This window comes from Bufo bufo, chromosome 3, assembly GCF_905171765.1.
Source record: "Bufo bufo chromosome 3, aBufBuf1.1, whole genome shotgun sequence".
NCBI lineage: Eukaryota > Metazoa > Chordata > Amphibia > Anura > Bufonidae > Bufo > Bufo bufo.
In genome coordinates this window covers 174,862,744-175,006,922 of record NC_053391.1, presented here as the reverse complement: position 1 = coordinate 175,006,922, position 144,179 = coordinate 174,862,744, and the positions used below count along the sequence as shown (strand labels likewise).

General features: G+C 42.8%; 1 protein-coding gene across 2 annotated transcripts; it reads right to left on the bottom strand.

Annotated features, from left to right (window-relative positions):
* Positions 1-52,795: 52,795 nt before the first annotated feature.
* Positions 52,796-133,318, bottom strand: CLCN4 (chloride voltage-gated channel 4). 2 transcript variants are annotated; one of them, XM_040423766.1, is made up of 13 exons: positions 133,264-133,318; positions 126,671-126,825; positions 124,747-124,898; positions 121,561-121,660; positions 103,822-104,009; positions 101,734-101,856; positions 99,369-99,575; positions 99,198-99,278; positions 90,029-90,574; positions 79,920-80,106; positions 64,251-64,649; positions 55,919-56,135; positions 52,796-53,568 (listed from the first exon to the last, which is right to left on the bottom strand). In XM_040423766.1, the coding sequence occupies exons 3-13, from the start codon at positions 124,888-124,890 to the stop codon at positions 53,478-53,480; spliced, it is 2,283 nt and encodes a 760-aa protein (XP_040279700.1). In that variant the 5' UTR covers positions 124,891-124,898; positions 126,671-126,825; positions 133,264-133,318; the 3' UTR covers positions 52,796-53,477. The 2 variants fall into 2 exon arrangements, with proteins under 2 accessions (XP_040279700.1, XP_040279699.1); XM_040423765.1 differs by lacking the exon at positions 133,264-133,318 and adding an exon at positions 128,488-128,588.
* Between the last annotated feature and the right edge of the window lie 10,861 nt (positions 133,319-144,179).

The following is a 144,179-nucleotide window of genomic DNA, read 5'->3' as shown; positions in this document are numbered from 1 at the left end:
CAGCGACTCTAGACTTAAGTTGCTGCTGATGGAGCTGCTATTGCTTCTGCACCCCCCCCCCCCAGCAGCCATGGCAGTGGAACATGAGCATAGAGGGCCCTGCGTGAGGATGGGCGATGGTGCACATAGGAAGCGGCCAACTGACTAGATAGGATATCTCGATAGTAGTTCAGTGTGTCTTCCCTCTCAGCGGGTGTAAAAAAGGCCCCCATTTTGGACCGGTAACAAGGGTCTAACATGGAGAGCCAGTAGTCATCCCTCTGCCGAATGGTGACAATTCGGCTGTCACTATGCAACCAACTGAGCATGCATCGGGCCATTTTCGCAAGTTACTCGGATGGACTCTCTGCCTCCATCTCAACTTCATACTGCCATGGTGTTTCTGGGTCATCTGCCTCATATTCCTCATCGCACTGTAGCTCCTCAGGCTACTCCTGCTCCTTCTTCTCCTGTCACCTGTGTAGAAAAACCACCCATTTCTCTATGCATTTCCCTTGCTCGAATGTCCTCCTCCTCCTCTAGTTCATCCCCCGATGTAGTCGCCACATCTCCTGTCCCCTGGCCAGCCAGATTTACCAGCATCTGTTCCATGACATGATTCAATGGAATGACGTTGCTCATCCCGTAATCCTGGTGACTGACAAATAAAGTGGCCTCCTCAAAGGGCCCGAGCAAACGGCAGTTGTCACACATGAGCTGCCACTGGCTAACCTCTGTCCGCCTGTATCATCAAGAAATCGTTTATGGCCTGTCTCTCTGTTCATATAATCGGTCCAACATATGGAGGATGGAATTCCAACGGATGGAAACGTCGCATATCAGCCTATGTTGGGGGACTCCATTCTGCCGCTGCAGCTCAAGGATGGTGTGCTTTGCTGTGTACAAGTGGCTGAAGTGCATGCAAAGTTTCCTGGCCATTTTTAGGATGTCTTGCAGATGGGGTGAAAACTTCAGGAACCGCTTTACAACTAGATTGAACACGTGCACCATGCAGGGCGCATGGTTCAGCCCTCCTCGATGCAGTGCCGACACTATGTTCTTCCCGTTGTCGGTCACCATGGTTCTGCTTTTGAGTTGTCAAGGAGAAAGTCAGTATTCGATTTCTTGATGAAGGACGCGGAGCAATTCCTCCCCTGTGTTACTCTGTTCGCCCAGGAAAACGAGCAGCAGAAGAGCATGAAACTGCCGTGCCCTACACATGTGGTATGCTGGAGGAGCACTGTGAATTTTCCCTGCAGTGGAGGCTGACACAGTGGACGATGAGTAGGCAAAAGCAGACATTGTCGCAGGACCAACGCTGTGAGAACGTGAAGGCGGAAGCGACGTCACCTGGCCAAGTTGCTGGTGTGGCTGGGCAAGAACCACACTTACCCAGTGGGCCGTAAAGTACATATATGCCTCGTTTCCACTGAGCGGATCGGTTCGTGTCGGTACGGTACGGTTTGCTATTTTGGGTGTTTCCACTATGAAAGCGATCCATACAAGCGAACCGTACCGCACCATTCAGGGTCCTGCTTCAGATGTAGGGCCATAGAAAAATGGAACGGTTCGGTTAGGGCGGAGCTACTTGCGTCACACAATACATTCTCCTGATTGGCGGCCGGAATAACCTCAAACGTAAGCGCAACATAAAACACGAGCTGCTGGATGACCTCCATCTTTGTTGTTTGTAGCGTCGCATTTGTTGTCGCACTAGTGTGACGTCACGCTACGCATTTTTTTCTAAACCACGTATGGACCCGGCAGCCCGAGTTGCAGTGGAAACGCTCACCTAAATAGACCGGACCATAAAAAATCTTCCAAACTGTGCCGACCCGAACCGATCCTCTCCGAAATGAGGCAATATTGTCCTTGACCGTAGTTACAGCTCCACACGTCAGCGCTGCCATGGACTTTGGCAGACACCGACAGGCTCAAGGACACATATACATATGTGTGTAGGGCTGGTACTGCCTTTTGGCAAAGAAATGATGGCTTGGGACTCTTCACCTCCGCTCGGCACAAGCCATCAGTTCTCTGAAAGATGCAGAGTCCACCACTGTGAAAGGGAGGGACTGCAGCACCAGCAACTTAGCCAGGAGCACATTCATCTTCTGCGCCATTGGATGAGTGCACGCATACTGTTGTCTCTTGGCAATCGCTTCAGTGATTGATTGCTGACGAGGATTAGGAGGGCGAATTGCAGGAGCATCAGGACCAGCAGATGATGGGAAGGACAGACGGCTCCCTTCGGCTGAGGTGGTGGAGCCTTGACTGCATGAAATTGGGTGCGTGCCACTGGGTAATGCAGAGGATGCTGGGGCAGGCTGGACCACCACATCGGAGCCACGGTTCTCACACGCCACTTTATGGTTACGCAGCATATGTTGACACAGGGCGGTGGTGCCAACATTGGCACCCTGTCCATGCTTCACCTTCTGCCCATAAATTCGGCAAATGGCCATGTTCATCGCCGGCGGCCTAACAAAAAATTGCCACATCGCCGAGTATGGCATTTTCCCCCCAACACTCTGTGCTGATGACCACTGCCTCTGTGAACCCATGCACCACTACTTTCCGGGCCGGTAGGCTCCTGCGAAGCTGGTGGTCTACCCCGGGCACATTTGGCTCCCGACTTCCCACTGCTGCCACCCTGCTGACTCACAGCCATGCTACCACCCTGCTGGCTCAGCCGCTGCCACCCTCTTCTCCTGATGATAATGATGATGAAGCCCCCATCCGCTTCTGTCTGCATGTCACTGATGTCGCCCTCAACAGTCTCAGGGCCAAGAGCCTGACTGCTCGCAACACCTGCTCCCACGCGACTTTCATCATCACTACTTGCCCGTGTACCGGAGGAAGCAGCGGATGTCGCCTTCAGATCTTGGCTGGGCAGTAGCTGCTGACTGTCATCTAGTAGCTCGTCCTTGCTGAAAAGTGGAGCCTACAGCATATAACACCTATCCAGACACACCCAATAGTAAAACATGTTCATATAGCCCCCAGGATGCACAATGAAGATAAGTTAAACTAACACTGTGCAAAAAGGATAAAAATTGATAATACAACTAATATATACACATGATGAATGGGGACCAATAGCAGGCCGGAGCCGTGTCCAGTCAAGGATGACACATAGGTGTGTCAATGGGTCCGCATATCAAAGTGTGTATGCAAGGGCTACAAGTGACCACAGATGCTAGCTGCAGTAAACACTGATACAATGTACATAAACAAAGTGCCCACAGTGGATATATTAATAAACATACAGTGGAGATGGAACTTCATGCAGGTGGTTTGGGAAAACCAGTGACCTGTCAGAAAAGTGTCCAATCATTAAGTCATATGCTATAGCACAATGGTAGACCCACAAACCACACAAAAATTGTATGTTAATAACACAATAATACTGTGAGAAACATTGATAAATTACCCATGATGAGCGAAGTACCCGAGGCAAAAATTATGCCTATGCCCCAACGCACGTTTCGCCACCCTACTGGCTTCGTCAGGAGGCTGATGTAAGTGAATTAAGAGTGGGTATTTATGCTACATACTCACCTGAAATAAATCAGTAACGCATGTCCAGCAAGATGTAAGTCAATGCACCTGAGGTCAATGTATGACGCATATCCAGCATGTTGAATAGGGATCGCGTCATCATAGCGCGCCACCCCTTCCACCATGGCCGACGCGGCGCGCGCTCACGTGATCACCCGCGTCATCCCGTAATGAGTGACGCAAGACACCGCCCACCTCGGCCGCCGGAGAAGGAGAGCCCAATGGAGCACCATGACAACGTGTCCGCATCAGCGCATGCCTAGAATGCGTGCACCCCAGATGCTGCAAAAGAAGTAGCGGTGATGTGGAAAACCATCATATAACCAGGTGTACCTAACCTAATACACTGATATACAATTCATAAATATGCAAAGCAATCAAATATAAGTGCTGAGCCCCAAAAAGTGACAAGTGCCAAAATCGATATTCATATATGTACATCTCATGATAGTATTACTATATAAGTAGCAAATTAAGACATGATTATAAAGTGCGGTGCAACAAAAGAACATTAAAAGGTCAGAAGACCAGATAGTCCATAAGAATGAGGTGCCAAGTGCAGAGGAGAAGTTTTCCCATCAAATCACAGCTTCAGGGGACATATTATATCTTGCTGGAAAAATGCCTTACATCAAAGGTGCTGAAAATAAAAAACATGTAGGGGCACAGGGCCTGCTCCTGATCCATGCCAACTAAGCATCATGTCAGAGGAACCCAACGACTCTTGGCTGGGGGTGTCTGATGCCAATTCCGACGAAGTCGAAGACTGAGTCAACCAGTCAAGCACCGATGGGTTGCTGGTCAAGACACGACCGCTAGATGACACTGGGAGTTCAGGCCTCTCGCTATGACTCCTGCTGCCGCCCCCCCTTCTTCTGTTTAGTGTGACAGAAACATTTTGGACACTGCCCGTTCCCTTTGAAGGGCCTGTCACCTGTCTGTCTGACATACTGTATAATAAAATAATTAAATTAAAATAAAACCCCCCAAAACAGGCTGTAGTACAATGAAACTTCACCACTGAACTGCAATTAAGACATATATATTTTTTTCTGATTAATAAATCCCCCCCCCCCCCCCAAAAAAAAAAATAACAATCACAATTCACTGCAGAATGGCTAAAGGGACGTATGTATATTTTCTTTTAATACACCACGTATATGGCTGTAGTACAATGGATCTTCACCGCTGAATGGCAATTATGACATATACTTTATCCTTTTTTTTTCTTCTATTAATACACTCAAAAAAAGAAATATAACAATCACAATTCACAGCAGAACGGCTAATGGGACTTATGTATATTTCCTACTGAAACAGCACATAAATGGCTGTAGTACACTGTAACTTCGCTGAAAGGCAATTAAGAAAATAATATTTTTTTTCTGATTAATGAACTCAACCCCCCCAAAAAAATAAATAAAATAACAATCACAATTCACTGAAGAACAGCAATTAAGACATATTCTTTTTCCTATTAATACACCCTAAAAAAAGAAATATAACAATCACAATTCACTGCAGAACGGCTAATGGGATGTATGTATATTTCCTTTTTATACACCACGTAAATGGCTGTAGTACAATGTAATTTCACCGCTGAACAGCACTTATGACTTGTTTTTTCATTTTTTTTCTTCCTATTAACCTGTTACGGACACAGGGCGTACAGGTACGCCTTGATGTCCCGGTAAACCTGTACCTGTGTATTTCCGATCACCGCCGTGCGGCGGGCGGTGATCGGAACAAGGTGCCTGCTCAAATCATTGAGCAGGCACCTTGGCTAAATGTGCGGGGGGGTCCCGTGACCCCCCCATGACAATTTAGACCTGCGGTTTGTGGCTTTTACCTTATGCGGCGGCGGCGGGCGGAGGTGCTGTCGGGTCCCCATGCGGCTGTAGGGGGAACCCAATGGCATGGAAGGTAGCGCAATGCCTTCCTGAGGCATCGGCGCTGCCTTCCTATTATGAGCCTGTGAGATCCAGCCCCCTGGATCTCACAGGCCGGAAGCTGTATGAGTAATACACACAGTATTACTTATACAGCCAATGCATTCCAATACACAAGTATTGGAATGCATTGTAAAAGGGATTAGACCCCCAAAAGTTGAAGTCCCAAAGTGAGACAAAAAAGAAAGTAAAAAAAAAGTTGAACAAATAATGTTTTCCCCAAAAAAAATCAAAAGTTTCAAGTAAAAATAAACAAAAACGTCAAAAGTTGACATATTAGGTATCGCTGTGTCCGTATCGATCGGCTCTATAAACATATCACCCCTCAGATGAACACCGTAAAAAAAAAAAAAAAACTGTGCTAAATAAACTATTTTTTCGGCACCTTACATCACAAAAAGTACAACAGTAAGCAATCAAAAAGGCGTATGTCCACCAAAATAGTACCAATCTAACCATCACCTCATCCCACAAAAAATGAGCCCCTACATAGGACAATTGCCCAAAAAAAATAAAAATTATGGCTCAGAATATGGAGACACTAAAACATCATTTTTTTTGTTTTAAAAAACTATTGTGTAAAACTTAAGTAAATTTTAAAAAGTATACATATTAGGTATCGCCGCGTCTGTATCGACCGGCTCTATAAAAATATCACATGACCTAACCCTTCAGATGAACACCGTAAAAAATAAAATAAAATAAAAAACGGTGTAAAAAATGCCATTTTTTGTCATCTTACATCACAAAAAGTGTAATAGAAAGCGATCAAAAAGTCATATGCACCCCAAAATAGTGCCAATCAAACCATCATCTCATTCCGCAAAAAATGAGACCCTACCTAAGATAATCGCCCAAAAACTGAAAAAACTATGGCTCTCAGACTATGTAGACACTAAAACATGATATTTTTTGGTTTAAAAAATTATATTATTGTGTAAAACTTACATTAAAAAAAAAGTATACATATTAGGTATCGCCGCATCCGTAATAACCTGCTCTATAAAAATATCACATGACCTAACCCCTCAGGTGAACACCGTAAAAAATATATATATAAAAACGGTGTGAAAAAAGCCATTTTTTGTCATCTTACATCACAAAAAGTGTAATAGCAAGCGATCAAAAAGTCATATGCACCCCAAAAAAGTGCCAATCAAGCCGTCATCTCATCTCACAAAAAATTGGACCCTACCTAAGATAATCGCCCAAAAACTGAAAAAACTATGGCTCTCAGACTATGGAGACACTAAAGCATGATTTTTTTTGTTTCAAAAATGAAATCATTGTGTAAAACTTACATAAATAAAAAAAATTGTATACATATTAGGTATCGCCGCGTCCGTGACAACCTGCTCTATAAAAATACCACATGATCTAACCTGTGATGAATTTTGTAAATAACAAAAAAAGAAAATGGTGCCAAAACAGCTATTTCTTGTTACCTAGACTCACAAAAAGTGTAATATAGAGCAACCAAAAATCATATGTACCCTAAACTAGTACCAACAAAACTTCCACCCTATCCCGTAGTTTCTAAAATGTGGTCACTTTTTTGGAGTTTCTACTCTAGGAGTGCATCAGGGGGGCTTCAAATGGGACATGGTGTCAAAAAAACAGTCAAGCAAAATCTGCCTTCCAAAAACCGTATGGCATTCCTTTCCTTCTGCGCCCTGCTGTGTGCCCGTACAGCAGTTTACGACCACATATGGGGTGTTTCTGTAAACTACAGAATCAGGGCCATAAATATTGAGTTTTGTTTGGCTGTTAACCCTTGCTTTGTAACTGGAAAAAAAATATTAAAATGAAAAATCTGCCAAAAAAGTGAAATTTTGAAATTGTATCTCTATTTTCCATTAATTCTTGTGGAACACCTAAAGGGTTAACAACGTTTGTAAAATCAGTTTTAAATACCTTGAGGGGTGTAGTTTCTAGAATGGGGTCATTTTTGGGTGGTTTCTATTATGTAAGGCCTCTTTCACACTACTGTTTATTTTTTTCGTTTTGCGGGCCGTTTTTTGCTGTCCATATATGGTCCGTATATGGAACCATTCATTTCAATGGGTCCGCAAAAAAAAACTGAATGTACTCCATATGAGTTCCATTTCCGTGTTTCCTTATCTCCGTTCCGTGCAAAGATAGAACATGTCCTAAATTTGGCCGCAAATCACGTTCCGTGGCTCTATTAAAGTCAATGGGTTCACAAAAAAAACGTAATGCATACGGAAATGCATCTGTATATCTTCCGTATCCGTTACGTTTTTTGCGGAACCATCTATTGAAAATGTTTTGCCCAGCCCAATTTGTTCTATGTAATTACTGTATAATGTATATGCCATATGGAAAAACGGAACCGAAACGGAAACAAAAAAATGGAACAACGGATCCGTGAAAAACGGACCGCAAAACACTGAAATAGCCATACGGTAGTGTGAAAGAGGCCTAAGCCTCACAAAGTGATTTCAGACCTGAACTGGTCCTTAAAAAGTTGGTTTTTGAAAATTTCGGAGAAATTTCAAGATTTACTTCTATTCTTCTAAGGCCTCTTTCACACTACCGTTTGACTATTTCAGTGTTTTGCGGTCCGTTTTTCATGGATCCGTTGTTCCATTTTTCCGTTCCGTTTTTCCGTATAGCATATACAGTATACAGTAATTACATAGATAAAATGGGGCTGGCCATAATATTTTCACTAGATGGTCCCGCAAAAACGGAACGGATACAGAAGACATACGGATGCATTTCTGTATGTGTTCCGTTTTTTTGCGGACCCATTGACTTGAATGGAGCCACGGAACGTGATTTGAGGGCAATAATAGGACATGTTCTATCTTTCAACGGAACGTAAAAACGGAAATACGGAAACGGAATGCATACGGAGTACATTCCGTTTTTTTTGCGGAACCATTGAAATGAATGGTTCCGTATACGGACCGTATAGGGACCGCAAAAAACGGCCCACAAAACGGAAAAAAAAACGGTAGTGTGAAAGAGGCCTAAGCCTTGTAATGTCCCCCAAAAATAAAATGTCATTCCCAAAATGATCCTAACATGAAGTAGACATATGGGGAATGTAAAGTAATACTATTTTTGGAGGTATTACTATGTATTATAGAAGTAGAGAAATTGAAACTTGGAAATTTGCTAATTTTTCCAAATTTGTGGCAAATTTGGTATTTTTTTATAAATAAAAATGAATTATTTTTTACTCCATTTTACCAGTGTCATGAAGTACAATATGTAACGAAAAAACAATCTCAGAATGGCCTGGATAAGTCAAAGCGTTCTAAAGTTATCAACACAGAAAGTGACACTGGTGAAATTTGCAAAGAATGGCCTGGTCCTGAAGGTGAAAATGAGCCCGGTCCTTAAGAAATTAATACACCCCTCAAAAAAATGTAAAACAATGTTAAATCAACGCAGAACAACTAATAGGACATACATATCTATCCTATTAATACACCCCATAAATGGCTGTAGTACAATGTAACTTCACAGCTGAACGGCAATTATGACATATATTTTTCCCTTTTTTTTCCTATTAATAAACCCCCTAAAAAAAGTAAAACAATGTAAAATCAATGCAGAACGGCTAATAGGACGTACGTATCTTTCCTATTAATACACCCCATAAATGGCTGTATCATACATAGTGATGAGCGGGAGGTACCATATTCGATTTCGCGATATTTCGCGAATATTCGAATGAATATTCGCATTATTTTAGTCGAAATCTAATATTCGTAATTATTTTATTTTTCGCGAATAATATGCGAATAAATTTTTCGTACAAATTTTTTTCCTGTATAAGGCAACGTTCCTATGACTATGGCTAGGCTAATATGTGTATTTTACGAAATTTCTTAATACTGCTCTAACTTCGTCTTTTAGAATATTCGTAATATTCTAAAAGACGGAGTTAGAGCAATATTACGAATATTCTAAAAGACGAAGTTAGAGCAATATTAAGAAATTTCGTATAATACACATAGATTGTAATTTAGCTAATATAGTGCTATAATCCTTTTTTTTTTCTTATCTAATTTTTTTGGCCTCTTCTGAACTTGTACACTATTAAAAAAATTACTTTAGCAGTATATTAGCTAAATTACAATCTATATGTGTATTTTACGAAATTTCTTAATACTGCTCTAATTTCGTCTTTTAGAATATTCGTAATATTGCTCTAACTCCGTCTTTTAGAATATTACGAATATGCCGTATTTTTCGTATATAGTGCTATATTCTTGATTTTCGTATATAGCACTATTTTCGAAAAATTTCGAGTCATTTCATCAGTCAAGTATTACTATGCTTATTGCTAATGCTTAAAGTTTGTGTGCGGATCGCATGTTGTAAAGACGTTTTTTTTTCGCAAAGGCAAAGGCTAGGTTATGTTCCATGACAAGCAACCGTGCCGAGAATTCACTTGACATGTAAAAAGCGTTCAGTTACTCATATAATTTTGACTCTTTCTTATATTGTATGCGAAAATTCGCTACCATTAAATTCCTAAAAAAATTCTGTTTGTGTAATGGTTAGCTGGCTCTTCCAAACTACTGTTAGCTGCTTTTGCTTACAGCTTGTGTGTGATTTATAATATGTGAGTTGTTCTAAATGCATTGGGCCTAATAAATTATATTTCTATTATTTTATTAGCTTAAAATGAAACGAAATTTCGTTTTAACGAATATAGAGGCAAATATTCTTATTCTTCGCGAATTCTCGAAGTTGCGATATTCGCGATAAAAATTCGCAATTTGAATATTCACGCTCAACACTAATCATACAGAACTTGCACCCCAATCACAAGCAAGGTTTGCTGGAATTAGTGATGTATCATATAGTGCAAACAACCTAAAAGCAGCAGCATAACTGCAATTTGGATCCCCAATTAATGCAGCAAGGTGTAATAGAATTGCTCCTATTACCCAGGCTGTACACTCTCCTATTGCACCCTGTTCTCCTTTTATAGTGTAGATGATGCCTCCCTATCCTTTCCCTACACCTTGAATAATCTTTCCCTGAACTTGTAAATTGTTTTTTCAGCACAATGACGTCTTTTCTAGCACTGTCCCTAGCGCCTGCTGACGTCTCTACCTGTACTGGAAAATGGCAGAATCCAGGGCCTGGCTGGCTGCTGATTGGCTGCATGTGTAACACCCCAGAGTGGTGTTACCACTTCTGCACCCTGCTACTATCACTAATGGGCTAATATAATGTCATCTTATGTATTTCTGTCCAGGTCCTATACACTGTGCATTTATAATAATGTTATGTAACTGTTCATGTATTGTTCCTTGTTCACCAGCAGGTGGCAGAAAATACGGCAGGGCTATAGTTAGACAGAATGGAACTCACTATTCCATTCTCCCCCCTTTGGTCAGAAGTGGACCAGTTCTGCTTGCTACCAGAAGGAGGTGAAGCAGTTCTGGTTTGTGCTGGTTGAGACTCCATGTTGGAGCTGCCAGGATTCTAACCTATTCCTTGGCTGAAGAGAAGTCAGACTAAAAAGTGAAGTGCAGTGTAAAAAAGAAGCCAAGTTACAAAGTCAGCTTGTCAGTACAGCAGAGAGAAAAAGAGATAGAGCAGAGTTGAGCTTGCCTGCCAGTTTATGCTAAAGCCTGCTGGAACCAAGACAAAGCCTGTAAACTGTTTGATAAAACGTTTATTCAAAGTAAAGCTGCCATTGAACTTCATCTCAAGGTCTGGACTCAAGTTATTTCTTTAAACCCCTCAATTATTCTCCCTATTTATTGCTTCGGAGACAAAGCCTGGGGTCCAGCCGTATCCAGGTAGGAGCACCGTGACACACATAAAAATACATTTTAGGCCGCAACATACCACTCAGCATTTCCTACACCTGGGACACGTTATAGAGGGGGCCCTGGGGGGAGGCGCCCTTTGCACATGCATGCCATTGTGGATGATCCCTCGTTCCCAGAGTTCATTGCTCCTTGTCCTTACACGTGCAGCAGCCATTTAAAAAAAATGGGATTCGTTACTACGAAGCGTGAGGAAATTCAGCTTTGGTGCGAATCGAATTTTTCCTGAAATTCGGATAGAATTCCACTCCGTCAACTTTGATTCGCTCATCTCTAGTTATGATCTTTGAATTCTTGTAGCTTGAACTTCTGTTACCATCTTTTTGAGGGTTGCCAGACCATTAAAATTTCAAGACTATACTATAAACCAGGCATGCTGAACCTGCGGCCCTCCAGCTGTTGCAAAACTACAACTCCCACCATTCCCGGACAGCCTACAGCTATCAGCCTACAGAAGGGCATGGTGGGAGTTGTAGTTTTACAACAGCTGGAGGGCCACAGGTTGAGCATCCTTGCTATAAACCATAGTTTTTTAGATCTACATTATATTTTTTTTTTAGGAAAGGTATTCTTAATAATATAAAATTCATTAGATGGGGATTCAGAAAAAGCAAATAATTGATGATCTATTTAATCAGTGGTATGCAAATTATGTTAGGCCATATTCACACTTGGTATTTATATTTGTTCTGCAATCCACACTGAAGATCTGCTACAAAGTGCAAGCCAAGAGAACAGACTTTTACAAAATTCCATTAAAATGATGCAGATAAGCATGTGCACATTTTAGAGCATTATTTGGGTTTGCAATGCAAAAGGTGAAATCTATGCCATAGTCTGCATGCAGATTTTGCTGTACATTTGCAGTTTGTAAGGTACGGGAAGCCAAGCCCACCTTGAGTGAGTGTCCACTGAAGAGATGAGTGGCATTGCTACTCCACTGCCACTGTCCTGAAACACATCCCCTTTAAGTTACAAGCAGTGCCACTGCTCTAAAGCTGCACTGGCTCCAGCAAGAGAGGGGAGGACAGAGAAAAGTTCTGACCATTTTTGCATTAACAAGAGGTGGTCAATGGATCATCCAGACAGATCCCTTGAAGGAGGAGTGCACGATACTAACCCCCTCCCCCAGCTGAGGATTAAAGCCAAGACAATGGTGTGATCAAGAGGACACAGAAGCCAGAAAGCAGGAGGAGAGGGAGTTTCCCTCTGACATATACCATCTATACAGAATGGTGTGGTGTGGTAGCACCAAGCACCCTGTTGGGGTGAACAAAAGTCGAAGAAAGCAGCTGGGCCTTTGGATATGTACAGAGCCTGCACCAAGGATTGGAGGAGACTGAAACATGATGGTGCAGGAGAAAAGTCTCCCATCTGCTTGTGTACCAGAATAGGGCAGAACTGAGACAATCTGACCAGGCGGGAACCTATCTTCCTAGCTGTGGATTTGGAGTGGCGGTCTCCACAACTGTGCTGACCAAAAGATGGCTGCAAATACCAAATTTACCTGTACAGAGGGTGTGGGAGGAGAGGAGTCTCCCTCCTGTAAGTGAAGGAGATGTCCATGCAGTAGAGCAGAGAACTAATTTAATGCTCTCATTAAAGGCTCATGCACACGACCGTATGTATTTTGCAGTTAACAAAAAACCGACCCAAAAAAATAAAAAAAGGATGATATCCATGTAATGTCCTTGTTGCATCCTTGTCCGCAAAATGGACAACGGTAGGACATGTTCTATTTTTTTTGCGAAACGGACATCTGGACATGGAATGCACACAGAGTAATTTCAGTTTTTTTCAAGCCCCATTGAAATGAATGGTTCCGCATACGGACCTGTAAAAAAACGCAATGGAAACAGAATAAAAATACATTGGTGTGCATGAGCCCTAAGAGAAATAAAATCAGTCTTGCAGGTCTGATGTCTTTTGATGGCTAACAAAACCTCAGATCCCACGATAATACCGTTTCCTTTCTGCTATCTGTTGTGGTCCATTTTTTTTATGCAAGAATAATAGATTTCTATTATATGAAATATCTAAATATGTTGTTTCCCAGCAACCGACAAACAATGCAAAAGTGAGATTAAGAGGCTTTAATACAGTATGTCATCATCCCTGTCGTTTCTACGAAGTCATGCTAACATGGATTATGAGTAGCACATGGGTGGCTGTTACATGGATTTTACGATCCAGTGACATCAGCACATATATTAATACAGAACTAACTGAGCTGTGCGCAAAACAGTTTCTCATAGGAAAATATGAAATGTGTCATTAGAAAATGAGCTATTGTTTAAATCACATTTTTATGATAAACAGGTGTTTTTTTTTAGAACTTTTCATGATTTAGAAAAAAAAATAATTCATGTCTATATATCTTTTTAAATCATAAAATTGTGCAGTTTTCATACTAGCCACTAAGTCTAATAATATCTCAAGAATTCTTGTTCTGTAAAGATCACTTTTCAGCAGTCATCTCTTTATCATTACAGGCAGGATTAGAATGACAGATATCACCTATATATAGACAACACAGGATCCACCATCCACAATAGGTGATATTACAGTTTATCTGCTCCCTCATGACTTCTGCATAGGTTGCAGAGCATGCCTAGAAAACTTTGGAGCAACACTGGAAGATGTCGCGCTCATCCACAGGAAGCCAGGAGCCCGGACCTCGCCCTGAACCTTAGGTGCACAGCAGATTCCAATAAAAAGAAAGACGGTCCAGCTTCACTGAAAAATACTTGAGGCTTTATTTAATCCCGTGCAGATAAAAACCAACATACAGCAATGCAGAAAATCGACCGGTTTCGGATCACTATAGATGTGGATCCTTAGTCATGATGTCCATCATGACTAAGGATCCACATCTATAGTGATCCGAAACCGGTCGATTTTCTGCATTGCTGTATGTTGGTTTTTATCTGCACGGGATTAAATAAAGCCTCAAGTATTTTTCAGTGAAGCTGGACCGTCTTTCTTTTTATTGGAATATGCCTAGAAAACTCTCCCATAGAAGTCAAAGGGGGTCATTTATTAAGAGCCTTTACTTTTGTTTTTGTCGTAAAAAATGCCAGGGTGACAAATTTTACACTGTCCTCGACACTGGGAGAGTGGGTTGTGGTAGGGCTGGGCCATTGACCCTGGCAAATTCACTAACATTTAACCCTGGAAACTGGTGTAAATGATGATTGAAAACTAGTTTAGTCAGGGACTGGAGTAGTTTTTAATCTAGGCGCACGGCCTGCCGGAGGATGCAACTAATTTATGATGAGACATACGTCATAAATTACCGTATTTTTCGCCCCATAAGACGCACTTTTCTCCCCCCAAAATGGGGGAAAAATGCCCCTGTGTCTTATGGGGCGAATGCTGGCAGTTTTACATCGCTGGCTGCGATGTATGCAAGAGCGGGGGGAGGGACTGGGAGGAGGAGCTGGGGGCCGGCAATAGCGGCGGGGCGGTGAAGTCAGTGTACTATAGCCCCGCCCCGCCGCTCCTGTATACTAATATAAAATGTCTTATTCAATTAATAGTTATTAAACATGCCCCGTCACTCCTAATAGTACCTTACATCCTAACCGCTACAGTACAATGCAGGCAGGCCGGGCGGGCGGCAGCGTAACTCCATGATGTCACGTGCCTGCGCCGCCTACTTTATGAATGAAGCAGGCGGCGCAGGCAAGTGACGTCAATGAGTGACGCGCCGGCCGCCCGGCCTGCCTGCGTTGTACTGAAGCGGTTAGGATGTACGGTACTATTAGGAGTTGGGGGGCATGTGTAATAACTTTTAATTGAATAATACATTTTATATTTGTATACTGGAGCGGCGGGGGGGGGGAATCTGTGGATGACATTTTTATGGGGGACATCTGTGGATGGCACAGTTATAGGCTAGGGGGGTCTGTGGATGGCACTGTTATGGGCTGGGGGGTCTGTGGATGGCACTGTTATGGGTTGGGGGGTCTGTGGATGGCATTTTTATGGGGGACATCTGTGGATGGCACAGTTATGGGCTAGGGGGGTCTGTGGATGGCACTGTTATGGGCTGGGGGGGTCTGTGGATGGCACTGTTATGGGTTGGGGGGTCTGTGGATGGCACATATATAACAGTGCCACCCACAGATCCCCCCTCTAACAGTGCCACCCACAGATCCCCCCTGTAACAGTGCCAGCCACAGATCCCCCTGTAACAGTGCAAGCCACAGATCCCCCCATAACAGTGTCCGTCACAGATCCCCCCCATAACAGTGTCCGTCATCCACAGATCCCCCCATAACAGTGTCCGTCATCCACAGATCCCCCCATAACAGTGTCCGTCATCCACAGATCCCCCCATAACAGTGTCAGTCATCCACAGATCCCCCATAACAGTGTTCGTAATCCACAGATCCCTCCATAACAGTGCCCGTCATCCACAGATTCCCCCATAACAGTGTCCGTCATCCACAGATCCCCCCATAACAGTGTCCGTCATCCACAGATCCCCAGTAATAGTGCCATCCACAGACCACCATTAGTTCCAAACCCTCCAAAAGCACACCTTTTGGTTAAAAATATATATTTTCTTATTTTTCTCCCCAAAAACCTAGGTGCGTCTTATGGGCCGGGGCGTCTTATAGGGCAAAAAATACGGTAGGCGTATCCACCGGCAGCACAGAGGCTAAAACACTGGTCTTTGATAAATGGCCTCCAATAAGTCAATTCCTATCCATTGTGTCTATGGCCCATGTGGCCGCTGTGAAAGAACAGGCAGTCTTGACATATTTTAGGCCTAGTGGCCAGTGCAAAAACTGCATGATTTTAGAAGTTTATTAAAATATAGATAGTAACTGTAAATGTAAAAGAATATATATGCTTAACATAAAAGCATGTTTTAAACAATAGGTAATTTTCTGTTAACCATTCCCTTTAACCCCTTCTACCCCAGGCCAGTTTTCACGCTCCTGCCCAGGCCATTTTTTGCAAATCTGACATGTGTCACTTTATGTGGTAATAATTTTGAAACACTTATTTATCCAAGCCATTCATGAGTCATAAATTTGAGTCAATATATTTCACCTTTATTTATGAAAACATCCCAAATTTACCCCAAAAGTTTAAAAAATTCACAATTTTCTAAATTTAAATTTCTATGCTTTTAAAACAGAAAGTGATACCTCATAAAATATTTAATCCTTTAGCTGTTCCACAACAATTAAAGGAAAATGGATATAAAATTTCCAAATTTTACTTTTTTGGCCGATTTTCCATATTAATTCATTTTTTTCTTTAACACATCGAGGGTTAACAGCCAAACAAAACTCAATATTTATTACCCTGATTCTGTGGTTTACAGAAACACCTCACATGTAGCTGTTTTGGCACCGTTTTTTATTTTTTACAAAATTCATCTGACAGGGTAGATTATGTGCTATTTTTATAGAGCAGGTTGTTATGGACGCAATGATATCAAATATGTCTAGTTTGTTTGTTTGTTTCAGTTTTACATAATAAAGCATTTTTGAAAAAAAATTATGTTTTTGTGTCTCCATTTTATGAACGTCATTTTTTTAAAACTTTTCTGCCAAACGCATTGCGCAGGGGCTCGTTTTTGTGCAGAGTTGTTTTTATTAGTACCATTTTTGGGTACATATGGTTTTTTGATCATTCATTATTACACTTTATGGGGCAAGGTGACCCAAAAATTGGTGGTTTTGGCAGTTTTTTTTATTTATTTTTACAGCGTTCACCTAAGGGGTTACATGTGACATTTTTATAGAGCAGGTCGTTATGGATTTGGAAATACCTAATATGTATACTTTTTCTTGTTTATTTAAGTTTTACACAATACAAAACAAAAAAATTGATGCTTTAGTGTCTCCATAGTCTGCGAGCCATAGCTTTTAAATTTTTTGACCGATAGGTAGGGTATCATTTTTTGCGGGATTTGGTACTATTTTGGGGGGCATATGCCTTTTTGATCGCTTGGTGTTGCAATGTTTGTGATGTAATATGCCAAAAAATGGCTTTTTTTAAACAGTTTTTTTTTTTTTTTTTTTTTTTTACTGTGTTCCCCTGAGGGGTTACGTTATTATGGACACGGCAATACCTAATATGTATACTTTTTTTAATTTATTTTACTTTAACACAATAATAGCATTTTTGAAACAAAAAAATAATGTTTTAGCATCTCCATGTTCTGAGAGCTATAGTTTTTTTTATTTTTTGAGAGATTTTCTTATGTAGAGGCTCATTTTTTTGCGGCACATATGACTTTTTGATCACTTGGTATTGCAATTTTTGTGATGTAAGGTGACAAAAATTGCTTTTTTTGAAACTGTTTTTATTTTTTATAGTGTTTATCGGACAGGGTGGATCATGTGATATATTTATAGAGCCGGTCGTTACGGATACGATGATACCTAATATGTGTGTTTTTATCTTTTTTTTCTATTTTTTATTATAAAATCAGGGGAGAGGGGCGTTTTTTTCCTTTTAACTTTATTTTTTCTTATTAAAAACACTTTTTTTTGCTTTTTTTTAACTTTATTTCTGCCCCACTGTGGGACTTCAACTTTTGGGGTTCTGATCCCCTTTGCAATACATTACAATGCATCTGTATTGTAATGCATTGCCTGTTAGTGTATTACACTGAGTAATACACTAACAGGTTGCCTACTAGGAGACCCAGCCTGGGGCTGGATCTCCTCGGCCCCCGTAGAAGGCAGGTCCTAATGCAGTGCAAGGCATTGTGCAGCCTGTGCTTGGCATCGGGCTGTCTTGTCACCCATCAGTTCCCCCTGCCATAGCAGCGCGGGGACCCATATGCTGCAGTAAAAACTGACTGCGGCATAGGAGGGTTTAATCCGGCAGCATTGGCTTTTACAGAGATGCTGGTGGATACAGCAGGGGCCCAGCTATCAGGGACTGCCGGTGCCCGCCCGACATAGTACGTCAAAATGTGGCAAGTCACCTGCCGCCATGACGTACTATTACGTCATATGTCGGGAAGGGGTTAAGTAGCTAATTGCATGATAAATAATATCGTGGTATACTACAGGTGGAGCAATAGTCGATGATCACAGTATATGTGTGTCAGATCTCCGCTGGTCCCCATTATAGTGAATGGGGCCTGATGGACTTCTGGCAGTGCAAGGCTGCACACAGTAGTTACGGATCCAGCAGGCTGTTCCACTTCCGTAACAGCCTGCCGGAATCATTAATGCCAGTTTGAAACAAGCCTTAGTCATCATGGCCAGTGCCGTTGTCATCAGCAGCAGCAGCCTCGTCCTCCTGCACAAGCAACTCCTCCAGTGTTAGCACTTCATCCTAATCCTCCACTGTGGGACTTTCTCAGTGTGGGTCAGCAACAGCTACAGGGCAGCCAGCAGGATGCGTAAGCTGTTCTTCTTATACCGTCCCTTGTTGAATCACTGTGAGCATGTGCTGGTGGTCTGCTGCATGATGAAATCATTTAATGTCTTCCCCCATTTCCACCTCTTCCACATGCAAAGCGTTGGCTTTAATCGTGAGCAGCGAGCGTTTGAGAAGACACAGAAGTGGGATGGTGACACTGATAATAGCGTTATCGCCGCTCACCATCTGTGTTGATTCCTCAAAGTTTCTTAAAACTTCACAGAGGTCAGACATCCATGCCCACTCCTCGCTTGTGAAGGGCAGAAGCTGACTGGAAAGGCGATGAACATGTTGCAGCTGGTATTCCACTACTGCCCTCTGCTGCTCACAAACCCTGGCCAATATGTGGAATGTTGAGTTCCAGCACGTGATCACAGCGCACAACAGTCGGTGAGCTGGCAATTGTAATCGCTGCTGCAGCATTGACAGACCGGCGGGAGCTGTCGATGATCTGCGAAAATGGGCACAAACATGGCGCACCTTCATCAGTAGCTAAGGCAAATTGGGGTAGCTTTTGAGAAACCGCTGAACCACTAAGTTGAAGACATGGGCTAGGCATGGGATGTATGTGAGCTTCCCGAGCTCCAAAGCCGCCACTAAGTTAAGGCCATTATCAGACACAACCATGCCTGGTTCTAGGTTGAGTGGCGAGAGCCACAGCTCAGTCTGGTCTCTTATCCCCTGCCACAGCTCTGTGGCGGAGTGCTGTTTGTCACCTAAGCAGATCAGCTTAAGCACAGCCTGTTGACGCTTCCCCACTGCAGTGCTACACTGCTTCCAACTACTGACTGATGGCTGACTGGTGCTGCAAGAGGATAATTCTGAGGTGGAAGTGGAGTAGTAGGCGGAGGAGGAGAAGTGGGGGTTGGAGCCACTAACGTAGGTGGTGGCAGAAACCCTGATGGAATTAGGGCCCGCAATACTTGGCGTCAGTAGCACCTGTGCCACACCAGGGTGTGACTCGCTCCCAGCCTCCACAACGTTCACCCAATGTGCCGTCAGGGAAATGTAGCATCCCTGGCCAAAAGCACTTGCCCATGTGTCAGTGGTTAAGTGGACCTTCCCAGTAACTGCGTTGGACAGGGCACGGGTGATGTTACGGGACACATGATGGTGTAAGGTGTCCATGGAACACTGTGATAAATAGTGGCGGCTGGGGACTGCGTAACGAGGGATGGCGGCCGATATCAGGCTGCGGAAGGCCTCAGTGTCCACAAGCCTAAATGGCAACATTTCCAGGGCCAGTTATTTGGAAAGTTGCGCATTTAGTGCTATGGCCTGTGGGTGTGTGGCTGGGTATTTGCGCTTGCGTTCAAATGCCTGGGGTAAGGACATTTGTACACTGCGCTGGGACACGGAAGTGGATGTGGTCGCTGATGGTGCTTGCGAAGGTCCAGGTGCAGGGTGGGTGGCATCCGGGCCTGCGCCTTCGACAGGGGATTGGCCAGCACATAACACAGGGAAAGAGGAGGCAGTGGTGTGACCTGTAGACACAGATTGTGGACCCAGGCATTCGGTCCACCTACTACAGTGCTTTGATGCCATGTGGCGGATCATGCTGGTGGTGGTGAGGTTGCTAGTGTTTACGCCCTTGCTCATTTTTGTATGGCACAGGTTGCAAATTACAATTCTTTTGTTGTCCGCACTTTCCTCAAAAAAGCGCCAGACTGTGGAACACCTACCCCCTGACAAGGGAGATTGCCGCAAGGGGGTGCTCCAAGGAACAGTTGCGGGCCTGTTTGGTATGGCCCGCCTTCTCCCTTTTGCCACCCCACTGCCTCTTTCAGCCTGTTGCAGTTCTGCGGATCCCTCCCCCTCTGTACTGCTATCCTCACTCGGCTTGCCACCTTCCCAGGTTGGGTCAATGACTTCATCGTCCATTGCCTCCTCTTCCACTTCCTCACTCTACTCATCCTCCTGACTTGTTGACCTAACAACAACCTCAGTTATTGACAAATGTGTCTCATCTTCATTATAAACCTCTTGAGACACTAACTGCCGTTGACTTATTGGCAACTGTGTCTCATCATCATCATCCACCTCGAGAAACACAAATTGCCTTTCCAATAGTCATCTTCTTGTGACTGTGGATGCTCAAGAGTTTGGGAATCAGGGCACAAGATCTCATGTCCCTCTTCAAGCGGGTTTGTCGAGAGGTCCAAATGAAGGAATGGCACTGAAAAGAGCTCCTCGGAATATCCGAGTGTGGGATCACTTGTTTGGAAAGACTCTCCATGGTGGTAGGAAAGAGGATCAGGGTGAGGATTGTGTTGACCAGACTCTTGGCTACTGAGACTGGACTTGGTGGAAGACAGGGTGGTGCTTAACCAACTGGAAGCATTATCTGCTGCAATCCAACCGACCACCTGGTCGCACTGGTCTGACTTCAAAAGAGATGTCCTGCGCTGCCCTGCCAACTGGGACATGAAGCTAGGTATCGCGGATGATTTTTTTTCTTGTGCTCTGGCAGCAGGCACAGTTTCAACGTGCCCAGGGCCACGGCCTCTGCGTGCACCATCAGCATCATGGCCACTTCCCCGTCCCTTACTGCTCGCCTTCTTAATATGAAATGTTATATATGCTTGAAAGTATGTCACACGTACAGTAGCGTAGGATTTGTAAGTGTATGCGCAAAATTTTTTAAAAAGGTATTTGGGATGTGGAAACGTCACACAGGAGATATACCGCAGACAATGTCGCTGATGTCTGCAACGGCTAATAAAAAGTTACAGGGAATGTCACAGGTACTTGGGATGTGAAAACGTTACACAGGAGATGTACCCCAGGTAATGTCACTGTCCGCAGCGGACACTGTCTACGGAAAAAGTACACTGGATATCTTTGATATTTTTTTGATGTTCACACGTTACACAGGAGATGTAGCGCAGCTAATGTCACTGTCCGCAGCAGATATAGTCTACGGAAAAAATACACTGGATGTCACAGATATTTTTGGGATGCGCACACGTTACACCGGAGATGTAGCGCAGATAATGTCGCTCTCTGCAGCGGCCTAACTATTGCATTGCGCGCTATTTAACGCAGGATGCGCTAAAAATAGATATTGCTGCCACACACAATAGACCTTAACAGGAATTTTGGGTCTGTAAAGTTTTTGCATTTTAGCGCAGGTTGTGCTAAAAATATATATTGCTGCTGCCACACACAACAATAGTCCTTAAAAGGACTTTTGGGTCTGTAAAGTTTTAGTATTTTAGCGCAGGTTGCGCTAAAAATATATATTGCTGCTGCCACACACCATAATAGTCCTTAAAAGGACTTTTGGGTCTCTGACAAGTTTTTCGACTGAAAAAAAGAAAATTTCACTCCTCACACAATCTTTCCCTTCTTCAGCACAGCTCTCCCTGACTAACACTGAGCCGAACACGTGTCATCGGGTGCTATATAGCGTTCTGGCCAGCCAATCACTGTAATGCCAGTAACCAACATGGCAGTACTTACCTGCACTTTTATTGGCGGGGAGGAAACTCGAGCATTGCGCTCGAGCATGCTCGATCAACACTAGAGGCATATTCTGTACATTGCCTATCTTTATGTAGTGCTGTCGGTCTACATGTGACACTTGTACAGGGGGCTGGAGATGAGGGACCCACCTTGCTCAGTGGATTCACCTGTACCCCTATGGGCCAGTCCGAGATTGAGATCTACTCAGGTATTCAGGGTGATACTGAAGTGCATATACACCACTGTTGTTATAGAAACATATTTATACAATTTCGGTTGTTTAAAGGGGATGCACAGAGGGCAAAAATATCTTTAAAATGTCTCAGCAAGTTATAAATAAAGACATACTAACCTTACCACTCTCCTTCCAATCCTGTTCTGAGGCTGCACCAGAAGTGGTCACATTTTCTTGGTTGGGATGTCATCACAGCAGTAGGAAGCAGAGAATGGCAGTTGACTAGGAAACCACAGAACAGGAGCAGCAGGGAATTGATGAGGTGAGTAAGCTCTTTTTTATATCTATTTACACCACGCTGAACCATTTTAAAGATATTTTTTCCCTGCAAAACCCTTTTAAAAACTGCTCAGTCCTGTTCAGTGAGAAATCCACCGAATTAGCTCTCTAATGGTTCTGTCTGTAGTCTGTCTGTCTCTGTGCTCTTCTGAACACAAATCTAAGCTGACATTTTTACAACCAAATGAAATAAGCTCAAATCAAAATTGATGCCATCTTCATGAGCATTCAGGAGATGAGTTAGAAGGACTGCAGACTCAGTTGTCAGAGAGCTTGTCTGTCACACTGAATGGAAATAAAGCTGCCTGAATATATGAGAATACAAATAGGCTGCAGAAGACAAACAGAACAACTTTATGTTTATAAAAACAATCCCATAAACATCCAATGCAATAAAAGAAACTGCCCCACATGTGTCCATGTAACAAACACTAAACCCAAAAATAAATGATAAAAAATAATGCATGTAAAACATACTGATTTTGCCTTGGTATGGGGTGAGATGCATAGTGGAAAAATTCCTCTGCATCTGGACTTACCATTAAGGTTTTTATCTCCTCTTGCAGACAGCGTAGAGGAGCAAGCTTCCTGTTATAGCTGGAGTCAGACTTATGAATAGGAGAAAGGGAAATGGCTGCTCATCTAGGGCACATAAAATATATTAGTTTTATAGTTTTCCACGTTTTATTGCAATGTCAGACAGAATACGGTCAATAGAGCAAATGACAGCAAAAGAGAGAATTCTAGAGGTTTTTTTTGCATGTATTTTCTGCATTTAGTGAGCCTTTAAATGGTCAGTACACATAGAATTATATGGCTAATGTGATAAATATTTATCTAATTACTCAGTTTTCAAGGATTCATCAGACCAGAGGATTGAGATTTACACAGTAAGGCCACATAACCGTATCCCTATTTTGGTCCTTATTTTGGTCCTTATTTTGGTCCTGCATTTTTCTCACTCCAATCAATAGAAATGTCTACAAAACGGACCAGAATAGACATGGTCTATAATTTGTTGAAAGGCCACACGGATCCACAAAAAAATCGGATATATGCATGGCCACATAAGAAAGAATGTGTCAGTGTGCAATCTGCAAAAGATACAGACAGCACACTTAAGAAAAATATGTTTGTGCGCATAAGCCCTAAGTGATATTTAGAACAGAAATGAAATACTTACTCTAATGTTTCATTTACTTTAAAGGGACAATTCCATCAGAAAGGGGTATTATTTTTTACTCGATATGCATAGAAAGTTTTTTGAGCATTTTTGTCTGTAGTATGCCATTGAATTTAAAGACAACATATAGCAATCAACACAGAGATAAACCCCCTACATAGATAGGCTGTCCGTTGTCAGTTTATTGCTGCTGTGAGGGAAAAGTGTTGTCTGCAAGGTTACCCTTATTATAGTAGGTGAAGAATTGGTTTGACAGAATGACAGTTCTCTAGTTTTCTTGATAGGAATTAATAAAAATGCCCAGAGAAGAGCATTGCATTGATTAGCATAATGTATGATACTCTAATTGTCACTCACTTCCATTGCCTCTCTAGTCACAGTGAAAGGTCTGACTGAGAAAGTCAAGTAAGTCCAGAAGGAAGTTAAAGAGCCCAGACAGGAAGTAGAATACATGGAGTATCTTCAAAAAATTATAGCCAGAAAACCCATCCACTGATTATTTTTTTCATATAAAACAAAATGACATAGAATATCCACATATACACTGTTGATGTGTGATAACAATTTTCTTATGGAACTATCCCTTTAATTTTCTTCTCTGATGTCTTGTTGGATCATTAAGACTTAACAATAAAAGCTAATTACACCTTACGGAAGCAATACATTCATTTATTTTCCTACAAATTGCAAATCATGAACCCTCAACTGTAAGTGGAAAATATAGAAAATGCACTAATTAATGCAGCTAATTTGAAAATTATTCTAAGCAATGTCATGTGTCAGTTAAATAAAGTATTTACTCAGTGTGTGTGGTTATAAATGATTTATTATTTACTTATTCTGTTCTGTGACTGACACAAAAAATATGAGACATTTAACTACAGTATATCACTATAAGAAACCTATTAAATTACGGATATACAGTCAGGTCCATAAATATTGGGACATCTACACAATTCTAACATTTTTGGCTCTATACACCACCACAATGGATTTGAAATTAAACAAACAAGATGTGCTTTAACTGTAGACTGTCAGCTTTATTTTGAGGATATTTACATCCAAATCAGGTGAACGGTGTAGGAATTACAACAGTTTGCTTATGTGCCTCCCACATGTTAAGGGACCAAAAGTAATGGGACAATTGGCTTCTCAGCTGTTCCATGGCCAGGTGTGTGTTATTCCCTCATTATCCCAATTACAAAAAGCAGATAAAAGGTCCAGAGTTTGTTTCAAGTGTGCTATTTGCATTTGGAATCTGTTGCTGTCAACTTTCAAGATGAGATCCAAAGAGCTGTCACTATCAGTGAAGCAAGCTATCATTAGGCTGAAAAAACAAAACAAACCCATCTGAGAGATAGCAAAATCATTAGGCGTGGCCAAAACAACGGTTTGGAACATTCTTAAAAAGAAGGAACGCACCAGTGAGCTCAGCAATACCAAAAGACCCGGAAGACCACGGAAAACAACTGTGGTGGATGACCGAAGAATTATTTCCCTGGTGAAGAAAACACCCTTCACAACAGTTAGCCAGATCAAGAACACTCTTAAGGAGGTAGGTGTATGTGTGTCAAAGTCAACAATCAAGAGAAGACTTCACCAGAGTGAATACAGAGGGTTCACCACAAGATGTAAACCATTGGTGAGTCTCAAAAACAGGAAAGCCAGATTAGAGTTTGGCAAACAACATCTAAAAAAGCCTTCACAGTTCTGGAACAACATCCTATGGACAGATGAGACCAAGATCAACTTGTACCAGAGTGATGGGAAGAGAAGAGTATGGAGAAGGAAAGGAACTGCTCATGATCCTAAGCATACCACCTCATCATTGAAGCATGGTGGTGGTAGTGTCATGGCGTGGGCATGTATGGCTGCCAATAGAACTGGTTCTCTTGTATTTATTGATGATGTGACTGCTGATAAAAGCAGCAGGATGAATTCTGAAGTGTTTTGGGCAATATTATCTGCTCATATTCATCCAAATGCTTCAGAACTCCTTGGACGGCGCTTTACAGTGCAGATGGACAATGACCCAAAGCATACTGCAAAAGCAACCAAAGAGTTTTTTAAGGGAAAGAAGTGCAATGTTATGCAATGGCCAAGTCAATCACCTGACCTAAATCCGATTGAGCATGCATTTCACTTGCTGAAGACAAAACTGAAGGGAAAATGCCCCAAGAACAAGCAGGAACTGAAGACAGTTGCAGTAGATGCCTGGCAGAGCATCAACAGGGATGAAACCCAGCATCTGGTGATGTCTATGCGTTCCAGACTTCAGGCTGTAATTGACTGCAAAGGATTTGCAACCAGGTATTAAAAAGTGAAAGTTTGATTTATGATTATTATTCTGTCCCATTACTTTTGGTCCCATAACAAGTGGGAGGCACATATGCAAACTGTTGTAATTCCTACACCGTTCACCTGATTTGGATGTAAATACCCTCAAATTAATACTGACAGTCTGCACTTAAAGCACATCTTGTTCGTTTCATTTCATATCCATTGTGGTGGTGTATAGAGCCAAAAATTTTAGAATTGTGTTGATGTCCCAATATTTATGAACCTGACTGTAAATACTACATAATGCAGTACAGAAATACAGTATCTCACAAAGAGTCCACCCCTCACGTTTTTGTAAATATTTTATTCTATCTTTTCATGGGACAACACTGAAGATCTGACACTTTGATACAATATGAAGTAGTTAGTGTACAGCTTGTATAACAGTGTAAATTTGGTGTGCCCTCAAAATAACAACACACAGCCATTAATGTCTAAACCACTGGCAACTAAAGTGAGTTCACCCCTAAGTGAAAATGGCCAAATTGTGCCCAAAGTGTCAATATTTTGTGTGGCCACCATTATTTTCCAGTACTGCCTTAACGCTCTTGAGCATGGAGTTTACTAGCGCTTCACAGTTTGTCACTGGTATCCTCTTCCACTCCTTTATGATGACATCACAGAGCTAATGGATGTTAGAGAGACCTTGCGCTCCTCCACCTTCGGTTTTAAGATGCCCCACAGATGCTCACTAGGGTTTAGGTCTGGAGACATGCTTGGCCAATGAATTGTAGCTCCCCACAGCCGGCATCAATCATGCAGCCTCAAACCATGACACTCCCACCACCACGCTTGACTGTAGGCAAGACACACCTGTCTTTGTACTCCTCACCTGGTTGCCGCCACACACGCTTGACACCATGACATCCCAATGCATCACCTTTAGAAGAAGCTTCCTTCTGGGACGACAGTCATGCAGACCAATTTGATGCAGTGTGCAGTGTATGGTCTGAGCACTGACAGGCTGACCCCCCACCCATTTAACCTCTGCAGCAAGGCTGGCAGCACTCATACAACCTCTGGATTTGACGCTTAGCACTTGTACTTCTTCTCTGTTCTGAGTGGAACCTGTCTTGTTAAACTGCTGTATAGTCTTGGCCACCGTACTGCAGCTCAGTTTCAGGGTGTTGACAATCTTCTTATAGCCTAGGCCATCTTTATATAGAGCAATAATTCATTTTTTTAGATCCTCAGAGAATTTTTTGCCATGGGCATGTTCAGGGCCGTCTTTAATATTGATTGGACCCTGGGCAAGAATTTACTTGGGCCCCCTGGATCCCACCTTCCCACACCCTAAAAAAAAGCAAAAATCTCATACTCATCTGTGTCCTTTCACTGGCGCTCACTAGCTGCTGGTACGGCGAGGGATGGTGCAACGCAGACGCGCACACCTCACCGCGTCCTGGCACAGGCGGGCGTGATGACATCATCACGCCTGCCTGCGCTGGGATTTCACTACCAAATAGACCTCAGGCCTGTAGCCTATGACAAGTCTTGTCGCCATCTGCAAATTTTAAGGTAGTACTGTTACCTGCAGTCCTATGTAAAACCACAGATAACACTAGTGTATATCATGTGGAAGTGTTACCTTCGTCCTTAGTGTGCCTCCCTGTGTCTATCGCACGGACTCCATGCTGGCGCTGCCTCCTCTTCCATCTTCTTCCTCTTGCCCCGCCCAGAACGTTCTGAAGCAGCTGCGTCAAGACATAGGAACACTGTGGGCATGGTGATACACACAGGGAGAGACACACACACACAGGGACGGACACACACACACACACAGGGACAGACACACACAGGGACGGACACACACACACACACAGGGACGGACACACACACACACACAAAGGGACAGACACACACACACACAAAGGGACAGACACACACACACAGGGACGGACACACACACACAGGGACGGACAGACACACACACAGGGACGGACACACACACAAAGGGACAGACACACACACAGGGACGGACACACACAAAGGGACAGACACACACAAAGGGACAGACACACACAAAGGGACATACACACACAGGGACAGACACACACACACAGGGACGGGGACACACACACACACAGGGACGGACACACACACAGGGACGGACACACACACACACACAGGGATGGACACACACACACAGGGACGGACACACACACACAAAGGGACAGACACACACACAGGGACGGACACACACACAGGGACGGACACACACACACACAGGGACACACACACACACAGGGACGGACACACACACACACAGGGACGGACACACACACACACACAAAGGGACGGACACACACACACACAAAGGGACGGACACACACACACTGGGACGGACACACACACACACAAAGGGACAGACACACACACACAGGGATGGACACACACAGGGACGGACAGTCACACACACAGGGACGGACACACACACTGGCACACTCAACATCAGCAGCAAGGAGTTAAAGTCCAACCCTTAATGGCCCCCAAAATCCCTGGGGGGGGGGGTTGATGTAGTAGCAGGAAAGCACACACTGTCCCCCTGTCCTATATGAGCCCCCATGGCACATTTCTCCCACTCCATCATGGGCCAGTGGCAGATGGGATCCATCCAGTTGTTATCTTTGTACAAAATTGTACTTTGTACTACCAAATACCTGTAAGTTCTGTTAGTTGCTTGGCTGGCTCAGGCTGTGTCTGTTGTGGCTGCTGGCTGAGGCTCGCTCCGCCTCCTTCTTCTCTCTGCCTGTGCGGCAGCTGCGTCATGCTCCAGCAGCCACTGGTCTGCTCTGTTAAAGAGACAGGCAGGCCAGGCAGCAGAGCGGAGCGCAGAGCGGCCGCGGACCCCGCCCCCTCCTCACTCAGTCTCTTTCTATAGTCCGGACCGTGACTTTGTGATGTTACATTGCCGGCGGGCGGCGGCGGCAACAAAATATAGGGGGCCCAAGTAAATTCCAAGTAAAATGCTGCTTGGGCCCCCCAGGAGCAACTGGGCCCGGGGCAGCTGCCCCTTTTGCCCCGCGGTAAAGACGGCCCTGGGCATGTTGAAATTCCAGTGACCAGTATGAGAGAGTGTGAGAGTGATAACACCAAATTTAATACAATTGCTCCCCATTCACACCTGAGACCTTGTAACACTAATGAGACAAACGAGGGAAATGGCTAATTGTGCACAATATTGCAATTTTCACTTAAGGGTGTACTCGGTTTAGACATTCATGCTTGTGTGTTGAGTTATTTTGAGGGCACACCAAATTTACACTGTTATACAAGCTGTACACTGACTACTTTACATTGTATCAAAGAGTCAGATCTTCAGTGTTGTTCCATGAAAAGATAGAATAAAATATTTACAAAAATGTGAGGGGTGGACTCACTTTTGTGAAATACTGTATCTCTGTACTGCATTATGGTATACTGTAGTATTTATATCTGTAATTTAATAGGTTTCTTATAGTGATATACTGTAGTTACATTTCTTATATTTTTTGTGTCAGTCACAGAACAGAATAAGTAAATATTCTTCTTCTGTACACTGAATACTTTACATTGTATCAAAGTGTCATATATTCAGTGTTGTCCCATGAAAAGCTGTAAAAAAAATATTTACAGAAATATGAGGGGTGTATTCACCTTTGTGAGACACTGTATCCTATGAATTGGAATTTCAAATCTAGGAAGTATACTGATGCTATAATTTCATACTTGCCACATTTTTAGATTATCGATCCAAGAGGATCGGGGTCTTGGCTTGCACTGCGCATTGCTGTCGTTTTTTTCAGACCGTAGCCATACCACTTTCCACGTGCCATGTCCAAATTATGGTAAACTCTGCCCCCTTTACTGACATAACTCTCCTTTGGCTGTAGGCTCTGCCCCTTTTCCTAAAGGTATCCTGATCCCAGTGCCACACACAATTAGAGCAGCTCTCTAGGAGGTGCTGGAGACTTTCCCAGCACCCGGGAGATTTGCCAACTGTTCCAGCAGTTGGGGAGGTCTCACCTTTTTAATGGTAGCATCCCGGGCATTCCCTGATAGTTGGCATGGACAAAGGTGCTTGAAAGTTTGTTAACCCTTCAGAATTATCTATATTTCTGCATATATTTGATCTGATTGAACATACATCCTTTGTGATCCTATGGACATTTACAGTTCATGTCTTTCGGCATGATTTTTGTTGGTTGACCCCTTCTGGGGAGGGTAATAATGATCTTGAATTTTCTCCATTTGTACACAATCTGCTTGACTGTGGATTGTGGAGTCCAAAATCTTTAGAGATGGTTTTGTAGCTTTTTTTCAGCCTGATGAGCATCAGCAACTCTTCTTCTGAGGTTATAAGTAGAGTTGAGCGAACACCTGGATGTTCGGGTTCGAGAAGTTCGGCCAAACTTCCCGGAAATGTTCGGGTTCGGGATCCGAACCCGACCCGAACTTCGTCCCGAACCCCATTCAAGTTAATGGGGACCCGAACTTTTCGGCACTAAAAAGGCTGTAAAACAGCCCAGGAAAGAGCTAGAGGGCTGCAAAAGGCAGCAACATGTAGGTAAATCCCCTGCAAACAAATGTGGATAGGGAAATGAATAAAAATAAAAATAAAATATATAAAAATAAACCAATATCAATTGGAGAGAGGTCCCATAGCAGAGAATCTGGCTTCACGTCAGCAGAGAATCAGTCTTCATGCCATAGCAGAGAATCTGGCTTCACGTCACCCACCACTGTAACAGTCCATTGTCATATATTTAGGCCCCGGCACCCAGGCAGAGGAGAGAGGTCCCGTAACAGAGAATCTGGCTTCATGTCAGCAGAGAATCAGTCTGCATGTCATAGCAGAGAATCAGGCTTTACGTCACCCAACACTGGAACAGTCCATTGTCAGATATTTAGGCCAGGGCACCCAGGCAGAGGAGAGAGGTCCCGTAACAGAGAATCTGGCTTCATGTCAGCAGAGAATCAGTCTGCATGTCATAGCAGAGAATCAGACCACAGACCACTGTCACATATTTAGGCCCAGGCACCCAGGCAGAGGAGAGAGGTCCCATAACAGAGATTCAGGCTTCATGTCAGCAGAGAATCAGTCTTCATGTCATAGCAGAGAATCAGGCTTCACGTCACCCACCACTGGAACAGGCCACTGTCACATATTTAGGCCCAGGCACCCAGGCAGAGGAGAGAGGTCCCATAACAGAGATTCAGGCTTCATGTCAGCAGAGAATCAGTCTTCATGTCATAGCAGAGAATCAGGCTTCACGTCACCCACCACTGGAACAGGCCACTGTCACATATTTAGGCCCAGGCACCCAAACAGAGGAGAGAGGTCCCGTAACATTGAATCTGGCTTCATGTCAGCACAGAATCAGTCTTCATGTCATAGCAGAGAATCAGGCTTCACGTCACCCACCACTGGAACAGGCCACTGTTACACATTTAGGCCCTGGCACCCAGACAGAGGAGAGAGGTCCCGTAACAGAGAATCTGGCTTCATGTTAGCACAGAATCAGTCTTCATGTCATAGCAGAGAATCAGGCTTCACATCACCCACCACTGGAACAGGCCACTGTCACACATTTAGGCCCTGGCACCCAGACAGAGGAGAGAGGTCCCGTAACAGAGAATCTGGCTTCATGTCAGCACAGAATCAGTCTTCATGTCATAGCAGAGAATCAGGCTTCACGTCACCCACCACTGGAACAGGCCACTGTCACATATTTAGGCCCAGGCACCCAGGCAGAGGAGAGAGGTCCCATAACAGAGATTCAGGCTTCATGTCAGCAGAGAATCAGTCTTCATGTCATAGCAGAGAATCAGGCTTCACGTCACCCACCACTGGAACAGGCCACTGTCACATATTTAGGCCCCGGCACCCAGGCAGAGGAGAGAGGTCCCGTAACAGAGAATCTGGCTTCATGTCAGCACAGAATCAGTCTTCATGTCATAGCAGAGAATCAGGCTTCACGTCACCCACCACTGGAACAGGCCACTGTCACATATTTAGGCCCAGGCACCCAGGCAGAGGAGAGAGGTCGCGTAACAGAGAATCTGGCTTCATGTCAGCACAGAATCAGTCTTCATGTCATAGCAGAGAATCAGGCTTCACGTCACCCACCACTGGAACAGGCCACTGTCACACATTTAGGCCCCGGCACCCAGACAGAGGAGAGGTTCATTCAACTTTGGGTTGCCCCGCAATATAATGGTAAAATGAAAATAAAAATAGGAGTGAATGAGGAAGTGCCCTGGAGTACAATAATATATTGTTAAGGGGAGGTAGTTAATGTCTAATCTGCACAAGGGATGGACAGGTCCTGTGGGATCCATGCCTGGTTCATTTTTATGAACGTCAGCTTGTCCACATTGGCTGTAGACAGTCGGCTGCGTTTGTCTGTAATGACGCCCCCTGCCGTGCTGAATACACGTTCAGACAAAACGCTGGCCGCCGGGCAGGCCAGCACCTCCAAGGCATAAAAGGCTAGCTCTGGCCACGTGGACAATTTGGAGACCCAGAAGTTGAATGGGGCCGAACCATCAGTCAGTACGTGGAGGGGTGTGCACAGGTACTGTTCCACCATGTTAGTGAAATGTTGCCTCCTGCTAACACGTTCCGTATCAGGTGGTGGTGCAGTTAGCTGTGGCGTGGTGACAAAACTTTTCCACATCTCTGCCATGCTAACCCTGCCCTCAGAGGAGCTGGCCGTGACACAGCTGCGTTGGCGACCTCTTGCTCCTCCTCTGCCTTCGCCTTGGGCTTCCACTGGTTCCCCTGTGACATTTGGGAATGCTCTCAGTAGCGCGTCTACCAACGTGCGCTTGTACTCGCGCATCTTCCTATCACGCTCCAGTGTAGGAAGTAAGGTGGGCACATTGTCTTTGTACCGGGGATCCAGCAGGGTGGCAACCCAGTAGTCTGCACATGTTAAAATGTGGGCAACTCTGCTGTCGTTGCGCAGGCACTGCAGCATGTAGTCGCTCATGTGTGCCAGGCTGCCCAGAGGTAAGGACAAGCTGTCCTCTGTGGGAGGCGTATCGTCATCGTCCTGTGTTTCCCCCCAGCCACGCACCAGTGATGGGCCCGAGCTGCTTTGGGTGCCACCCCGCTGTGAACATGCTTCATCCTCATCCTCCTCCACCTCCTCCTCATCCTCGTCCTCCTCGTCCTCCAGTAGTGGGCCCTGTCTGGCCACATTTGTACCTGGCCTCTGGTGTTGCAAAAAACCTCCCTCTGAGTCACTTCGAAGAGACTGGCCTGAAAGTGCTAAAAATGACCCCTCTTCCTCCTCTTCCTCCTGGGCCACCTCCTCTTCCATCATCGCCCTAAGTGTTTTCTCAAGGAGACATAGAAGTGGTATTGTAACGCTGATAACGGCGTCATCGCCACTGGCCATGTTGGTGGAGTACTCGAAACAGCGCAACAGGGCACACAGGTCTCGCATGGAGGCCCAGTCATTGGTGGTGAAGTGGTGCTGTTCCGCAGTGCGACTGACCCGTGCGTGCTGCAGCTGAAACTCCACTATGCTGCTGCTCGCACAGTCTGTCCAGCATGTGCAAGGTGGAGTTCCACCTGGTGGGCACATCGCATATGAGGCGGTGAGCGGGAAGGCCGAAGTTACGCTGTAGCGCAGACAGGCGAGCAGCAGGGTGTGAACGCCGGAAGCGCGAACAGACGGCCCGCACTTTATGCAGCAGTTCTGACATGTCGGGGTAGTTGCGAATGAACTTCTGCACCACCAAATTCAGCACATGCGCCAGGCAAGGGATGTGCGTCAAACCGGCTAGTCCCAGAGCTGCAACGAGATTTCGCCCATTATCGCACACCACCAGGCCGGGCTTGAGGCTCACCGGCAGCAACCACTCGTCGGTCTGTTGTTCTATACCCCGCCACAACTCCTGTGCGGTGTGGGGCCTGTCCCCCAAACATATGAGTTTCAGAACGGCCTGCTGACGTTTACCCCGGGCTGTGCTGAAGTTGGTGGTGAAGGTGTGTGGCTGACTGGATGAGCAGGTGGAAGAAGAGGAGGAGGAAGCTGAGTAGGAGGAGGAGGAGACAGGAGGCAAAGAATGTTGCCCTGCGATCCTTGGCGGCGGAAGGACGTGCGCCAAACAGCTCTCCGCCTGGGGCCCAGCCGCCACTACATTTACCCAGTGTGCAGTTAGGGAGATATAGCGTCCCTGGCCGTGCTTACTGGTCCACGTATCTGTGGTTAGGTGGACCTTGCCACAGATGGCGTTGCGCAGTGCACACTTGATTTTATCGGACACTTGGTTGTGCAGGGAAGGCACGGCTCTCTTGGAGAAGTAGTGGCGGCTGGGAACAACATACTGTGGGACAGCAAGCGACATGAGCTGTTTGAAGCTGTCTGTGTCCACCAGCCTAAATGACAGCATTTCATAGGCCAGTAGTTTAGAAATGCTGGCATTCAGGGCCAGGGATCGAGGGTGGCTAGGTGGGAATTTTACGCTTTCTCTCAAATGTTTGTGAGATGGAGAGCTGAATGCTGCCGTGTGACATGGTTGAGATGCTTGGTGACGCAGGTGGTGGTGTTGGTGGTACATCCCATGTTTGCTGGGCGGCAGGTGCCAACGTTCCTCCAGAGGCGGAGGAAGAGGCCGAGGCGGCGGCAGCAGCAGAAGAGGCCGAGGCGGCAGCAGCAGAAGAGGTAGCAGGGGGAGCCTGAGTGACTTCTTTGTTTTTAAGGTGTTTACTCCACTGCAGTTCATGCTTTGCATGCAGGTGTCTGGTCATGCAGGTTGTGCTAAGGTTCAGAACGTTAATGCCTCGCTTCAGGCTCTGATGGCACAGCATGCAAACCACTCGGGTCTTGTCGTCAGCACATTGTTTAAATAAGTGCCACGCCAGGGAACTCTTTGAAGCTGCCTTTGGGGTGCTCGGTCCCAGATGGCGGCGGTCAGTAGCAGGCGGAGTCTCTTGGCGGCGGGTGTTCTGATTTTGCCCACTGCTCCCTCTTTGTCTTTTGCTACGCTGTTGGCTCGGTCTCACCACTGCCTCTTCCTCCGAACTTTGAAAGTCAGTGGCACAACCTTCATTCCATGTGGGGTCTAGGACCTCATCGTCCCCTGCATCGTCTTCCACCCAGTCTTGATCCCTGACCTCCTGTTCAGTCTGCACACTGCAGAAAGACGCAGCAGTTGGCACCTGTGTTTCGTCATCATCAGAGACATGCTGAGGTTGTATTCCCATGTCCTTATCATCAGGAAACATAAGTGGTTGTGCGTTAGTGCATTCTATCTCTTCCACCCCTGGGGAAGGGCTAGGTGGATGCCCTTGGGAAACCCTGCCAGCAGAGTCTTCAAACAGCATAAGAGACTGCTGCATAACTTGAGGCTCAGACAGTTTCCCTGATATGCATGGGGGTGATGTGACAGACTTATGGGCTTGGTTTTCATGCGCCATCTGTGCGCTTTCTGCAGAAGACTGGGTGGGAGATAATGTGAACGTGCTGGATGCACTGTCGGCCACCCAATTGACTAATGCCTGTACCTGCTCAGGCCTTACCATCCTTAGAACGGCATTGGGCCCCACCAAATATCCCTGTAAATTCTGGCGGCTACTGGGACCTGAGGTAGTTGGTACACTAGGACGTGTGGCTGTGGCAGAACGGCCACGTCCTCTCCCAGCACCAGAGGGTCCACTAACACCACCACGACCATGTCAACGTCAGCGTCCCTTACTAGTTGTTTTCCTCATTGTTACCGTTCACCACAATAAGAAAAATATTATTCGGGCCAATGTATTGAATTAAAATTCAGGCTTTTTTTTTACAGACACCTAACACTGTCTGGCTATCTAATTAGGTACTGTATTACACTAATACAGGCACACAAGTAATGACAGATTTGGTTGAATATAAATGTGAGGCCTATTTTTTATGCGCTGGGTCACTGCTCATACCCCTGAAGACGCCAAAGCTGTTGGCGAAACATGTCGGGGAGCAGATAGTGTTATTAGGGTGGTTTTAAGCAGCGGATGCTTAGCCAAATTAGGTCTGGTTGATATAGCCACAAGAGTGAATCCACAGGAGGGGACAAAATCGCTAGGGACTAGTGCACTGTGAAAGCAACAATGTGCACTAACTTCATGCAGTTGATAATCAAACAGAGATCGCAATAGCCAAGAGGGGAAAGTGCCCCCTAGTGGATACACCTAACAATCAGACCCCGTGCGACAATTTAATACATAAGGCAGGCAGAGCTGATAATTTTAAATTAAGATGTTCTAATTGTTTATAAAAATAACTAATAAATGTTAAGTTTTACATTTAGTAACACGTGTCAATCAAGGGACATTAATGGTCTTCTGACCAATTGTAAATAAAAAGTATAGACAGTCCCAGCACGTGTTAGGGAGGTATATATAACTGTAGTTTAGATATACCTTTAATCACAGAATTAGACTTGTATCTGCACTGTAGCGTGTGTGTTAAGTTTTTCAGAATGACACTATCAGCACCTTGAATCTAAGATATCCTTTTTGGGATAGATTTAAAGTAGGCCTGATATAGCAGAAACTACTAATTTTGAGAATGGCAAATTTGGGAATAGTTTTTCAACCCAGAACAAAAACTGTGCTTTTACAGTCACTACAAATAATTTGACCAGCTAAAACAGTACAGATTTGGTTGAATATAAATGTGAGGCCTATTTTTTACGCGCTGTGTGACAGATATACCTTTAATCACAGAATTAGACTTGTATCTGCACTGTAGCATGTGTGTTAAGTTTTTCAGAATGACACTATCAGCACCTTCAATCTAAGATATCCTTTTTGGGATAGATTTAAAGTAGGCCTGATATAGCAGAAACTACTAATTTTGAGAATGGCAAATTTAGGAATAGTTTTTCAACCCAGAACAAAAACTGTGCTTTTACGGTCACTACAAATAATTTGACCAGCTAAAACAGTACAGATTTGGTTGAATATAAATGTGAGGCCTATTTTTTACGCGCTGTGTGACAGAGATACCTTTAATCACAGAATTAGACTTGTATCTGCACTGTAGCGTGTGTGTTAAGTTTTTCAGAATGACACTATCAGCACCTTCAATCTAAGATATCCTTTTTGGGATAGATTTAAAGTAGGCCTGATATAGCAGAAACTACTAATTTTGAGAATGGCAAATTTGGGAATAGTTTTTCAACCCAGAACAAAAACTGTGCTTTTACGGTCACTACAAATAATTTGACCAGCTAAAACAGTACAGATTTGGTTGAATATAAATGTGAGGCCTATTTTTTTTTGCGCTGTGTGACAGAGATACCTTTAATCACAGAATTAGACTTGTATCTGCACTGTAGCGTGTGTGTTAAGTTTTTCAGAATGACACTATCAGCACCTTGAATCTAAGATATCATTTTTGGGATAGATTTAAAGTAGGCCTGATATAGCAGAAACTACTAATTTTGAGAATGGCAAATTTGGGAGTAGTTTTTCAACCCAGAACAAAAACTGTGCTTTTTCGGTCACTACAAATAATTTGACCAGCTAAAACAGTACAGATTTGGTTGAATATAAATGTGAGGCCTATTTTTTACGCGCTGTGTGACAGATATACCTTTAATCACAGAATTAGACTTGTATCTGCACTGTAGCGTGTGTGTTAAGTTTTTCAGAATGACACTATCAGCACCTTGAATCTAATATACCCTTTTTGGGATAGATTTAAAGTAGGCCTGATATAGCAGAAACTACTAATTTTGAAAATGGCAAATTTGGGAATAGTTTTTCAACCCAGAACAAAAACTGTGCTTTTACGGTCACTACAAATAACTTGAACAGCTAAAACAGTACTGATTTGGAGGAATATAAATGTCAGGTCTATTTTTTAGGCGCTGGGTGACAGGCTCAACTTGCCCCTGATGTAGTATATGGCCAAAAAATAACCACACTATTGATGGTTAAATGCACTTGGGTGACACAGGCTCAGCCTGCACCTGATGTAGTATATGGCCAAAAAATAACCACACTGTTGATGGTTAAATGCACTTGGGTGACACAGGCTCAGCCTGCACCTGATGTAGTATATGGCCAAAAAATAACCACACTGTTGATGGTTAAATGCACTTGGGTGACACAGGTTCAGCCTGCACCTGATGTAGGATATAGCAAAAAATAACCACACTATTGATGGTTAAATGCACTTGGGTGACACAGGCTCAGCCTGCACCTTAAGTAGTATATGGCCAAAAAATAACCACACTGTTGATGGTTAAATGCACTTGGGTGACACAGGCTCAGCCTGCACCTGATGTAGTATATGGCCAAAAAATAACCACACTGTTGATGGTTAAATGCACTTGGGTGACACAGGCTCAGCCTGCACCTGATGTAGTATATGGCCAAAAAATAACCACACTGTTGATGGTTAAATGCACTTGGGTGACACAGGCTCAGCCTGCACCTGATGTAGTATATGGCCAAAAAATAACCACACTGTTGATGGTTAAATGCACTTCGGTGACACAGGCTCAGCCTGCACCTGATGTAGGATATAGCAAAAAATAACCACACTATTGATGGTTAAATGCACTTGGTGGTAGCTTGTGCTGGCGCACCACAAGCCACAAAATGGCCGCCGATCACCCCAGAAAAAAGTGATATAAAAACGCTCTGGGCAGCCTAAAAAAAGTGAGCAATTCAATATCAGCACTTCAATGATCCACAGCTGGAGATCGATCACTGAATTAAGTCTTTTGGAGGAGTTAATCTGCCTAATCTCGCCCTAACGTCGCAGCAGCAACCTCTCCCTATGCTTGAATCAGCAGAGTGACATGCAGCGCTACGTGACCCAAGCTTATATAGAGGCTGGGTCACATGCTGCACTGGCCAATCACAGCCATGCCAATAGTAGGCAAGGCTGTGATGGCCTCTTGGGGCAAGTAGTATGACGCTTGTTGATTGGCTGCTTTGCAGCCTTTCAAAAAGCGCCAAGAAAGCGCCGAACACTGAACCCGAACCCGGACTTTTACGAAAATGTTCGGGTTCGGGTCCGTGTCACGGACACCCCAAAATTCGGTACGAACCCGAACTATACAGTTCGGGTTCGCTCATCCCTAGTTATAAGAAATCTCCTTTGTTAATGCTATGATACACTTCCACAAACGTGCTGTAAAGATTAGACTTCTTTATTCTAGATTCCTGTTATTTATATAAAACAGGTTGCCCCCTCACAAGCAGTTGTCACCCATTGATTAAAAACCACTGATTCAAATTCCACCTACAAATTATCTACATTTTTGCCACTTGGATTATTCTCCTGAACAAATAAATGAATAAGTAATTATTTTTTTTTACTCATTTGTTTAATTTGGTTATCTTTATCTACTTTTAGATGATGTGTGAAAATCTGATGTAGTTTGAGGTCAAATTTCTTCAGAAGTATAGAAAGTTCTAAAGGGTTCACAAACTTTCAATCACCACTGTATTTCAAAGAGGATTACTTTTTTAGTGAAAACATGCCACTTTCATAAGACAATGGAAGTGTAAACTAAGTTTCACTCTGGAGGCAATGATAGCCCCTAAATTGGAATTCATAAGTGCTTCACACAATTTGCAGAGTTTGAATGAATTCCAAATACTGTCAACACTAGCTGCTCTAAGCAATCCAGTTTTTAGCCATCCATTTTGGCTGCATATAGGATCAGTTACTGTACAAGTATTTTGCAAATAGTTCCTGGAGAGCATTAGTGAGGACTATACTCTGGATTATTATAGAGGCAACATTGACAGCAACACTTGAATTCAAACCTTTTCTATGAGTTTTAACCAGGAATGGAACATGTGCGCCTTTAACTGATAAACATCCCAGACAAAAGCAAGATTACTGTATATAAGCTCTGTGCCGAAAATACTACAATAAGTTCTGGTTATTGTATGTTCACATGTGGCAGACATGCTAGAGGAATTTCTACAACTGAAAAGTCCATTTCATACATCTCATTGGGATTCTTTCTGCAGCATGTGCATGGATTTCTGAAAGCTCTATTCAGATACATGCACACAGAAATTTCTACAACAAATCTGCAATGTATGGATATACCCTTAAAGGGGTATTCCAGGAAAACCAATCAATATATAATCAGCAAAGGTCTGACACCCCCACTGATCAGCTGTTTCAGAGTTACTCCAGAACCGGAAGTTGGTGGAACTACACACTTCTATCCATAGTGTAGTGGATGATGCTGGTAACCACAGTGCTGGTCCCATTAAAGTGCATTGAAGTCTGAGCTACTCTGAAGCTGCTGATTGGCAAGGGTGTGGGGTGTCGGACCCTTGCCGATTGCAATATTAAAATCCAGGAGTGCCCCTTCATTGAGGTAAAGATGTAATCCTGGCGACTAAAAACTGAAATACCTTGCGTGTTTACTTATATTTTCTGAAAACATCTGCATTTAATACCATGTAGAATATATCATATTTCGATCGTTAATGCTTGCTGACAAGAAAGGACCATGAAAGTGGAAAACTGACAGTTCCCGTTTATGGTTCCTGGTAGACACAAGCCACATAGCAGATCTTAAATATGTCACATGCTTAGGGTTCTATGGATTTCAAGTACTGTCAAGAGTGTTCTACAGTAGGACTTTGAGTTTACAATGTTTGTGATCTGTACACATTTTTTAGCTAGGTATACAATATATCCTCCACTAAGGTTGGTAGTGTTATATAGCATTAAGAGCTAAATGCTCTGTTCAAGTACACTGTCTTTAGAAAAGACACTATAAAGTTATAGCACTCAATAAAAAGGATTCACAAATGCAGCCTCAATTGGGTACCACGATCCGAGGTGCCTCGTATGACAAACAGTGTTAATAGGCTTTACTATAAGTACAAAATCAGCCCCTGTAAAAAGAAAATATTGCCTGGACGCTTGTCTTTTGGATTTGCTATGAATGATTATCATGAATAGTGTTGAGCAAAGCAAAGCATCCAAAGAGGAATTCAGCCCTGAGTTTAGGAAAACTTTGATTCCAAATGAATCCGAATTTCCTTGCGCTTTGTGGTAACAAATCAGTCTTCCTAAAATAGCGCGCGCGCGTGTTAGGGAGTAAAAGTAAGTGTAGAAGAGACAAGCCCGGGCACGCGAGGTCACCCATAATGCCATGCAGCCAGCCAATCCGCAGGTGACCACCCCCCTGTGATGTCACAGCTAGGCAGACCCCTATAAAACCCCTTATCCTGCGTGGCCGCTGTCATTTTCCTGTCAGCTGAGCATAGGGAGAGATGTGACAAGATGCTCATGCACTAGGGACATTGTTACTGCAAAATCTTAACAGAGAGTGTAGGATAATATTGTGGAGGGAGAGTGCAGATAGAGTGTAGGGAGAGTGGAGGGAGAGTATAGGAGACTGCTGAACTACAGACTTTGCTACAATTTATCTCTGTGTACATAACTGTGCAGTGCACCAAGAGTCATAGCTAATCCATTCTGTTCGCTGTAGAATTATTGTGCTGTCAGTATTACATGCAGGTCTAATTTATTGCCATGTACATAAGTGTGTAGTGCATCAATATTCACAATTAATCCGTTTTGTTAGCTGTAGAGTTGTGCGTCAGTATTGCAGGCCACTGTTACTTTTATGCAGATTGGCCTGGCTATACTTGATTTATAGCAATTCATGACAAATTAATTTGTAGCAAAGCAAATATCTTGTTGAACTTCGGCAAAGCTGCCGAATCAAATTTTTCAAAACTTCGCTCATCTCTAATCATAAATCTTATTGTGATGTCTAAAATTCATGAGGTGTCCCATATTCAAAAACAAATTGCCAAATTTTTGGGACACATACTCACAATAGTGTTATTCTTCAGTTCTTTTAATTAGTAAAAGGCACAATTCATAGTATATAATGCAACATTTTTATCATAACGATACTCCACTTCTGGAATGAAACCTGTCACGTTGAACATGGTGTCTGATCTAGAAGCAACATGTTATAGAGCAGGAAGAGCTGAGCATATTGATACATAGTTTTGAGGGAAAAAGATCCAGTATAACCTGTATATCATTCGCTTAAATTCCTGTTAGTTACTAGTGTCTTCGTATTTGGCAGTTGGGCCTTTGACTCCCATCTGGCACCAGGATCAGATTGTGACTAGAACCTCTATACCTTCTGTATCTACATCCCTGGTAGAGGAGTAAGAACATACCACCAGTCCCTTTTATCTGCTGGTCACCATAGTGGCAATAATGTGCAGGAACCAGAACATTTTTGGAACATTGGAAAGTCCAAACTGTATTTTTATTTGTGATGTTTACTCATATCATCATCATCTGTTTCTGATTTATTTCCAATATGCAGGGCAAGGCATTCCAGTGCCAGGATAGAAAACACACAAACTGAAAAAAAAATGCTGCTTAGGGATTCATTAAAATAATACCAAAAACTAACAGGTAACTAAACAAAATAGCAATGATATGAAGGTGTAGGAACAGTACAGAGATATGGTATACAGCATCCACTTCTGTACACCGAAGCTGGCGTCTGGATGTACACAACCACTAGTGCTGACTGATCCAGCCACAAACGAATATATAGTGAAATTTTAATTTATAGTGCAGTATACAGAGCTATTGTTCTACATCCTACACAGTTAATCCCATTTAGTCTAATGTTACATTAACTTCACTGGCTACACATCTCCCCCTACATTTCACTGTATGAATAGCATTTGATATACAATCTTCCCTGTTCATCTCTGTTTCTTTTTCCCTGTGCGCAACCTAATGCAACACTCTTGTGCAGGAAGGCAAAGTTGCGAGGCAGTGTACATTACCACATCCTGCAAAATAATGTGTCCTTAAAGGGATTCTTCTACTTCCAAATATTTTTTTTTACTAATCGGACCTGTCAAGGAAAGCATACTTACCTGCTCTCCCTCCAATGACAGGTTGCAGCTCAGTTGGTCCAACGCTGTCTCCACAGCAGCATATCACTGCATCACTGCTGCTTGGGGGACATGCCACTGCTGTGGCCAGCCATTAGCTGGAGTGGCACACGTGACCCTTGTCCATGGTGGAGGTTTACATGTGGAGACCAAAGCATAGTGAAGACAGTAGTATCCACAGAGCTGGAACCGATCGTCAGGGAACATGTAAGTATGCTTCCCTTGACAGGTCCTGCTGGGTCGGGGGGCTATTTAAAAAAAAGCACTTGAAAGTTGGACAAACCCTTTAAAGAAAATCATAAAATATATCACATTATATTAAGGTTTTATCAGATTGGTTTACTTTGTTGTGTGGGCTGCACTGTAGATGTTATAGGGACTTGTGGATATAAATATATCAGCTTTATAGCAGTTTTTATGGGGGTACACTGGCTGTCATTATAGGGGTAATTCGGTCATCACTATGGAGACACTATAGATGCTCTCATAGGGGCACCATGACTGGCACTGTTATGGGAATGCTGTGACTATCTCACTTATGTGGGCATATTGACCAGCTCATTTATGAGGGGAATGGGCTGCTTCAGTTAGGAGGCCTCATGGCTGGTGGTTATGGGATCACTAAGGCTGACTTGGTTATGGCGCACTATCATTGGCTCTGTTATTGGACCACTTTGAATTTAATACTGTTGGTACCGTAGATGTCCTCTTATGGGAACATTGTGGCTATTGTTATTGGGGCATTGGGGCAGGATCCCGTGCTTATGTCTACTAGAATGTCTACAAGATTCCTAAATTAACAAAAGAAATTGGCAAGTATCTCTGTGATGTGGGTATTAGGATGCCCTACAACTAGACCAATTTACTGTGAGCACCGTGAGCTAAGTTCAAGTGTTTCAGTAGGCTTATACTGCTAGACTGTGGCACAGTATTCCCCCCCCCCCCCCCCCCAAAAAAAATATACAATTTAGGGACATGGTAGGAACACTTGGGGCATGACATATGTGTTAAAATCTGTTCATTCTTGCCACACTGGTTAGAGGCCTAACTTGTAGGCAATCAACTTCACTGACACACTTGCCTCTTCTACTGACCTAAGTTTGTTTTATCTGTCTTGCTCTCTCTGTATACAGTACAGACCAAAAGTTTGGACACACCTTCTCATTCAAAGAGTTTTCTTTATTTTCATGACTATGAAGGCATCAAAACTATGAATTAACACATGTGGAATTATATACATAACAAACAAGTGTGAAACAACTGAAAATATGTCATATTCTAGGTTCTTCAAAGTAGCCACCTTTTGCTTTGATTACTGCTTTTCACACTCGGAATTCTCTTGATGAGCTTCAATAGGTAGTCCCCTGAAATGGTCTTCCAACAGTCTTGAAGGAGTTCCCAGAGATGCTTAGCACTTGTTGGCCCTTTTGCCTCAACTCTGCGGTCCAGCTAACCCCAAACCATCTCGATTGGGTTCAGGTCCGGTGACTGTGGAGGCCAGGTCATCTGGCGCAGCACCCCATCACTCTCCTTCATGGTCAAATAGCCTTTACTTTCAAAGTTTTCCCAATTTTTTGGCTGACTGACTGACCTTCATTTCTTAAAGTAATGATGGCCACTCGTTTTTCTTTACTTAGCTGCTTTTTTCTTGCCATAATACAAATTCTAACAGTCTATTCAGTAGGACTATCAGCTGTGTATCCACCTGACTTCTCCTCAACGCAACTGTTGGTCCCAATCCCATTTATAAGGCAAGAAATCCCACTTTATATCACTGAATAATTTTCCCACTAAAACTTAACTTTTAGTTATGAACATTTAAAATAGGTCCCACAAAGTATTTAGATAACTGCATATAAGAGATACAATGGACTTATGCAGAGTAGGGCTCAGGGTATATAAACAAAGATAGAGAGCACGGTTTTGGACTAGATAGTCCCCACTCACGGTTTGATGATTTTTCTGTTATGGAGATAACTCGTACCACAGCAGGATGTAGATATTTGTGGTGGGGAGGTCCGCAGGAACAAAATAGATGGGTGTTCACTGCAAATATCATGTAAAAGATGATGTCATCACCGGCTCTTCTTGTATAGGACAAAATAGGAAATTGGGAAAATGATATCCCTAGCCGACTAGTGAGGCCCTGCCTAAAAGCGGAGAGGTCTCCCGCCTATGTGCGGGAGAATCACCCCCAGGAGAGCGACCCCACTTATCGACGGCTATCCCTATTATCCTGTCCCTGAAAGTGATATTTCCCAATGTCAATGCAGCCAAAAAGAATAATAAAGTAATCCCAACGCGTTTCCTCCGATGAAGATATATGTATCACCGGATTCATCAGGGGATGTCAAAGTGAAGGTATACGGATGGATCAATGGCACGGTAGCCGTCAGCCCAATAGCTCTCTGTAGATAATCTCCAACTGAATAATGCAGTCCAGAGTAATATCTGCAACTGCCCCCCTATATATACCAATCCCAATTATCATAATAGATAAGAAACAAATACCTCATGGTTTGTAGTCAGTGGCGTGCGTTCCACCATCGCCAATGCCGAAACCGGAAATGCATCATTGGTATAGGCGCCAACCGCTATCATTGGCTGTTGGTGGAACGCAAACCACAGATGGAACGCATGGATGACCGGAAGTAGGCATAATGAGCCGGAAGTGACAAAAAAGAACGCTGGAACGCATATTAAATGCGTTCCAAAGCGGTCCGGTCATAAAAATGCGCCAAACATTGTAAGGTTATAAATATAAGGCACATAATTGAGCAAAAATACTGCTATTACATACTAGGACATTGCTCAAAATAGTTAATCAGCATAATTTGAAGTTATGACTCACAGAGGTAAAGAATTGATTAATCCATATATCATAGTGGCATATATATAGAGGATTGATAAGTTGGAGTAATAATATGGGACGACAAATGGAGGCAAGGGGAGGACATTCTATTGTTTCTACTAAAACTAATGATTTCATCCTACCACCTGATACTTGTACCATTTGAATATAGATAATAAAATAAAGACCTATTCCGGTCTGATATTATCATTTGTTAGGTCCGATTTTGATACTTAATAATCATGATCATTTGAATTAGATACAACAGATTTTCAAGAAGATAAATATATGTGTCCAAATAAGGTACAATATAAATAACAAAAATAATAGTCTTACAAGAGGGAGGGTAGGGGAGTGGTTTAACCCATTTGGGTAATATGTCGTTATTATTAAATAACTAGGAAAAGCAGGAAAAATAGAGAGCCACCATGTAGTCCAACAAATTTAGATGAAGCAACCAAAGGACAGGATTTCATTAAGCCCATGTGGGCTCACCGTTTTTAATCGGTAGGTCCATTCGGACTCTTTTTGTAAAATTCTCCTGTCGAGGTCGCCTCTTCTAGGGGATGGGCGAATCACCTCAGCAACACAGAATTTTAAACATTTGGGATTTCCATCGTGGTGATCATGGATATGTCTAGAGAGAGTGGTATCCTTCTTATGTTTGATGTCTCCTAGATGGTCTCCAATTCTTCTTCTAAATTCCCGCTTGGTCTTCCCAACGTACTGAAGTTGACACAAACATGTACAAAGATATACCACCCCAGAAGTCTTGCAATTAGCGAAATCCCGAATAGTATATGTTTTGTTAGTGGTATTACTGGTAAAGTTTTTCGTTTGATGTATGTATGGACAAGCTATGCAAGAACCGCATTTAAAAGTACCCAAAGGTTTTCTATCTAACCAGGTGCCGGGTTTTTGGACTGCTGTATAATGACTATGAACAAATCTGTCACCTAGCGATCTACCTCTTCTGTATGTTATGGCAGGTTTAGGTGGAAGAATGTCACGTATGTCTGGGTCCAATAGAAGCATATCCCAATATTTTTGGAAGATATATCTAACTTCTCTATTGCAGGTGTCGTATGTGCCAATTATACGAAAGATGGAGTCCGTGTCTGTATTACTTGGTTTGGGTGATAAAAGATCCGTTCTATTTTTACTCAAAGCCGACCTGAAAGCCCTTTGAAGGGGATAATCAGGATACCCTCTTTGGTTGAACCTGGTTTTAAGGTCTTTTGCCTGACTAAAGAAATCTTTTTGCATGGTGCAGTTGAAGTGCATACCTATTTGATTATTATTCAGGTCGGCCAGAAAGTCAGAGAATAGCCGTCTGGGGCCACTCCAAAATATCAGAATATCATCGATATAGCGGCCCCAGAAGACTATCCTCGACGTCCACGGACTCTCATCTGCAAATACCAGCGTGTCCTCCCACCAGCCCAGGAACAAATTAGCATAAGTGGGGGCACAAGAGCTCCCCATTGCTGTACCCCTGAGCTGGTGGAAGAACCTGGAATCAAATAGAAAGAAGTTATGTCTCAAGATAAAGTCCATAAGTTGAAGAACAAAGTTACTATGTGCACTATATTGTGTACCGCGGGTTTTGAGAAAGTGATTAATGGCAAATAGTCCCTTGTCGTGTGGGATGTTACTATACAGAGCCTCTACGTCTATAGAGGCTATAAGGACATCATCGTCAAGTTGTATACCATCTATCTTACTCAATAAATCCGAGGTATCCCTGATATAGGAAGGAAGTGCTGTAACATAATTTCTAAGGACCTTATCAACATAAATACCGGCATTTTGAGTGAGGGAGTTAATACCTGCAACAATTGGGCGTCCTTTCAATGGGGTTAATCCTTTATAGATCTTTGGGATGCTATAAAATGTACCAGTTTGAGGGTGTGGCATAAGCATAAATTTAACCTCATCACTAGATATTATCTTATTCTGTAGAGCTTCTATAAGGATGGTTTCCAAGTCCCTAGCGAAATTATCTGTAGGATCAGCCCCAAGAATCTGATAACAATTTTTATCATTTAAAATGGTGGTACACATTTGTCTATATTCTTGATGGTTCATGACAACTAAATTTCCACCTTTATCAGATGGTTTTAAAATGAGAGAAAACATAATCAATATAAAAAAGATCTCCTTGAGTTTAAAGAAAAAAGAGCATATATAAACCTAGGGGAAAAAAACAAATTACCTACTAAAGAGGCTTCCTCTTCGGAGGTAGAAACATCAGACACCGATAGATCTGTAGATTATAGCTCTCGAGGGAGACCAAGATATAGAGGACCAAAAGGACAGAGAGGCCCTAGGGGTAAAAATCAAAAATGGGGAAACAATACCAGAAACGAATCACAAACCACATATTCAGAGGGACCATCTTCATCTGGATCTTGTTTACCACCCAATTTTTTAGGGTCAGGGGGGATCCCATACCAACTCAGGGAACGACCTCGACAGGAAAAATAGATATACACCAGAAAGGACAAATTATTAATCTTACGGACCAAACATTTTCAGATACTGAACTGAATATACTTGCTAAAGGCACCTCCTTTGTGCCGACCACCAAGTACAGCTCCTTTTCCTGGGTGAGGGATGTCCATTTTTTTTGTCGTAAACTTAAATGGCAAAAATTTTTTAGACATAGTGACCTAGAGGAAAGTATCAAATTAGGGATTCCCCTGAATGAACTTCCTCTGGTTAAAACTATGGCCGACCTTCTCTCAGAAGGGAAAAGAAAAATAGGTGAGGGCCCCTTCACTAACCTCAAACCTAAAAGCACAAAACGTCCTCCGCCAATGGAAAGCAGTTCTATAGATTTATTCTTGACCATAGTTAGTAAAGAACTAGAAAAATTAGATTATAAACAGCCCAAAAATAGCTCGAATTTGGATAAAAAAGAAATAGAGGCTATGATTAAAATCCAATCGAATCATGACATCATTTTAAAACCATCTGATAAAGGTGGAAATTTAGTTGTCATGAACCATCAAGAATATAGACAAATGTGTACCACCATTTTAAATGATAAAAATTGTTATCAGATTCTTGGGGCTGATCCTACAGATAATTTCGCTAGGGACTTGGAAACCATCCTTATAGAAGCTCTACAGAATAAGATAATATCTAGTGATGAGGTTAAATTTATGCTTATGCCACACCCTCAAACTGCTACATTTTATAGCATCCCAAAGATCCATAAAGGATTAACCCCATTGAAAGGACGCCCAATTGTTGCAGGTATTAATTCCCTCACTCAAAATGCCGGTATTTATGTTGATAAGGTCCTTAGAAATTATGTTACAGCACTTCCTTCCTATATCAGGGATACCTCGGATTTATTGAGTAAGATAGATGGTATACAACTTGACGATGATGTCCTTATAGCCTCTATAGACGTAGAGGCTCTGTATAGTAACATCCCACACGACAAGGGACTATTTGCCATTAATCTCTTTCTCAAAACCCGCGGTACACAATATAGTGCACATAGTAACTTTGTTCTTCAACTTATGGACTTTATCTTGAGACATAACTTCTTTCTATTTGATTCCAGGTTCTTCCACCAGCTCAGGGGTACAGCAATGGGGAGCTCTTGTGCCCCCACTTATGCTAATTTGTTCCTGGGCTGGTGGGAGGACACGCTGGTATTTGCAGATGAGAGTCCGTGGACGTCGAGGATAGTCTTCTGGGGCCGCTATATCGATGATATTCTGATATTTTGGAGCGGCCCCAGACGGCTATTCTCTGACTTTCTGGCCGACCTGAATAATAATCAAATAGGTATGCACTTCACATCAGAAGTGTATAATCAAGGTCTTGCCTTCTTGGATTTATACATCACCCTAAGGAATGGCGCAATTACTACAAAAACTTATAGAAAACCAACAGCAACAAATAATTTGCTTAGGTGGGAAAGTCATCACCCAGAAAACCTCAAATGCGGCATCCCAAAGGGACAGTATCTGCGTGTCCGCAGAAACTGCACCATGCAAAAAGATTTCTTTAGTCAGGCAAAAGACCTTAAAACCAGGTTCAACCAAAGAGGGTATCCTGATTATCCCCTTCAAAGGGCTTTCAGGTCGGCTTTGAGTAAAAATAGAACGGATCTTTTATCACCCAAACCAAGTAATACAGACACGGACTCCATCTTTCGTATAATTGGCACATACGACACCTGCAATAGAGAAGTTAGATATATCTTCCAAAAATATTGGGATATGCTTCTATTGGACCCAGACATACGTGACATTCTTCCACCTAAACCTGCCATAACATACAGAAGAGGTAGATCGCTAGGTGACAGATTTGTTCATAGTCATTATACAGCAGTCCAAAAACCCGGCACCTGGTTAGATAGAAAACATTTGGGTACTTTTAAATGCGGTTCTTGCATAGCTTGTCCATACATACATCAAACGAAAAACTTTACCAGTAATACCACTAACAAAACATATACTATTCGGGATTTCGCTAATTGCAAGACTTCTGGGGTGGTATATCTTTGTACATGTTTGTGTCAACTTCAGTACGTTGGGAAGACCAAGCGGGAATTTAGAAGAAGAATTGGAGATCATCTAGGAGACATCAAACATAAGAAGGATACCACTCTCTCTAGACATATCCATGATCACCACGATGGAAATCCCAAATGTTTAAAATTCTGTGTTGTTGAGGTGATTCGCCCATCCCCTAGAGGAGGCGACCTCGACAGGAGAATTTTACAAAAAGAGTCCGAATGGACCTACCGATTAAAAACGGTGAGCCCACATGGGCTTAATGAAATCCTGTCCTTTGGTTGCTTCATCTAAATTTGTTGGACTACATGGTGGCTCTCTATTTTTCCTGCTTTTCCTAGTTATTTAATAATAACGACATATTACCCAAATGGGTTAAACCACTCCCCTACCCTCCCTCTTGTAAGACTATTATTTTTGTTATTTATATTGTACCTTATTTGGACACATATATTTATCTTCTTGAAAATCTGTTGTATCTAATTCAAATGATCATGATTATTAAGTATCAAAATCGGACCTAACAAATGATAATATCAGACCGGAATAGGTCTTTATTTTATTATCTATATTCAAATGGTACAAGTATCAGGTGGTAGGATGAAATCATTAGTTTTAGTAGAAACAATAGAATGTCCTCCCCTTGCCTCCATTTGTCGTCCCATATTATTACTCCAACTTATCAATCCTCTATATATATGCCACTATGATATATGGATTAATCAATTCTTTACCTCTGTGAGTCATAACTTCAAATTATGCTGATTAACTATTTTGAGCAATGTCCTAGTATGTAATAGCAGTATTTTTGCTCAATTATGTGCCTTATATTTATAACCTTACAATGTTTGGCGCATTTTTATGACCGGACCGCTTTGGAACGCATTTAATATGCGTTCCAGCGTTCTTTTTTGTCCCTTCCGGTTCATTATGCCTACTTTCGGTCATCCATGCGTCCCATCTGTGGTTTGCGTTCCACCAACAGCCAATGATAGCGGTCGGCGCCTATACCAATAACACACTTCCGGTTTCGGCATTGGCGATGGTGGAACGCACGCCACTGACTACAAACCATGAGGTATTTGTTTCTTATCTATTATGATAATTGGGATTGGTATATATAGGGGGGCAGTTGCAGATATTACTCTGGACTGCATTATTCAGTTGGAGATTATCTACAGAGAGCTATTGGGCTGACGGCTACCGTGCCATTGATCCATCCATATACCTTCACTTTGACATCCCCTGATGAATCCGGTGATACATATATCTTCATCGGAGGAAACGCGTTGGGATTACTTTATTATTCTTTTTGGCTGCATTGACATTGGGAAATATCACTTTCAGGGACAGGATAATAGGGATAGCCGTCGATAAGTGGGGTCACTCTCCTGGGGGTGATTCTCCCGCACATAGGCGGGAGACCTCTCCGCTTTTAGGCAGGGCCTCACTAGTCGGCTAGGGATATCATTTTCCCAATTTCCTATTTTGTCCTATACAAGAAGAGCCGGTGATGACATCATCTTTTACATGATATTTGCAGTGAACACCCATCTATTTTGTTCCTGCGGACCTCCCCACCACAAATATCTACATCCTGCTGTGGTACGAGTTATCTCCATAACAGAAAAATCATCAAACCGTGAGTGGGGACTATCTAGTCCAAAACCGTGCTCTCTATCTTTGTTTATATACCCTGAGCCCTACTCTGCATAAGTCCATTGTATCTCTTATATGCAGTTATCTAAATACTTTGTGGGACCTATTTTAAATGTTCATAACTAAAAGTTAAGTTTTAGTGGGAAAATTATTCAGTGATATACAGTTTGTATTCCTACACTATATATATTTTTTCATACTGTGAATTATTTCTCAAGAAATCCCACTTATTAAACCTGACAGGGCACACCTGTGAAGTGAAAACCATTTCAGGGGACTACCTCCTTGAAGCTCATCAAGAGAATGCCAAGAGTGTGCAAAGCAGTAATCAAAGCAAAAGGTGGCTTCTTTGAAGAACCTAGAATATGACATATTTTCAGTTGTTTCACACTTGTTTGTTATGTATATAATTCCACATGTGTTAATTCATAGTTTTGATGCCTTCAGTGTGAATCTACAATTTTCATAGTCATGCAAATAAAGAAAACTCTTTGAAAGAAAAGGTGTGTCCAAACTTTTGGTCTGTAATGTATATATATATATATATATATATATATATATATATATATATATATACACAAAGCAAATAAATGCATCAAAAACATTTATCTCCCAAAATAATGAACAAACTTTGCTCTTTTCTAAAATTATATAAAATTACAACCTTGACAAAAGACCAAGTGACCTACTCCGAGGAAGGAGACTCTCAAACTATGCATTCTAAGAAATGTACCGCTGTAAAACAGGCTTTCATGTTGTAAGTCAGGCATGCTCAACCTGGGGCCTCCAGCTGTTGTAAAACTACAACTCCCACAATGCCCTGCTGTAGGCTGATAGCTGTAGGCTGTTCAGGGATGCTGGGAGTTGTAGTTTTGCAACAGCTGGAGGGCCGCAGGTTGAGCATGCCTGTTGTAAGTTATAAAGTCTGGTATTCTTTTTCAATAAATCTCACCAAGTCTGAATTCAGATCTAACATAAATACTATATATCTGTCCATTGGTTTGTAATAGTTTATTTTCATTAAAAAATGATCTGAAAGCCTCAAAATGTTATTGAGAAATTTACATCCAGCCACATACATGCATTATAGTCAAAGCAAAAGGGAGCATCTCGAGTGACGTGCAACTGTCAGTGACCATTACTGAGGGCATATCTCACATAACTGTTAGGCTGCTGATCATACTGGTGAGACGTGTTTCAGGTTCTTCATGTCAGCCACCGTCATTTCTGTTTTTGCTCCCCTTCCTGAAAAGCCTCCAGATTCATCCAGCACTTCTGCAGAACATTCCTCCCACACGCAATGTACAGTCTAGTTAAACATAATGGATTCTGGGTCTTGATTAGCCATCTGAGCCATGTGTCTTAAAACATCCTTTTTGGTTATAATACCCAGAAGCCTCCTACAGGAAAGAACCAGAAATAAGACATAAAAGATCATTAGAAAACAGTTCACTACATTTCATTTTACTGTGCACGTGGCCCCAGTAAATCACACAAAACCTGTCTCGGTGCTTCAATAAAACAGTGAGAAACGAGAAGAAAAAGACATGATGTGTAATTTGTTCATTTCCATTTGGACTGGGGAAATTGGAGCAGATGTGGTGCTGAAATGAGTGAGCGCATTAGAGCTGTGCTTTCTTACAATCAACACTTTTACATGGCAGGTCATACACTGCGTTTTCTGAAACCTGAAAAAATTATACTTTTTTAATTAAGGTGGCTCCCAAGGGCATGTGAAGGGTGGCATGTTTCCAAATAACAAAGGTGTTAATAATTTGCAAAAGGATTGTGCTGAACGATTTAGGAAACTCGGCTACCTCCTTTTTTTTAATTGAAGTTTCTTATTAGCATTTTGCCGTACGTAATACAAGCACAAGATGCTTTTATAAGCAGCTCTACAATATACAAAGGTTTCCTCTTTATAACGTCCTCCAGAAGCTCAGAACATGAGTGAAATGGATTGTGCTTTATAAAGAGGGTACAATAAAGCAGAATTAGCTATACCTGGAAAAAAAAACTCATATAAAATTAAAAAGGTAATAGGATAAAATTCAGTCTCCAAATTTGCAGACTTGGTTTATGTTCTATTTTAAATGCATTCATTAATTACAAAAGATTCACACATTATAATTAGGATTAAACAAATCGGGTTCGGATTGCTGTATCCAAAACTGATTCTTTTAAAAACTTTAAGAATATGGGCTCCGTCCTACTGTAAAATGTATTGCCTCCGCAGAGGTCTTTCTGAAGTTTCCGCATATATTACGAGACTTACTTCATCTGGCATTTAACGCGTGTCAGTTTGTTTATTCGCATAAATTACTGTATCAAAATATGAAGCTGAACTCGGCTTTGTTATCGAGGTACGAAGCCAAATTCGGCTTAGTATTTTGATACAGTCATTGATGCGATACAGTAATTTTTACCAAATTATCGTTCTGAGGGATTCTTAAAGGGGTTGTCTAGTTTCATGAAACTGATGACTTCAGAACCCCTATCAGATTGGTGGAGGTCCAGCTCCTGGCACCCACACTGATCAACTGTTTGAAGAGGCCACCATGCTTGAGCAAGCTGGGTATTACTTGCATCTATTCACTTTGTGCTGACAATGCAGTATAAGGACAAAAAGTGACCCCAGGAAGGACAACAATAGGTACTGCTGGCTTTGATAGAAAAGTGTCAGAATGCACAGCACATATTAGACAAAAAAAAAACTTTGAAAGGACTTAAACCTATCTTGTCCCAGAAATCAAGATGGATAAAACGTAACTTTCACTATATTTGCCATAAAAACTGAACATCAATTGGAGCAAGCTACAGAGGTGGTTAAAATCGCTGGTTCCTATGATGTCTACATGAATGGTGAATAGGTCACTGGAAGGGCTACTGGGAGTGCACTTCCCTACCTTGCCCTAACTAGCTATTAGTTACTTCCACTGACATGCGCTACATAATTGTAATTATGTCTTCACTGTTTGATATAAATGTATCTACAAACACTGACAGAGGAACACAGACACCTAAAACCTAAAACCTGCCCCCACAGCACTTTACAGATTGCTGTATATGAGTCTGTGTAGCCACAGAACAGTCAAAGTGCCCATGCTGACCTCTGTCCACTGCCATGGAAGGTGTCCTGATCTGATTAATCTAATTTTGTTTTACCTCATGTGGATAGCTCGGTGTTTTGCTCATCTAAGCAGGAGATAGCACCAGGATAAACTATAGGACGTAGGCAAGTCAACAGAGGCAGTGTGATGATCTGGACAATGTGGGAAACCTTTAGTCCTGGGATTCATGAAGATGTTACTTTGACACATACCACCCTGACGATTCTAATTCCTAATGACAGTGGCCTTCTTTAGATGGGTAATACACCCTGTTACACTGTAAAACTGTTTAGAAATATGACAGTAAGTATTAAGGTATTAATTTAGCCTCCAAATTGCTGAGATCTCAATCCGATCAAGCATCAAAACAAATCCAATCCTCTGAGGCCCTACCTAATTTTCAGGACTCAAAGGATCTGCTGCTACTACTGCAAGATTCTACAGGACTCCTTCAGAGGTTTTGTGGAGTGCATATTTCGATAGGTCAGAGGACTTTTGGCAGCACGGTAGTTTCAGTGATAGTCCATTAAGTTCAACAAGGGGAAGAGGATGTGGATGAGGGAGAATTAAATTTATATATAGTACTTTATTCCATTCATATTGTAAATGAAATCAAGAACTCACATAAAACGATTCTTACCCACTCCGAGTAACAAGACATTGTCTCAATCCAAGTTTTCTAAAGATGTCCACCACAGTCTCCATGGGTGTGTGGTCTGTGACAGTGAATGGACTTAGGTTGAGAATGCGTCTTAGTTTCAGAGGATGAGGGCTGTTAGCTGGAAGCTCCGGGGGGTCTTCTGTGAAATATACATTGGAGTTGCTTACCACTCCATCCTGCCTCTGTCTGGCATTCTCTAGGAATTAAACACATTATGTGAGCATCAGTTACTGGGCATATTAATAAACACATAACCAAGACAGTCATTTCATGGCCAATTCTTCATGTCTTCATAACAATCCACTAACACACCCTCTAAGTGCTCTGAAAGTAAAATAAACATCATTTCCACCCTGGTGTCAACAGCTATCCCATCAACTCGGTATGCTGTGATTGTAATAGAATATTCCACTCTATTTTGTATATTTACAGAGGTTCTCCATCTAATTTTTAGGAAAATCATACAAATAAATCAGTCTGCCATATTATTCAGATTTTGGGAGAAGCTTTATACATTAGAAATGCAATATGTGTTTTATTGTACTACAAATCTTCAACTATTTTATTTCAAGACAGTTTTAAGCTACTTTCACACAAGCGTTTTGGCTTTCCATTTGTAAGATCCGTTCAGGGCTCTCAAAAGCGGACCAAAACGGATCAGTTTTGCCCTAATGTATTCTGAATGGAAAAGGATCCGCTCAGAATGCATCAGTTTGCCTCCGTTCAGTCTCCATTCCGGTCTGGAGGCGGACACCAAAACGCTGCCTGCAGCGTTTTGCTGTCCGTCTGACGAAACTGAGCCAAATAGATCCGTCCTGGCACACAATGTAAGTCAATGGGGACGGATACGTTTTCTCGGACACAATCTGGCACAATAGAAAATGGATCCGTCCCCCATTGACTTTCAATGGTGTTCAAGACGGATCCGTCATGGCTATAGAAGACATAATACAACGGAAGTCGTTCATGACGGATTCATGAGGTTGTATTTGTAACAGCGGCTGCTGTACCTCCCTGTTCACCCGCTTATCACTGCGATCCTGGGCTCTGTGTCTGTAGGTGGTATTGCTTTTGAGGATTCCGCTCCACAGCTTCCACTCAGCCCTGGACACAGCATGAGGTCGGCAGGTTCCGTGTTACACTGCTTTAAGGGCGTAGCGCATCACTCCCTGGGCAGTGTGGGTTAGGTCAGGTGACCTCGCTGACCAACCCTGGCTCTCCTGCAGGTATTTAGATGGCTCAGCCCCAGATGTCTCAGTGTCAAGTTCCTTGAGTTTGCTGGTTCCTGATACTCTCGTGTGCTCCTGATTTATACTTCGTTCCTGGACTCTGCTTATCATCTGATCCCTGCCTGCTTGCCTTGTCTCTCCTGTTGCCTACCCGGATTGCCTGACCTGTACCTGTGCCGCCTGCCCTGACCTTTTGCCTGTCTGACTACGCCTCTGCCTCAACCTTCGGTACTGCACTGTTGCTCCTGGTAACAACCCCGCTTTCCTGACTACGCGTGTACTTCTGGTACCTACCCATAAATCTCCTGGTCCACCTGGACCAGCTGCCACTGACTCAGGGATTGCACTGGAGTAGCCCCTGGCAACTACCTTAACGGCTCAAGTCTATCTTCACCATCTGAGGCTCTTCTGAAAACCAGGTAGTTGCTTAGACACACCCCTCTAGAGTATAGCCAGTCAGTGGCGTGGCACAGTGGGTTCACACCTGCTGATCCGTGACAGTAGTATTATAACGGAAGCATTTTTGCAGATCCATGACGGATCCTCAAAAAAGGCTGGTGTGAAAGTAGCCTTACAGTGAAACCTCTTTGGGGTGGTCTTCCCAAACAGGTGATCCTTTTTAGAGGTTTCACTTGTACTTTAAACAAAAAAAATTAAAAAAAATAGTTTGGAGAGATTCTCCCTTCACATTAAAAAAATCCTACCAGTATCATGTACACAATTATATCTATTAACTTGATATGATCTGACTGCAGGTATTCTATGGTAGCCTTCATAAAAAGAGTCAATTATCAGTTTGATAGATGAGATTGACCAGGCATAAAAATTGGCCTTTCCTCAGCATTGTGATTGATACTATAGCAGATGTGAAATATGCCAGAGGACAAACATCAATAATTACATTTTTCTGCTTATCAAGACAAGGAAAATAAGGCTTTGAAGCTTTTATGCTCCCCAGCTGCACAAAAGCTTAGTCATTAAGTTTCCTGCTTTACGAACAACTTTTTCTTCTGTTGTTAGACAAACTATTAATATTATTTCATAGACCTGGCAGCTTAGGGTTTGTGTGCAGGTTAAAATCTAATAAAAGCTAAAAACAAAAAATTGCATTTTGGAACATACCTAAATCTTGCATCCTTCTGTCAATGGCTAATGGAAAGGGTCAACCTGACAGGCTTTCCTCAGTTTTATCAGTCATATGACAGGCTTGCCTCAGTCAAATGTTTTCATTTAATACAGAAGTATACAACTAGAGTCTTCAGGCTATATAGTGGCACAAAAATTCCCTTTGGTGCCACTCTGCGAAGCTGTAGGCACTGTTTACATCATATGTTATTTCATGTTGCATTAAGGGGTTGGCCACCTTTTGGGTGGTATTGGCAAACCCCGTCCTGGCCAGACCTGCAAAATGGAGGCAAACTCACCTGCATCCTGCCACATGGTCCCGGCATCTTCGATCCCTATCCTCAGCTGCCCTGCCTGGGTTACCCACTGTCAACATTCTCTTTGACACCACTGCAATGGTGCTTTCCTCCCCTTGTGTCAGGTCAATTGTTCAGGTGATGCAAGAAGAGCAGGTCACCACTCAAACCAGTGATTGGCTGCAGGGTGTAAAAGTATTGACAGCAGGCATCCGAAGACAGGAAACAAAGGAGCTGGGAATGAGCAGCAGGGAGCAAGTTAAAATGCTTCCTTTTTGCAGGTCTGGCCAGGAGGACGGTTTGCCAAGACCCTCCAAAAGGTGGCCAACCCCTTTAAGGGTTGCATTACTTGCCTACTGTAACTGATGGAGCATGGCACCATTTCTGTCAGTGAGAAGTATATAGAATCCAACAGAAAAAAACTCTATATGCCTCCATATGAAATCAGAGGCATATGGATCTACAGCCGGGCTATAGATTATTACCGCTCTGCATAACCTGGAGTATAGGCCTCCCCTGCCCCTCCCAGTTTCCCAGAACACGTGTGTCAAACACTCTAAGGAAAGATGGGATGCAAAGCACGACAACCCTAATTTCCGATGAATGTATGTTTTTTCTTATTAACCTAAAGAAATTTTAATTAAAAAAAGTCACCTTGTGACATAAATACATTAATAAATCACTTCCATACAGCTCTATGCCTGCTGCTTCCCATGACCAGTGTATGATAAAACTGTTGCAAGCTCAGTGCATAGGAATTTATACAGTTACAATTGACTGCAATGGAAGCTGTAAAATCTCTTTGCACTTAGCTCTCCCTAGTGGCAACATGTAGTGTTTTCATGATGGGAACAGAGAAAGCAGTTCAATGCTGCCCCCCTTTCCCCGGGGCACCATAATAGTCACGTTTTCTGCCTTCATGGTACATCGTTGGATCCAGCAAGTCTTATTATGGGTCAAATGATCTAAGTGCCAAAATAACTGAAATTGTTTTGGAAGCCAAAATCAGGAGTGGATCATAAAAGGAGAGAAAGTATAAAGGACAGATAGCACTTTTTTGAATTCACTCCTGGTTTTTGGCTTCCAAAACTGCATCAGGAAACCTGAACATGTGGCCGTGGCCGTGCCCTAAGTTTGTTAAACAATTATGTGCAGTTGCAAGAAAAAGTATGTGAACCCTTTGGAATAATATGGATTTCTGCACAAATTGGTCATAAAATGTGATCTAATCTTCATCTAAGTCACAACAATAGACAATCACAGTCTGCTTAAACTAATAACACACAAAGAATTAAGTGTTACCATGTTTTTATTGAACACACCATGTAAACATTCACAGTGCAGGTGGAAAAAGTATGTGAACCCTTGGATTTAATAACTGGTTGAACCTCCTTTGGCAGCAATAACTTCAACCAAACGTTTCCTGTAGTTGCAGATCAGACGTGCACAACAGTCAGGAGTAATTCTTGCCCATTACTCTTTACAGAACAGTTTCAGTTCAGCAATATTCTTGGGATGTCTGGTGTGAATCGCTTTCTTGAGGTCATGCCACAGCATCTCAATTGGGTTGAGGTCAGGACTCTGACTGGGCCACTCCAGAAGGCGTATTTTCTTCTGTTTAAGCCATTCTGTTGTTGATTTACTTCTATGCTTTGGGTCGTTGTCCTGTTGCAACACCCATCTTCTGTTGAGCTTCAGCTGGTGGACAGATGGCCTTACATTCTCCTGCAAAATGTCTTGATAAACCTGGGAATTCATTTTTCCTTCGATGATAGCAATCCGTCCAGGCCCTGACGCAGCAAAGCAGCCCCAAACCATGATGCCCCCACCACCATACTTCACAGTTGGGATGAGGTTTTGATGTTGGTGTGCTGTGCCTCTTTTTCTCCACACATAGTGTTGTGTGTTTCTTCCAAACAACTCAACTTTGGTTTCATCTGTCCACAGAATATTTTGCCAGTACTGCTGTGGAGCATCCAGGTGCTCTTGTGCAAACTGTAAATGTGCAGAAATGTTTTTTTGGGACAGCAGTGGCTTCCTCTGTGGTATCCTCCCATGAAATCTATTTTTGTTTAGTGTTTTACGTATCGTAGATTCGCTAAAGAGGGATGTTAGCATATGCCAGAGACTTTTGTAAGTCTTTAGCTGACATTATACGATTCTTCTTCCCCCTCATTGAGCAGTCTGCGCTGTGCTCTTGCAGTCATCTTTACAGGACGGACACTCCTAGGGAGAGTAGCAGCAGTGCTGAACTTTCTCCATTTATAGACAATTTGTCTTACCGTGGACTGATGAACAGCAAGGCTTTTGGAGATACTTTTATAACCCTTTCCAGCTTTATGCAAGTCAACAATTCTTAATAGTAGGTCTTCTGAGAGCTCTTTTGTGCGAGGCATCATTCACATCAGGCAATGCTTCTTGTGAAAAGCAAACCCAGAACTAGTGTGTGTTTTTTATAGGGCAGGGCAGCTGTAACCAACACCTCCAATCTCATCTCATTGATTGGACTCCAGTTGGCTGACACCTCACTCTAATTAGCTCTTGGAGATGTCATTAGTCTAGGGGTTCACATACTTTTTACACCTGCACTGTGAATGTTTACATGGTGTGTTCAATAAAAACATGGTAACATTTAATTCTTTGTGTGTTATTAGTTTAAGCACACTGTGATTTTCTATTGTTGTGACTTAGATGAAGATCAGATCACATTTTATGACCAATTTGTGCAGAAATCCATATTATTCCAAAGGGTTCACATACTTTTTCTTGCAACTGTATACCAGATCAATTAAAAAAAGGGTTAACAAAAATCTTTTTTTTTCTGGAGGGGCCTCTGTAAAACACTGAACACCATATGTGGAGAAGTTATTGTGTCGTATTGCTGCTCCACCAGCTTTCAGAAATAAGGAAAATAGGAAAAAACAAGAGATTGGTTTACATGGTGAATACAGGTCAGAATGAACATAAGATAAGCAACTGCATGAGCACATCTGTTAAACACCATAGTAATCCCAAGACAACTATTGGTCACTGTTAGAGCTACAGGCTAGTGCAACACGAGAAAAACTAACATTTGCCTTGATGCCATTGAGCTTCTACAAAGTATATTGAATGAGAAAAATAACTCTAAACGTAAGTTTACTAACATTTGTGGTGTAAGCTATGCTATTCATATGAATCTGATCTACTCTGTAAACACTAAATGTCATGATTAAAAGGATTTCAGGAAAACTTCCTGGCAGCAGCTTCCCAGCCGTCTGGGATCAAGCGGTTTCTTGTGTATGTTTATAAAAAGAAGATATGTTTGGAGAAAAATGGTTGAAATGTTTTAAATGTTTGGTGTTTTTTCCTCTTTGATTGTGGTATGTTGTTGTGCAGTGTAATGAGATACCTCATGTGACCTTAGGGACTTTATATAGAAAATCTGGGGCAAACTAAGAAGTTAGGTTTTGGCAGCCTCTTTGCAGTTTAGATTGTCTACGGCATGCTGAAATAAGAAAAAAGTTTAACCAATTAACATGATAAACACTAACAAATAAGGGATATCATGAACAGCCTACAAGGTAATGCTGGCCATAAAAATTCGATTAACAGTCGGCCAAACGCTCATTTGGCTGACGGCTATTTCTCCTGATTCGCATGGTTTGACTGAGCGTGCATGTTTTCATGATGGGGAGAAAGAAGCAAGCCACGGCTAGACACCTCTGGCAGTAGCTTACTGTAACTTTCCAATAATTAAAGGATTGGGCATGTTGAAATCCAACTGCCACTCATTATTTCCCCAGACATATAGGGGGAATTGCAAGGTCAATATTAGATGGTCATCGAGTCCCAGTCATATTGACCAAATGAGATAACTGTTGGCTGAACATCTAGTCTCCAAAATAAGCATGCCCATTTGGGTTTGCTAAACAGGAATGCTATTTCTATCTCGAAAGTAGAATATCCAGCCTTACTTATTAGGACCAGGGCTGAATGAAGACTGGTGGAGACCCCTCAGCAAAAGATTTGTTGGGGTTCCCTCCCCAGTGTTCAAGTCACAAAACGCATAACTAATTTATCCTATACTTTTCCTTTACCTGTACTTTAAAAAAAAACTTTTCATATGTCAGAGTTTTTGAGGTTTTGATTGGTGGGGGCCTGAGTGCTGAGACCCCCACCGATTGCTAAAACGAGGAGACAGTAGCACTCAAGCTGAGACCTACCTTTCCTCTCAAGACACTGCTCATCGACTTTCTATCGAGCCCATCTCCAGCCGTGAGAAGAGACACCACTCTGTGTGAACACTTCTATCTCCTTGTTTGTAGCTATCGGTGGGGTCTCAGCACTCAAAACTCCACCAATAAAAACCTTTGAGATTTCAATATGACATATCAAATAAAAGTACAGGTACACTTTATACATTATAGATTACAGAGTCAGCAGATCCTGACTATAATTTTTATGAGAGCCAATTTCCCCCAGTGTCTGCTGAAAGAGGTAACAAGGTTCAGCATGGTGGATTTTATTATGTCTCGTACTGAGCCATAAGCCCTGCCAGAAATGTATGGTACTGTGAATTTCTAAAGGTAAGCAGATTAAGGTACTAGGCAAACTGATGACATTTTACAAACCTCATCCACATGCTGTGTGCATTTTACACTAGGAAAAATAGGCATGCTACAGATTTTCAGATCTACGACATGCTGAGTCTGTCGAAGATTTGTCTCAGATTTCACACCAGATTTCATTACTTTTAATGTAGCAGGCGTGAGCTCCATAATGAATATACAGCACAATCTGCATTAAATTGTAAAAAATACAAATCTTACTGGAGATTTTCTGCAAGATCCGTGGTGGAAAATTTCTACTGTAAATATTAACAGCGCTAAAGTAGGTAAGAGCTCTATGCTAGGTCTGATCCGTCGTACATTTACTCCATTTTTGTCAAGACAGAATTCAGTTTTTAGACATTAAAGTGTTTTAGACTGATAACCTATCCTCAGAATAGATCATCAGTATCTATTCAGTGGGGGTCTGACTCCCAGGACCCCTGCCAATAAGCTGTTTGAAGAGGCTCTGGCATTCCAATGACAGCTTAGACCTCTTCCTAGGCCATTTGATGTCACTTTCTTCGGTCACCTGGCCTAGGTGTAGCTCAGTCCCATTCAAGTCAGTAAGCTGCAATACCAAACACAGCTGCTATTCAATGGATGGCGCTGTGCTTAGTAAGCTGCAAGGAGGCCTTGGTGCTCCACTGATTGGCGATCCCGGGAGTCGGAGCCCCACCGATCACATACTGACACCCTATCCTGAAACACTCAGAAAGCTAATTTATGACACACATAAGAGAATATCACTACACACCCATATTTCACTTTGGCAAAGGCAAAAAAGTGGTTCTAGTTTTTGGTTAATATGGTGCCTACTCCATTGTTTCTTTTACTACACAATGATATATCTGCCCCTCTGCATTGAGGTATAATCCCTCATAATATGCAGAATTAATTTGCACTTTTCGCACAAATAAATGTAATAAAATGTGAAGAAAAATGTTAAAATTTAAAAAAAGTGCAGGATTCGAGTAAATGTTAGTGCACCTCAGGCTGAAAAGAGTAAACAATGAAATATAAACAATATGAAAGTAAAAAAAAAGCATATGAACTTAAATCCTAAACTTACTGATGGCAATTATGAGTTCTCTTCTTTGTGCGAAGCCAATCAGACGTTCTGAGTCTCTGGATACCACAACGGGGAAACCATTATAATCTGTGTCTTTGATTAAAGTCTCCACATCTTCTACTGTCATGTTGTCCTGAGTAAGAACAGAGAGCGGCGGCTCACCACGACGAGGTCTCATGACATCTGTTGCTAGAGTTCTGTGGGTGAATTCATCCTTTACATCCAAGAATGGGTATCCATTTAAATGGATGTGAGCTTCGTAAATTCCTTCTTTCCCAAATGCATCTGCAACCCATTTACTTGTGACAGCGGCCGCCATTAATGGTACTATGTACTCCAGACCACCCGTCAACTCAAACATGATGACAACCAAGGAAACGGTCATCCTAGTGACACCACCTATAAATCAAACAATTAATGTTATTCTGGATATTGTGGGCTCTACAGCAAAGACTGATTATTGTTCTACAAAGCAGTGTTGATATAGATTTTCTCATTGTGGCCATGGATAAATGCAACTGAAACTAGATTGAAATACGCGCTAATTGATTACATATGACAAAAACAAGGATAGCTTGGGATCTGCATCAGGTACTTATAGAGGACCTGTCACTTCCCCTAGTAATTATCTGTATTCCCCGAGTAGTAACGATTCTGAAGTATCTACTCTTAGAACTCTGTATTCTTCAGTTATTCCACCTGGGACTGTATGAATACATTGACGACTGGGTGTTACCATTTCCCTCGTTGTTAGGGTGTGTATCTACACACAGTGAGGGAGATTTATCAAAACTGGTATAAAGGAAAACTGTCTAAGGCTAGCTTTATACCCCGATTAGTAGTTCCTTCAGAGAACAGTCTTCTGGAGTTCTCTGGATCAGGCATTCCTGGATGTTACCAGAATGCCCGCTGACCCTATTGACTATAATAGGATCCGGCAAGGATTGCCGGTAGTGACAATAGTCAACTGGGCCAGCAGGCATTCCAGTAACATTAAGCAATGCCTAATCCGGAGAGCTCCGGCATGCTGTTCTCTGCCAGAACTACTAACAGAAGTGTGAAACTAGCTAGATACTGTGCATTTTTCAGAGCTCGTTTGGACAAGGATCTTGTGCATACTCATACAGGCTTTATCAGGTAGTATAAATGCCCTTTAAATGAGGGCCAATCAACTTGTTATATCCTTGATCAGCCTTTTGTTAGGGGCAGTCATTGGCCTGTATAAGAGGATCCTATGTAGAAGGGTATACCTATTTTCACACAATCTAATTGCATTGTTAGGAAAAATACTTCCTGCAACCATTTCATGAAGTAAAATGACAGTAACCCACTCAACTGCAAAAAAAGGGGGTCAGTCAGCACATCCCAATGCGCAGGTGCACGCGGCCATGGCTAGAAACATGAAGAAAAAAACACAATGCAACAGCACTCCGCAAACACAAATAAAGTACAACAATGTCATAATTAGAGCTGAGCGAATTTCATGTTATGAAATTCGTTCACGCTTCGTTTGGAGGTAAAAGCAGAATTGCGTCATGGATTCCGTTACCACGGACCATAACGCAATTCTATGACGGAATGCATAACGGAATGCCTTTAGAGGCATTCCGTTATTCATTCCGTCATAATAGAAGTCTATAGTCTATAGATAACGGATCTCCCCTGCATAACGGAAACGGGACAGATCCATTTTGCAGCCCATAGACTCCTATTTTGATGGAATGAATAACGGAATGCCTCTAAAGGCATTCCGTTATTCATTCCGTAATAGAATTGCGTTATAGTCAGTGGTAACAGAATCCATAACGCATTTCTGCTTTTACCACCAAACAAAGCGTGAACGAATTTCAAAATATGAAATTCACTCATCTCTAGCCATAATTATAGAAAATATTCTGGTGCTAATGCTACACTTATTTTGTAAATTTGTAATACTTGGCAAATACATTTTGTACAAAATTATTTGGGCCTGTCTGCCAAACGTCAAGGCGATCTCTATAAGACGGAAACCTAACACTAAATACTATCTGTTATGTGCCTTAATGGCAACCATAAAATTCAGGAAGTGCAGGTTCCACATGCATGCTGGGTCCACTCTGCTTTTTACCATTTTTGGTGCCATAATGGCATCCATTAAATCTAAGTAACCCACTCAGGTAGACAGTTGTTATACACTGCAGATATCTGAAGCTATAGAAACAGCTGTAACTACCGGTATATTTCTATGACTGCCTATTTTCATAGGTAGTCAGCACAGTGGTTATACTTACCTAGTGCTCCACCAACACTTACTGTACATTTATATGGACCCCATTGTTCTCAACAGAAATCAGTTTTTTCCCCAAGTGTCTGAAAAATCAAAGCTTTTTTGCCTCACAGAGAAACATTGCATGAAAAGTTTGTTTATGGGGTGTGTGGAATTATTTTTAAAAGACAGCTAGAGGGAATGATCTGGATACGTCATATTAAATCAACCAGGCTGTTATTACAGCAGAGAGAGTTTACTCCAACACAGGGGGTGCAGAGGTAGCAATCTAAGCCTGGGCTTGGTCCAAAGACCACTACTAAAGAAGTATTATATAGGAGACCTGGAGGAGGAGCTTTTTCCAGATTTTGCATTGAGGCTCAGAAGCTTCAAGTTACCTAACTGTCCAATGTCTGGCACAGGGGCAGATTGGGAACTTACAGGGGTTGTGTCACTTCAGCAAATAGCATTTATCATGTAGAGAAAGATAATGCAAGGCAGTTACTAATGTATTGTTATTATCCATATTGCTTCCTTTGCTGGCTTGATTCATTTTTCCATCACATTATACACTTCTCATTTCCATTGTTATGACCACCCTGCAATCGATCAGCAATGGCCATGCTTGCATACTATAGAAAAAAGCATAGCCTATGTGAGCTCACACCGTCCCAGCTCACATGGTCCTGACACTTTTTCCTATAGTGGGCAAGCATGGCCACCACTGATGGGTTAAGCGGTGTTCGTAAGTAGAGAAGAGCGAATTTCTCAAAAATTCGATAAGACTGGTTCGCCACATTTTTCAAAAAAATGTGTCCCGATCCGAATTTATTTGTGGTGAATCGCATTAACAAACAGCAATTTCCTGGCTTCATAGAGCCTGTATAGTGGTGTAGAACACTGTGCCTTGCAGTAACATGCATAGGGAGTCTGCTGTGGTAGTGAAACAATACTATGATATGCAAAATAACCGTGGAGCCCCAGTTATGGGTCTTCAACACAGTGAAAGCCAGATATCCCTTAAAGGAAGGAAAAACGAGCAAAGGGGTGTCCCCATTACAGAGATCACCAAATCCACCATATTAAGTGGCCCCTATGTCAAGATCCCGCTCTTTTACAAGCTTTAAGGATGTGATGGAGAAAACCTAAGCCAGTTATCCATCCACAGACAGCTGTTTCGGGGTGTTGCCCCTCATCAGTGTGGAGTAGGATTCTGGCTAACCGGGAGCAATGCCTTGGAGACTACTCAAACAAAACAATAGCTGATCTTAGGGAGACCAGCTACAGAAAACACTGTGGAGCCTCATTTAAGAGTCTCGACACAGCAATCCAAAGTGCAAAGCTCCCTGGGAAACAGTGATATGCAAAATGGTGATCTCTGTAATGGGGACACCCCTTTGCTTGTTAACTCTGTTAATCGATTTGTTTATTGAAAATATTTAGATTCGGTTCATACGAATATAGAATCTAGCATGGCCATGAGGAAGGGATGTGGAATCATCCCGAAACGCGTCTGGGATATCGGACACTCTGGTGAAACCTCTGCTACAACTAATCTTTGCATGGCCATGCTAGATTCTATATTCGTATGAACCGAATCTAAATATTTTCGATAAACAAATCGATTAACAGAGTTAAGTGACTCGGCTCACCGGACGGAAGTCCCGCTTATACCATCGCGAGATTAGGTGAGATCATCGACCAACACGAGCAGCGAGGACGTATTGGCATCCCCAGCCTACCGCCTGCATACAGCCAGGGATAGGACTTTGAATCAAGCGTGTAAGGAGGTAAGAATCCTTCCCTTTGCCAAGACTATATGCTGCATATGCACTTAGTTGGACCGCTTGCCATAGACGGCTGATTAAAGCCTTGCTCAATACCACGAGTATACAGAGTGTTATATGTGAATAATTCTATGTGGACGACACACTAACCGGGACAATTCAACTTTGTGGAAATTACCATTAGCCGCAGAAGGTGAAATAACTATTGCAGCACTTATTAACGTGCATAGCACCACCAGATATTTCACTGTGACACAAAGGGCCAGATATATCATTAGGCTAAGTCACTTTTATGGAGTCAAAAAGTCGCAAAAAAATGCGCAAATCAAAATTTTGCGACTTTTTTGCGACTTTTTGAAGGCAAGCGCTAAGCACTCCAGTTTTGAGAAAATGGGCGTTTTGCCTTATGCAAATGATTGGCAAGACAAATTTACTATTGCGACTTTTTAAAAAAGTCGCAAAAAAGTCGCAAAAAAGTCCCAATTTCACTCCAGCGAGGACCATGCTTATCTTATGAGACTTTTTAATAGAACATGCGACTTTTTCATAAAAACGTGCGACTTTTTCATCAAGATGTGCGACTTTTGTAAAGCTGCTTACTGACGGATAAACTGCTACCGTCAAACCACATTTATTATAGTCTTAAAGGGCCGATCATAAATCTGACTTGGCTAAAACTGACTTTAGCCATATGTTAAAGTGGAGTGAGCAGTCAGAGGAATGATAAATCTGGCCCTACTTATAATCTTATACTTTGAATTAATTGTTTCACCGTATTTTTGTATGAACACAAAGACACCTGCACTAAGTTTGGATCCCAGGATTGATTACTTTTTCCTTTATATATAATCACCGAGCACTTTTTTGCTACAATAGACATTGTGGTGCATATTACACGCCATTCTAACATCGATTGCTGTTACCTGAACATTAATTGCTGCTGCTATTTATTGCTACAATTGTTATTTATTGTTCATCTTTCCAGATATCCATCGTTATTGTGGTCTTATATATAATCATGGTCGTTCTGACCAAATCCTAGGAATTTTTAAGATATTTTATGTGATTGTGAATTTTATATGTTATATTTTACTGTTCAAATCACGGATAGATATACTAATATTTAATAAATACCAATTTATGCCACAGAGTGAGTGCTCGCTCATATTACTATTTTCTTACAAAAATCATATGTACCCTAAACTAGTACCAACAATACTGCCATCTCTCCCGTAGTTTCTAAAATAGGGCCACTTTTTTCGAGTTTCTACTCTAGGAGTGCATCAGGGGGGCTTCAAATGGGACATGGTGTCCAAAAAAACCAGTCCAGCAAAATCTGCCTTCCAAAAACCGTACGGCATTCCTTTCCTTCTGCGCCCTGCCGTGTGCTGGTACAGCTGTTTACGACCACATATGGGGTGTTTCTGTAAACTACAGAATCAGGGCCATAAATATTGAGTTTTGTTTGGCTGTTAACCCTTGCTTCATTGCTGAGAAAAATGGATTAAATTTGAAAATTTGCCAAAAAATTACAATTCTGAAATTTCATCTCCATTTGCCAATAACTCTTGTGGAACACCTAAAGGGTTAGCGACGTTTGTAAAATCTGTTTTGAATACCTTGAGGGGTGTAGTTTCTTAGATGGGGTCACTTTTATGGAGTTTCTACTCTAGGGTTGCATCAGGGGGGCTTCAAATGGGACATGGTGTCAATATTCACCTCCATTTATTCTGAAGCTCACCGGACTGGAGGGGCGGGGCTTAGCGGGATGTCAAGGGGCGGGGATTAGTGGGATGTCAAGGGGCGGGGCTTAGTGGGATGTCAGTCAGCCACTGTAACTCCGCCCCCTCATCAATATTCACCTCCATTCATTCTGAAGCTCACTGTACTGGAGGGGTGGGCTTAGCGGGATTTCAAGGGGCGGGGCTTAGTGGGATGTCAATGCGCGGGGCTTAGCGGGATGGCGGCCAGCCGCTGTAACTCCACCCCTCATCAATATTCACCTCCATTCATTCACTGCCAGTGACGTCACCGGGCTCCCTGAGCAGCGGAAGAGGAAGCTTTGCTTGCCTGCAAGGGACCCCGTACGTGAATGAGGAGAAGAAACCAGTAACTTCCGGCCATGAATTTCAAAGATGAAAACGGGGCTGCAGAAATCTGTGCCAAAGGTACTACCTGCTTGTATGTAATGTGTATGCCACACTTGTACTATTAGAGCAATGTCCCCAATCCCGGACAACCCCTTTAAGGGGCTCAGTCCTTTTCCCAGATGCCTGAGTGTCAAGGTCCTAGTCTGTTGCTAAAGAGCTTGATAACCACTTGTGTTCCTGACCTATACTTTGTCCCTGGACTCCGCTTATCATCTGATCCCTGCCTGCTTGCTTTGTTTTTCCCGTTGCCGACCCGGATTGCCTGACCTGTACCTTTGCCACCTGCCCTGACCTTCTGCCTGTCTGATTATGCCTCTGCTTAATCCTTTGGCTCCTGCTTTGTTGCTCCTGGTAACGACCCTGCCTGTCTACCATGCCTGTACTGCTGGTACCTATCTCAGGTATCTTCTGGTCCACTTGGACCAGCTGCTACTGACTCTGGGACTGCTCTGAAGTGGCACCTGGCAACTTCCCTAACGGACCAAGTCTATCCTCACCATCAGAGGCTCTAGCGAAGACCAGGTAGTTGCTAAGTCATGCCCCTCCAGGGTACAGCCAGTCAGTAGCACAGTGGGTTCACATCCGCTGATCTGTTACAGTACACTCAGGCCATGGACCCCGCTGGTCATCCCAAGGCTGTCGTTCATGATCTGTTACAAGAATTAAAGCGCCAGAGCGAACGACTGGATGTCTTGATGCAGTTCATGCAAAATGTTGCTGCTCGGCTGGATGCCATCTCTTCTCCAGCCACTGCAGGGCGCCAGTCGTTGTTACCCCTGCTACGACTACAGTTCCGATGAATCCGGAACTGAGTGTCGCTGGTTTGCAACTCCCTCTGCCAACCCGCTATGGAGGTCCCGAGACCAATAATCTGCAGCCTTTCCTGGCTACCTTCCGGATGTTTTTTGAGGAGCCCGGCCGCTCGTCCTCTGCTGCTTCAGCTCTGCTGCATCTACGACAAGGTTCCTCGTCTGTGGGCCAGTACGCCATCCAGTTTTGTACCCTGGCTTCCGAACTCGCATGGAACAATGAGGCTCAACTGGTGGTGTTCTGGGAGGGCCTTTCTGACCGTATTAAGGATGAACTAGCTGGTCGCGACTGCCCGTCTACTCTGAATGACCAGATCACATTGGCTACAAGGATTGATATGCGTTTCAGGGAACATTCTAAGCAGGTCGCAAGCACCAGAAGATCACCTCGTTCGGCTCCATCCTTCCAGAGACCGGTCCTTACTCGAGTGTCCACCCCATCTGAAGAGCCCATGCAAATAAAGAGCCTTTGACTGTCTGACTAGGAATGCCTACGTCGCAAAGCAGAGAATCTGTGCCTGTATTGTGGAGGCAAGAGCCACTTTGTGCGTAATTGTCCACAGAAAGCTGGAAACGACAATGTCTAGGATCAGTTGGAGAGGTGGTTCTAGACCAGGAGAAGTCCTCTCAGAAACTTTCAGTTCCGGTGACTCTCTCTCACAAGGGACTCATACTGTCTGTGCCTACATCCTTGGACTCTGGGTCAGCCGGTAACTTCATTCAGCAAGCTCTGGTCCATCAGTATCGGCTTCCCACCATTCGTCGGGAAAGGCCTTTGTCAATGGCCTCCGTAAATGGATTACCACTCCCTGAACTGGTACTCTATCTGTTACTATACCATTTAAAACCCTTTGAGGACCAAGGGACGTATTTGTCCCATGTTTTTAATTGCCTGTATCATCTGATTAAGAACTTAAAATACTTTTTTTTTTGTTCGAGTCAAAATATTAGTTCTTATCAACAAATGGATCTAGCTTTTTGCCAGTTATTTCATGAAATGGCTTAGTTACAGCAACTGAAGTGTACGAACTTCAGTTGCTGTAACAAAAACAAATTTGCTTCTTTTGGCCTTCCATTAAAAGTAACCTAAATAGTCACATTTGTCCCGTGTCATAACTCCTCCCCCAAAAATGACACAAGTGTGGAAATGGTTTTATTTATTGTTCAAATACATTCTTAAATGGAAAAAAATATAATATAATATAAGACGGTAATCTTATGGTCCTCAAAGGGTTACAGATAGGCTTTCTGCACTCTGAATTGATCTCCTTCTATGTGCTGCCAGCCTCCGTGAATCCAGTTATCCTTGGGCTACCCTGGCTGCGTCTGCACACTCCAGTTGTGGACTGGCACTCCGGTCAGATCCTGTGTTGGAGATCGTCTTTTCACTCCACCTGCTTAGCGGAGGTCCGACCTGCTTCCATGCCTTCTGTACCTGTAGACCTGCTTGGAACTTCCGCAGCAGTATTCCAGCTTTGCGGACGTGATTAGTAAGAAAAACGCCGAGACCCTGCCTCCTCATCTTCCATATGACTGTCCAATTTATCTTCTGCCTGGTGCTACACCTCCTCGTGGTCGAGTCTACCCACTCTCACTTCCAGAGACTTAGGCGATGTCTGACTACATCAAGGGAAATCTGGAGAGGGGGTTTATCCAGAAATCCACTTCACATGACGGTGCCGGGTTCTTTTTTGTTCAGAAAAAAGATGGATCCTTATGGCCCTGTATCGACTGTCGAGGTCTGAATAAGGTCATGGTCAAAAATCAATACCCTCTCCGCTAATCTCCGAACTCTTTGACAGGATACGGGGGGCTATGGTCTTTACCAAACTCGACCTGCTTGGTGCATGTAACCTTATCCGCATTCGAAAGGGCGACCAGTGGAAGACCGCTTTCAACACTCGTGATGGACACTACGAGTATCTCGTCAAGTCATTCGGTCTGTGCAATGCTCCTGCGGTATTCCAAGAGTTGTTAATGATATCTTCCGGGATCTGCTCTATATATGCGTGATCGTGTACCTGGACAATATACTGATTTATTCTCCAGATTTAATCACTAACTGGAAGTATGTACGTTTAGTCTTACAGTGGTTGAGGGAGAATCGACTCTATGCCAAACTCGAGAAATGCACCTTTGAGAAGACTACTGTACCGTTTCTTGGATACATCATCTCAGATGACAGATTACAGATGGATCCTGAAAAATTGAAGGCGATAAATCGACTGGCCATGCCCACAGGGTCTTCATGCTATACAGCGCTTCCTGGGATTCGCCAATTTCTACGGGCAGTTTATTCCGAATTTTTCATCCCTTACGTCTCCAATCTCTGCTCTTACTAAGAAAGGGGTGAATGCCAAAGACTGGACTCCTGAGGCACAGGCCGCTTTCGTCCAATTAAAGAGCTCCTTTGCCTCTGCACCTGTTCTGCAACATCCCAATGTCTCCCGCCAATTCTTTTTAGAAATGGACGCCTCCTCCATAGGAGCCGTTGCTGTTTTACTACAAAAAGGTTCCAAGGGCAAGATGTTTACTTGTGGATTCTTCTCCAAGCTCTTCTTCTCCACTGAGAGGAATTACTGTATAGGAGACAGGGAGCTCCTGGCCATAAAACTCGCCTTGGAGGAGTGGCGTTATCCATTGGAGGGAGCCCAGCATCCAGTAATAATTTTCACCGACCACAAGAATCTTACGTATCTGCAGGCAGCCCAGTGTCTGAACCCTTGCCAAGCCAGGTGGGCACTTTTTTTCTCCCGTTTTGATTTTGAGTTGCACTTCCGCTCAGCCGAGAAGAACATCAAGGCGGATGCTATGTCGCGATCATTTGACTTTTCTGACTAGCAGGAGGAGCCCCAATACTTGCTAGATCCTGCTCGCTTGATCACAGTGGCTCGTATCCTGGTAAGAGACATTCCTCCCGGGAAGACCTTCGTGCCATCTGCCAAAAGGAAACGTGTCCTAACGTGGGGGCACAACTCCAAACTGGCCGGTTATCCCGGGATCCGCAAGACCACAGAACTAGTGTCTCGCCACTACTGGTGGCCCACATTGTGCAAGAATGTGCGTGACTATGTCTCTGCTTGCACCATCTGTGCTCAGAACAAAATCTCCAGGAGCAGACCACTGGGCCTGTTGTTACCCCTACCTGTTCCTGATGCTCCATGGCAACACATTGCCATGGACTTTATTACAGATCTGCCCTCTTTGGGTGGATGTACCTTTATTTGGGTGGTCATGGACCGCTTCTCCTAGATGGCGCACTTCGTTCCTTTGACGGGATTGCCCTCAGCTGCGGAACTTGCTAAACTGTTCGTTAAACATATCTTCTGTCTGCATAGTTTACCTGGGCACATTCTTTCTGATCGAGGAGTCCAGTTTACATTCAAGCTCTGGAGGGCACTCTGCCGACTGCTAGAAATTGACCTGGACTTCTCTTTTGGTTATCACCCTCAAACCAATAGGCAAGTAGAGCGGGTCAATCAGATATTGGAGAACTATCTTCGGCATTTTGTTTCCGCTCAACACGACAACTGGGTACAACTGCTACCTTGTGCAGAGTTCTCCTATAACAACCACACTAGTTAGTCTACTGGATCCTCTCCATTCTTTGTCATTTTTGGTTAACATCCTCAAACTCCTCTTCCTGTTCCTGCATCTTCCGGGGTACCAGCTGCGGATTTCTTTTTTAGAGATTTTTGGAAGATTTTACATCACACCAAGATCTGCATCAACAAAGTGGTGACCCGCATGAAGACAAATGCAGACAAGGGAAGAAGGAGACCACCTCAGTTCTCGTCTGGGGATAAGGTATGGCTTTCCTCCAAAAACACCCACTTAAGGGTCCCCAGTTTTAAGTTTACTCCCAGGTTCCTTGGACCCTTTGAAGTATTGAGAAGGATGAATGAAGTGACATACAAGCTACTTTTACCTCCCTCTCTGCGTATTCCCAATGCCTTCCATGTCTCTTTACTGAAACCAGCTGTCCTTAATCGTTTCTCAACGACTCCTTCTACTCCAACTCTGGTATCAGAAAATGCTGATGAGGTATTTGAAGTCAAGGACATCCTGGACATTAAGAAACGTGGTAGGAAGACATACTATCTTGTGGACTGGAAGGGATTTGGTCATGAAGAGAGCTCTTGGGAGCTGCAGGAAAACATTCATGCTCTGGATCTGATAAAGATCTTTCTGTCTCGTTGTGGACTCTAGAAGAGGGGGCGTGAGGGTGGGGGTACTGTAATAGCGACTGCTGTACGACGCTGTTCACCTGCTTAACGCTGCGGTCCCAGGCGCCGTGCTCTTCGGTGATCGGTGGCCAGTGCTTCCCAGTTACCGCTGCAGTCCGGTACACTCTGTGTGAGTGATGTTGCTTCTGAGGATTCCGCTCCACAGCTTCCATTCAGCCCTAGACACAGCATGAGTTCGGCTGGTTTCATGTGTCACTGCTCTAAGGGTGGTACACATCACTGCCTGGGCTGGGCTGGGTTGGGTCAGGTGACCTCGTTGACCAACCCTGGCTCTCCTACACATACTTAAGGGGCTCAGCCCTTTTCCAAGATGCCTGAGTGTCAAGGTCCTAGTCTGTTGCTAAAGAGCTTGATAACCACTTGTGTTCCTGACCTATACTTTGTCCCTGGACTCCACTTATCATCTGATCCCTGCCTGCTTGCTTTATTTTTCCCGTTGCCGACCCGGATTGCCTGACCTGTACCTGTACTGCCTGCCCTGACCTTTTGCCTGTCTGACTACGCCTCTGCCTCATCCTTCGGTTCCTGCTTTGTTGCTCCTGGTAACGACCCTGCATGTTTACCACGCCTGTACTGCTGGTACCTATCTGAGGTATCTTCTGGTCCGCCTGTACCAGCTGCTACTGACTCTGGAACTGCTCTGGAGTAGCACCTGACAACTACCCTAACGGCCCAAGTCTATCCTCACCATCAGAGGCTCTAGCGAAGACCAGGTAGTTGCTTAGTCACGCCCCTCCAGGATACAGCCAGTTAGTAGCACAGTGGGTTCACAAGCGCTGATCCGTTACAGTACACTCAGGCCATGGACCCCGCTGGTCATCCCAAGGCTGTGGTTCATGATCTGTTACAGGAATTAAAGCACCAGAGCGAACGGCAGGATGTCTTGATGCAGTTCATGCAAAATGTTGCTGCTCGTCTGGATGCCCTTATTTATTTCCACTTATACACTCCACAAAAGGCTTTAGAACATATAACTGCACTGCTGAACGGCAAATATATATATTTTTTGCCACTTATACACACCAAAAACGGCTTTAGAACATACAACTGCACAGCTGAATGGCAAATATATATATTTTTTCCACTTATACACGCCACAAAAGGCTTTAGAACATACACTCACCTAAAGAATTATTAGGAACACCATACTAATTTGGTGTTGGACCCCCTTTTGCCTTCAGAACTGCCTTAATTCTACGTGGCATTGATTCAACAAGGTGCTGATAGCATTCTTTAGAAATGTTGGCCCATATTAATAGGATAGCATCTTGCAGTTGATGGAGATTTGAGGGATGCGCATCCAGGGCACGAAGCTCCCGTTCCACCACATCCCAAAGATGCTCTATTGGGTTGAGATCTGGTGACTGTGGGGGCCATTTTAGTACAGTGTACTCATTGTCATGTTCACGAAACCAATTTGAAATGATTCGAGCTTTGTGACATGGTGCATTATCCTGCTGGAAGTAGCCATCAGAGGATGGATACATGTTCTCATTCTGTTTACGCCAAATTCGGACTCTACCATTTGAATGTCTCAACAGAAATTGAGACTCATCAGACCAGGCAACATTTTTCCAGTCTTCAACAGTCCAATTTTGGTGAGCTCGTGCAAATTTTAGCCTCTTTTTCCTATTTGTAGTGGAGATGAGTGGTACCCGGTGGGGCCTTCTGCTGTTGTAGCCCATCCGCATTAAGGTTGTGCGTGTTGTGGCTTCACAAATGCTTTGCTGCATACCTCGGTTGTAATGAGTGGTTATTTCGGTCAACGTTGCTCTTCTATCAGCTTGAATCAGTTGGCCCATTCTCCTCTGACCTCTAGCATTCACAAGGCATTTTTGCCCACAGGACTGCCGCATACTGGATGTTTTTCCCTTTTTACACCATTCTTTGTAAACCCTAGAAATGGTTGTGCGTGAAAATCCCAGTAACTGAGCAGATTGTGAAATACTCAGACCGGCCCGTCTGGCACCAACAAGCCACGCTCAAAATTGCTTAAATCACCTTTCTTTCCCATTCTGACATTCAGTTTGGAGTTCAGGAGATTGTCTTGACCAGGACCACACCCCTAAATGCATTGAAGCAACTGCCATGTGATTGGTTGACTAGATAATTGCATTAATGAGAAATAGAACAGGTGTTCCTAATAATTCTTTAGGTGAGTGTATAACTGCACCGCTGAATGGCAAATAATATATATTTTTTTGCCACTAATACATGCCAAAAAGGGCTTTAGAACATATAACTGCACCGCTGAACGGCAAATATATATATTTTTTGCCACTAATACACGCCATAACGGGCTGTAATTTTCTCACTTCACCACACAACGGCAAGTACTTTTCTTTGTGCCAATAATACACGCAAAAAAGTGCTTTAGAACATATAACTGCACCGCTGAACGGCAAATATATATTTTTTTGCCACTAATGCATGCCAAAAAGGGCTGTAATTTTCTCACTTTACCACACAACGGCAAATACTTTTTTTGTGCCACTAATACACTCCAAAAAGGGCTTTAGATCATATAACTGCACCACTGAACGGCAAATATATATTTTTTTGCCACTAATACATGCCAAAAAGGGCTGTAATTTTCTCACTTCACCACACAACAGCAAATACTTTTTTTTTGTGCCACTAATACACTCCAAAAATGGCTTTAGATCATATAACTGCACCGCTGAACGGCAAATAATATATATTTTTTTGCCACTAATACACGCCATAAAAGGGCTTTAAAACATATAACTGCTGAACGGCAAATTGGCCGGATAGTTAACTGATTAACTCTGGGACTAACAGATCATTATGTCTAGCTGGCGGCTGTGCGGTGGGCTCGTGCTGCCCTCTGGGCATTGGCCAACCAGGAAATTCGTCTGTAGTCTATGGCCAGTAAATCCCCGTCTGGCAAGGAACATAGATTTGATTTAAATTGACAATTACCTATATTCTCCTATATATCAGCAACCTCCAGCACTCCAGCTTTTATGAAACTACTACAAGAGCAGCCAAACAAGTGTGCATGCTGGGAGTTGTAGTTTCACAACAGCTGGAGTGCTGGTGGTTTCTGGTCCCTGCTATATTGTATAGACTACAGTTTACCTACATAAACCCAGCAGGCAGTCTCATGGCTTCTAACATTGCATGTTTTCATCTGGTCGCTCTTGCAGCTAATGGGAGCAATTCTAATAATAACAGTAAATTTGGGTAATAGCTACTTGAGCAAACCTCTAATCAATTTTTAAGTGAACCTACACTTTGATTCACCCCTATGCTATAGCATGTTACCCACCACAATGCTTCCATTGTTAGAGTTACAGTTGTACTATGGTCTGGGTATTGATTTCCCATAGTTCACTTCTTTTATTGCTTCACAGTTTCTCTTTCCACCATCTGTAATATCTACTTTACACTTTGGGAGCTCAATTACCAAAACAGAGAAAACCCAGCATGACATGACATTATGAATATAGCATAACGCCGGGAAGAGTGACTTTGGCTTGAAAAAACATGTTCTAGTTCTACATCAGCGCTCAGAATTTACGCCTTGAGCTGAATTTGTAAGGCACAGTTAATATACTGTAGATGTTGAGCACCATCATATGCCCAACATTATTTATTACCATTTATTTAAGTAACTGGTCCAAACACTGAATAATAAACTACTGAAATTGAAGGTTCCTTGAAGTACTGAAGAATTAATCCCATGTATATAGTGATTTAAGTATAAATATTAGACCTGTACTAGCTATACTGTACAGGAAAGCTTTTTTTTTCATCAATACTCAATACATATATATTGGTTGCTTATTTTAAAGGCTTTTGGGTGAGTTTTTATTGCATTGGCTCTATTGTGGGATAAATATATATTTATTTTCTTCTTTCCACTTTGTCTTCAGCAGCCTACATGTATTATCATACATTGCAGGGTGCTCAATACAATTCTGTGTGAAATCTGTCAGACAAGTTCTCTGACTGCTCAGTCTGTAGCCCCTCTCTCTCTTCTCCTGGACTTTCATAAACTTGATATCCCTTGTGATTTATGTTTACTTTAGCTGGTTGTAAAGATTTTACTACATGGAGCAGAGAGAGAGAGAGTGGTAGAGTGGTTACAGAGCGAGCTATCAGAGGGTTTGTCTGATGGATTTAACACTGAACAGAACTGAGCAGCCTGCAATGTGTGAGCATACAAGAAGGCTGCAGAAGACATATGGATTCTGTAAAATCTGACATAAAACCAACCATGCCCTGATCCATTAAACAGTGCTTCCAATTATAATACAATTACTCTCTCGCTTTATCTCTCTCTCTGGAAAAATTCAACCCAAAAGAATCTGAGTTTTTTCAAAAATGTTAGATCAATTTCCAGTCAACTGAATGATCTTTAAGGTAGACATGAAAATGATGCAGTAAAACTTTACAGGTCTGTACCTAGGCAAGCTGCAGCTCCCACCATAGCATAGAGGCCTGGAGTGACACAATCTGCTCCTGGTCTGCACCAGTTCCTAAAGATGATCCAGTCATGGTGGTGGTAGGCAAGCTGCTCAACTCCAACACCGACTATGCGACCAGCTATAGCTCCCACTGCTATGCTTGGAATAAATAGACCAGATGGGATCTGCACAAATAAAGAATATCAGTTGCGTGGATGAATAAAACACTTCAAAATAGTACATCATGCAAAATAAGGATGGATTATTTCCAGAAACAAGAGAGTCAATGCAACCAAGTACTGTAATTTGATACTGGTGCCAACTTGTTGGTTGTTGCATGTTCATGCCTGTAGGATCTCTATAGCCATGCCAATAAAAAGGTTGATCTCAGTCAGTATTGGACTGGGCCCCTACAGTCACAGAGAAGAGTGGCTCAGGCCCTGAAATAATAATGGGTTCCAAAGACCCATTGGAGCTTCCTTAGGAAAATAACAAGATAAGACCTTACTGATAATGATAACAACAAGGTTTATGGTGCAATTAAAACTTGATATACACATGTTCTGTATAGATGGAGGGTGGGTCCTCAAACATTTCCACTGGTGAGCCCAAAAAACCAAATCCAACACTGTCCAGAGAGGCCTAACTGGCTACTATATCTATATATCTATCTATCTATCTGCCATACCTATCTATTTTCAGAAAAAAAAATTGAATTATCAAACATTAACCTGTGATGGCTAACCTCCGGCATCAAGAGCCATCATCCCTTGAGGATAATATAATAAAGGATGTCGGCCTTAGGCCTCTTTCACACTACCGTATGGCTATTTCAATGTTTTGCAGTCCGTTTTTCACGGATCCGTTGTTCCGTTTTTTTGTTTCCGTTGTGTTTCCGCTTCCGTTCCGTTTTTCCATATTGCATATACAGTATACAGTAATTACATAGAAAAAATTGGGCTGGGCAAACATTTTCAATAGATGGTTCCGCAAAAATGGAACGGATACGGAAGACATACAAATGCATTTCCGTATGTGTTCAGTTTTTTTTTCTGAGGACCCATTGACTTTAATTGTGCCACGGAACGTGATTTGCGGGTAATAATAGGATATGTTCTATCTTTCAACGGAACGAAAAAACGGAAATACGGAAACGGAATGCATACGGATTACATTCCGTTTTTTTGGCGGAACCATTGAAATGAATGTTTCCGTATACGGAACGCAAAAAACGGCCCCACAAAACGAAAAACACAAAAACGGAAGTGTGAAAGAGGCCTTACCCCCTGGGTTCCCTTCCTTCTGTAAGCTGTTTTACAAGTCTGTTTGATCTCTACAAGAACTACAGCTCTGGACTAAAGTATGCCATCTATGAGAAGGTAAAGACCTCTACATCATTTTCTGAAGCTGTAAAGAAACGGTGCTAATTGGCTAAGAAAGCATTCTGGAGGTGTTCCAGCATGGGCAATGTATGGGCTATGTGTGCATGTGTGTGGCTAATTCAACGTACCGTTAATAAATCCCCTTTTAAAGATATATTGGTGGTTGTTAATTTACCATTAACTGGCACTCCAAACACTACAACCTCCAGGTTTCATCTGTTCTGCTCTGTTTTTCAAGCATGTGGAGTATGGATCCACAAAACAGTGTATGGGATATGTAGTCCGCACGTTGGAAAAGCCAAGCAGAGCAGATGAAACCTGAAGGCGCAGAAGCTGCAGCATGATCCCGATTTCACAGAAGGTTTACGTCCCCTTTAATGGAGTTGTCCACATCTGGTCAGAATCTATTTATGGTACATGACGATAACATGCTCATATACCACCCCTGACTTCAGCCAATCTGTAGTCTCAGTGGTTTTGTGCAAAATAACACTTGAGGCCAATGATTGGCTGTAGGGGTCACATGCAGAATATGGGGAGCATCACTGCTTCGATCAAGAACATTGTGTCATGGCGGCAGCGGCATGGAGGGTCAAAGTTGTGGGGCTGGAATGGGGGGTTTGAATTAGTAAGCATAAATTGTTTTATTATTTTAACACCTTCCATACCATTTAGTTTTATTTTTTAACTCATAAAAATACTTTCATTGCTTTCAACATTATGTAGTGTTGCAAAAGATGTTACCATAATATTGTAAAAAAAAAATGGAAAAAAATGCTAATACACCCTAGCAGCCCCAAGATGCGTAAAGATAAAACTCAGCTTGTTCTCTGTAAAACAGACTGCTGACCACTGGGCAGGACAAATTATGAACAAAACGTCTTCTAGTGAAAGGCTTACTGTACCATGGATTTTTTGTATAATTACTGTAGGTTCTTTAAATATTTAGAGAAGTGCTCCTAGGCGACCTTCTAGACCAGAGACTCTTGGTGGTCTCTCTTACTAAAACAGCTTGTAAATATTCATGAAACAGGAAAGACACCTGCAAAAAGTCTGCTGGCGACATAAAGGAGGACGTGTTCCTGATGAGAAAAACTGGGTAAATAACTGATCGCTTTAACTAAGAATTTACTAAGTAACATCAGGGCTGAGCGGATTATTTTTGGTGATTGTGATACACGGTGGGTCACACTGTTGATATAATATTGCATTTGCCCCTGATCTCTTCCACTAACACTTTTATTTAGGGTTTAAAAACCTCATATTCAATCCCTTTAAAGGGTTATACCTATACCCAGTACAGCACTCGGCCATGTCCAGAACTCCCATAGAAATGAATGGAGTAGCCGTGCGCATTTCAGACCACCTGCTCCGTTTATTTCAGGGGGGGGGGGGCTCCTGTTCAAGTGATTGTGGGGTTCCCAGTGGTAGGACCCACACCTATCTAATAGTTATCCCTATCCTGTGAATAGGGGATAACTTGAAGTAACCATAAAAGTCCTTTAATTGTTGATATTAATAACAATAGCACATCTATCATAGTTATTATCTCCACACTTCCCCCACATATGATTCTGCCTGGTCCCTTAGACTACAAATCCAAGCCCTTATGACCTGAAGCCCTCACCTCAAAAACATTTCTTGAATCTGCTCTTTCCTTATCCTTGAGTCAACCAAAATGCTTGTACATGCCCTTATCATATCCCACCTAGACTACTGCCACAATGTTCAATGTGGCCTGTTGCACCCCTCCAATATGACCTCAACTCTGTTGCACAGTTATTTCACATCTTCCTTCTTTCCTCTACTGCCTCTTCTTGGCCAATCCCTTTACTTTGCCAATTCCTTTACTATGCCAATCCCTTTACTAGCTATTTACTGCCCAGCGAAACAGTTTCAAAGTACTGACAATGACATACAAGGCTACCCACAACCTGTCTCCTTCACGCATCTTTTCCCTAATCTCCCTATACCTCCCCAAAAAGACCTATTCCTCTTCCCTCGTCTTGTTTACTCCTCACACATTACATCAACTCTGCTGTATCAAGCAATGCTACCACATCAGTCCTGCTATATCAAGTTCAGCCTCACTACGTTAGCTCAGCTATACAAAGTTCAGCTCCACTCCATCAATTCATCTATACCATGGTCAGCTACACTACTTCTACTCTTCTACATCAAGTTCAAGTCTACTACATCAGCCTGCTATACCAAGTTGAGCCACACTACATAAACTTTGCTGCATCAGGTTTTGGTGCACTACATATGCTCTTCTATACCAAGTTCATCAAAATCAGCTTTACTGCTCCAGCTCTGGTACTTCAGTTCGTTTTCACTACTCCAGTCTATCTGCATCAGTTCAGCTCTGTTACTCTGGCTCTGCTACATCGCTGCATAAATTTGGCTGCACCGCATTCTTTTTCAACTATACTGCATCTGGCCTACCTGTATATTCTGCCACAATTTTGAAAACTGAGATTCCCCAGAGTTTGAATGATGTTGTGAGTTTTAGGTCCTTTCTTTGAATATAGCGCTCTTGTAATGATTGGGGTATAAAGGGGTTGTTATTTTATTTCTTAATAATTTTTTTCTTTTTTCTTGATCAATAATTCTATTATAGTATTTAGGAGGATAACCTTTGGGAATATATTATGGACCCTTAGAAATAGATCAAGTTGAGATCGGATTGAAGAAGAAACATCTTGTTTCAAGTTCTGTGCTAGTCACTTTAATATCAAGTTATGGATTATTTTTTATTCATTATTCACTGTATTATGTTGAATTGTATCATGTAGTATTTTTTATATGATATTCTTTTCATCATTGAGTAATCGTGTACATAATTATGGTACAAATATTTTGAAATTAACTTTTGCACATTCAGATTGCGTTTTCTAATTGAATGAATTGTCTGTAATCATGTTCACATATATGAATTGTTGTCTTTATTTTCTTTACTTTCACTTTGTTTATTTTTCTGTTTGTGCGTTGGTTAATTGGTTTGTAGTAGTGCTGAGCATAATATATTTTGCATTCTAGAGTCCTTTTTCCATTGTGATACCTGGCAGGTCCCGCTATTCCTCTTTCTTTAGTGTAGGTTATGTTCCTGAGTTTGGACACGCTCTGCGCATGCGCTGGGAGGAGGCATCGCATGGTGCCCTGCTTCATTCGTCTCCAGGGTGATGGCCGTGAGAGTTGTCTGGCGTATCACCGCGCGATATCCAAATGTTAGATGCGCGCGTTGATGCGTGGGCACGCTTGGCATCGGTCACATGGGGACGACTTGGCGCGCTATTGTGATGTCGGCGGCCTAATCATGCAGGGAATGTGACCTGTATTTAACTCAGGTGCCTTTTTAGTATTTATACCCCTACTTTTGCACTTACCTTTGCCTCCCGACAAAGCCAGTGGGGTGGCGAAACGCGCATGGACGTAGCAGCAGTGCCAGGTGGACCAGGCCACGTATTAACATGTGTATTTGACTACTTTATTATCTTGACTTCTCCCTATATTTTATACTTGTTGTGGAGTTTATATTTATAGTTAGCTTTAGATATTATTTACAGAGGTATACAGTATATACAACCCAGTGACTATATAATTCTGGGTTGCTATTTGGGGATATCTTTTATATAGCTCGCATTATTACTATATAAGATCTTTTTTGTTTACTCCACACATTGTATATTATTTATTTAGGGGTGTGTTGATCGATATACCCCTCAGGTTTTATGTAGGGACTGCTGTGTATTTATTTATATATACTAATTCCCATGTGTACTAAGACTGGTTGATACACCTGTGCAAGTCTCTGTTCTGCAGGGTTACAGAGTGGGTTTTTTTACATTGTGTTCCCCCCTGGGCTTTTCACCATTTTATACTTTGTATTATGATGTCTCAATAAAATATTTTAAATGTATTTTATACAATATTCTCTGATTATTGAGTCGAGGCTATTAGTCAGATTGCATTTATTGGAGAGGCAAACTTGTCGCGGTGAGTGGGCCTATGCATTTTTGATCAAATTGCATACTAATGCCTCATGTACAGCATGCAACATTGTGGTAGGTATACGATAAATTGCGCTGAGAAATGATGTTAATTATGCTGAGAAAAAAGCATAGTATTGAGAATGTGTGATCCAGTTTCACTCTTATATTTTACATGTTTTGTAGAATCTATTCTTTTTCCCCCTCTGGAATCAGCACTCCTCCCTATTCGGCCCAGGTGTTTTTAATTAGCAGGAGTCTACATAAAGCCTCATGCAGACATCCTTGGAACACGGTCCATGAGATACCGGACTGGCATCCTGCTTATAGTGCAGGAGTGCACGGCGTCATTGGTTGCTATGACGCTGCGCGCTTCGTGCCGCCGCTGCTGTACAGTAATACACTCGTATAGATCATACGGGTGTATTACTGTAATGCAGCGGTGGCACAAAGCGCACGTCGTCATAGCAACCAATGACGCCGTGCGCTCCTGCACTATAAGCAGGATGCCAGTCCGGTATCTCATGGACCGTGTTCCAAGGATGTCTGCATGAGGCTTAAGGGTGTATAAATTCCTACCTCCTCTCAGTTTGAGTTCCTGAGAGTATGTGATTAGGTGAGTTTCACACCTGTTCATATGGTGGAGTGCTGTGTGGCGGCCATTGTTGCTTTGGTGCTGTGCTGGTGGGTTGGTGGGGCCCAGTGCCAGGGTGGCTTTGCCAGACAGCGGGGGCGCTGTTTGACTGCTGGGTCCCGCTGCCTGCTGGTGCGGATCTGCGGCTACGGTGGTCGCTGCGCAGCGCTGCGCCAAATTTAGAGTAGGCTCCCATTCAAAGAGGCAACTTTAGGGGTAGGTATACGACAAATTGCACTGAGAAGCGATGTTAAATCATGCTGAGAAGCAGTTATTAGATAAAAGCATAGTATTAGGATGTGCGATCCAGTTTCACTCTTATATTTTACACGTTATGCATTTATTGGAGTGTTCTGTTCTATATTCTGCCACACCAGTTCTTCGCAGTTCTACATCAGTCTTTTTGCTCTGCTACACCAGTGCCACCTTTCTGTGATTCTCAACATCTGCATACTTACCAACATTTGAGTTGTAAAATCGGGGCATATAAGACCAATTTGTGGGCAGGGTTTGCATTTGCCCCACCCATTTTCCAGCCCGAGGCAGAACGAATTTGCCGGGACTGTCTCTGAAAATCAGGGACAGTCCCGGCAAAATCGGGAGAGTAGGCAGCTATGCACCTGCTATTCTGGACAAGGGGCTTAGAGAATCCACCTCAGGATGCTGCCACATTTCCAGGCTTTTTGATGCAGTTTTGAAGCCAAAATCAGGATCATAATAACACGAGAGAAAGTATTAGGGGAAAATACTACATCTCCACTTTTTTCAATCCACACCTGGTTTTGGCTTCAAAAACTACATCAAAAACCTAAACATGTGGCAGCACCCTCACCAGTTGAGACACAACTTTGTTCATGTTATGTGCTTTGGAAATTCATAATGATTATTTCTAATAATATATAATATACATTTCAGCTTGTACTACGAATTGATTTTGCCTGAGTATATATCTAGAGCTTAATGTATTTTTCATTGCAATGAGATTTTTACGATGGTGAGATCTGAAGACTCTAACCAGGAGACTTTTGTATATTAATTCTCCAAGGCAGCCATTAAAGGGGTTCTCCGGGAATTAAGAAAATGAAAATTCCTAAATATTACTTCATTATAAATATATTCCCAAATACCTTTCATTAGGTATAATGGCTCATTTTGTCTGTGGAGCAATGATTAGGAGAAACAAAATGACCGCTGTCCTATAAGTACACACAAAACCTGTCCTAATCACACAGGAGGAAAAGTTACTTCACAACACTAAGCTAAAGAGCTGCCTCATCCTCCTCTCTGCTCTGCCTGTCAGGGATTTTGATCCTGAATACATACAGTCCTGATCAAAAGTTTAAAACCACTTGAAAAATGGCAAAGAATTATATCTAGCATGGCTGGATCTTAACAAGGTTTCAAGTAGAGCTTCAAAATGCAACAAGAAGAAATGGGAGTGAGACAAAACATTTTTTGAGCATTCAATTTAATGAAAACAACGAATAAACTGAAAGTTTAGGACCACACCTCCAAAAAAACACGAAACCCCCCAAAAACAGAAATCCAACTTCCAAACATGAACTCAGTAATGAGTAGCTCCACCGTTATTCTTTATCAATTCAAAAATTTATTTCGGCATGCTTGATGCAAGCATTTCCATGAGGTGAGTGGGAACATTTCTCCAAGTGGTGAAGACGGCCGCACGAAGGCCAACTACTGTCTGGAACTGTTGTCCATTTTTGTAAACTTCCCTTGCCATCCATCCCGAAAGGTTCTCAATTGGATTTAGATCAGGGGAACACGCAGGATGGGCCAAAAGAGTGATGTTATTCTCCTGGAAGAAGTCCCTTGTCCTGCGGGCATTGTGTACTGTAGCGTTGTCCTGTTGAAAAACCCAGTCGTTACCACACAGACGAGGGCCCTCAGTCATGAGGAATGCTCTCTGCAACATCTGGACATAGCCAGCGGCCGTTTGACACCCCTGCACTTCCTGAAGCTCCGTTGTTCCACTGAAGGAAAAAGCACCCCAGACCATTATGGCGCCCCGTCCACTGTGGCGCGTAGAAAACATCTCAGGTGGGATCTGCTTGTCATGCCAGTAACGTTGGAAACCATCAGGACCATCAAGGTTACATTTTTTCTCATCAGAGAATAAAACTTTCTTCCACCTTTGAATGTCCCATGTTTGGTGCTCTCTTGCAAAGTCCAAACGAGCAGTTCTGTGGCGTTCAAGGAGACGAGGTCTTTGAAGACTTTTTTGTTTTTGAAGCCCTTCAGTCTCAGATGCCGTCTGATGGTTATGGGGCTGTAGTCAGCACCAGTAAGCCTTAATTTGGGTCGAGGATCGTCCAGTGTCTTGACGGACAGCCAATTGGATCCTCCGGCTCAGTGCTGATGAAATTTTTTCGGGTCTTCCATTTGACTTTTTTGTAACCCTCAGAATCATTTAAGAATTTAAGAAATTCCAAATGACTGTCTTACTGTGTCCCACCTCAGCATCGATGGCGCGCTGTGAGAGACCCTGCTTATGCAGTTCAACAACCCGACCACGTTCAAAAAGGGAGAGTTTTTTTGCCTTTGCCATCACAACGTGTGACTACCTGACAGAAAATGACAATGAATCCACATCTTTGCACAGATTTGGCCTTTTAAAGGCATGTGGTCCTAAAATTTTGATCAGCTGAAAAACAGCCTGTTTCAGTTTATTCATTGTTTTCATTAAATTGAATGCTCAAATTTTTTTTGGTCTCACTCCCATTTCTTCTTGTTGCATGTTGAAGCTCTACTTGGAACCTTGTTAAGATCCAGCCATGCTAAATATGATTTTTTGCCATTTTTCAAGTGGTCTTAAACTTTTGATCAGGAATGTATGATAAGATCTTTATCTGAATCTCTGTTGGAATTAACTTCATGAGCAGATGTGGCTAATGAGCAGCAGCACTTGTATGCAGTCTCCATTACCACAGTCTGTCCTGTCTGTCCTCTCTGTACTTCATGTCTGCTCATGAACTAAATTCCCACAAAGATTCAGCTAAATATCATATTAAACTGTATTCAGGATTATAATCCCTGACAAGTAGAGCAGAGAGGAGGATGAGGCAGCTCGTTACCTCAGTGTTATGAAGTAACTTGTCCTCCTGTGTGATCAGGACAGGTTTTGTGAGCAACAATAGGACAGCGGCCATTTTGTTTCTCCTAATGATTGCTCTCTAGACAAAACAAGCCATTATAACTAATGAAAGGTATTTGGGAATGTATTTATAAAGCTACTTTCACACTAGTGTTTTTACTGGATCCGGTAGGGTTCAGCAAAAACGCTTCCGTTACTGATAATACTACCATCTGCATCCGTTATGAACAGATCCGGTTGTATTATCTTTAACATTGCCAAGACGGATCCGTCATGAACTCCATTGAAAGTCAATGGAGGACGGATCCTTTTTCTATTGTGGCAGATTGTGGCAGAGAAAACTGATCTATCCCCATTGACTTGCATTGGGGGTCATGCCGGATCCATCTTTCTTCGCATCCCAGGACAGAAAGCAAACTACAACATGTTGCGGTTTGCTCTCCGGTATGGGAACGCAACTAAACAAAATAAAATGCATTTTGGAGCTTTACGTTCTGTTCAGTCTCCATTGACAATGAATGGGGATGGGGACAAAACTGAAGCGGTTTTTTTCCGGATCTCAATACCGGAAAACTAAAGCGTTAGTGTGAAAGTAGCCTTAAATAAAGTAATATTTACGTATTTTCATTTTCTTAATTCCCGGAGAACCCCTTTAATGTTCACAAAGTGCTAATGAGCAAAACAGCTTTTTGTCTTCCATATAAAACTGCTGTATTTGTGCAGTAACCAGTGAGGCCCAGTTCACAAGTCAGTGTTTTGGTCAGTGATTTCCATCAGTGATTGTGAGCCAAAACCTGGAGCCTCTACAGACATAATGTATAAGGGAAAGATATTCACCTGTTCTGTGTTTTTTACCCGCACCTGGTTTTGGCTCACAATAACTGATGGAAATCACTTTACCAAGTAACTGAAGACCTTTATTGTAAACAATATTATAAAGTATCCTGGCCATATGCACATTAGTCTAATACATTTATCTAGTACACTTACCTTCATGCCAAATGTGAAAATAGTGATAACAATTTTAAAAACAAGAGCTAAAGCCAATTGCCACATGGCAGTGTAAACTCCTGGACCAGCTGGTCGATCCGGGATGTCATCCACAGGTCTGGTCATGTTGATATCATTAATGTAATCACAGAGTTGAGAAGATTCAAGAGCTCCACAGTCATTGAAGAGCTCCGAGATGAGTTCACTTGTGCTTCTTCGGGTGTATGGGTTTGGGTAAGCTATAATGGCCGTAATTGCTGTGACCACAATGACTTCCAGTACTGGGTACTTGCCAAGGCTTGTGGTCTTGCGTCTGCGGCACCAAGCAATGTTGCAGCGAATGAAGAGGGTTCCCCAAAGTCCTCCAAAAACACCCAAGAGAATGAAAGGAAATAGCTCAGCCATGTACCAAGGAGTATGGTATTCCACATAAAAGAGAACCAAACGACTGTTCCCAAACGGGTTGATTGATCTCAGGGTAAATGCAGCCACAAGAGCAGCAAAAAAGGAACGCCACAGGGTTTTTAGCGGAAAATAGTAACTGACCTACAAAAAAAAAGGGCAAAGTTGAATAATGAGCAAATATGAACAAAGATTCTCCTTGAGACTTTAGAAATAAGACACACGTTTACTTGTGTTTTCTAATTAGAAACTAGATTTCATGAGGAACAGAGGAAAATGAGCTGCTATTATCTCTATTTTGACAGTCTACATGAAATATGTCATTTATGCTCTCTGAAGTATTCAAACCTGTTAGTAATGATATGTTGGCCCTTAAGTCAATTAAGTTGTCCTGTATTCAGGAGGAAACTGAACAGCACATGTGATCCACCTGCAGTAAAGAAGAGATTATTACTTTATTACTTACCCAGCAGATCCTGCACTGTCGTTCAGGTTCTCCTGCAGCAGTGATATCACGTCGACAACATGCGACCACTGCAGACAATCACTAGCCTCTTCAATGCAGTGGTCATATGTTGTCAACGCAATGTCACTGCTGCAGCCGGGTACAAAGAGCCCTGCAGAGAGAACTGGAGTGATCTATTCTTCATTGCAGGTGGATCACATGTGTTGTTCAGTTTCCTCCTGAAACCGGACAACCCCTTTAAGGGTGGGTTCACACTAGCGTTAGGGATTCCATTATGGCTTTCTGTTATAATATGGCTATAACGGAAAGAAACGGAATGCCCATACAGAATGCAAAACGGAAGCCTTTAAAAGGCATTACGTTTGCTTTCCGTCCTAATAGAAGTCTATGGGAAAGCTTAACGTATCCGTCTGGGTCCCATTATGCAAGATGGAAAACAAAGTCCTGTCAACAGGACTTTGTTTTCCGTCTTGCATAACGGGAACCAGACGGATCCGTTTTATTTCCCATAGACTTCATAGGATGGAAAGCAAACAGAATGCCTTTTTAAAGGCTTCCGTTTTGCATTCCGTCATAATTCTACATGAAATTCTACTTGAGTCTATGGGCAGAAGAATGGATCTGTCCTTATGGATTCCGTTATTTTCCGTTATAACCATGTTATAACGGAAAGCCATAACGGAATCCCTAACGCTAGTGTGAACCCACCCTGAGTGGTCTATGAAAGAGGTGTAGCTGGAATATAAATGAATTTTACTTTTCCAGGTTCAAAAGGTCATCTCATACTATGGTAAAAAGACAGAGGTGACTGTCAGATGGTTATCAAGTAAGGACCCTCAGCAATCATTCATGATTTCACAAAAGGTGGTAAGTGATATTTTATTAACACTGATTCTAAATGAGTTACATCTCCAGAGGAGATTAGAAATAATAAGTATGTATCTATGGCAGGTGCAGAATAGAATAAGCACCTGCTAAGGACAATTCAGTAGAGGAGATCTCAACATGACACATGAATTTTCATGGGATATGAATAGGCCTACAAAATTGCTACACAAAGTGTATTTCTTCTATCATAGTCCGAAACAGATGATAAACTGAATTATTTAATCCTTGTCTATCACGATTTTATCATTGGTCTAGAAGACTGTTTTGTAGATATGGGGACCTAGAGACTTTATATTAATCTGCAATGACATAGTGTCATGACCTGATTGGCCAAGAAATAATAAGTGACAATCTGTCACCACCCTGGACTGTTTGTAACTTGTAGCTCTGCTATAGCCATGTGTAAATATACTTTTATGTCCAAATCAATCTTCTCTGTCCCAAAAACAGGTTTTTATGAATATGCTGATTAGGTGAAAAAAGCCAAAGTGGATGTACTTATCCATGCTGGAGGCTAGCTATGCCCTAGCTCTGCTCCTCCTCTCCTCTTGTTCTTTCCACCTCCTGCTGCTATTATGCTGCTACTCCAGATCTTGTTCAGGCACACGTCTCCTTTGTGTGTGCGCCCTCGCCATCTTCTGCTGGCAACGGCTTCATTAAGTGACCTGTGCATACTGCTGGCACATGCGCAGTTCAGTTAATAAAACTGTTGCCTGCAGATGATAACAATTGTTTTCTACCCTTTTTTTTTTGAAAGAAGAAGGTTCCTTTTGAGCCTGGGTATGATTTCTTTACAGCTTGATGAAGGAATCATGTAGTGTAAAACATTGCTAAACTACAAACTTAAACTTATGTGGAACTGTAACGTAACGTGAATTCTAAAGATTTGAGAATTAATACGCTTACGCAGGCTTAGCGAATAAATATATGTACTAAGTGTGATTAAATATATGATAACACAAACAAATCACATAAAAGAATAATAAAAAGTAAATAAGCATTACTAGCCTAAATGGGGTGGAGACTCAGTCGATCATGTTATAAATCATGGCTGTCTACTCCGTTATTACATATAACAGACACCCTAGTCTTCAATGGAGTCTCCTGAGGGAATGTGTGTCACAAAGTTTAAACTTGTTAGCACCTCCTTCAGTGTGCAGCACACATGTCTCTGAGATCACTCAGGAATGTGGTCTTATCAGCACAATAGGGGATGGGTCTCTAACACACTTCATTACAAGGGAAACTTATAAACTATTACACAGATTATTAAACAGAATTAACCTCTTGGGAACACATGAAATACCGGTACGTCATGATGTCCCGGTACTTAAAGGGTTTCTGTCACCCCACAAAACTCATTTTATTTTTTTTGGATAGTTAGATTCCTTATAGGGCGATATAGGAGAATATAATAGTCTCACTTACTTTCATGCGGCCGATTCTTTATAAAACGAAGTTTTATAATATGTAAATGAGGGCTCTACCAGCAAGTAGGGCGTCTACTTGCTGGTAGCCGCAGCAGCAATCCGCCCCCTCGCCGTGTTGATTGACAGGGCCAGCCGGGATCTCCTCCTCCGGCCGGCCCTGTCAGTAATTCAAAAATCGCGCGCCTCTGGTCATTCGGTGCAGGCGCTCTGAGATGAGGAGGCTCGTCTCCTCAGTGCGCCTGCGCCGATGACATCACCGAAAGAGAAGACGTCATCGGCGCAGGCGCACTGAGGGAGTGCTGAGGAGACGAGCCTCCTCATCTCAGAGCGCCTGCGCCGAATGACCAGAGGCGCGCGATTTTTGAATTACTGACAGGGCCGGCCGGAGGAGGAGATCCCGGCTGGCCCTGTCAATCAACACGGCGAGGGGGCGGATTGCTGCTGCGGCTACCAGCAAGTAGACGCCCTACTTGCTGGTAGAGCCCTCATTTACATATTATAAAACTTCGTTTTATAAAGAATCGGCCGCATGAAAGTAAGTAAGACTATTATATTCTCCTATATCGCCCTATAAGGAATCTAACTATCCAAAAAAAAAAAAAAGAGTTTTGTGGGGTGACAGAAACCCTTTAAGGACACATGACGAACCGGCACGTCATGTGTAGTTCCGATCACCGCGCGGAGGGCGGTGATCGGAACTGGGTGCCTGCTCAAATCATTGAGCAGGCACCCTGGGACAATGCGCAGGGGGCTCCTGTGACCCCCCCGTATCGGTGATCGCGGCAAACCGCAGGTCAATTCAGACCTGCGGTTTGCTGCTTTTCCTGGTTTGCATTGATCTCCAGAGCCAGCACCCCCCTTCTGACCCTCCACAGTGCCATCTGGCACTTAAAGGTATTTCGGGAAAGGTTAGGGACAGGTTAGGTTAGGCAGGGATATTCAGGGAAAGTTTAGGGGGAAAAAAATAATTACTTTTTTATTGCATCACCCTAATCGGGTGTCTGGGGTCCACAGCACAGCTGTGTGACCCTAGACACCCCATTGGTGCTGCAGCTCGCCCCCTGCCCCCATCCACATTTTTTGGGGGCGCAAGCAGGGTTTTTTTTTTTTCCTGCATTTGCTGACTGTGGCCGGCATTCTTAGTGCATCGCACACCCTACCGCTGATCAGCTTCAGACGGCTGATCAGCGAGTTTATTTAAAAAAAAAAATTTGGCCTTTTTTTATTTTTTTCTGTTACTTTTAGGGCAAAGTCTGCGAACACCTGTGCCCCCACACACACGCACACCAAATAAATATTTCCACGCATGCACACACACACACACACACACACACACACACTCCCCTATGGCCCGCCGATGTTCTCGGCCGAGGAGGCATACGCCCAGCTTGCCTCCAACTCCGAGAGCCCCAGTGAGGAGGAGGATGACCCCACTTTCCTTTTATCATCAGCGTCCTCCTCATCATCTAGCGATGATGATGAGCCACCAAGGCGGCGGAGACGCCGCCAGGCAGAGCAAGGGGACTGCCATTCTAGGGACCCTGTGGCCCACACTAGTACGAGCAGCTCTGGGACTCGTATTAGTTTTACAGACCACCAGTTAAGTCCACCGGAGCCCCCTACCGGTGAACTTGTCTGGTGTAGCCCAAAGCATTTTGAGCCTGCAATTCCTGATTTTGTTGGCCAAGCAGGAATCCAGATTCCCACAGTGGGCTTCACTGAATATGACTATTTTAGTCTTTTTTTCAGTGACCACTTTGTGAATCTGATGGTGGAGCAAACGAACCTGTACGCCCAACAGTTCATTGCTCAACAGCCAGGCTCTTTTTTAGCTAGAACGCCAAAAAAAGAGAGATAGGGCTCGCACTCAATAATATAATGAATATATAAATTTTTATTAGTGTCTCCATATGAGACAAATCGCAATAAAAACACATACAAAACAGTAGATGGTGAAAAATGAACACACAGAATGACACGGAGCACAGCTAATATCTAAAATGGCAAATGGAAACATCCACAGTGGGTATATAGAATATAGCACTGATGTGCATATGGGCCAAAAATAGAGTATCAGAAATACATATAATCAGGCAAGGCTATGGAAACTGAATAAAGGTATCACATGAAATGACAAGAATGTGCATATAAAGTGCATAGTGCAAATATCAAAGTACATGGATAGCGAAAGCTGGATAAATCATAATACAGCCATAGACAAAAATACCTGGTATTTTTGTCTATGGCTGTATTATGATTTATCCAGCTTTCGCTATCCATGTACTTTGATATTTGCACTATGCACTATGCACTATGCAGTGCTATATTCTATATACCCACTGTGGATGTTTCCATTTGCCATTTTAGATATTAGCTGTGCTCCGTGTCATTCTGTGTGTTCATTTTTCACCATCTACTGTTTTGTATGTGTTTTTATTGCGATTTGTCTCATATGGAGACACTAATAAAAATTTATATATTCATTATATTATTGAGTGCGAGCCCTATCTCTCTTTTTTTGGCGTTCTACCATACGTGCTGGCTCTGCACGGGTACTCACTTTTGTGAGTAATTTATTTTTGGTGTTTATTTTCTTTTTTAGCTAGGGCCGGTGGCTGGACTCCGGTCAGTGCAGCTGAGATGAGGACGTTTTGGGGCCTCGTGCTGCACATGGGCCTAGTCAAAAAAAAACAGTGTCAGGCATTACTGGAGTGGTGACGTCATCTACCAGACCCCAATTTACAGTACGGCCACGACACGCTCCCGGTTTGAGGCCATCCGGAAATGCCTGCATTAAGCAGATAATCCAGCATGTCGCCCCCAAGGTGATCCTGCCTATGACCGCCTGTACAAAATCAGGCCGGTCATCGATCACTTTGGGGCCAAATTTTTGGAGGCCTATGTAACTGGAAGGGAGGTCGCGGTTGATGAGTCTCTTATTGCTTTCAAGGGGAGACTCATTTTCCGCCAGTATGTTCCCCCTAAGCGGGCGAGGTATGGCGTGAAGCTGTACAAACTTTGTGAGAGTACCTCAGAGTACACTTACAAGTTTCGTGTGTACGAGGGGCGAGATTCCCGTATTGAACCCCCAGAATGTCCCACCACTATGGGTGTTAGCAGAAAACTTGTGTGGGATCTTATGCACCCACTGCTAGATAAGTGTTACCACCTGTACGTAGATAACTTTTATACTACAGGGTGGGCTATTTATATGGATACACCATAATAAAATGGGAATGGTTGGTGATATTAACTTCCTGTTTGTGGCACATACCGCAGAAGAGATGCCGGCTGCGCGAACAAGTGGATTAAGGTGAGTTAAATTTTTATTTTTTTATTTTTTAACCCCTCCAGCCCTATTTTACTATGCATTCTGTATTCATAATGCTATTATTTTCCCTTATAACCATGTTATAAGGGAAAATAATAATGATCGGGTCCCCATCCCGATCGTCTCCTAGCAACCATGCATGAAAATCGCACCGCATCCGCACTTGCTTGCAATTTTCACGCAGCCCTATTCACTTCTATGGGGCCTGCGTTGCATGAAAAACGCACAAAATAGAGCTTGCTGCGATTTTCACGCAACGCACAAGTGATGCCTGAAAATCACTGCTCATGTGCACAGCCCCATAGAAATGAATAGGTCCGGATTCAGTACGGGTGCAATGCGTTCACCTCACGCATTGCACCCGCGCGGAAAACTCGCCCGTGTGAAAGGGGCCTTAGGTGTTCCTCAACAGTTTATGGCAAATGGAGATGAAATTTCAGAATTTCTATTTTTGGTAACCTTGCCTCACAATAATGTAATATAGAGCAACCAAAAATCATTTGTACCCTAAAAATGGTCCCAACAAAACTGCCAACTTATCCCGTAGTTTCCAAAATGGGGTCACTTTTATGGTGTTTCTACTCTTGGGGTGCATCAGGGGGGCTTCAAATGAGACATGGTGTAAATAAACCAGTCCAGCAAAATCTGCCTTCCAAAAACCACACGGCGCACCTTTCCCTCTACGCCCTATCGTGTGCCCGTACAGTAGTTTACGGCCACATATGGGGTGTTTCTGCAAACTACAGAATCGGGGCAATAAATACTGAGTTTTGTTTGGCTGTTAACCCTTGTTTTGTTACTGGAAAAAATGGATTAAAATGGGAAATTAGACAAAAAATTGAAATTCTTAAATTTCATCTCCATTTGCCAATAATTCTTGTGGAACACCTAAAGGGTTAACGACGTTTGTAAAATCAGTTTTGAATACCTTGAGGGGTGTAGTTTCTTAGATGGGGTCACTTTTATGGAGTTCCTACTCTAGGGGTGCATCAGGGTGGCTTCAAATGGGACATGGTGTAAATAAACCAGTCCAGCAAAATCTGCCTTCCAAAAATCACACGGCGCACCTTTCCCTCTACGCCCTATCCTGTGCCCGTACAGTAGTTTACGGCCACATATGGGATGTTTCTGCAAACTACAGAATCGGGGCAATAAATACTGAGTTTTGTTTGGCTGTTAACCCTTGTTTTGTTACTGGAAAAAATGGATTAAAATGGAAAATTAACCCAAAAATTTAAATTCTTAAATTTCATCTCCATTTGCCAATAACTCTTGTGGAACACCTAAAGGGTTAACGACATTTGTAAAATCTGTTTTGAATACCTTGAGGGGTGTAGTTTCTTAGATGGGGTCACTTTTATGGAGTTTCTACTGTAGGGGTGCATCAGGGCGGCTTCAAATGAGACATGGTGTAAATAAACCAGTCCAGCAAAATCTGCCTTCCAAAAACCACACGGCGCACCTTTCCTTCTACGCTCTACCGTGTGCCCGTACAGTAGTTTACGGCCACATATGGGGTGTTTCTGCAAACTACAGAATCGGGGCAGTAAATATTGAGTTTTGTTTGGTTGTTAACCCTTGCTTTGTTACTGTAAAAAATTGATTAAAATGGAAAATTTGCCCAAAAATCTAAATTCAGAAATTTTATCTCTATTTGCCTTTAACTTCTGTGGAACACCTAAAGAGTTAACGACGTTTGTAAAATCAGTTTTGAATACCTTGAGGGGTGTAATTTCTAGAATGAGGTCATTTTTGGGTGGTTTCTATTATGTAAGCCTCACAAAGTGACTTCAGACCTGAACTGGTCCTTAAAAAGTGGGTTTTTGAACATTTCTGAAAAATTTCAAGATTTTCTTATAAACTTCTAAGCCTTGTAACGTAAACAAAAAATAAAATGTCATTCCCAAAATGATCCAAACATGAAGTAGACATATGGGGAATGTAAAATAATAACTATTTTTGGAGGTATTACTATCTATTATAAAAGTAGAGAAATTTAAATTTGGAAATTTGCAAATTTTTCTAAGTTTTGGGTAAATTTGGTATTTTTTTTATAAATAAATTTCTTTGACACCATTTTACCACTGTCATGAAGTACAATATGTGACAAAAAAACTATCTCAGAATAGCCTGGATAAGTAAAAGCATTTAAAAGTTATTCACACATAAAGTGACACTGATCAGATTTGCAAAAAATGGCCTGGTCGTTAAGGTGAAAATGAGCTTGGTCCATAAGGGGATAAAGGGGACAGAACCAATCAGTACATAAATATACAATTACAATACAGAACCGATAAATGAAGCATCTCTTAAAATAGCAATTTGTGATGTCTGAGGTGGTGTTCAATTCTACTCCAGTGGGGACTTGATCCTGCACACATCCTAGCCAGACCGTCCCTACTTGTAAGTGCATCCATTGCACTGCTCTTGACATTAAAGTACCACAGGATCCATTAAGGATAATCCTCTTCATTAATATTAATGTGTAACCTTTTATACCTTTTTATATAATGTATTACTAGGGCAACATAATAAATGCATGTACTTAATTGTACTATTTGAAGTATATTTGTATATTGTCACTATCAAGCATTCTCAAAACTTTTATCAGAACAGATTTATAGAGGAATAAAATGTTATGACAAAGCGTACCTCTTCCAAACTGAAAAGCACACCACCAATTGGAGCTCCAAAGGCAACAGAGACTCCTACTGCCGCTGCTGCTGAGAGTACCTGTGACATAAATATGGTAGGGTTAAAGGAATTACATATTGGTAGATGTATCAAGTAGTATATTTTATGTTTTTAGTCTACTTGACTCACTTCCCTCCTCTTCCCTTCATTCTTGCTGTACTTAGACAGCAGGCTGCTGAACAGGTTGCCACAACAGCATGCAACATGCACTGAAGGTCCCTCTTTTCCGAGGCTCAATCCTGAAGATACCACCAGCACTAAAGTCACTGTTTTTATCAACAGTGTCCATTTTCCCAGGTAACCCCTTATTATGAAACCGCTGAGGATGGTTTTTATCTAGAACAAAGGAAAAGATTTTTAATAGAATATAAAATGACACAAGACTATATGTATATGGTAGACAGAAAACAACGTCCTACACTTTAATGGTTTGGGAAGACAATATACAGTACACAATCCAAAAAGATTATCCTTTGTGATTTACTTAGTAATAATGTTGTGTAACTGTGCTATTTGCTTTACACATCCACATTCACCGTTTACCTGGAATCCATCAGATCAGAATCAACTAGAGATTCTATAATTCATCTACATTACTAAGTAGGATTTTTTTTTTCTCTACATCAGGTTACTGCTGATATATTGCTTTTCAATGTGTGTCTGATTTACTATTACGATTTTGGCTTAAAAACTGTTGAGTATTCCACTTTTCATTGTTTTCAATGGCAAACCCATGCTGTAGATCAAGCGACATGGATTTTTAATGGGGCTAGTCAGAATGCAAAGCAGCAGTACAAACTGAAAATCTGCATCAGCATGAAAAATCAGCCATCTGAATTCGCCCAGGCACTATCCAGTGGCACGTGTATCGCCTACAGATTTGTGTTACGGATCTCTACACAGGGCCTATGCACACAGCTTTGTTGTTCTGAAAATTAGTAGAACTGAAATCAGCATTTGGCACTAAAGGAGTTGTCCATGATAAGAAAAAAATGAATGTGATCGAGGTCCAATACCAGACAAAGTCCATAACCAAGAGTGGAGCTTTTTCTGGAAAAAATAAAAAAAATTTTAATATCGTGGACAACCAGCTTACAGAAGGTGACACAATGGGGGATATCTACTAATCAACTTTCACCACTCTGATGTAGCTTGTGCCAAAAAAGTCATGCCAAATGTCAAATGCTTTGCACCACATCTAATATTTTAGAACTTTTAGAGCCTTTTTCTGACTTGTAAAACAAGGGGCATGGCTTATCAGGAAAGGGGTGTGACATGCAGTAAAAAGGGCATGGCTTAACAGGAAAGGGGCATGGCTTAACAGGAATGTACAGCGTTATGTGGGAGGTACCAAGTGAGGAGGGAGGCAGTGAGCCATCACATCCAAACTCACTCCACTGTGCTCTGCACTCAGCAATCTAATAGACACCCCCTCCCTCTACGCTAACCTTCTTGTTTGGCTCAGCAGCTCCTGCTTCCCCAACCTGTGGTCGTCCTGCTCCTGCTGCATTCAGTACTCACATAGAAGTACTATACAGGAATGCACAGCGTGATGTGGACCCTAGCAAACAGAACGCAGAACTGGTTCCTTTCAATGGGTCTGTGTACATTGCTCTGCGTCAGTTCTGCATTGCGTGAAAAACGCAGCATGTTCTATATTCTGCATTTTTCACACAGCCCTGACCCCAGAAAAGTGAATGTGGCTTCAGTGAAAAACACATTGCATCCACAAGCAAGTGTGGATGCAATGCGTTTTTCACTGATGGTTGCTAGGAGATGTTTGTAAACCTTCAGTTTTTTATCACGTGCTTGAAAAACGCATCAAAATGCATTGCACTCGCGTGGAAAAAACTGAACAACTGAACACAATCGCAGATAAAACTGACTGAACTTGCTTGCAAAATAGTGTGAGTTTCCCTGAACGCACCCTCAACGCATCCAGACCTAATCCGTCAAGCTCATGTGAAAGAGGCCTTACAGTCACCATCCTGGGATGGGCTATCTACTAATACATTATATGTGGCTTCTGTGCTCCTGAGGGCAATACCACACAGCTTACAAACCTTTGGAGACCTGTAGCAAAAGATCAGCAGCACGTGCAACATGAACCAAGAAATCTGTTTCAGATATAATGGGCGAGAAATTGTAGAGCTGAGTTTCATTTCACTATAAAACTGGAATTTTGTAGCACACATGACACCATTTAAAGGCACATTTTCTCTTTAGCTAACTTCCTCCTATACACAGGTGTCAAGCCTTCCATCTCTTTCCAAAGTTCCCTGTTCCTTGTTTCATGTCTGACAGGAGAGAACGCAAGCTTCAGACTGTTCTGTCCAGGCGGATATAAAACAATGTTTTTTAGTGTTTCGGGTATATTCATACATTTCTATGGACATACTATATGTAAATCGTCATGGGCATAGACAACATCGTGATCTGCACGTTATAGGATAGAAAAACTGTTGAAAAATGATAAATCATCATAGCATCTTACCTCGGGAATTCCAGAGCCACACGCATAAGGAGCAAAGACTCTAACCAAGGAAACAGCCAGAAAAGCGAAGGTCAAAGCCCACATAATATAAAGGAAATAATTTAAGATATAAGCACTGGCACCCTGAAAAAAACATTCAAAAATTGTCACAAATGTCACAAGAAAAATCAAAAATATGACAGGTACATATCCTAGAGCTTAATGTGGATATTAGAATGGAGAAAGCATGCCAATTCAACTGGAAAGAAAAATTAGGCCTTATGCACGTGGTCATAAAAAAGTCCACAAAAAATAGATCTACAAAAAATGGATGCCTTTCTTGTACATTCCGTATTTTTCTCACTCCTACCATTAGAAAGGGCTAATCTTGCCCGCAATATGGACAAGAAAAGGACAGGTTCTATCATTTGCGCAATGGCCACTGAGGTCCGTAAAAAATATGGATGTGTGTATGGCACCATAGACATGAGTGGGTCAGTGTGCTATCCACAAAAATTGCGAATAGCCCACAGATAACAAATAAAGTTGTGTGCATGAAGCCAAATGGTTAGGATTTGTACATAAGACTTATGACCTGAGGAGATATAAATATATCACAAAAAGCATATAGGATGCAGTATGGAGCCATAGAATCGGTGATTATCGATCTTCTATCTAGTCAGCTACATGGATGAAGTGTCCATAAAATTGTTAAATTACAAGTGTTCAGAGGCTCGACTATTAAAGCGGTTAATGAATCCCTCAGTTCCTGCCTCTTTAACCAGACTCTGCATGATGGGACACTCAAGACTGTGAACACTGATATGTGAAAAACCATGTTACCTTTGCAACCCCTGTCAGTCGTGGGGCCTGGTGTTTCTTAACTCTGTATACCAGAGCCAACAGTTTGTACAGCATAAAGTGAACTGAAGTGTTTTATACTGTAGCAGGAATGTTCTGGTTTGCCAAGGCAAATTATGAAGATCTGGTGTTATTTTCCCAGGGCCTTCAGAGAGGAAAACATATTGGCCCGAAAAAACAAAACGCTATTTGCTCTGCATGAAAACAAGTGTTTTACACGTCTTCTTCTCAGTTGAGACCTCTGGATACAGCATGCAAGTCAAACAAAATAGATTATCAATGTAGACCTTCAGTGTGGAATTGTCAGTTTACCATCTGCTGTAGATTGTTCGCATGGTTCATGTGAGTGAAGTCATTTACATTACAGTAACATTGGTCTGGAATTATGTAATGTATTTAAGGAACTGCTGGAAATATCTGCAGAGGTCATAATCCTGGAGATACTTCTTTCCTAAACACTGATATTAAAAATGGTAATATTCCATCCAAAAAATTTAATTACCAGTATTATGTAATTTCTAGTATCAGAATTAAGGGTAAAATGTTAACAGTCTAGCAAGTATTTTAGAAAGCAATTATCTCTACCTCTTAAAGGGATACTCTGATTTCAGCAGTCTGTCACTTATAAGTTAATATGATCTGCAATGATATTCAGGGCAATGATCTGGATGATATTCAATTCATAAACTTATTCTCCCTATGGATTATAATAAGGGGAAACCTGTCATTCAGTTTCTGAGGGACTGGGGATGTGCATTTACTATTGTGTTTGAGCCTCGAGTTTCACCCAAAATACACCACAATTTGCCTTTAAAAAAAGTTGCATCTAGTGTTTTGGACAGTTTTTTTCTCCGCACTTGAGACCAGGTGTGACATAATATAAAAGAAGCATTGCTTAGCAGGAAAAAAGTTGTGGCCTAAAATGTAACTATTTGCGCCAAAATGGACCAACATTTCTGATGTAAAAATTTGCAAGGAACTAAGCCAACTGTACATACATTCTATACATGTGGCAGATTTTACTGACAACCTGAACTACTGTGACAATTCAAAATTTTTAAAGGCTCATGTGTACCCTGTCTAACTCTGGGCATTTTGTTATGCCTAGCACAGGACTTGAGGGGTGATGCATGGCACAATGACTCTCTTTTTAATCATACGCTGTTCCCCGCAAAACCTACACCAGGTGCAAGACATCTAACAACATTATACTGAAATGTTAACAAGAACTTGAAAAAGTTACTGTACCTCTGATTTTTCGATCATCAGTTCAGACCATTTCTGCCACTGAGGACATTTATCCCGGTTATCAAAGGTGGCTTCATTTGATGTCCAGCAGCACTGTTCTTGGCTATACCAGAACCCATCAAGACATATTCCCTCTTTTAGGTCAGTCATCCAGTCCACTGCCAAGTCTATGACACCTGCTAAAGTACCTAGAACATACAAGAAGAAAACATTTTTTAAAGACTAAACAAAGAGTATATACAATGCTATGGAAGTAGAGATTAATAGTTAGCTCTAGAGTTGTTCTACAGTATTTCCATATTTTCTGAAGAGTCTCACAAGATAATCCTATAGTTATAGTTTGGCACCTTTTTAACTATTAATAAAATCAGAGAAATAAAATAAAAAGTACAAAATAAAAAAATAAAAATTCTGCTCAATGTGTTTTTGAGGTAGGACAAAATTCTTTTGGCAGCTGCTTAAGAACTTTATTATGACACTCTGTAGGCAAACATCATTAATTCACTAGAATAACATATTTAAGAGGTGCTGGAGGGAAAGTACATACATGTGTAACTACTGTATACCTTATTATTAGTGTTGATCAAGCACCAAAGTGCTCGGGTGCTTGAGTAGAGCACTTCGGGATGCTCGGGTGCTCTACCGAGCACCCGAGCACAATGGAAGTCAATGGGAGAACCCAAGCATTAAAGCAGGCACCCTCTGCTCTGAAGAGGGGAGGGTGTCTGGTTCAAATGAAAAGGTGAGAAATTGATGGAAACACCACTGAAATGGTTCGGAAACAGCATGGGGAGGATGTCTGGATGCATCTTGGACTCCCAGGTCGCTGCTGGGAAATGATGTTGTTCGAGTAGTACGCCAATTTTACAGACTGACAATAATGCGCAAAAAAATGAAGCTAAAATCGATTTTAGAGGAAAAATTGTTAGGAAACATTCTTTCCTGTATATTTACTTGTATATAAAGTGCAAGTGCTGCCAAAAATTACAAGGAAGAGGCACTCTGATACATCCTGTATATCACATAAAGGAGAGCCTCATTCACATTGTGGTACAATTGTTCAGGTAGTGGGACTCCTACACTCATAAAGCCTATACACTAAGTCAAAGGGCTGCCAAAAATGACAGGGAACCGGCACTCCAATACACCCTTCATTACACATAAAGGAGGGCATCATACACACCCTTGAAAAATAATGATTGATGGCATGCTGGTGACCCTCAAAAACATTAGGAGCAAGGGCCTGCTGGTGACCCTCTAAAACATTAGGGGCAATGGCCTGCTGCTGATCTGACCATCTAAAAAAATATGGACGAGTGCCTGCTGCTGAGCTGACCATCTAAAACATTAGGGGCGAGGGCATGCTGCTGAGCTGACCATCGAAAAAATTATGGTTGAGGGTCTCTGCTTAGCTGACTCTCTAAAACATTAGGGGCGAGTGACTGCTGCTCATCTGACCATGGAAAAAATTATCGGCAAGGGTCTGCTGCTAAGATGACCATCTAAAACATTATGGGCAAGGGCCTGCTGCTGAGCTATCCATCTAAAACATTATAGGTTAGGGCCTGCTGCTGAGCTGACCATCTAAAACATTAGGGGCGAGGGCCTGCTGCCAAGCTAACCATCTAAAACATTATGGGCGAGGGCCTGCTGCTGAGCTGACCATCTAAAACATTATGGGCGAGGGACTGCTGCTGAGCTGACTCTCTAAAACATTAGGGGAGAGTGCCTGCTGCTGAGCTGACCATCGAAAAAATTATGGTTGAGGGCCTGCTGCTGAGCTGACCATCAAAAAAATTATGGTTGAGGGCCTGCTGCTGAGCTGATCATCAAACAAATTATGATTGAGGGCCTGCTGCTGAGCTGACCCTCTAAAACATTAGGAGTGAGGGCAGCCTAATAAGCATGTTGATATGATGGAGGAGGAGAACAACAAAAGGAAGATTGAACCATATACCCTTTTTTGTGGTGGAAGGGGTTCATGGGAATACAGTGTATTCAATACACCATAAAAGACACATTTAAAGTTCCTTTATGTTCAGCCACTTTCCTCTGGTGGAGTAGAGAAGTCAGGAACAATCCAGGCCTTGTTTAATTTGATAAGAGTCAACCTGTCAGCATTTTCAGTTGACAGTCGGATGCGCTTATCAGTTATTATGCCCCCAGCAGCACTAAATGCCCGCTCTGACAAAACACTGGTGGCTGGGCAGGCCAGCATCTCCAAGGCGTAGAGCGCCAGTTTGTGCCACGCGTCCAGCTTGGACATCCAATAGTTGTTAGGCACAGAGGGATCATTGAGGACGCTGACACGGTCTGCTACGTACTCCTTCACCATCTTCCAAAACTTTTCTCTCCTTCTGGGCCACGCAACAGGATGAGGTTGCTGGCGGGGTGTCATGAAACTGTCCCAGAAAGTGTTGCCTTGCCTCTGTTGGAACTGCTATGTGTTCCCCTCGTCTCCCCTCCTCGGTTGCCCAAGGAACTATGTACTCTGCTGCCAGCGTTGTCAGCTGGAAATTTTTGGAGCAATTTTTCCACAAGGACCTTCTGGTGTTGCACCATTTTGCTAGTCCTCTCCACCACAGGAATGAGACATGATAAGTTCTCTTTGTAGCGGGGGTCGAGAAGGGTGAACAACTAGTAATCGGTGTTGGCCAAAATGCGTATAATGGGGAAAGGCAACATAACATAAAGTCAGCCATGTGTGCCAGAGTCCCAGCAGACAAGACTTCGCTGTCCTCATCAGGAGGATGACTCAATCTCCTCATCCTCTTCCTTTTCTTCGGCCCATCCACTCTGAACAGATGGAATAAACCTGCTGTGGGTACTACCCTCTGTAGTGGAGGCAACCTTCTCCTGCTCCTCCTCATTATCATGCAAGTCGCGCTGAGAAGACGAACGGAGGCAGGCCTGGCTATCACCCTGTGTACTGTCTTCCCCCATTTCCACCTCTTCCACATGCAAAGCGTACGCCTTCATTGTGAGCAGCGAGCGTTTTAGTAGACACAGAAGTGGGATGGTTACGCTGATAATAACGGCATCGCCGCTCACCATCTGTGTTGATTTCTCAAAGTTGCGTAAAACCTCACAGAGGTCAGACATCCATGCACACTCATCGCTTGTGAAGACCGGAAGCTGTCTGGAAAGTCGACGACCATGTTGTAGCTGGTATTCCACTACTACCCTCTGCTGCTCACAAAGCCTGGCCAACATGTGTAACATGGAGTTCCAGCGCGTGCTCACGTCGCACAACAGTCAGTGAGTTGGCAATTGCAAGCGCTGCTGCAGCGTTGCCAGACCAGCGGCAGCTGTAGATGACTTTCGGAAATAGGCACACATGCAGCGCACCTTCACCAGTAGCTCAGGCAAATTGGGGTAGGTTTTGAGAAACCGCTAAACCACTAAGGTGAACACGTGGGCTAGGCATGGTATGTGTGTGAGCTTGCCGAGCTCCAAAGCCGCCACCAAGTTACGGACATTATCAGACACAACCATGCCTGGTTCTAGGTTGAGTGGCGAGAGCCACAGCTCAGTCCGGTCCCTTATACCCTGCCACAGCTCTGCAGCGGTGTGCTGTTTGTCACCTAAACATATTAGTTTTAGCACGGCCTGTTGCCGCTTCCCCACTGCAGTGCTACACTGCTTCCAGCTACTGATTGATGGCTGACTGGTGCTGCAAGATGATAATTCAGAGGTGGAAGTGGAGGAGGAGAAGGGGGGTTGCAGCCACTAATGTTATTGGTGGCGGAAATCCTGATGGAAGTGGAACTTCTCAATAACTGTGTTGGTCAGGGCACGGGTGATGTTATGGGACACATGCTGTTGTAAGGCGGGGACAGCACACCAGGAAAAATAGTGGAGGCTGGGGACTGAGTAACGAGGGACCGCCGCCGCCATCAGGCTGCGGAAAGCCTCAGTGTCCACAAGCCTAAATGGCAACATTTCCAGGGCCAGCAATTTGGAAAGGTACGCATTTAGTGCTATGGCCTGTGGGTGGGTGGCTGGGTATTTGTGCTTTCTTTCAAAGGCCTGGGGTATGGACATCTGTACTCTGCGTTGGGACACAGAAGTAGATGTGCTAGCTGATGGTGCTTGCGAAGGTCCAGGTGCAGGGCGGGAGGCACTCGGGCCTGCGTCTTGGACAGGGGATTGGCCAGCACGTAACACAGGGGAAGAGGAGGCAGTGGTGTGACCCGCAGACACTGATTGTGGACCCAGGCGTTCGGCCCACCTATTAGGGTGCTTTGATGCCATGTGGCGGATCATGCTGGTGGTGGTGAGGTTGCTACTGTTTACGCCCTTGCTCTATTTGGTACAGCACGGGTTGTAAATTGCAATTATTTTACCGTCCGCACTTTCTTCAAAAAAGCACCAGACTGCGGTACACCTAGCCCTTGGCAAGGGAGATTGCTGCAAGGGGGTGCTCCGGGGAAAAGTTGCAGGCCTGTTTGGTGTGGCCCACCTTCTCCCTTTTGCCACTCCACTGCCTCTTCCAGCCTGTTGCGGTGCTGCAGATTCCTCCCTCTCTGTACTGCTGTCCTCGCTTGGCTTGCCACCTTCCCAGGTTGGGTCAGTGATTTCATCGTCCACCACCTCCTCTTCCGCTCTCTCATTCTGGTCATCCTCCTGACTTGTTGATCTAACAATAACCTCACTTATTGACAACTGTGTCTCATCCTCATCATCAACCTCTTGAGACACTAATTGCCGTTGACTTATTGGAAACTGTGTCTCATCATCATCATCCACCTCGTGAAACACTAATTACCGTTCCCCACCGTCATCTTCTTGTGACTGTGGATGCTCAAGAGTTTGGGCATCAGTGCACACAATCTCCTCATGTCCCTCTTCAAGTGGGCTTGGCGAGAGGCCCAAATCAAGGAATGGCGATGAAAAGAGCTCCTCTGAATATCCTAGTGTGGGATCACTTGTTTGCCAAGACTCTCCATGGTGGGAGGAAGGAGGATCAGGGTGAGGATTCTGTTGACTAGACTCTTGGCTACTGAGACTGGAATTTGTGGAAGACAGGGTGGTACTTAACCGACTGGAAGCATTATCTGCTGCAATCCAACCGACCACCTGGTCGAACTGGTGTGACTAAGAGAGTGGTGTCCTGCGCCGCCCTGCAAACTGGGACATGAAGCTAGGTATTGTGGATGAGTGTGTTTCTTGTGTTCTAGCAGCAGGCACAGTTTCAGCTTGTCCAGGGCGACGCCCTCTGCGTGCACCATCAGCAGCACAGTCACTTCCCCATCCCTTACTGCTCGCCTTCTGCATATTAAATGGTATATATGCTTGCAAGTATGTCACACATACAGTAGCGCAGGTTTTGTAAGTGTTTGCGTAAATAAATTAAACTGAATATCACTGAAATTAAGGATGTGCAAATGTTATACAGGAGATGTAGTGCAGGTAATATCGCTGCCATCAGCAGCGAAAAAATCTGACTGAATGTCACTGATATTTAGGATGCGCAAACGTTATACAGGAGATGTAGCGCAGGTAATGTCGCTGCCATCAGCAGCGAAAAAATTTGACTGAATGTCCCTGATATTTAGGATGCGCAAATGTTATACAAAAGATGTAGCGCAGGTAATGGAACTGTCCGCAGCGGACACCGTCTACGTAAAAAGTACACTGCGTGTCACAGATAGTTTTTGTATGCGCACATGGTAAACAGGAGATGTAGCGCAGATAATGTCGCTGTCCACAGCGTCTACAGAAAAAGTACACTGGATGTCACAGATATTTTTAGTATGCGCACATGTTAAACGAGATTTAGCGCAGATAATGTCACTGTCTGCAGCGTCTACGGAAAAAGTACACTGGATGTCACAGATATTTTTAGGCTGCACACACGTTACATAGGAGATGTAGCGCAGATAATGTCGCTGTCTGCAGCGGCCAAACAATTGCAAGCTATTTAGTGCAGGCTGCGCTAAAAATATATATCGCTGCCAGATACAACAATAGTCCTTAAAAAGACTTTTGGGTCTCTAATCACACGCAATTTAGCTTAGTTTGCGCTAAAAGTATATATTGCTGCCAGACACAACAATAGTCCTTAAAAGGACTTTTGGGTCTCTAATACCAACCCTGCCCAACCAACAATTCAATTCCCTACACTATCTGTCCCTTCTACAGCACAGCTCTTAATGACTAATAAGACTGGCCGAACCACGTGTCATCGGGTGCTATATAGCACCCGATAACGTGTACTGGCCAGCTAATCACTGTAATGCCAGTAACCAACATGGCTACGGCATTACAGTGAGTGGCAGTACTTACCAGCACGTTTATTGGCTGCGCAGCAGCCAACAAATGTACGGGGAGGACACTTGAGCATGGTGCTTGAGCACACGTGGTATTTAGCCGAACACCGCGATGTGCCGAGCTTCGCGATGCTCGAGCCGAACTGGTGTTCGGCCGAGCATGCTCGATCATCACTACTTATTATCTGTCTACAGTTTCAGGCACCGACTGTACCAGACATTAGCCTCCAGCCTAGTCCAGACTGCATCTGGTATACTTGTGATAATTGACTGGGGCAGGCAAAAGAATGCTTTATAGACTATCAGAACTTTACACTGAACTATACAGTAGACCAGAATATCAAGCATCAGTATATGGATTGAATTCAAATGTTTCATTCACTCCCATTGCGACAGGTGTATAAAAACAAACTCCTCGCCATGCAGTCTGCCATTACAAACGTTTGTGAAAGTATGTGTTGTTCTAAAGAACTTCCTGAATTCCAGCGTGGTATTGTAATAGGATGCCATTATTACAACAAGTCAGTTTGTAAAATGTCTTACCTCCCAAATATTCCATGTTCATTTGTGAGTGGTATTATTATAAAGTGAAAGTGTTTAGGAACCACAGCAACTCAGCCATAAAGTGACAGACCACGTAAAGTTAAAGAGCGGGGTCGCTGAGTGCTGAGGCAAATAGTGAATAAAGTCTCTAACACTGCTGACTCAATAACTGCAGAGTTCCAAACCTCCTCTGGAATTGACATCAGCTCAAAAACGGCATGAGCTTCATGGAATGGGTTCCATTGGCGAGCAGCTGTATGCAAGTCTTACATCATCAATCACAATGCCAAGAATTGGATGATGTGGTGTAAGGCATTCCATCACTGGACTATGGAGCAGTGGAAACCTACAGAGTGAACAATCACGCTTCTCTATCTGGCAGTCTGATGAATGAGTCTGGGTTTGGTCAATGCCAGAAGAATGTTACCTGCCTGACTGCCTTTTGCCAAACGTAAAATTTGGTGGAGAAGGGATAATGCTATGAGGTTGATTTTTAGGGGTTACCTAGGCCCCTTAGGTCCAGTGAAGGGAAATTTTAATGCTTCAGCATACCTGACCTCAACCTCATCAAACACCTTTGGAATGAACTAGAACTGAAAGATTCTCTCATCCAACATCAGAGTCTGACCTCATGAATGCGTTTCTTGGAGAATGGGCAAGAAGTCCCACAGACACATTGCAAGATCTAATAGAAATCCTCTCTAGAAGAGTGGATGTTGTTTTAGCTGCAGATAGAGGACCAACTCCATATTAAAGGGAGTCTGTCACCACAGTATGCCATTATACACTGCTTACATAGTACTGTAGCATAACTATAGATGAGTCAAATGTACCCGTTTCCTTTTGTTTTGATGTTCACCAAAGGAAAAAAACACAGTTTTATTCATATGTAAATGAGGGCTCACAAGTGCCCAGGGGTGGCGTTCGGGTTGTACACTGCGTGCAGAATTATTAGGCAAATGAGTATTTTGACCACATCATCCTCTTTATGCATGTTGTCTTACTCCAAGCTGTATAGGCTCGAAAGCCTACTACCAATTAAGCATATTAGGTGATGTGCATCTCTGTAATGAGAAGGGGTGTGGTCTAATGACATCAACACCCTATATTAGGTGTGCATAATTATTAGGCAACTTCCTTTCCTTTGGCAAAATGGGTCAAAAGAAGGACTTGACAGGCTCAGAAAAGTCAAAAATAGTGAGATATCTTGCAGAGGGATGCAGCACTCTTAAAATTGCAAAGCTTCTGAAGCGTGATCATCGAACAATCAAGCGTTTCATTCAAAATAGTCAACAGGGTCCTAAGAAGCGTGTGGAAAAACCAAGGCGCAAAATAACTGCCCATGAACTGAGAAAAGTCAAGCGTGCAGCTGCCAAGATGCCACTTGCCACCAGTTTGGCCATATTTCAGAGCTGCAACATCACTGGAGTGCCCAAAAGCACAAGGTGTGCAATACTCAGAGAGATGGCCAAGGTAAGAAAGGCTGAAAGACGACCACCACTGAACAAGACACACAAGCTGAAACGTCAAGACTGGGCCAAGAAATATCTCAAGACTGATTTTTCTAAGGTTTTATGGACTGATGAAATGAGAGTGAGTCTTGATGGGCCAGATGGATGAGCCCGTGGCTGGATTGGTAAAGGGCAGAGAGCTCCAGTCCGACTCAGACGCCAGCAAGGTGGAGGTGGAGTACTGGTTTGGGCTGGTATCATCAAAGATGAGCTTGTGGGGCCTTTTCGGGTTGAGGATGGAGTCAAGCTCAACTCCCAGTCCTACTGCCAGTTTCTGGAAGACACCTTCTTCAAGCAGTGGTACAGGAAGAAGTCTGCATCCTTCAAGAAAAACATGATTTTCATGCAGGACAATGCTCTATCACACGTGTCCAAGTACTCCACAGCGTGGCTGGCAAGAAAGGGTATAAAAGAAGAAAATCTAATGACATGGCCTCCTTGTTCACCTGATCTGAACCCCATTGAGAACCTGTGGTCCATCATCAAATGTGAGATTTACAAGGAGGGAAAACAGTACACCTCTCTGAACAGTGTCTGGGAGGCTGTGTTTGCTGCTGCACGCAATGTTGATGGTGAACAGATCAAAACACTGACAGAATCCATGGATGGCAGGCTTTTGAGTGTCCTTGCAAAAAAAGGTGGCTATATTGGTCACTGATTTGTTTTTGTTTTTGAATGTCAGAAATGTATATTTGTGAATGTTGAGATGTTATATTGGTTTCACTGGTAAAAATAAATAATTGAAATGGGTATATATTTGTTTTTTGTTAAGTTGCCTAATAATTATGCACAGTAATAGTCACCTGCACACACAGATATCCCCCTAAAATAGCTAAAACTAAAAACAAACTAAAAACTACTTCCAAAAATATTCAGCTTTGATATTAATGAGTTTTTAGGGTTCATTGAGAACATGGTTGTTGTTCAATAATAAAATTTATCCTCAAAAATACAACTTGCCTAATAATTCTGCACTCCCTGTAAGTGCCCAGGCTGCTCTGCCTTCTTCTCACATAACCCCTCCCGAGTCGGATGCTTGGCCCGCCCTGTAAGCCTCTCTAGTCATCCAGTGTACTGGACGAGATCCTGCCGGCGCATGTCCAACTTGCACCTCCCCCTAGGGCCCTCTATATAACGCGTCCCAGGTGTAGGAAATGCCAAGTGGTATGTTGCGGCCTAAAATGTCTCTTATGTGTGTTACGGTGCTCCAAAGCAATAAATAAAGGGAATTGAGGGATTAAGGAAGAACTTGAGTCCAGACCTTGAGATGAAATTCAATGGCAGCTTTACTTGAGTAAACGTTTTTGCAAAACAGATATCAGGTTTTATCTTGGTTCCAGCAGGTTTTAGCATTAAAATGGCAGGCAAACTCAACTCTGCTATACCTGACTCTGCTGTCCTGACAAGCTTAATTAGTGTCTTTGCTTTCTTTGTGATGCTGTGCTTCACTCTTTGGTCAGGCTTATGTTCAGCCAAGGGATGTGGTAGAATCTGGTGAGATCCAACATGGAGTCCCTACCAGCACACACACTACCACTAGCACTAGCACTAGAACCAGTTCTAACTGGTCCCCACCCTTCCTGCAGGAAATAGGAATTGCCCACTTCTCTCCAGAGGGGGGGGTTAGAATGTAATGGTTAGCTCCATTCTACATAATTACAGCTATGCCGGGTTTGCTGCCACCTGCTGGTGAACCAAGCATATTACTTGTTATAAACAGTTGTAAACATTATTATAGATGCACATTATGGAGAGGACCTGTAACATAATGCATAGATAACTTTATGTTAGACCATTAAGGACAGTAGCAGGGTGTAGGAGTGGCAACACCACTCGGGGGTCTTACACATGCACACTCCATGGAGCGATGCTGTTGCCTACAAGGCTCATCACAGTGCACATGCGCCGGCGGGATCTTGGCCAGTACACTGGATGATGTAAGAGGCTTACAGGACGGGCCAAGCAACCGACTGTAGAGGGGTTATTTGAGAAGAAGGCAGAGCAGCCTGGGCACTTACAGCCCTAACGCCACCCCTGGGCACTTGCGAGCCCTCATTTACATATGAATAAAACTGAATTTTTTCCTTTGGTAAACATCAAAACAAAAGGAAACAGGTACCATTTGACTTATGTATAGTTATGCTATTGTACTATGTAAGCAGTGTATAAGGGCATACTGCGGCGACTGACTCCCTTTAATGCTTATGGATTTAGAATGAATTGTCTTAAAAGCTCATGTAGGTCTAACGTGTAGGTGTCCCAATATTTTTTGTTCATATAGTATATACCTGCACCTACAGTGGTACCTTTAACTAGCCTCTAAATAGTAATCGCCTCAAGTCTGGTATAACATCCTCTAAATTGCAAGCATTTGGATAATGTACAGTCATGGCCAAAAGTTTTGAGAATGACACAAATATTAGTTTTCACAAAGTTTGCTGCTAAACTGCTTTTAGATCTTTGTTTCAGTTGTTTCTGTGATGTAGTGAAATATAATTACACGCACTTCATACGTTTCAAAGGCTTTTATCGACAATTACATGACATTTATGCAAAGAGTCAGTATTTGCAGTGTTGGCCCTTCTTTTTCAGGACCTCTGCAATTCGACTGGGCATGCTCTCAATCAACTTCTGGGCCAATTCCTGACTGATAGCAACCCATTCTTTCATAATCACTTCTTGGAGTTTGTCAGAATTAGTGAGTTTTTGTTTGTCCACCCGCCTCTTGAGGATTGACCACAAGTTCTCAATGGGAATAAGATCTGGGGAGTTTCCAGGCCATGGACCCAAAATGTCAACGTTTTGGTCCCCGAGCCACTTAGTTATCACTTTTGCCTTATGGCACGGTGCTCCATCGTGCTGGAAAATGCATTGTTCTTCACCAAACTGTTGTTGGATTGTTGGAAGAAGTTGCTGTTGGAGGGTGTTTTGGTACCATTCTTTATTCATGGCTGTGTTTTTGGGCAAAATTGTGAGTGAGCCCACTCCCTTGGATGAGAAGCAACCCCACACATGAATGGTCTCAGGATGCTTTACTGTTGACATGACACAGGACTGATGGTAGCGCTCACCTTTTCTTCTCCGGACAAGCCTTTTTCCAGATGCCCCAAACAATCGGAAAGAGGCTTCATCGGAGAATATGACTTTGCCCCAGTCCTCAGCAGTCCATTCACCATATTTTCTGCAGAAGATCAATCTGTCCCTGATGTTTTTTTTTTGGAGAGAAGTGGCTTCTTTGCTGCCCTTCTTGACACCAGGCCATCTTCCAAAAGTCTTCCCCTCACTGTGCGTGCAGATGCGCTCACACCTGCCTGCTGCCATTCCTGAGCAAGCTCTGCACTGGTGGCACTCCGATCCCGCAGCTGAAGCCTCTTTACGAGACGATCCTGTCGCTTGCTGGACTTTCTTGGACCCCCTGAAGCCTTCTTAACAAGAATTGAACCTCTTTCCTTGAAGTTCTTGATGATCCTATAAATTGTTGATTGAGGTGCAATCTTAGTAGCCACAATATCCTTGCCTGTGAAGCCATTTTTATGCAAAGCAATGATGGCTGCACGCGTTTCTTTGCAGGTCACCATGGTTAACAATGGAAGTACAATGATTTCAAGCATCACCCTCCTTTTAACAGGTCAAGTCTGCCATTTTAACCCAATCAGCCTGACATAATGATCTCCAGCCTTGTGCTCGTCAACATTCTCACCTGAGTTAACAAGACGATTACTGAAATGATCTCAGCAGGTCCTTTAATGACAGCAATGAAATGCAGTGGAAAGTTTTTTTTGGGTTTTGGGATTAAGTTAATTTTCATGGCAAAGAAGGACTATGCAATTCATCTGATCACTCTTCATAACATTCTAGAGTATATGCAAATTGCTATTATAAAAACTTAAGCAGCAACTTTTCCAATTTCCAATATTTATGTAATTCTCAAAACTTTTGGCCACGACTGTATATAAGACAGTAAGGTGCGGTAATAATGATAAACTGATTAGGGCAATTTCAGCACACTAAATGGTAATTCAAATATGCATTTCCTGTAGTTCACCACACAAAATCCACAGTTTGACAGTCTACTGCAGATGTTTTCTCACCTAGTAGTAAAGGTACTATTAGTATAATAATATAGTATCAGATGGAACACAATATTTTCTGTCGGATCCACTAATATGGTCAAGTGCGTGAACCCTAATACTTTGTTACCCACATTAAAATATTTCAGGGCTAGGTGGTACCTCCAATATATTCTGGTGCAAAATTAAACACTATTAATAACTCTCCCCCACTCTATAATAAAGCACAGTGAAATGCGTGGGATAGTGGTTAATAGCATGAACAACACTGACATCTTGTGGTAAAAGTGATTATTTACGTTAAGAAGGGCAGCTTGATATAGTGAATGAATATACAGTATGTCATGGTTCTGCTGATATAGTAAATGAAGTAAATGTTTAGGAGTGCGTACAGGTAATGCAGTACCTAGAAGAGTACCTTGAAGCTCCTTGATACCAGTGCAAATCTATTCTCTTTTGTTTGTTTTGTGTTCAGTTACTTTAAACTGTGTATGATCTACACAGTATACATGACATACCTACAATGCATTCGGAAAGGCTTCAGATCCTTTCAACTTTTTCACATTTTTGCTATATTGCAGCCTTGTGATAAAAAAAAATCTAGTTTTTCCTCATCATTCTGTACTCAATACCCCATAATGAGAAAGTAAAAACAGAATGTTCGAAATTGTTGCTAATTTATTGAAAGAAAAAACTAAAATCTTGCATTGACATAAGTATCCAGACCCTTTAGGCTGCGTTCACACGGGCGAGATTTCCGCGCGGGTGCAATGCGGTAGGTGAACGTATTGCACCCGCACTGAATCCCGGCCCATTCATTTCAATGGGGCTGTTCAGATGAGCAGTGATTTTCACGCATCACTTGTGCGTTGCGTGAAAATCGCAGCATGCTCTATATTCAGCGTTTTTCACGCAATGCAGGCCCCATAGAAGTGAATGGGGTTGCGTGAAAATCGCAAGCATCCGCGCGATTTTCACGCACGGTTGCTAGGAGACGATCGGGATGGAGACCCGATCATTATTATTTTCCCTTATAACAGGGTTATAAGGGAAAATAATAGCATTCTGAATACAGAATACATAGTAAACTAGCGCTGGAGGGATTAAAAAAATAATAATAATAATTTAACTCACCTTAGTCCACTTGATCGCGTAGCCCGGCATCTCCTTCTGTCTCCTTTGCTGAACAGGACCTGTGGTGAGCATTAATTACAGGTAAAGGACCTTTGGTGACGTCACTCCGGTCATCACATGATCCATCACATGATCTTTTACCATGGTGATGGATCATGTGATGACCGGAGTGACGTCACCAAAGGTCCTTTACCTGTAATTAATGCTCACCACAGGTCCTGTTCAGCAAAGGAGACAGAAGGAGATGCCGGGCTACGCGATCAAGTGGACTAAGGTGAGTTAAATTATTCTTATTTTTTTTTAACCCCTCCAGCGCTAGTTTACTATGCATTCTGTATTCAGAATGCTATTATTTTCCCTTATAACTATGTTATAAGGGGAAATAATACAATCTACAGAACATGCACGATTTTTCTCACGCGAGTGCAAAACGCATTACAATGTTTTGCACTCGCGAGGAAAAATCGCGGGTGTTCCCGCAACGCACCCGCACATTTTCCCGCAACGCCCGTGTGAACGCAGCCTTACTCAGTGCTTAGTTGAAGCATCTTTGCCAGCAATTAGAGCCTTAAGTCTTCTTGGGTGTGATACCACAAGGTTTGCACAACTGGATTTAGGGATCTTCTGCCATTCTTCTCTGCAAATCCTCACAAGCTCTGTCAGGTTGAAAGGAGACCATCGGTAGACAGGCATGTGCAGGTCTTTGCAGAGATGTTTGATTAGGTTCATGTCAGGACTCTGGCTGGGTCACTCAAGGACATTCACAGAGTTGTCCCCAAGCCACTCTTGTGTTGTCACGGTTGTGTGCTTAGGTTCATTTTCTTGTTGGAAGATGAACCTTCAGCCCAGTTTGAGGTCCAGGTCATAAAAATTTCAAAAAACTTTACTTTGCTTTATTCAGCTTTCCCTTAACCCTAACCAGTCTCTTTGTCCGTCACTGAAAAGCACACTCACAAAATGATGCTGCCACCACCATGATTCACTGTAGGGATGAGCAGTGCCTGGTTTCCTCCAGATATGACTCTCAGAATTGAGGCCAAAATGTCCAGTCTTTGCTTCATCAGACCAGATAATCTTGTTTCTTACAGTCTGGGAGTCCTTTATGTGCTATTTTGCAAACTTTTACTGTCTTTTACTGAAGAGATTCTTCTTTCTGGCCACTCTACCATAAAGCCCGGATAGGTGGAGTGCTGCAGTGATGGTTGACCTTCTGGACGTTTCTCCCATATGTACACAGGACCCTTGGAGCTCAGCCAAAATGACCATTGGGTTCTTGGTCATCCCTCTTACTAAGCCCTTTTCCCCTGATTACTAATGGAGGACAGCCAGCTCTAGGAAGAGTCCTGGTTGTTCCAAACTTCGATTTAAAATTTATGGAGACACTGCTCTTCGGAACTTCCAGTGCAGCATTAATATTTTTCTACCCTTCAGATCTGTGCCTCCATACAATCCTGTATCTGAGCTGTACAGGCGGTTCTTTCCTCCTCATGGCTTGGTTTGTGCTCTGATATGCATTGTCAGCTGTGAGACCCTATACAGTTGTGCTCATAAGTTTACATACCCTTGCAGAATTTATGATTTCTTAACCATTGTTCAGAGAATATGAATGATAACACAAAAACTTTTCTTTCACTCATGGTTAGTGGTTGGCTGAAGCTATTTATTGTCAAACAACTGTGTTTACTCTTTTTAAATCATAATCACAACACAAACTATCCAAATGACCCTGATTAAAAGTTTACATACCCTGGTGATTTGGCCTGATAACATGCACACAACTTGACACAAAAGGGTTTCAATGGCTATTAAAGGTAACCATCTTCACCTGTGATCTGTATTCTTGTAATTAGTGGGTGTGTATAAAAGGTCAATGACTTTCTTGACTCCTGACAGACCCTTGCATCTTTCATCTAGTGCTGCACTGATGTTGTTTGGATTCTATGTCACGGGGAAAGCAAAATAATAGTCAAAGGATCTGCGGGAAAAGGTAGTTTAACTCTATAAAACAGGAAAGGGATAAAAGAAAATATCAAAGGACTTGAGAATGCCAATCAGCAGTGTTCAAACTCTAATAAACCCCTTAAGGACCTGGCCATTTTTCACTTTAAGGACCAGACTGATTTTTGCAAATCTGACATGTGTCACTCTTTGTGGTGATAACTTTAAAATGTTTTTACTTATCCAAGCCATTCTGAGACTGTCATGTGATATTTTTATAGAGCAGATCGTTACGGATGTGGCAATACCTAATATGTATACTTTGTTATTTATTTAAGTTTTACACAATAATATCTTTTTTGAAACAAACAATAAAATCATGTTTTAGTGTCTCCATAGTCTGAGAGCCATAGTTTTTATTTTTATTTTTTGGAGCGATTGTCTTAGGTAGGGTATGATTTTTGTGGGATGAGGTGACGGTTTGATTGGCACTATTTTGGGATGCGTACGACTTTTTGATCGCTTGCAATTACACTTTTTGTGATGTAAGGTGACAAAATGGCTTTTTGATACCATTTTTATTCGATTTTTTTTACGGTGTTCACCTGAGGGATTTAATCATGTGATATTTTTATATAGCAGGTCGTTACGGATGCGGCAATACCTATTATGTATACTTTTTTTTATTTATTTAAGTTTTTCACACTAAATACATTTTTGAAACAAAAAAAAAATCATGTTTTAGTGGCGCCATAAATTTTTATTTTTTGGGCGATTGGTACTGTGAAACATGGTGGTGGATCGCTGATGTTTTGAGGATGTGTGAGCTACAAAGGCAGAGGAAATTTGGTCAGAATTGATGGCAATATGAATGCAGTAATGTATTAACAAATACTGGAAGAAAACTTGCACTCATCATCCCGGAAGCTGACATGGGACGTACTTGGACATTCCAACATGTCAATGATCCAAAACACAAGGCCAAGGAAACCTGTCATTGGCTACAGCAAAATAAAGTGAAGGTTCTGGAGTGGCCATCTCAGTCTCCAGACCTAAATATCCTTGAGCCACTCTGGATATGCAAGACAGCTGGATATGCAAGACAGCCCAAGAATTTAGGGTAACTGGAGACTTTTTGCCAGGAAGAATGGGCAGCTTTACCATCTGAGTAGATAAAGAGCCTCATCCACATCTACCACAAAAGACTTCAAGCTGTAATTGATGTTAAAGGGGGCAATACAAGGTATTAAGAACTGGGGTATGTAAACTTTTGATCAGGGTCATTTGGGTAGTTTGTGTTGTGATTATGATTTAAAAAGAGTAAACACAGTTGTTTACTGGCTTCAGCCAACCAATAACCATGAGTGAAAGAAACGTTTTTGTGTTATCATTCATATTCTCTGAACAATGGTTAAGAAATCATAAATTCTGCAAGGGTATGTAAACTTATGACCACAACTGTATGGACAGGGGTTTATCTTTCCAAATCATGTCCAATCAACTAAATTTGCTACAGATGGACTCCAATCAAGGTGTACAAACATCTCAAAGATTATCACGAGAAATATGAGGCCCCAGAGCTAAACTTCAAGTAGCATAGTAAACTGTGTGAATATTTATGTCCAGGCAAAATTTTTGTTTTTCCTTTTTTGCAAACATTTTGAAAATTCTATTTTCACTTTGTCATTATTTTAGCACAAGGTCACAACATAACAAAATGTGTGACGGGTCTGAAGACTTTAAGAACGCATTATATTTTCAGAGGCCAATAACTGTCTACAGTAATAACATTATTATTATAATACAATGTCATCGCACCTCTTCATTATTCAATTTATTTTATTGTTCTCTTCTGAGGGATCACTGCATGTTGCAATGTCATAGCGAGCTGTACCAAATGACAAACTCAACTTTGCTTACATTTATTTGTATATAAAACCTTATATCCTATACCAGGGATGCTCAACCTGCGGTCCTCCAGCTGTTGCAAAACTAAACTACAACTCCCAGCATGCCTGTACAGCCTACAGCTATCAGCCTACAGCAGGGCATGGTGGGAGTTGTGGTTTTACAACAGCTGGAGGGCCGCAAGTTGAGTATCCCTGTCCTATACAATATAAAAGACATAAACAACATGAAAAAGTAAACAGCTTGCCTGTAGACATTGACAATATAAGCCAGTGACCTACATACAGTGGATATACCAGTGAAGATAAAGGGCATTATTTGCTCCAGCAAGTAGGCAGTACTAGGCAAAGAGAACTACTGTACCTGCCAGCAGGCCAATAAGAAGCATGACGACCCATCCCGACCATGCATCTAGAAGTCCTTTGATGAATTCCCAAGCAGATTCTTTGCTTTTGCTGGTAATCTGGTAAATGGGATCAGATTTGACATTAGTTAATATACAGTAATAATTATGAATAAATATTAACCCAGTTTACTTGATCTACCTATCAATCAGTTTTTTCCTAATTAAAATAATGTGAAAACATAAATTTATTAGGGACAGAGCTCAGACTCCATCTCCGCTGGGATTTACCACCTGGCATTCAACATCTGACTACAAGCTCACTGTGGTAGGCTATGTTCACACTAACATTCAGAAGTACAGTGGGGCAAAAAAGTATTTAGTCAGCCACCAATTGTGCAATTTCTCCCACTTAAAAAGATGAGAGAGGCCTGTAATTTTCATCATAGGTATACCTCAACTATGAGAGACATAATAAGAAAAGAAAAAAACTGAAAATCACATTGTCTGATTTTTAAAGAAAGTATTTGGTCAATAACAAAAGTTCATCTCAATACTTTGTTGGCAATGACAGAGGTCATACGTTTTCTGTAAGTCTTCACAAGGTTTTCACACACTGTTGCTGATATTTTGGCCCATTCCTCCATGCAGATCTCCTCTAGAGCAGTGATGTTTTGGGGCTGTCGCTGGGCAACACGGACTTTCAACTCCCTCCAAAGGTTTTCTATGGGGTTGAGATCTGGAGACTGGCTAGGCCACTCCAGGACCTTAAAATGCTTCTTACAAAGCCACTCCTTCGTTGCCCGGGCAGTGTGTTTGGGATCATTGTCATGCTGAAAGACCCAGCCACGTTTCATCTTCAATGCCCTTGCTGATGTAAGATGGTTTTTTCTCAAAATCTCACGATACATAGCCCCATTTATTCTTTCTTTTACATGAATCAGTCATTCTGGTCCCTTTGCAGGAAAACAGCCCCAAAGCATGATGTTTCCACCCCCATGCTTCACAGTAGGTATGGTGTTCTTTGGATGCAACTCAGCATTCTTTCTCCTCCAAACACGATGAGTTGAGTTTTTACCCAAAAGTTCTACTTTGGTTTCATCTGACCATATGACATTCTTCCAATCCTCTTCTGGATCATCCAAATGCTCTCTAGCAAACTTCAGACGGACCCGGATATGTACTGGCTTAAGCAGGGGGACACGTCTGGCACTGCAGGATTTGAGTCCCTGGCGGGTAGTGTGTTACTGATGGTAGCCTTTGTTTCTTTGGTCCCAGCTCTCTGCAGGTCATTCACTAGGCCCCCCCCCCCCCCCGTGTGGTTCTGGGATTTTTGCTCACCGTTCTTGTGATCATTTTGACCCCATGGGGTGAGATCTTGTGTGGAGCCCCAGATCGAGGGAGATTATCAGTGGTCTTGTATGTCTTCCATTTTCTAATAATTGCTCCCACAATTGATTTCTTCACACCAAGAAGCTTGTCTATTGCAGATACAGTCTTTTCAGCCTTGTGCAGGTCTACAATTTTGTTTCTGGTGTCCTTCAACAGCTCTTTGGTCTTGGCCATAGTGGAGTTTGGAGTGTGACTGTTTGAGGTTGTGGACAGGTGTCTTTTATACTGATAACAAATTCAAACAGGTGCCATTATTACAGGTAACGAGTGGAGGACAGAAGCCTCTTAAAGAAGAAGTTACAGGTCTGTGAGAGCCAGAAATCTTGCTTGTTTGTAGGTGAGCAAATACTTATTTTACAGAGGAATTTACCAATTAATTCATTAGAAATCCTACAATGTGATTTACTGTATTCTTTCCCGACATTCTGTCTCTCATAGTTGAAGTGTACCTATGATGAAAATTACAGGCCTCTCTCATCTTTTTAAGTGGGAGAACTTGCACAATTGGTGGCTGACTAAATACTTTTTTGCCCCACTGTATGGCAACTTGACAAGGTGTCCCTCACTTTTGACAGAAAGATGGAAATCTTAAAGGAACCCATTATGTCATTATAGAAAGGAACCTGACTTTGCACCTGCCTTTTTGTTCCACCATGCAGGATGCACTGATTTATTCTGTGATTGGTTTGTGACTTTTGTGCAGCATACAGTATATCAGAGGTGTGGTACTTCCATGTTGTATGATATCATTAACCCATCCCTTTCACAGCTTTTTTAATTAGATGACATGTATAGCTGACTATGTGCCTCCTGCCCATGGAAGGTTTGTTGGCACAGAGTGATGCAACAAGTCATTGCTTGCTCACTTGAGAGGTAATTATGGTAGCAGTCAGTGTTTTATGGGTTCATAGAAACATAGAATGTGTCGGCAGATAAGAACCATTTGGCCCATCTAGTCTGCCCAATATATCTGAATCCTATGAATAGTCCCTGGCCCTATCTTATATGAAGGATAGCCTTATGCCTATCCCATGCATGCTTAAACTCCTTCACTGTATTTGCAGCTACCACTTCTGCAGGAAGGCTATTCCATGCATCCACTACTCTCTCAGTAAAGTAATAGTTCCTTATATTACTTTTAAACCTTTGCCCCTCTAATTTAAAACTGTGTCCTCTTGTGGTAGTTTTTCTTCTTTTAAATATTCTCTCCTCCTTTACCGAGTTGATTCCCTTTATGTATTTAAAAGTTTCTATCATATCCCCTCTGTCTCTTCTTTCTTCCAAGCTATACATATTAAGGTCCTTTAACCTTTCCTGGTAAGTTTTATCCTGCAATCCATGTACTAGTTTAGTAGCTCTTCTCTGAACTCTCTCTAGAGTATCTATATGTATATCTAGAGTATTCATATCTCCTTAAAAGTAGATGCCCACGAATGAAAAAATTGGTTTAGGTACCCATGCGTATAGAGGTCAACCTGCTGCTGGTGGATAAGCCCAGATACTTTTTGATCAAAGATATATCTGCTAAGAACTTCTGATTGCATATTAGATGAGGAATTAGTCTGTATATGGATCATACACAGTTTGTTTGAAGAATGATGCTATACCTGTGACTTTCCCATTAAGAAGCTTGCCCAAGATTTGATCCCAACTGTCTGGCAGTGTTATTTGGACATTGCATGTTAGTGATAATCAAGAGGTTGGCAGTTCTGTTTAGCTGGTAGTTCCATAGAGACAAGGCACAAACACCACTTATAAGCGTTGATATCAGATATGCAATGAATTCATCACACACATGCATAATTCATTCTTACCTTTCTATGTCTATCTGTATCCCGTGACTTCTCCCTCAACCAGTCAATGGTGTGGAAATCCTCATATGTCCCAACATCTGGAATGGGTTCATCAAGGAAATCCATAAGGTTGCTGGAACCATTTATCTCTCCAGTATTAACCATGCTGGCGTCTACAACAAAACACAATTTACATTATTAAATCTCCTCACATAAACATGGCTTTTTTTCATACCGTAGTCTAGTTTATTGTATATTATTACTGTTTGTTGTACTGTATACACATCTTTTTATGTGAAACGAGTGGTGACATTCTGGTCTTAGAGAAAATGCTTTTTAGCCCCTGGGAAAGATCATGGAAATAATTATTGGAAGATAATGAAGCCAAGCACATGAAATACATTATTCACATATAATACATGGGCTTTGAGAAGTAGAGCTCATTCTATAAAGGAGTCCTTTGTAAAGAGTGTCGGAAATAAACATACAAAACAGCTTCAGGTTGCCAATCTTGCAGGTGGTCCAAACAAATGTTCCTTTTACATTTTATAGTATTTCATTCACTTCAATGGAGAAATTATACTAAAGGAGACCTACCAAGGGAAATGTATAAAATACCACTTGGCATAGTTAGGCTGTTGGAGAGTAGAAGAAACTGCTCTCTCTGTGATAAGGTTGGGCGGGGTACTGACTCTTCTTAAGGAGAAATCCTCCATGGGAAAATAATATGCAAAGAAGTTTCTCCCAGACAAAGAGGACCATCTCGCAAATGCCACCTTTTGGAAGTGTCTCTTTATGGTGGCACTAGCGAGATGGCTCCCTTTGCCTGTGAGAAACCTCTTTGCATATTATTTTCTCATGAGGCATTGCCACTAAGTTTCCATACACAGCTTGTCTCCTTAAGTAAAGCCAATACCCTGCCTAAGCTACATCCAAGGCATCTCTCTCCACCAGCCAGAATCCTACTCTGTACTTATGTCTGCAGATGGGTATTTGGCTTGGCTATTTAGGCCTATTAAAAAGTCAGACTTTGACTCATAGGATGTCACTTCTAAAAGGTAGTGCTAGCAAGATGGTTCTCTTTGCTTGGGAGAAACCCCTTTGTAAAAGTGATAAGGTTAGATTCCTACAAGGTAATTACCAATCTGGTTGCTTTGTTATAAGGGTGCTGAGCACAAGTGACCCTCTGTGTTCAGCAGCCACAGGCCTCCCACCCTGGCCATGCAGAAACAGCAAGGAAAAGAGACAGGTCAGAGCGCTCCTCCTGCATTGATTTGTGTTAGTCAAAATCATTGAAAGCTATAGATTAGGGCAGGGATGCAGAAAGTCCCACAATGCTCTGCTGTAGACTGATAGCTCTAGGCTGTCAAGGCATGCTGGGAGTTGTAGTTTTGCAACAGCTGGAGGGTCATAGGTTGGGCATCCCTAGACTAGGGGAATGAGACCAGGCTGCTCATATGCAGCTTCCTGCCAGCAGAGGGTGCTCTGCAGGAGCATGTTAAAGTGAGTATTTGGACGAAGGGTCACTGCTATGACTATGGTGGCAAGGGAGGGTCACTGCTATCACTACTGGGGAGAGATACTGTTATAAAACGAGAAGGGAGGACAACACACTGCTAGGACTATTGAAGCAATCCTAAAATGCACTGCTGTTAATTCTAGGCCAGGGACAACATTCGAGGGTTTCTGCTGTACTGTGTCCCTGATACTAGAAAGCAGCATAATACACACTTTATACCTTCATTTTAAAGAATAGTGGACAGAAATACCTCTGCTATAAATTACAAACAATATGTCAGGTCAAAGTTTCATGAACAGTGTAAATGCACTGAGATGCGGACATCATGCTCTTATATGGCCCCGGCACTCCTTGGTGTCAGGCAGACCTAGTGCCCTCCTTTAATCTTCTAGAAATGTTGTAAATGTCTGAGGAGAGAGACTTTACCTCCTTCTTGGTGGCCTGATGTGACGTTTTGTTCTTGCTGATCTGTGGTGATGTAAAAGAACTGTAGCTAAGCAGAGGATGCCACAATGTATAAGCCAGTCCTGATGAGCTGCCGCCTGGATACAGCCAGTGTTCCCATATCACGGTGGACTGGGCTATAAAGAGAACAAGATTCAGCATACCATACATGCTCATTTAGACTGTACTCATGCTATCTATTGCTGTGGTAAACTGATAGAGCTACCAGAATGTCACACAGTGCAATTGAAGAACTTTTTTTGTCCCAATTCTTTTCATTGCCTTGAACGAGGGAACTGCAGCTTTGAAAACGGCAAGTAAAGCAGTAAATCTCCAAACTGTGGTTCTCCAGCTCTTGCAAAACGACACCTCCCAACATATGCAGGATGCCCGGGTGTGAGAAATATGGATTAATATGTACTGTCAGCCATGTCCTCACACACACCATTTGCTGACAGATAGCAGAGGTAGTGAACTCCACATGATGGCCCTGCTTCAAAGCCCCAGCCATATGGCAGAGAACTCCTAGCAGGCCACATTTATTTACATTTCACACCTCCAGTCAGACAGCTCGGATCCTGCAGGAAAACCCCCAGCCAGAGGTATCAGCCCTTGCCAGGATCAATGATACCTCCCAGACATGTTGGCACCTACATTTCATAAGGAATTATCAATCGCCCGACCATCGCAGGCGCAAACCAGATACATATTTGTGTCCCGGTGGCCACGATGATCGTGCCTATGGTCTTTGCTTGAGGCTAGGGTGCCAGGAAAGGGAGATATACATATCTCCCCACAGAAACCCAATAGCGGCACCATCTTTGGACTCTAGTTGTAGCCGGAACCCAGGCGGATCCGTTGGTCCCAGAACCATCTCCCTGTGACCTTCTGGACTGGAGCTATGAACCCTAAAGGGTTTTGTGGGTCATTTGCAGCCAGTCCAGCAGAGGGAGGTGGACCCCTCCCAAATGCCGGGAGGGGAGGGGAGGGGCCAGCTACAGGTTGAAAGGCTTGTGCCAGCAAGTGGGCGGGTCTTTCTCTGAAGAAGGATCACATCGTGTAATGTGTTTAGGGGGACCCAGGAACTAGCGGAGATCACGGCCCTTCTTGTGACTACAGCAAAGAACACCTCACAACCCAAAGGAACTTTCATCTTACCCGGTAACTGACTTTTACTCTGCTTAACCCTGTTGTACCCATATAACCTGTATCTGTAACCTCAGACCACTGTATATATTCTCTGTGTATATTGTGTTATATCTAGTGTGCCCTTAAGGTGATTAAATATATAATTTAATCTTGTGCTGTCTTGTATCTCGATCACGAATCCCCACGTCCGTGTTTTGGACTAGTTATAAGCTACCGCGGGTTGGTTCCTGACCCTATATAACCCCTTTAGCGGACCGGGCTTATATCAAACGAGGAGCTGGTGGCAGATACCTGGGCTGATACAGCGCTGTTTTCACTGCGGCAGTGAAAAGGCTCTCTCAGCTTGTTGCCTCTCTGTGCCCTCGTGGACAGGAGGTGTCTGTGTAAACTGTACCAAGCTGACCTTACCTGCTCCTCTGGAGGGCGTAACATCATGTTTTTGGTAACCTGTGACCATACCGCGTCTCATGAGCTCAACGTAGGTGACGTCAAGCGGGCACGAGGTGTGGTATTCGTCATACCGGGCATGATAGAAGTTGGGATAAACAGGGATAGCTTTAGTAAAACAAATCTTCTGTGGAAATTAGAGGGTTGTGCACATAGTGACGTACCACCATATATAAGATCATAAAAATATTTATTATACTCACAATAGAAGTAAGATTATAAGCATTGAATAAAACCTCCACACACATAGATCTGCCCGACCTAGGTTTCGCCTGTTTGCTTCTTCAGGGGCGAGTGTCCCACCCTTGGAGGGGCGTAATGGAGAAAAAAAAATGTAGGTAGTTTTACATCAGCTGGAGAACTACAGTATAGGGAATATTGATGCAAAGACTGTGGTTTCCCACAGCAGCAGTTATAGTACAATTCTCTGGGCAGAGGACCTGTCACCAATCCTGCCATTTCTGTTTTAGAAAATAGGTGTATTCCCCATAAAATATCGATTCTGGAGTGGCTTCTCTTATAGCATTGTGCCGTTCCTCTGCTATCTATGAGTACATTGACAACTGGGTGTTCCCATTTGAGGGTGCGTCTCTGCACACTCTCACAATGTCCGATCAGTGCTGCCAGTGTCAGACGGTGTAGGGACACATCCCTTTCACAAGTGTATACATAGATAGCTAATGATCAGTGATGACATGGCACAACCATTAATGACTGACAGCTATCTCTGTGTACACAATTACACAGTGAATGCTATCAATAACTTATAGGACAGCCCCCGTATACATCTGAACTTAGAAAGAGCTTAGATATAAATGTATAAATTACAAGTTTTACTTAATCTTTTCCCACACAACTATATGTCAATCTGGTCAGCTCCTTTTGCCCTATAGCATGCTGCTGGTAGTTTGCATTGCATTTTGTGGAAACAGGTTACCTTTAAAGGGCATCTGTCAGCAGATTTGTACCTATGACACTGGCTGACCTGATACGTGTGCACTTGGCAGCTGAAGGCATCTATGTTGGTCTCATGTTCATATGTGCCCACATTGCTGAGAAAAATGAAGTTTTAATATATTCAAATGAGTCTCTAGGAGCAACTGGTACATTGCCATTGCAAATAAATCTGAGCCCCTAGAGGCTCATTTGCATGTATTAAAACATAATTTTTCTCAGCAATGCGGACACATATGAACATGGGACCAACACAGATGTCTTCAGCAGTCAAGCGCACATGCAACAGATCAGACAGTTTTATAGGTACAAATCTGCTGACAGATGCCCTTTAAGGTGTTAACATGAGCCCTTACAGACAAAAAAGACTAACCTTCTCCCCCTCCATATCTACAGTACATTACACAGGCACTCGGTGCATACTTGACCCACCTGTCCCGCGCAGCTTGAGCAATGTCCAGTACATTAAATCGCTGCAGCCATGTCCTTGTATGTCAGTAAATGACACAGCAGGAGCAGTCATAGAGAGTAGAGGACCTTTGTGCATAAATACTATTTGGGCCCCTTGCCATTTAACAGTTAATTTTTTATCAAGAGTGAGGGAGTCATCAATCTCGCTGTCCCTTACTATGACTTTCTACTTAATCCTTTATTCAATGGATCAAAATCTATCAGTTATTTTGTGCCAAAAAAAGCATGGTGCAATTTTTTATAGGTTGATTGGTCCCCTTGCCTATAGGGCCCCTCTGCCGCTGCACAGGCTGTACCTATGGTATATCCACCCCTGGGTCACAGCTGCAGCTGGGAAATCCTTTAAATGAATTGTGCGGGTGTTCGGTAAATTGCTGAGCCTGAGAGGGAGGGGGAGGCTAAGTACAAATTGAGCACTGGTACAATATGTATAATCCTGTGGGCACCACAGAGAGGGAGGGGTCTAAAAAATGTATGTAATGTAAAAGTCCTGGTATTCTCAATAAAAAATATATATATATTACCCATTAATGTCTAATCTAAAGTTCTGAACAAGGCTAGGACTAAATGTTATGTAGTGTACATGGTGTCCAAGCCAAAACATTACATGACATCCAACATGCAAAAAGATGCAATGCAAAGTATTAACTCCTTGGTATCATAGGTGGCCAGCGCCACATCCTGACTTTACTGCAGCAAGGACCCTGCGATGGGGTCTAACTTTGTCTTCTGGATCTCCATTTGGTCCATGCTTTGATACCCATCTGTCCAAGGCTTTTTATTAGAGAATGGAATAGCTCTTTTTTTGGGGGTGTAAGCTCAGAAAAGGCAAATGTGATCAGATCAGTGCAGGTTCCCATCTAGAAGAGGCCACCTTGTTGTTGGTGGATGGGCCTACACAATTTTGGATAAAAATGTGCACAAACTGCCTCGTGTTCCATAAATATAGCAGTTTATGCAATTAGAAAACTCCATGTTTTCAATGTTTCCATATGTCTTTGCACATAAAGCAGTGTGCAGCTATATGTAGTGCTTGCTTGGTTTGGCATGTTAGCCATGGTAGCCTGCACCTGTACATTTATTCCATATTGTTTGGATATGCTATATATATATATCTAACTTTATTTTAGCCTTTTCCTTTCTATGGGGTGGCAGGCAACAGAAGTCACAATGTAACCCCAAATGTTATTGGTACTAATATATATAAAGACCTTGGGCCAGATTTATCATTACTCTGACAGCTCACTCCACTTTAACATATGGCTAAAATCAGTTTTAGCCAAATCAGATTTATGACTGGCCCTTTAAGACTGTAATAAATGTGGTTTGACGGTAGCAGTTTATCCGTCAGTAAGCAGCTTTACAAAAGTCGCACATCTTTACGAAAAAGTCGCACGTTTTTATGAAAAAGTTGCATGTTCTATCAAAAAGTCTCATAAGATAAGCATGGTCCTCACTGGAGTGAAATTGCGACTTTTTTGCGACTTTTTTGCGACTTTTTAAATAGACCCAATAGTAAATCTGTCTAGAGATTAATTTACATAAGAAAACACGCCCACTTTCAGAAAACTGGCGAGCATAGTGCAGAGCAGAAAAAAATTGCAAATTTGTGCGCAGTTTTAGCGTTTGGGACTTTTTTGGGGACTTTTTCACTCCATTATTCTGACCTGAGCTAATGATAAATCTGGCCCAAGGTCTCTACCCCTCTTTTGGGCACTGGGCTCTTACATACACCATTAATTGGTATTCCAGCACAAGCAAAATGCAAATGGTTAAAAACAATCCTTTACTCACCTCGTCGATCCCCGCTACTGTCTTTCCAATAGTGCCCAGTTACCTTCTGCACTCCACTTCCTGCTCCAGGTATCGACACGGCTGGAAATAGTTGGAAATTCAGCTCGGCCAATCGCTGGCTGCAGTGATAACCCACCTTGCCCAGTGATTAGCTGAGCAGCATTTCAGCCATTTCCTGCCGTTAAGTATGAGTGGCAGGGGCTATATTTGAAATCGCAATATTTCACGAATATTTGGGCCAATATTTATCATATATTTGCGAATTCGAGATGATTTCTTTATTTCTTTATTGCAAAATATCGACAATGTAATATTCGCGTAATGTGCGTGAAATACAGGTGTGGGTCACTCTTGCTACATTTTCCAAGCTGCTAGAGGTTTCCTGGAAATAGTTGGCACGGCAGAACATTAAAAATGGTTTTATATGCAGATAGAGTGCTCCAATATATTTGTGATTGCGCTAATAGGCACTAATGATACGAATATTTTGGCGCAATACGTGAAACTTCACATTTTAGCAGGTTTGCATGTATATATGGACAGCAGAACCTATCACACTACCTAACACACTGCACTGCAACAGCTACACTATATCAGGATATAACCTACACGGACTATCTCCCACTAACTATCTGTATTATATATATATAAGCTAACTAACTATCTACCTAATGTAGTGTGGAAAGCACAAAGCACAGCAATGACACTGCTGTCTCTCTCAGAACTTTATAAAACTACAGAAAATGGCTGCTGGGGAGGTTCTTATATAGTAAGGGGTAGGCAGCTTTCCTATTGGTTGCTAGGGATGTTGCTAAGCTCAGACAAAGATATTGCAGCCTTCTCATTGGCCTACAAGTAAGAAAGGAGGTTACTGATGAAAAAAAATCGAGACTATTCGAAATTACGAATATATAGCACTATATTCTAAATATTCGCAGTGCCGATATTCGCGATTCGAATATTCGCGCCCAACACTAGTTATAAGAGCATTAGCAAAAAGTGGAGTGCACTGGTTACCTGTGCCCAACAAATGGCAGCAGCGGGGGATCAACAAGGTGACTATGAGATTTTTTATTACTTTTTAACTATTTGCAGACCAGCATTTTGATTGTGCTGGAACGCCCCTTTAACAGGCATCGAGCAATAACTGGCGGAGGAGTTGCATAACCAATGAGATTCCAGCATTTTTCAGAGATACTAAATAGAAGCAGGAAGGCGATTGGTTGCTTTTGGAAACTCCTCATCCTTTCCCTTGCACTAGTTTTGAGAAATCTCACTCATTGCTTTGCAAAGTACTGAGGGCTGCATGTGGCTATACGTTAGATGGCAGGCTTATCATTTGAAGGGTCCTCTCTAACACACACACACACAAACACCTTCTCGGTATCGCCGATCTCTGCTCCTAGAAATGAAACACAAGCCTGAGACGCATTCTTTCATCTGAACACGGAGCTGCCATATCTCTGACATTAATCCCAGATTAGAGGAAGGCTATTCCCATGTCCCGGCATTAGGATCTGCCCGCTTGCTTGCTGCATTCTAATGACATCAATTATGTATACGGCTAGGCATTCAGTCACAAAGAGCTTTTATCCTCACACTTGGACAATGGGCCTTCAGCTTCCCAGTCCCATATGGCAGCAGTTGTGCGGAGATGTCAGCTGCTTGCAGAAAGGCAGTGCTGTTAATATGAGATACGTCAGCTCTCCCCCCGCTAATGATAATATATATATCTATATATATATGATGCAGACACTTACCTGCAAAGCCTGCAGTGCAACATCACTCAGCCAAGGCCAATAGAAGAGCCCAGCATCCTTCCTGTAGGCACCGAAGATGCAGAGGCAATGATGTCAGGCAGAGGAAGAAGAAATCATGTGACTTAAATCTCCTTTTTCAGAGTGGAACCTGCCTCCATCCGTCAAGAGCTGATTTAAAGGGACAATGTCCTTTTCTCCGGGGAATAGCAGTATTCGCACTTGTTCACATGCTCGCGTGATTGTTAGCAAAGATTTACTTGATGTAAAATACCAGTCGGGCTTTGCTTATAAAAAGCAGATTAGCAGCTTAATGTCTTAATTCAGTAACAGAACCAGAAAATTGGTTGGCGTCCTCACTTTGCTTCTAAGATACAGAATTCCTTCTGTATGTTCCCATGATAAATATATTCATTCTCAATATAATTGAAAACAAAAGAAGTCAGGCGTCACTGAAGTTATTACAGCCTTGTCATTTTTATATTATACTTTTTTTGTTGGATTTTATATTTATATTTTTTCTTAGGCCCCTTTCACACGAGCGAGTTTTCCCGCGCGGGCGCAATGCGTGATGCGAATGCATTGAGCCCGCACTGAATCCGGACCCATTCATTTCAATGGGTCTGTGTACGTGAGCGTTGCTTTTAACGCATCACTTGTGCGTTGCGTGAAAATCGCAGCATGATCTATAGTCTGCGTTTTTCACAGAAGTGAATGGGGCTGCGTGAAAAACGCATCATATCCGCAAGCAAGTGCGGATGCGATGCGTTTTTCACTGATGGTTGCTAGGAGATGTTGTTTGTAAACCTGCAGTTTCACCCACACGAAAAAATTGAACCACTGAACGCAATCGCAGACAAAACTGAACTTGCTTGCAAAATGGTGTGAGTTTTCCTGAATGCACCCTGAACGCATCCGGACCTAATCCATATTGTTTGTGTGCAAATGGCCTTACACCCAGACATAACAAGCTTTCATATTGCCTGAGTTTTTGGTCACTATGTTGGTTTTGGACATCACGCATCTTAAAGGGTTTTTCTGGGGCTAAGATATTGATGACCTAAGTACAGGATAGGTTATCAATATCAGATCGGTGGAATGACCATGTAGTGGCCATTCTAGGGTACTACAGCTCAGCCGCCATTCAAGTTCTGCCCAGCTGCCATAGGATAGGTCACCAGTATCATATTGGTGGTGATCTGATGCCCAGTACCCCCACCAATCAGCTGTTAGCAGCTGCTGGAACATAACATCTCTCTACACTGTCTAGTGGCCATTCTCAGGTACTGCAACTCAGCTCACATTCATTTGAATAGCTGCTGAGCTGCAGTACCCTAGAATGGCCAGTACATTACATATTCAGAAACATTAACCCTCTCTAGCCCAGGCCCGTTTTTACCTTCATGGTCATGTAGATTTTTTTTTAAATCTGACATGTTTAACTTTATGTGCAAATAACTTTAAAACGCTTTTACTTATCACGGGCATAGTTACATTGTCTCTTCACACATTGTACTTTATGACAGTGGTAAAATTAATTATTCAATTTAATATTTTTTGTAATAGATAGTAATTACCGGGTCCATACTATTATAGAGCAGGTCATGAAGAATATAAAAGGGCCAACAATGATGGGACAACACAAACTACAGTAATATAAAACAACAGCACTGCACAATAACTCTACTATCTACAAAAACTAATATTAAATAACCAAAAACGTAACATTATACTCTACTAAACTGTCACTAAATAACATAATATATAATTATAGTAAATATCATATACATAACAATTTAGATGTAAATAGTCAGCGCTAAACCAAATACTCCACAAAATGCAATAATTGACTCGAATTACTAATTGTAAAAAAAAAAAATATGTAAATTAAAAAAATGAAGGAGGATCACCTGAAAGCGGTGAGGGCAATACGGCACCAGATGCTAAAAGCCACGTCAATGATGAAGGAGCCACGGCGAAGAAGCATCAATTTGAAAGCATGCATAAGAAGGACCTGGAAGAGTTAATGCAGGCATCCTCAAACTGCGGCCCTCCAGCTGTTGCAAAACTACAACTCCCAGCATGCCAGAACAGCCTACAGGTATCAGCCAACAGCAGGACATTGTGGGAGTTGTAGTTTTACAACAGCTGGAGGGCCGCAGTTTGAGGATGCCTGAGTTAATGGATCTGAAAGGAAGACCTTCAAAAATTGCCATAGAGAAAATTTATTTATATTATTTTTAGAACAAATAGTTTTTTTCAGTTATAACGTTTCCTTTAGTATTCTAATAATCTTATGTTTTGGTGTGATTTTAACAGAGAATTTAGCAGTAAAGACCCTTTAGTCCAGAGGCAAACTCAGCAGGGCCCGGACAGACAGCAGTAGTAGGTATATGTTAACAGTGTAGTATAAGGCCTACACATAAATAAGCTTAACTCCTTAAGGACACAGCCTTATTTCACCTTAAGGACCAGGCCATTTTTTGCAAATCTGACCGGTGTCACTTTAAGTGATAACTTTAAAACGCTTTGACTTATCCAGGTCATTCTGAGATTGTTTTTTCGTCACATATTCATGACACTGGTAAAATGGAGTCCAAAAAATTCATTTTTATTTATAAAAAAATACCAAATTTGCCAAAAATTTGGAAAAATTTGCAAATTTCCAAGTTTCAATTTCTCTACTTCTATAATACATATTAATACCTACAAAAATAGTTATTACTTTACACTTCCCATATGTCTACTTCATGTTAGGATCATTTTGGGAATTACATTTTATTTTTGGGGGACGTTACAAGGCTTAGAAGTTTAGAAGTAAATCTTCAAATTTCTCAGAAATTTTCAAAAACCAACTTTTTAAGGACCAGTTCAGGTCTGAAGTCACTTTGTGAGGCTTATATAATAGAAACCACCCAAAAATGACCCCATTCTAGAAACTACACCCCTCAAGGTATTCAAAACTGATTTTTACAAACGTCGTTAACCCTTTAGGTGTTCCACAAGAATTAATAGAAAATAGAGATATAAAATCAAAATTTTACTTTTTGGGCAGATTTTCCATTTTAATATTTTTTTTCCCAGTTACAAAGCAAGGGTTAACAGCCAAACAAAACTCAATATTTATGGCCCTGATTCTGTAGTTTACAGAAACACCCCATATGTGGTCGTAAACTGCTGTACGGGCACACGGCAGGGCGCAGAAGGAAAGGAATGCCATATGGTTTTTGGAAGGCACATTTTGCTGGACTGGTTTTTTGACACCATGTCCCATTTGAAGCCCCCCTGATGCCCCCCTAGAGTAGAAACTCCAAAAAAGTGACCCCATTTTAGAAACTACGAAATAGGGTGGAAGTTTTGTTAGTACTAGTTTAGGGTACATATGATTTTTGTTTGCTCTATATTACACTTTTTGTGAGGTAAGGTAAGAAGAAATCGCTGTTTTGGCACTGTTTTTTTTGTTATTTACAACATTGGTGAGATCATGTGTTATTTTTATAGAGCAGGTTGTCACGGACACGGCGATACCTAATATGTATACAATTTTTTTATTTATGTAAGTTTTACACAAGGATTTTATTTTTGAAACCAAAAAAATCATGTTTTAGTTTCTCCATAGTCTGAGAGCCATAATTTTATGACAAGACACGGAGGCTCCTATTGCATCAACTCTCTTTACTGTTACCATAGCAGCAAAGAATGAACAGTCAATCACAGAAGAAAAACCATAGTAACCAACTCCTCCCCATCATCCCAGTATATAATGGCTCAGCCCCTGGGATCATCCTCATTCTTTGCTGCTGCCATGGCAGATGAGTATCCATACGCTATTTAATGTTCATTGTTTGCGATTTTCTTTATTTGCCTCTCAGGGTTAATTTCCTGTGTCACTGATTCTTATCCCGTTTTCCCTGCTGGATTAATCTATATATATATTATCTCTTTGGCGCATTATTGTCCCATATTTTCCTGCCGTTTTCTCTGTGAGTAGCTCTATACCCGAATCCAGCGCTTTGTCTACTTACCGGATTCTCCGGTCTTTCCCCTGTCTCTAATAGTTCCTGCGCCCCGTTCTCTTGCTCGGCTGAGTTCTCGCGATAGCGAGACTTTAGCCTCCATATTGTTACTTCTTCTTCTCCCTCCCACGATCTCGCGGGATTTCGGAGTCCTTTCTTGCCGCCGTTCGCCGAGATCTCGCGAGATCTCGGCGCCTTCTCCTCAGGTTTTCACGGCGCACATTCCTGTGTCTCCTGCCGCCGGTACACTCGGTGAGTTCCCTTCTTACGCCTACTTAGCGTTTAAGTACATTATTCAGGCCCTCATTAGTTCCCCCTTTCTTTTCTTTTCTTCTAGGTCTGTTGCTGTCTGGTGATCTGGAATGAATTACTCCTATCACCTTTTTCTTCCATCATGTCTAGACATAGTGCCGCTTCCACCCCTAGACAGGGTGTCCCTGCTGTCTCCCCCCCTCCTGCTGTAAACAACAGCAATGAGATTTCCTCGCAGGATAGACAGGATGCTGTACTGCAGCAATCAATCTCTAATGCGATTATGGCAGCCATGGGCTCTATGTCCTCTGCTCTGTCGCAGTTTATCTCCCAGGCCCTATGTTCTCAGTCCACCTTTAATGCTCAGAGCGCAGGGGTGCATATTAACATACCCTCAGACTCCAGAACCTCTATGACGGGTGGTGAGCCATCACATGATCACGCGGTTGTCCCGCGTAAGAGAGCCTGCCCGCGACAGGCAGAACGTAATCACGCTTGGAAGACGGCCAGGACTTTGCCTGAGCCAATGACAGATTCAGACAAGGAATCTATAGAGGAGGCACAGAATGAGTCAAACTATGACTCGATTGAGGAACCTAAGGATGTGGCTGTTGATCCCCTGGATCTGTTGCCTAACCCAGTCTCTGCAACGGCTACGGCTGCTATGCAACAGGGTCCTTCTATGCCAGACGATCTTTTAGTTGACCCCCTGGGCGACCCCCTGTTTAATCCTGACGAGCTACATCATCCCCGCTCAGCGGAATGGCTCCCGGCTACGCATGTAGCGCAATATTTAGAATCTAAGATTCGCACCCCCTTAAGCAAAGAATCGCGCAATAAGCTGCGAGCAGAGTGCCCTCGCTCGCTTATTCCCCACAAAGTATTTGAAACACCGACAGTGGATCCAAAGATGGTCCAGTTTCTGTCAAAAACGGGGTTCAACCCCAAGAAGGGGTTAGATTCGGCCCTGAGAGCCATCCAAGACAAACTACTGGATATTACGGGCCCTCTTGCCAGAATATTTGACATGGCGGAGTCCGCCAAAGCAGAGGGTAGATCTGTGGATCCCATCGAATTAGGGGGATGGATCCAGAGGGCCATTTGTATTACGGGAAACGTAAACACCTCTTTGGCCATAGAAAGGCGTAAAGCCATTTTGATAAAAGTGGAGCCAAAACTCTCCAACCTAGCTATATCTGAAGAGGGCAGGGATGCCTAGGGTCTTTTATTCGGAGATTCCTTTATTAAGGAATTGGGCAGATACATCGGGGCCTTCACGGCTCTGGACAAAGCTCAGACCTCAATGAGGAAGGTTTTTAACAACCGTTTTTCCAACAGGGCTGGCAGCTCTAGGGGCCGTCTGTCCGGCCGATCCAATTTCCATCCCCGCGGCACGGGGAGAGGCTCCTTTAATTACAGGTCATTGCTTCAAGACCCCAGGCACCAACCTTCCTTCTTCCCCTCGTGGGGTACCCCAGGACATTCCAGAGGTTTCCGTGGCGCTCCCTCCTTTCGACGACCAGTCGGTAAGTCCCAATCCTGCTCTCATGTTGCCTTCTTCAACAGATTGTGTCGGGGGAAGACTCCGTCTCTTTTTCCATGCTTGGTCCGCGATCACCTCAGACCGGTGGGTACTGAACACTGTCAGAGGTTTCACAATAGACTTAGTAGCCTCCCCGGACCTCTTACCCACCCCCCATCCTATCCACCTAACCGGTTCCCTCCACCTACACCTACACAAGGAACTCATGGAGTTATTCCACAAACAAGCAATAGAGCGCACCACACTTCACAACCCTGGTGTGATCAGCAATATGTTTCTGGTACAGAAAAAGGGAGGTCAGATGCGCCCAGTCATCAATTTAAAACCCCTCAACGCATTGGTCCAATACCGTCACTTCAAGATGGAGGGCATCCATCTTCTAAGAGACATGCTCATTGCGGGCGATTGGATGGTCAAACTAGACCTAAAGGATGCGTATCTCACGGTCCCGATAGCCCCCGCCTCCAGGGATCTACTTCGTTTTCTTTGGGGAGATCAGATCTGGCGTTTCACCTGCCTACCTTTTGGCCTCTCATCCGCCCCTTGGTGTTTCACCAAGGTAATGAAGCCAGTAGTGACTTGGCTCCGCAGCAGAGGGGTACGCATGATAATTTATCTAGACGATATTCTTATCATGGCGCAAAGTCCGTCCCTCCTCCACAGACACCTCTCCATGTCTGTCAATCTTCTTACCGGGTTAGGTTTTATCATAAACCGAGAGAAATCTTGTCTCACTCCATCTACTTCGATGGAATTCCTAGGGTTCAGAATAGACTCCTCTTCCCTGACCCTTCATCTTCCCCTAGCCAAAGTCCGATCTATTCGCAAAGAGCTGCGCCATGCGCTGCTGCGACCACAGTTATCTCTGCGACACTTGGCACGTCTGATAGGACTTCTGGCATCATCTATCCAGGCCATTTTTCCGGCTCCCTTACACTACCGGGCCCTCCAGCGGCTCAAGATTGGCCATCTCCAAGTCGGAGCCACTTATTCAGACATGGTCGTTCTAGACAGGGAGACGAGGGACGAACTACGGTGGTGGATCCAGAACCTGTCAGTCTGGAACGGCAAAGCCCTATTCGGTCCACTACCGGATCTTGTCATAGAGTCGGATGCCAGCTTACACGGCTGGGGAGCACACTGCAATGGGGTATCCACAGGAGGCCCCTGGTCTCCAGAGGAAACTCGTCTCCATATCAATGGTCTAGAGTTGCTGGCAGGATCCTTGGCGATTCGCAGTTTCGCCAACAGCACGGTCACGACCTGTATCAGGCTGCGGATGGACAACATTTCCGCGGTCCGATACGTCAACGGTATGGGCGGAACGCGCTCTTCAGTTCTGACCTACCTGGCGCAGGACTTTTGGGAGTTCTGTCTCGCCAGGGGTATTGGGGTAGTCGCGGAACACCTTCCCGGCCTCCACAATGTGTTGGCGGACTGGAATTCGCGTTACCTCTCGGATTCCAGCGATTGGAAGTTAGACGAGAGGGTATTCCTAGCTTTGTCATCTCGATGGGGTTCCCCCTCTGTAGATTTGTTTGCGAGCCGTTTGAACACCCAACTACCCAGATTTTTCAGCTGGCGACCAGACCCTTTGGCGGAAGCTGTGGACGCGTTCCTGCAACAGTGGGGAGGAGAGTTAATGTACGCCTTTCCCCCATTTGCCATAATCCCTCGGGTTCTCCTACAGGTTCAACTTCAGGCAGCGGAGCTCATCTTGGTCCTTCCCCTATGGAGGTCGCAGTCTTGGTTCCCTCTGGTCCTAGATCTGTTAGTGGATTTTCCAATTCTCCTTCCGGACCAGCTCTCCCTCCTGCAGGGTCCGACGGGGGAGCCCCATCCCCTTCTACAGGCGGGACTTCTTCGCCTTCTCGCTTGCAGGATCTCGGGTGTCCCAGCTCATTGTCTGGCGTTTCGGACACAACTTTTTTCCTACTGGAAAACGCATGGGCCCCCGGAACCAGACGGGCTTACCGAACCGCCTGGGACGCTTGGGCTCATTGGTGCGAAGAGCGCTTTCTGGATCCCTTTCGTGCCCCTGTAAATTCTGTTTTGTCCTTCTTGTCTTCCCTTTATGAGTCGGGTAAAGCCTATTGCACTATCAACCTTTATAGGTCTGCGATTTCTTCTAGACACAAGGGTTTTGAGGGATGTCCTGCAGGCCAACATCCTCTGGTGTGTCGCTTGCTTAAAGGCTCTCGTCTGTCCCGACCCCCCAGACCTCGCTTCTCCGCGACTTGGGATGTGGGGTTGGTGTTAAATTTCTTATCCTCCTGGTCTCCTAATACTCAACTGTCCCTACGCAAATTGTCTGCGAAATTGGTAACGTTATTATGCCTCATTTCTTGCAAGAGGGTCTCGGACGTTCGGGCCCTTGACTGGAACGCGCGTTTGTTCACTCTGGAGGGTGTCCAATTTAACATCTCCAGACGTACTAAGACAGGTATCCGCTCGGTGTCCTATCCTTCCTTTCGGCAATCACCGCAACTTTGTCCAGTTGCTTGCTTACAGGAGTATGAATCCCGTACTGGCTCTGCCTTCTCCGGAATTTCCTCATTTATTCTTATCTTTTCGGAGACCTTATGCTCCCGTCTCCAGTGTGACTTTGTTGCGCTGGGTTAAGGAGATTTTAAGTCAGGCAGGTATTGATACCAATATTTTTACGGCCCATTCGGTTCGCAGTGCTTCCGCTACTTCCATGTCGGTTTCTGGGGCCCGCTTGGAAGATGTTATGTGTTTAGCGGATTGGTCTAGAGTATCTACGTTTCGAGAATTTTATTTTCGTCCCGTGACACATGCGTTTACTTCCGTAGTGTCTCAGCTTTAAACTTGCAATAGGAGCCTCCGTGTCTTGTCATAAAATTACATGATTTTCCTATTCCATGACGTAAAGTCATGATTTTATTAAAGACACAGAGGCGAGTATTGCCCACCCTTCCCACCCTCGATTAGTTTATTTACAACGTGTAGATTGTGATTTTTGTTACTCCTCGCTCATGTTTTATCTCAGTCATTTACATGATTTAGAGTTTAGATATGCTTTGTGCATTCCGTTACCTTTGTGATTCTATCTCTGGTTTGTCTCCATTCCTCAGGTTGAAACGTCGATTTGTTTACAGATTCGGTTCCAGATACAAGACCTGTTTTGTCACTCCGTCAAAGGGCGTTTTCCCTTCTGTTGAAGACGTTGTGTTTTCTACGTTGTCAAGAGTGTTGGTTCCGGTCCAGGATGGCCAGTTCGGAAGATTTGCAGTTCGAAGCAGCTGTACAAAGAAAGAGGATGATCCCAGGGGCTGAGCCATTATATACTGGGATGATGGGGAGGAGTTGGTTACTATGGTTTTTCTTCTGTGATTGACTGTTCATTCTTTGCTGCTATGGTAACAATAAAGAGAGTTGATGCAATACTCGCCTCCGTGTCTTTAATAAAATCATGACTTTACGTCATGGAATAGGAAAATCATGTCATTTTTTCAGTTTTTGAGCGATTATCTTAGGTAGGGTCTAATCTTTTGCTGGATGAGATGACGGTTTGATTGGCACTATTTTGGGGTGCATATGACTTTTTGAATCAGCAAGCACATCCAAACACATGTGTGTATCTAATCCTATCATGTACGATACAGCCTGCTGTGCCTGATACATAGCCTATTGTATGGGATACTGCCTGCTGAGCTGTGTATCTAATCCCATCTTGAACTATACTGTCTACTGAGCTGTGTATCTAATCCCATCTCGTACTATACTGTCTGGTGTGGTGCGTACCTAAGCTTATCATGTGCAATACAGTCTACTGTTCCTGTATCAAAGATTCTCATGTGTGATACTGCCTGCTGAGCTGTGTACCTAAAGCCACAATCACATGACCTTATCTATTTTGCGGTCTGCAAGTCGTGGATCTGCTAAATAAGGATAATGTCTGTGTGCAGAACATGTCCTATTTCAGTCCTCACAATGCAAATCTCGAACCCATAGAAGTCAATGGGTCTACCAAAAAATGCAGATTTCACACAGTGTCCTTAATTAGAGGATCCGTAACTTGCAGACTGCAAAACAGATACAGTAGTGTGCAGACGGGCTCAGATTATTTTGTACAAAACGATTTGCCAAGTATCTCTCACTTATAGTGTAGCACTTGTAATTTTTATGCAATTTTGTACTTTATATTGCAGTGAATTGTCGCATTGCATGTTTTCGTCTTTTCATGTTGTTCCTTGCCTTAGGAATGTGCTCCTGCGGTTTGGTGTGCTGACTGACCCCCTTTTTTGGTTTTTCTTTGCAGTCTGTACTGGAGGTGTGGCTGCCTCCCCAGTCATGCACTCCTGACCACCCTGTCTGCCTTACAGGCCGATTTTAATTAGTGTCAGTACATAGTCAGGCCTGCTCCACTTCACTAACTGAAGCCATTGCACCAGGAGTGAGATATTTTGTGGACTCTCACTGCAACCCTTGGTATCTATTGGCGGCGGTGATCCCGTGGAGTGGGCCTGCTGTGTAACCTACACTCCCTGAAGTGTATGGTAGCCGTCATGGCGCCTAACAGGTAGAATTTAGCGTAGGAACCCGTCTAATAGAGATTGCCTTGACGTTCGGCAGATGGGCTCAGAATATTTTGTACAAAACTATTTGCCAAGTATCTCTCACTTATAGTGTAGCACTTGTAATTTTTATGCAATTTTGTACTTTATATTGCAGTGAATTGTCGCATTGCATGTTTTCGTCTTTTCAAGTAGTGTGCATGAGGCCTAATCTTATCTTTTTTTGCTCCTGCCTGCTGCAGTGTTTAGCTTGGCATTTCATGTGTGATACAGCGTGTGATATGGCCATGATCAGCCCGGGAAACATGTCCGTGTGCTGGACGCATCTCCCAGGCCACCGAACTCTCCTGACCTAAACTGACTGTATGACATTAATGTATGATACAACCAGTCTCTATCTGATCGTGATGTATGTACATATGATGAGGTGAGTGCACGACAATGGCCCTGTGTTCAGATAAAGAATGGTTGTATAATAAATTACTATCATACAGTCAGTGCAGGTCAGAGAAGCCGCGGTCAGCCTGGAATAAGTCACCTACACCAGGACTGATTCCTGGGCCGATCACG

Excerpts from the sequence above, each read along its gene's own strand:
- CLCN4 (XM_040423766.1), bottom strand. The coding sequence starts at position 124,890 with ATGGTTAATACTGGAGAGATAAATGGTTCCAGCAACCTTATGGATTTC. Across the intron at positions 121,661-124,746 it reads ATACAGATAGACATAGAAAG|ATTACCAGCAAAAGCAAAGA; the intron begins GTAAGAATGAAT and ends CCCATTTACCAG. Across the intron at positions 64,650-79,919 it reads GGGAGCTGCAGCTTGCCTAG|GTGGTGTCACTAGGATGACC; the intron begins GTACAGACCTGT and ends TTTGATTTATAG.